At 41.4% G+C, this 141,437-nt stretch overlaps 1 protein-coding gene and 1 long non-coding RNA gene across 3 annotated transcripts; one reads left to right on the forward strand and one right to left on the reverse strand.

The window, feature by feature from the left end:
- Positions 1 to 55,687: 55,687 nt before the first annotated feature.
- TNFSF8 (TNF superfamily member 8) lies at positions 55,688 to 90,988 on the reverse strand. Of its 2 annotated transcripts, XM_060608882.3 has the most exons (5): positions 90,309 to 90,988; positions 80,431 to 80,473; positions 67,899 to 67,970; positions 66,088 to 66,189; positions 55,688 to 56,525 (listed from the first exon to the last, which is right to left on the reverse strand). In XM_060608882.3, exons 1-5 carry the CDS (start codon positions 90,501 to 90,503, stop codon positions 56,434 to 56,436), a joined length of 504 nt encoding a protein of 167 aa, XP_060464865.1. In that variant the 5' UTR covers positions 90,504 to 90,988; the 3' UTR covers positions 55,688 to 56,433. The 2 variants fall into 2 exon arrangements, with proteins under 2 accessions (XP_060464865.1, XP_060464864.1); XM_060608881.3 differs by lacking the exon at positions 55,688 to 56,525 and having other exon boundaries at positions 59,151 to 66,189.
- Positions 75,098 to 121,493, forward strand: LOC132663027 (uncharacterized). The gene is made up of 3 exons (XR_013551685.2): positions 75,098 to 75,423; positions 120,105 to 120,269; positions 120,697 to 121,493. It is a non-coding gene; the product is annotated as an uncharacterized LOC132663027 (long non-coding RNA).
- The last annotated feature ends 19,944 nt before the right edge of the window (positions 121,494 to 141,437 follow it).

Genomic DNA, 141,437 nt, shown 5'->3' on the forward strand with positions numbered 1-141,437 from the left:
TTTGAAAATAGGAAACCATTCTTTTTTTTTTCCTTTTAATGTTTATTCTTGACAGAGAGAGAGAGAGAGAGAGAGAGCATGAGTGGGGGAGGGTAGAGAGAGGGAGACAGAATCCGAAGCAGGCTCCAGGCTCTGAGCTGTCAGCACAGAGCCCAAACTGTGAGATCATGACCTGAGGCAAGGTTGGATGCTCAACTGACTGAGCCACCCAGGTGCCCCAAAATAGGAAACCATTCTTAGTGTGCAGGCCATATGAAAGCAGGGCTGGCTGGATTTATCCTGTGGGCAGTAGTTTTCTGACCCCTGGTCTAAACTGTCTCGAAACTGGACCTTTAACAAGGGGATTTTTTTTCCAAATTAATTTGTTTATGCTTTTCTTTCTTTTCTTTCTAGTTTTAAGCAAGACATTACTTTATATTTTGATTTTTGTGCATCTCACTGAATAGCAGCATTCCAGAAAGAAAATTGTTCAGGGCTGCATAGACCTTCTCTCAAATGGAAGTACTATAGTTCATTTGAACAACTCCCACTTCAAGTGCATTTGGATTGTTTCTTATTAATTTATAAATAAAACATAGTTCTTTTGTTGTTGTTGTTGTCGTTGTTGTTGTTGTTGTTGTTGTTGTATTTTGGGTCTTGCATGGAGTCCCGGGAGGAGCATCTCTAGGACAGAGTATAAGAACACAGTTGAGGCTTTGCCTCTGTAGAGGTGGGACCACCTATCACTCCATCTCTGCCAAGATTGGGTATTTCCCCAAAACAACAACATCATCCGCATTATTTAGTGGGGTGTGAAAGCAGATTTAACCTTGTCTGGAGAATTCCGGTTTCTACTGTGAACATCACTAAGTTTGAGTCTGGGTCCTCTGCAGCCATTGAATCACAAAGAGCAACATGGCTCCTACATCAGATGCCTTTCATGCACACCAGATTCCTTTCGCCAGGGAAGGTGGTGAATAAAGTCAGCATTGTGCAGTCGTCCAAATGAAGGAAAAATACAACACGCCTCAAAAAGGATGAGTCTGGGGCGCCTGGGTGGCTCAGTCGGTTAAGCATCCGACTTCGGCTCAGGTCACGATCTCGCGGTCCGGTGAGTTCGAGCCCCGCGTCAGGCTCGGGGCTGATGGCTCAGACCCTGGAGCCTGTTTCCGATTCTGTGTCTCCCTCTCTCTCTGCCCCTCCCCCGTTCATGCTCTGTCTCTCTCTGTCTCAAAAATAAATAAACGTTAAAAAAAAAATTAAAAAACAACAAAAAAAGGATGAGTCTTAGCAAAATGGTATAAAGTGGAAAAGAGTTATATACAGCAAAGGTTATACAAAGTTAAAAGTCATGCATGCATGTGCCTTTGCGTGCGCACACACACAAATACATACAGATACAACTAATTACAAAGGGGAGTAAAGCAATGATAAACACCGGACTCAGGATGATGGATACCCTGGGCAGTTTAGGAGTGGTTGTGAGGGGTTTCGAGGGGTGTTGTATGATACCCCTCGAGATCCTGGCTTTCATTTTATGTCATGGATCCATACTTATAATGTTATATGCTTATAATACTTATAATGTTATAACCAACCGAATAAATAAAAAGCAGTCCAAGCATGGGACACAATGACAGTGTGACAGAATGCAGGGATTATGACAGTTCCAGTTCTGACCTTCTGAGATATGAAACCAGACAAGAAATAAGAGTCAGCGGGTGCTTTGGGTGGTCCTGACAAAACGTTCTCGTGAATCATGTGGGTGAGTGTTAGTACATAGATTCCTTGGTATCTGTTTTGGCTTCACAGAAGGAAGTTTTTATTTATTTTTTTCTTAGTTCTTGATTCTGGTCCAGGCAGCTGTTGTTGCCACAAAAATAAGGTCTTGAACCAGGCCCCACTGTTAGAGCTCATAAAGCGTTCCCCTAAAAAGGCCCTGAAGTTATGTTTGTATACTTGTTGATCTTTTGGTTATGGTAAGAATATAGGGAGAGGCCTGTCTCTGGATAAATGGCACACTGCAGCTTGGAGAAGAGTGCTCAGATGGACAGAGGGTTAACCAAGGTCCAGGAGTGAAAAAAGGAAGTGCAAAAGCAGAAAGGTATACCAGGCAGTAACCAGCCAGTGCTTGCAGGTTCAGAGCGAGCAAAATGGAGCCCGAGAAGTTTGGCCAAACAACCAGGTTGTTTCTTTTCCCTCTGTCTCCCTTCTCTGGCTTTCACATTATTACTCAGTTTCAACCAAGAATGCTGCTAGGTTGGGAGGCCTGGGTGTGAGTGTGGGCATTCCCTCATTCCTCAGGTACCTACTCTGTGGCCCAGACTCAACCAGAAACTGGAGATACAGATGTGACCCAGATCAGAGATTGAAGACCTCTATTATTTTGTCCATGGTTGTAGTCAATACCTCTCAACATAAACACTATTGGCTCTTAGTGCTGAATTGAGTCAAGTGGTTCTTAAAATAAAGTAGAGGGCTAAGCTATGAAGTAGCAGCCCCAGGCAAATGTAGAGCTCTCTCCTCTCAGTATGTCCAGCCCACACCTCAATTACTGAAGTCTTATCACATTGCATTGCCATGATTTATTTGTATAGCTCTCCCGCCCACTATCCTGTGAACACCTCAAGTGTGGAGACTATGTTGTTTTCATTGCCAGATCTCTCAAATTCAGGGCATAGAGCAGATGCTAAATAAATGTTTGGGGCAGAACTATGCTTTACACCTTGTTGTCAGTGCCCAGTGAGTGAGACTCAAAGTGGAGACAGATTATCACTGTTGGCGGGGGTGGTGAGCCCAGAGACGAGGGGGTGCTTACATTTGGGGTCTGAGTGGGCTTCATGGATGGAGAAGGGAGGAGGAGAGTGGGAAGGATGGTGGTGGAGGGGTGGAGATATTCAAAGTAAATGGCAACCAATGGCATGTCTGTTGACCTATCAGAGTAGACTGGTGGCAAGTGATCAGTATTGCTGTCCCTGTGCCTATTAGCTGCAGGTCAGCCTGGAAGACGAGGAGGGGCCTGGGGTCTGGATGAAGAGAGAATGGAATAAATGTTACATGGTCACCATCTTTATTCCAGCTCTGCATCAGGAGCTTTCTATACATGCTCTTACTTGATTCTTATGTAACTGTGGCAGGTAGGCATTTATGACTCCAATTCTTAAGAGTAAGAAATAGACATCTGGTGGGGGGGGGGTGTGACACAAACTACCCAAAAAAGTGAGTAGTAGAGCTGGATCTGAAGTTGAACCCAGACTCCCACATTCCTGAGCCTGTACTCGTTTTCTCTGCCATCCTGTCATGCTGCCATGCATAGAGGGTGTGGCTAGTAGAGGTCAGGGCAAGAGCCAAGCCATGAGGCAGGAGGCCTCAAAAGCATCCAGAGGACTTGGTTTGGGAGGAGCAGAAATGAGGGAGAGGCAGAGGGCTGGGCAGCTCCTTAGGCCAGGGTGGGTGTCCTTGGCCAGGGACATTCTATTTGGAGTCTTTAAACTTCCACCCTTTGTACCCAATAAAGTTCATAGTGGACACACCCTTGTCATGAATGTTTATGGGGAATGTTTATGGAGCTGGACAGAGGGCTCAGACAGAGAAGGAGGGCAAGGCACTGTCCCGGAACCAGGGCCAGAGATGAAGATTTTGGAATTTAGAAGGAAGAAGTTGAGCACAGTTTCAGCTGGAGACCTTGAGGCTGGAGATGAGTAATGTCTGGTTAGGGGAGGAGCTCCACTGTAGAGATGAGAAGGAAGTGGTAATAAAGAATCAGAGACTAAAGATATGGCTGAGCAGGTAGATGCTTTTAGTACCAGCTATGGTTAGGACTGGTTTCAAGGGGGCTGTTTGTCATCAAAAAAACATCTGAGGGGTACCTTGATGGAGGCAATGCATGCAGAGGAGGGAAAGAGAGGAGGCTGGGAAAGGGGAAAAGAGATATATAGACACACAGAGACAGAAATGGAGGCAGAAATACACAAAGATAAAGGAAAAACACAAAGACACAGAAACACAGAGAGATAACATCCTGGAGATCCAGGGGCTCATGGAAACCAGGACAGTGAGAGAAAATCAGAGACACAGAGAGAGGAAGGAGGGCAATGACACAAACACCCAATGGATGGCTGTGTCTAATGGAGAAAATATATGTGAAACCCCTGAGAAGAACTACATATGGGCCCTGTGGGCCTCCTTAGGAAGATTTGTTCTTTGGCTTGGCTGAGGTGCTGGCAGGTCCTAAGTTTCTGTTTTTTCCTGACTAACAGATGGAAATCCTGGGTGAAAGTTCACCTACAGTATGGGCTTTCTCTGTAATCACAGCATCTCAGCCATCATCCCATCGTCTCCCCTCTCAGACCCCCACTTGCACCTCTGCAGTTATATCCAATGACCAACTGCTCAATACAGACCCTCAGAACATTCTTCCTTAGGCTGAGCTACGTCCCTGTGACTTCCGGTTTGGGAGTGACACATGAGCAAATCTAGTGCTGCTTTTCTACTCAGGGCTTCGGGTGGTTGATGACAATGACTGTGTTCCCACCATGTTCTCTCTTCTTCGCAATCATCTGTGGTTCCTTCACTGGCATTAATGGCAACACAGGCTAAGTTCTTTCCCAGTACAGATGATCCCAGGATCTCAGGGGCTCTCAGGAACCAAAGTTTAGTTCTTACATTAAGGGAAAAAAAAATAATATTCTAACTGTTTAAGGGAAAATTATTCAGGACACTTGCTAAAGAACAGGAAGGCAGACTTTATTCAGTCTGTGGATGTAGGGACCACTTTGGTGGGGCCTCACAGACATTACATTGGCTCTGAGGACAACATGGGCAAGTGGAAAAACCAATAACTAAGGAGTAGGGTGGCGATCAGGGGATGGAAAATTACCAAGAAGAAATATCAGGAATAAAGGGGATTCTGGCTAGACTGAACCAACAGGATTCTTACAGAAGACAGGCCAGGGTGAGCAGATGTGACCTGGGAGATGTTGGAGGATGAAGAGCCTGACTGGATGTCAAGAGTGATCAGATATGGAGAGTGCAGGATTCTGGTTACACTGACTTGGCAGGTTCCTTACTAAGACGGGATAGTGTAGAAAAGAACACTAAAATTTGCTGAGCCTAGTTGAGAAGAGAATTCACAGAAGCCTGAGTAGATTTTGGCCAAAGACAGACTCTTTGTCGCTCACTCACTCTGTATATTTACTGCAGTTTGGGACCACTACTCTGATTTCCATTCACCCCGGGACCCAGGCTGAGCAAGCAGCCTCTGTGTAAAACATGGCTGATCATGGTGGTTGAAGAAAGAGAGTGCGAGTCTCCATGCACTGGTCTTGGAAGCTTCTACCAGAAGTAACATGTGTCACCTTCAGTCATGTTGCACTGGCCAGAGCCTTATGTCCAAGAGGTGGGGAAGGGAACTCTATACCCAAGAAGGGGCGGCAAATATTTGTGAACAGTGACACAGTCTCCCAGAACTTGTTTCTCACACACTGCTGTCTCCAGTTCTCTCACTAAGCTAGTCCCTTGTTTGTGGAGGCTCCCAAGTTTATTGATACACCTTTGGATGTTTGAGAGTCAGTACTGGACAAGGAAGTTGAGGGAGGTGATGCTCCTGGCGGCACCAGGTAATTGTACCCACGAATGGTCCTTCTCCATCTCACAGCTACACCACATAAAACATGTGTTCACCAAGTTTGCAAATGCCACAAAAGAGAGAGAGAGGGAGAGGAAACACATTTTCAATTTGATCTTTCGACCAGGGTTTTACTGGGTCTTTATCCCCCAATGCCTTTTAAAAATCATGTCTTTTATTGCTTGAGATCTAGAAGCAATCAGCTCTTCTGTAGCTCCAAAAGGGAAAAGGGAAGGCTGTTTTCATTGGACTTGAATAAGCGAGAAATAAACCTTGATGGTGTTGATCTACTGAAATTTTAGGATTTGTCGGTTTTGCTAGCTGCTGTTAGTTATTTTGATGCAGATATCAGGACAAGAAGTACTCCAAACCAAAACATCAAATATATGATGTTAGCTGAGTGATCAGGGAACAAGTAATGGGAAACTAAATCTGGCACTGAAAAGATGGAGGCCGGGGCATGCAGTGGCAAGATATTTGCAAAGTCTCTGCCTGGGACGGCTTGAAAGGTATACTCTGTCCTCATGGAACTCACCATCCCACTGGCAAGAGGTGGGAAAATAGGAGAATGGTGTATTCAAATAGCATGACTGCATTTGGCAAGGCATTACAGGAGTGAGATGAGCTCAGGAAATTGTTAGGTGGATGGTAAGCAGACATGAAGAAGAATAGAGATAGTCCATAGATGTGAGGCTTTGAATTTGAAATAGCATACTGTTTTAAAGACCACACAATAAGGGATAGGATTCACAAAGGATTTAAGTGGCAAAAGCCTAGTAGACCCTATCAGTAGGAACAATGACTCAGGGTACAGATCAGATGATAAAAGCAGCCTCTTCACTGATTTTTCCATATAGTCTCTCGGTAGGTGCCATTAGCTTAAGAGATCGAAAAGTAAAGAGGTGAAAAATCAAGGAAAAATATTTAAGAACTAAATTTTTTTTAAATTTTTTAATCTTTTTTTTTAAATGTTTATTTTTGAGAGAGAGCAAGAGAGGAGGTGCAGAAAGAGGGAGACACAGAATCTGAAGCAGGATCCAGGCTCTGGGCTGACAGCACAGAGCCCGACATGGGGCTCAAACTCATGAACCATGAGAATCATGACCTGAGCCAAAGCTGGACGCTTAACTGACTGAGCCACCCAGGCATCCCTAAGAACTATATCTTAAAAAGAATTTTGGCCATAGTCACTACAAATAGATTAGAAACCTGTTATGTTATTGAGTGAAATACAATGTCAAAGACACCATGAGTCTGGTCTAGGAAATCTCTGAGGCTCAAAACAACTCTTGGCATACCAACGTTCCATGAATATAAAGTAGACTAAGGAAACTATTCCCAAGGGAAGTGCATAATATCAAACACCCACTTTATATATGTCCAAGGAAGGTCATGGCTCCAAAAGAGTGGATGCAGGGGTCATAACAATGGACGAGCATGAGCTGCCCTGAGAGGAGACTCACTGTCCCTCACCCAGAGCAGGAGCCTTCCTGAAGTCTGCCTTCACAGACTTCTGCCACACAGATCCTGTGTGTGCCCCCTATTTCTCCACTGTCTCTTGGATGTGTGTTGTGTGTATGTGTTGGGGGGTAGGGATTGCTGGGAGAGAGGAGGGTAGAGGCCAGAGAGGTTGCTACACATCCTACAATGCACAGGACAGCTCCCTGTAAGAATTGTGTCCGGTCTCAAATGTCAGTATGACCAAGGTCGAGAAACGTGTCTAAGGAATAAATGGTGTGACATCCCAAACTAATAGGAAGATTACAGGACATCACCTGGGAATCAGAGAGCCCGACACGGAGGTGGTGCTCATTCCTTCATTCAACACTTAACTGAATGCTTGAAAAGGGTCATGGGTGGCTGGGGGTGGTGGTGGAGGGATGGGGATTTGTCAGTAATTAATGCTGGTTGCTGCACCAGACAGCCTCCCCAAATTTCAGAATCTGAAACAATAAAACTTTATTTTTTCATCATGTTAGGAAAAATCTGTTTTTTTTTTCTCCTGAACAACTAATATCATTTTTCTCTTGGGCATTGTGAGTCTGGTAATGGATTGATTTTCATTTTTGGCTTGGCTACTAGGAAGCTCATTATAACTGTTCATTGCTGCTTACTGACGTTCCCTGGGTCATCTTCCTATTTGACTCTCATATGCTCATGACTTTGATCCCTTCCTCCCCCGACCCTCCCATATTGTTGTATTTTTGTTTGTTGCCTCAAAATGTCTTTGGGGATGAAGGAAACTATGGATAAATAAATGAATGAGCATCATTCTCACTGAGAGATGGCCTCTATGAAAGGGACATTGGGGAACCAGTAAGTGTCCCTTTCCTTCTTTAAAAAGGAAAGTGGATCTTTAGGTTCTGGTTTGAAGATTTGCAGAATTGAAACTGATGTTTGGGCTTGGAATCTGCAAGCTTTTTCTTTTTCATTCTGCAGTTTTACTTACCCCTTTTAAGTTGCTATTTTAACAATCCAAAGTCTCATTTGCTTCAGCTGGCAGAGGAAGGAGACAAGAAAATCTGTTTTCCAAGGTCTTTTGGGGAATCACTTCATGCAAATGTCTTTGTCTCAGAAGGAAACTGCCCAGAGGTTAGGCCTCTGCCCACTCCTGAGAAGGCAACATCCAGAGTTGGTGTTTTTCCTTTTGCTTTTCTGTTTCCAGATGTGAAATAGGCAGAAGTCAGGAGACCAGCCACAACCTTGCTGTGTGATCTTAGGCTCTTTTCACTCCCTCTCTGATCTCCAATAAAAAAACAAAGTAGTCTGAGAACCCATCCACATCCATGGATCTTGTCTAGGTATCAAAAGAGGAGGCTATTCCAGTGAGATGGGCTTTCTGGTGATTCTGGTTGAGTGAGTGATTTTAGTGACACTCAAATCATGTATTTGGAAGAAGCTAGCTCTGCTTCCCATAAATATAGAGGAGATGGTGGGTGTGGAGGCCTAGGCTGGGGTCTCACTGGTGACAGTTTGAGAGATGTGTCAGTGTGGACCTGGGAGCCTCCCTGCCCAGCTGTCAGTCCCCACAGCATCCCTCAGTTGTGTATCCTTGGCCAAACCAGGTTGCCTCCTTAAGCCTCCGTGTCCTCCTCAGCCATAACGAGATGATAACAATAGGACCATGTGTTGTGCAGAGTAAATGACCTAAGGTTCACAAAGTGCTGGGCACTTTTTGCTCCCTTTAATTGGGCCAGACACTGCTGAATTGGGGTGTGGCCACCAGGTTGACTGAGCCAGGATACTCTCAACCAAGGCCTCACTAGATCACCCTTTCTTCTTTTGAAGAGGTCAGAAAGCAATTGTCCCAGACACGCTCCCAAAATGGGATGGAAGGAAAGGTATGAAAGCATTCTCATAGTGAAGCTTCTAGATACTCAGCTCTCGATCTCCAGTGCCTTCTGCTTCTCTATCCAATCCCTCCTAGGGACTTTAGTTCCATTCCCCTTCCAGTTTCCATTTTTTCTTCTGTGAGGTGCATAAATTAGATTCCATCATTTAAAATCTAATGTATTTCATCCTACCCCAGTTTAGACAATTTGTATTACATTACAGCAGGATTTCTCAACCTTAGCATTATTGGCATTATAGGCAGGTAATTCTTCCTTATCCTGTGCCTTGTAGAATGTGTAGGAGTAGCCCTGACCTGTACCCACTAGATGCTAGCAGCACCTCTCCCCCAAGTTTGGACAACCTAAAATGCTTATAGACATTGCCAGATGTCCTGGGGGTGGGCAGCAAAATCGCCCTAGCTGAGAACCTTTGACTTAAGAGTGCTTAAACATAATAATGCTGCCTACACTTTCAACAATAGCCAAATTATGGAAAGAGCCTAAATGTCCATCAACTGATGAATGGATAAAGAAATTGTGGTTTATATACACAATGGAGTACTACATGGCAATGAGAAAGAACGAAATATGGCCCTTTGTAGCAACGTGGATGGAACTGGAGAGTGTGATGCTAAGTGAAATAAGCCATACAGAGAAAGACAGATACCATATGTTTTCACTCTTATGTGGATCCTGAGAAACTTAACAGAAACCCATGGGGGAGGGGAAGGAAAAAAAAAAAGAGGTTAGAGTGAGAGAGAGCCAAAGCATAAGAGACTCTTAAAAACTGAGAAAAAACTGAGGGTTGATGGGGGGTGGGAGGGAGAGGAGGGTGGGTGATGGGTATTGAGGAGGGCACCTTTTGGGATGAGCACTGGGTGTTGTATGGAAACCAATTTGACAATAAATTTCATATATTGAAAAAAAAATAATGCTGCTCACATTTATTGAGTACTTTTTTAATGCCAGCCACAGTGCTAAGAGAGTTCCATGTCCGAATCTTATTGAGTCCTCCTGATATCCTTGTTGAAATGGTTATTAATACCTTCTGCTTTGCAAATGAGGCTGTTGAGCTACTAAGAAATGATGGAGCTGGGATTCGAACCCATGTTTTCCCACCATCAGACCCTGTGATGTTTCACCACTTTAAAAGTTTATACATACAAGAGTGATCTATTGAAGAGTAAGCAATATGGTTTATTCAATAAGAATGCAGGACTTGGAAACAGGTGAGCCTGTATGGAATATTAACTCTACATTGATGAACTGGTCACCATCTCCTCTTGACCATCATTTCCGCATTATTAAATTGAGGGTAAAGATGAACGTTGTAAATTGTTAGAGGACAAAATGAGGCAGAGGGATACCTAGTATACCTGGTCCTTCTCCAGCCAAATAATGCACTGGACAACAGTCAAGAACACTGTTGACATTTCTTTCATTCCTTCCCCATAGCTTTAGTGCTCCTGGGGCATATGAAAACCTCATGCCATAGTGTATTGTATCACCTCATCCCTGTCCCACCCTGTCCTGGGTGTCTACGACTTTCTAATAAGGTTCAGACCAGCAGAGAGAGTGGTTTGTAGGAAAATCCATCGTCAATATAACCAGAATGAAATCAGTCATGTTGCCCCCAATCTGCTCCAAATTGTGTCCCTTTTCTCAGTGACCCCAGTCACCTAAGCCAGGTCTTTGGGAGTCATTCTTGACTTCTTCTACCTTCTCACTTCCTGTGGCTAAGCAGTAACCAGGCACCATACATTACACTTGCCATGCATTTGCTTATATTTCTTCTCCTTTCTATCTTTCCCTGGGCCAGGCCACCATACTTCTCCCCTGGATGCTGAAAGATGCTCTCTGCTTCCACTCTTGCCTTCACAATCCATCTAGACAGTGCAGCCAGAATGATCCTTGCCAGCTGTGCATCTGACCAGGTCTCTACCTCCTTGTTTCCCAGAGAAAGCCCAGTTCCTTAACTGGCAATGGAGCATTTCTTATCTGGGCTCCATCTTCTCTTCATTCTCACCTTGGGCCTCTCTTCCCTTATTTTTCTCACTTTCAGCCATACTGAACCACTTAGAACTTCTGGAAGGCATTCACCATGCTCTCCCTTCTCTTAGCCATCTGAATATGTTTTCACCTAGTCTAGAACACTGCCACTTTTGCTTTGGTCTAGATAACTCCAGAAAGCCTTGGATTAGGGCTCATTCTCCACTGGAAGTCTTCTCTCATTCCTAACCCTAGTCAAGCACCTTCTGGGGCTTCCCCACTAAGGCTGTGACCATCTGTGAACGGTCTGCCTCTCCCACCACAATGTGACTTTTTTTTTAGGGTAGCAGGTGCACCCTTTTCTGCAATCTCCAGTGTCTAGTGTGGACCTTGTTACAATATATATTTGTAGCATGAATGAGTGATCCACCATGTTGCATAAATTAGAGTAGGAGTGAGAAACAGTAAAGAAATTGAGGCAGTGAGTTAGAGAAACTGACATATGAACAGTCTATGACCAGTCCTGAAACTGGCCCCGGGGCTCCTCTTTCCATCTTGAATCTCTAGGAATTCAATAGAAATATTATCCAATTCAGTGGAAATGTGACTCAAGGTAACTTTATCTGTGACATTAAGACAGAGAAGAGACCATCTTTGTACCTGACAAAGAAGCCTATGTTGCTGTTTGTGATATAAATGTTGGGTGGAGAAAGCCAAAGACCTAGGAGCCATATGACCTGCACATCACTTTTAGCTTAGGCATTTAAGAGAATTTATTAAGGAGCCTCCCTGATTATGTAATTTGAAAAGCCAGATTAGTTTTTGTATGCTTTAGAGCAGGATTTCTCAATCGTGGCATTATTGACATTTTGGGCCAGATGAATCTTTGTTGTGGGGAATTACCCTGTGCATTGTGGGTGTTTGGAAGCCTCCCTGCTTCTTTCTATTCACTTGATGCCAATAGTGGTCCTCTCACCTCAACTGGGACAACCAAAAATGTCTCCAGACTTTGCCAGATGTCCCCTGTGGGGACAAAATTGGCCTAGGTGGAGAACTACTGCTTCAGAGGAATTAGAATTGGCATCCATCTGCTAAAGCCAGAAATCACTGGATGAAGGGAGGATTTGAAGTTCATTTCCAGGACTGCCACTGACAGAAGATGTTTTTTATAAGTTCTCTATGAAATCAAGTTGAGGATGTTTGACTTTGGAGAATCACTTTGACCTACATTCTCATCCAAAGTCATTGAATAATGCAAGTCCAAAATGTTTTGGATACTTCTAAGTTCAATTTTGGTCTTAGGAGTGGTCCAGAAAATGGGGTGAGCTCAGGCCTTGGGTTGGGGATTGATAACCCGGCATCTACAGTCAGGCAATGAGATTCAGGCCCCTGCTTGCTCAGGGAGACTTGTCTCTACAGGCCAACTCAGCTCTCTCCTTGGAGCTTCTCAAGATGCCCCAGGGAGGACATAACTCATTCAGCCACCTCTTGGCTGCTCTCTAGCAGCTTAGACTGCCAGAGCGGGAAAGTGCATAGAAATATTTGATCTGAGTCCTTTGTTACAGAGGAGGAAACTAAGGTCTGGAAGAGGGAACAGACTTAGCTAAGATCACCCAGTTGGTTAGAGTAAAAGACTTTATTGACCCAAGTTTCTTTCTTTCCTTTTAAAAACTGGTTTATTGAGATATGATTGACGTGTAAAAAAACTGTACATATTCATGTATCAGCTCAATGAGTGAGGGCTTGAGCATACACCTGTGAAACTACCACTACCATGAAGGCCATAAAAATGCCCATCACTTCCCAAAGTTTCCTTCGTCCCCTTTATTATTATAAGTATAATCATCATTGTAATAATAATGTTAAGAACACTTAACATAAGATCTACCCTCTTAGTATATTTTAGGTATACAGCACAGTGTCATTAGCTATAGGCACTACACTGTATAGTATATCTCCAGAGCTTATTTATTGGTTTCAGTTATAACCCAAGTCTCTTCATGAGGAGTCTGGTATTCTCTCTCCTGCTCTGTGCTGCCTCACTCTAGGATCCTACCTCCATGTCTATTCAACCCTTGGTGGAAGTCTTTATCATAGGCTTTTCCCGATGTTTCTATTTTGTTGAAATGTACATCTTTGGGTTTCTACTTCCTATATCCTGCTTTCAGCCTGGTGATAGCCATGTAATGCAAATGTAGGTCCATAACACGTTAGCAAGAACTAATGTGCTTACTTTATCTCTCAAGGGAAATATTTGGCTTTTAACTGAGCTTGACCTCAATGAAATGAAACTAACGGTAGGAATTTGAAGCACTGAGATAGGTTTAGAAAGCCTTTTGGAGCAGCTAGATTCTTTTGGGAAATTCCCCACCTTTGGAGGTCATGTAGTCTATTATTATGTACAGAGTTGCACACTGGGGTTGTTTCCCATCATGTGATTTAGAGGAAAGAACCTGGGCTTTGGACATAGGTTCAAATTCTAGCCCTACCACTTCATATCTATGCAAATTTAGCACCAGGATAACATCATTTCTGAATGGTCACTGGGGGATGGTCATGTTACATATGCTATCTCGTTCATTCTTAACACAACTGTGGGAAGAAAGGTTTACAGTTTATAGGAGAAAACTGAGTTTCAGTTACATTCAGTTACATTAAGTAACAAAGGGTAAGGTAGTAGAGCTAGGAGTTGAACCCAAGGCAATTGGGCTCCAGATTATGTATGATAAAACTGACACTGGAAAAAAAAAGATTAGGCATAACATAACCTCCCTAAACTTCAGTTTCTCAGGATGCTAAATTAGGATGTTAATACCTCCTTAGAAGAACCATAGTGAGGATTAAACAAAATAATGTCTGCGCAGCACCCAGTGCTCCCTGAGTAGCTAATAGTTGCTCAGTCTCCCCCTTTGTACAAGTTGCTCTAGTTAGCTGAATGTCAACTACGATTTACTAAGTGCTAACGGGGTGTTGGCAATCTGCTAGGTCAGTTTGCATACATAATTTCACTTAATTTTGTAAAAACCATGTGAAGGAGGTCAATATTATTTCCCCTCTATTTTCACCAAAGAAATCGAGGCACAGAGAGACGAAGGACTCTGTGGGGCTTGAGCAGTGAAGAAGGGCAGTGTCAAGATTTGCATTCTTGACTTGGCAGAGCTCTTGCTCCCTTGGTCCTGCTCACCCCTCTGTTACTCCAAGCCAAGGATGAGCTTCAGAAACTCTCAGGTGAGAGTCATCGCTGTGGCATGCTTTTCACCTTTTGAGACTAAAATAAACCAAATTTTCATCTTAATGAGATCTCTTCTTGTCCTGGAGGTTGGTGCCTTGAGGACCATCTGAATTAAAGTCAGCCTTGAGGATACTGGAGTCAATTTGTGATTTATCCCTGGTGGATTCCTAATTCAGACTTGTATTCATCCCTCTTCCTTGTTGCCCAATATGGCCTTAGGGACTTGAGATTAGTCTTCAGCCAAATTTCAGTGAGATCTAATTAAAACTGTGCATGGCCTGCTTCCAAAGCACCCAGCCAGCCTCTCTTCCTTTTGCACCCCTGAGAATTAGTTTCCTGGACCCTCTGAGTCCTTGTCCCTCCACTTGGCACAAACTTATCTTCATCTGATTTGAATTTTGTCTCTCCAAAACCATGCCTGCAAGTGTGAAAAAATTGGCTAGGTCAGAATCACATTTTTTTTCAGATTGAACTGATGAGACTAGAAGACAATTTCCTTTTCATTCCTTATTTGTAAGAGATCAATGTAATGCCCAAACTATAGGCCCTACTAAGCACCTGGTGGTAAAATGGAAAACTTCACAGGCAAAAAAGCAGGGTTAATGGAGGCAGACAGACCTGGGTGTGAATCCCAGCACTTAGTAGCTCTCTGGTCTTGGGCAGAGCCCAAGTTCTCAGAGCCTCAGTGTCCTTATCAGTAACCCGGGTACAGCAATGTAGTTGTTTGTAAAGACCCAAACAGGCCATGTTTATAAAAGCACTTAGCACTTCTGAGTTTGGGCTAAGTAGATGTTTGCTAAATCATGGTGGAACCATAAGTTGCTCCCCTCTGATATGGTCTCTCACGACATTTTCACTGTATCTTTGTGAGACACTTGTCACTTTTTACCCTGGTTCTGTTGAGCTGGGTGTGTGCATATATTCTCCTGTTACTCTGAGCATCTTGGAAAGAGTCCTCATAAAAGACTCTGTCAGAAGACAGTTTTGAATTCCCAGTACACTGGGATTTTGTACAGAAGGGACTAGTAAAGAGTTGATGCATTAAGGAACAGGAACAATGAACAAATGCATAAGAGAGAAATGTGTGTTTCGAAGAGAAATGTGTAAGAGTCAGCCTGTGTAGGTAAGGATTGGGTCTGCCTCAGTCACAGCGACAAGTGATAGCCAGTGTATAACAAATGCCTATTGAATAAGTGAATGTGGAGTCCAGGAATATTTAACTTATCAGAGTCCACAGAGCCCACTTGGACTGATATCCACCTAGTCTCAGCAAGAGAAACTGAGGCCCTGGGAAAGGGAAGGACTTCCCATTTTGACACACGGACTCAGCAGTATTTTACATCATCTAGTATAAGATTTTCTTTAACCTGGTACAACCATAGCTTTCGGTTTACAAAGACTGGCTTGGTGTGGTTCCTTACAACTGAATCTAGCCCTGTTCTCTTGCCCCTCAGTGGTTGGCATGAGCTGAACCAATCAGAGAATAAAAAGGACTAAAACATTCAAGGGGAATAAGCACCTGCACAGTAACCCATTCATATTTGGATTCTTTGGGGCTGAAATATAGTGCATTCTTAAATCAGGCTGTATGGCTTGGGAGGAAGAAGAGTCTTGGTTATTTTTACATTACATACCTTGACTTTTACTACGTGGAGTTGTACAGCCAGGTTCTGTCTCTTTTTATCCCAAAGTTGTGCCAAACCAGTTAGGTCATCCTCCTAACTGTCTCCCTCGGAGAAATTCTCCTTGGGAATCAGAGTCTTGACTTATAAAGCACCAAGGTATATTGTGTGACCTAAAACAATAGTTGGAGTCAAGTTCTCTTTTGGTTTCCTGATTATAAACTCATTGTGCTCTTGGCTTCTTTGAAAACGAAATCTTTCCTGTGATTCAGAATGGATTCATAAAAAGTAAGACTAAGAACTAGAATGGAAGCCTTATGAGGGCAGAGACTTTGTTTTGTCACTGCTGTCTCCTCAGTACCTGGGATAGTGCCCTGTTTATGGTAGGGACTCAACAAATGAATGAAAGAATAAATTAATGAATTCACTATTAGAGAATGGACAAGAACTTTGTGGACTGGTGCTGGACCCTGAAGCCATGTGCAGTCTTGCTTATGACCAACTGTGCAACTCTGGGCAACTTCCCCATCCTCTCTGAATTGCTGGCTCATCTGTAAAATGAAGTGGGATGAGTGGATGTGAAGAAAGTTGAGTTCAAGAATGAATATGAAAGTATTTTGGGAAAAAAAAAAAAAAAGCTTTCATCATCGTTTCATTCTTTGAAATCTCTCTATGGGAAAATCTCCAGATATGTTTGGTTTTGGATCATAGCTGACAACCAGATGGAGAGACAGGGAGAGCAGCATGGATGTTAGCTGTGCTGCTTTGGATGACCTAATCAGTAAAGCTTAAAGGCAAAAATTCAGGGTTTTCAGGTCAGCTCTTTTTAGGGTGTTCACAAAAGGGTGGAAAGGAAAATGAGGAAAGGTACAACAAAAAATCAGGTCTGAGGGACTGAGAGAAAGCAACCAAGTAAATTAGTTTATTGGGAGCTGGTTCACACTTGACCTCTTCTAGTTGTGTGACCTTGGACAAGTCGTTTCTAAAAGATCTATGCATTGTTTCATGTTCCTGGGGCATAGAGATGAATTTAACTCAGCCCCCACGGCTCTGGGAAAAGAAGACAGGTAAAATGAAGATGAGTGTGATGGTTGCTGAGTTGGAGGGTATACCAGATTCTAGGGGAGTGCAAAAGGGGAGGGGTTTGAATCTGCTCTAGTGGCTCTGGGAAGGTATTCAAGGGGAGGTGGTGTTTGAAATGGGCATTAAGAGAAGAGGTTTTTTACTGGGTAGAGTAGGAGTGATTTGGGTCAGGTGGCACTGTTCTCAAAGGAGAGAATAACTTGCACAAAGCATGGAGGCATGAGGTAGCATGTTGTCTTTGGCCAACGAATTGTGATTTGCACAGTTCTAGCATAGGCTGTATGGAGAAGAAAGCAGGGAGGAAGGGAAGGCACATATCACAAAGGCTCAGTAAACCAAGCTTACCAAGACTTTTATATCTGTGGACAGTGATAAGCCATGGAAAAATTATAGGCAGAGGAAAAACATGGTCACATTTGCATTCCAGAACAATCATTCCAGTGCTGTGCAGGGGATGAATTGGAGGTGAGAGAGGCTGGTAGTAGGGTCTCCAGTGGTAGCTTAGTGCATTTATCCATCTAAGAGATGATTAAGGCAGGGGCCAGCAAGATAGGATAGAGGGACAGATACAAATAACACTAAGAGGTGATCCTCAGGGCCTCAGATTCTCCCATCTATAAAGTTAAATATTTCTGAACCCAAGTTTCTATGATGGTCTCAAAGATTACTATGGAGTGTAACTATGGCTGGGATTTGGGGACACTCTGGGAAATTAGTGGCCTCGTGAGGAATACCATTTTATGGACTCCCTATAACTTTATTGTCTGGGTGTGTTGGGTGCGGGGGGGGGTAGTGTTAACAACAGCCTTGTCAAAGGGTGAAATTACTCTGCTATTAAGTCTGAAGGATGGGACCTGAGGAAGGGTGTATGTGAATGGTGGCAAGACAGTCTCAAGGTTGGAAGAACCTTGAGAAGCCAATGTTTTGGGGGCTTTTGACACCCCTGCAACATGCTCCCTAAAAGATTGTTCAGTCTCTTCTGGGTCCTTCTTGTAAAGAGAAGACATTCACTTCCTGAATAGCCTGTCCCGTTGCTACAAAATCTCAGCACTGAACATTATCCCATCTGTTCCATTTCTATCCCTTCTTAGCCAGAGAAAGTGGCCTTTGAAAGAGACCTTCATAAGAATCCTTGCACTAAATAAATAAATAAATAAATAAATAAATAAATAAATATTTAAAAAGCCTGATTAATGCAGGTATTACAGAGGCAAATCATTGTTTTGATTAAAATTGATTTTCATTTTTTTTTTTTCTCATTTAAGGCTCGGCAGTATTTCAGGCTCCATGCCAGACAGAGACAGAAAGATAGTTGAATTCAAAAAGCATTTTTTTTCAAAACAGAGCTCTGGGTGCCAGATAATTCTAATACCAACAGTGCAGTTGAGATGGTTCTGTTGTGACTAGGAGTCCCTACAGGCAAGAAGAGTATAGGGTGTAGGCTGAGAAAGTCAGAATCTATTCTTGGTGGTGGGGATGGTGTAAAGCCCTTGTCCTAGGATGAACACAGGAAGTGTTAAGAAATAAGGAAGAGCTGGCTGCAGTGTGACTAGAGGGCTGGACAAACATTGAGGCAATGCCTACAAATGCAATGGGTTGCTCACTGCCCTCTTCGCCCACTTCCCTTAACCTCCTCCTACTCCAAACCTCTTCTTCCTGGTTTCTTCCATTGTCCTCTTAGAAACTGAATACCTCCTTCCTCCTTTCTTCCCCACCCATCTCTTTCTGACTGTAGGTTTCTCTATCATCCCCCACATAGAAGCAATGCCTTACATTTTTATGATAATTTGCAGTTCACAAAGCCAGTGGGAAAATGTGATCTCATCAACCTCCCAACCACACATATAGGTAGGTACTGTCCCCATTCTGCAGATGATGAAAAAAAGGCTACGGGAGATGAAGTCACTTGCTCAAAGCCACACAGTCATGTGGTAGCAGAGACAGGTGATGGTTTGTGCTCTTTTCTCCAAACGTCATGCCATCATTCCAACTTCACAAGTTAGGCGTCTGGTATGCCTGTATGCTGACTTGTGTGGAATGTGGGGAACTGAATGATCTACTAGTTGAAGCATCCCAAAGGAGGGTTACTTTCTCCTGGAGGTGTTTTTAGAGAAGTTCAAAGGAGAATTTATCTTCCTGAAAGTTTTCTTGAATTCTAAGACATTTCTTGAATTCTAAGACATCTAAGTCTTTTAATGTCCAAGCATACTGCATTGCCCCACTCCATTCTGATGATACTGACACTGTGGGCAGAGGTAACTAGAATCAGCGGTGTGCTGGAACTTGCTCATATCAGCTCATTTGTTAAATTTTCAAGAATTTTGTGGCAGGTTGTGAAATATAGCCATTATTGGAAATTATATAAACTTCTAGTCAGGTGAATTATGATGAAAGCAAAGGCAAGGAATATTCAAGACATCAAATCTTTTTTTTTTTTTTAATATTTATTCTTTTTTTGAGAAAGAGAGACAGTGTGAGCAGGGAAAGGACAGAAAGAGAGAGGGAGACACAGAATCCGAAGTACGCTCCAGGCTCTGAGCGGTCAGCACAGAGCCTGATGTGGGGCTTGAACTCACCAACTGTGAGATCATAACCTGAGCCGATATCAGATACTTACCCAGCTGAGCCATCCAGGTGCCCCTCAAATCTTTTTTTTTTTTAATGTTTATTTATTTTTGAGAGAGAGAGAGAAAGAGACAGAGAGAGACAGAGAACACGTGGGGGGGGGGGCAGAGAGAGAGGGAGACACAGATTCGGAAGCAGGTTCCAGGCTCTGAGCTGTCAACACAGAGCCCAACATGGGGCTCAAACCCACGAGCTGTGAGATCATGACCTGAGCTGAAGTTGGATGCTAAACTGACTAAGCCACCCAGGTGCTCCAAGACATCATATCTTAATTATTTTATTACTTTTTGCTATTACTATAATTTCCTTACTATCTATATCTATTATATTGAGATTATTTACAGCTATTGTATCGGAATGGTGAAAATACCATATAATGATGTGTTATTGCTTGTCTCTTACTCTGTGTTCAGTGACATCACATTGGCAGCTTGAAATTGACCATAGGGAGAATATTTATGCAATGGAAATTGGCAAAAGCTGCAGATCAAGGCCTGTGGACAAGATAGGTAAAATCCCTGCTTTTGAGGAGCTTATGGACCAGCAAGGGGTCAACGTTAGGCCTGGTGAGACAGTGAGATGGCGCCTTTCCAGTGCATCCTCAGAGCATACTCTGAGGTTATTACACTCAGAAAACTGGGTGATAATCATGCATTCTCCTGCATCATCAGGCTTTGCCCAGGCCTGGCATTCTCTGCCTCTGAGGTTAGCAAGAATTTCCTCTTCCTTCTTGCAAAACAAGGTTGGTCACCAACTGTCAAACTCATTATTGCTGCGAAGAAGGAAAAGTAGTCCTGGACCCTGTCCACAGATTGTTAGATAGTTTCCCCTTCCGGGGCAAGAGGATTAGGAGAGAGGTATGTACATGGTTCCCTCAAATTGTGGTTTCCTATTTTGGTTTGTGGTTTAAATCCCTATTTTTGGCAGTCACCTCTGCTATAGACCAGCCAATCACAAGGGCTAGTAGTTGGGGATTTTTCTTTTTTCTTCCTCAAGGGAAAGGTCAGGCCATTCTGAATGCTTTACTATAGCCACACTCAGGTTGCCTAAGGGGGGATATTTCCTGAAGCCATACTTTGCCTTGGAAATAGACAGTAGAATCTTTTGGCAGGTAGAAGAGGTTCAGTCATTTTGATCTATGTAGTGTGATTTTCTTAGACTAGGTAGAGTCATTTATTCCCTCTATCATGATGGTGGTAGAAATGTCTTGAAAATCCTGTCTGACCATAGGCTTGTTCAAATGTGGTTGGCTTTCATTTATCTGAATTTTGGACTTTCCATGGCTGCCTTCTCTCTCTCTCTTGCCATTTGTAAAAAGAGATGAGTATTGATTCTACTGGAAAAGAACACCTGAAGATGGCATTCATTCCAGTTGGATGATGAAAGTGGCACGGGCACTGGGACACAGCAGGCTCATAGTGTGGAAATGAAACAGAGGAAAGCACCCTGCAAAGCTGGTGTGGTGTGAGCAATGAGAGTTCCAACCTGGCAGGGAGGGGCTGCACAAGCAGGTGCAGTCTGAGCCAAACTGGTCTTCCAACTCTGGCTGCCTTCTTCTCTCTTCCATCAGGGATGCGTCTAGATCCTCTTTGACAGAGCCCTCCAAAGAGGGTCCTGTTTTGGTAATCCAGGTAAATGGTGCTGTTTTCCCAATTTGGAATCACACACCTTTCTGTCCTCCAGAGTTCTTGACTTTTGCATTGCTTTTGACTGCATCCACCCCCTCTCCTTTGAAAGCTCTGCCCACAAGCATCTCCCATCTCTTCCCCAGCAGAGGTGGTCTTACCATTCTATAATTCTGCTGACCGACAAAACTCTGTTTTGAAAGATGTTTTCTACTAGTAATTTATGTTCCTAGTTTGTACAAACCAAAGATGTGGGAGGAGATGATTAGAGTTTCCAAGATGCATGAGATGAGATAATCGGATTGACCACAGCAAGTTCATTACTTAATAAGTACAAAATCTTGGGCATCTCATTCCATGTAAGCTGCGGTTATTCAGGCAAACATAATAACAACATAATGATATACAGCTCAAAGAGTTGTTGAGTGGATTTAAAAGACAATGAATATAAAATTCTTAGTATCAAACCTGAACTTGCTGTGGTCTCTCATTGTCTCATACATGATAGAAGGGGAAAGTGGGTGATGGACATTGAGGAGGGCACCTGTTGGGATGAGCACTGGGTGTTGTATGGAAACCAGTTTGACAATAAATTTCATATTAAAATAATAAAGAAGCCAATGAAGCACAAATAAAAAAATAAATAAATAGAAGAACATGTTCCAGGAGAGCCTAGTCTGTGCTTGACTCAGAGCTTGGCTTTGGAGATTCTGTGCTAAGCATTCCTGTTCACAGGTCTTCTGTTCTCTTGGAGCTTTGAGTTGATCAGGGAAGGGAATAAAATCAGAATAAAATCAAGTGTGTAAGAGCGCCTTTTCCATGGACTCCACGAGGTTCAGGTTTTCCCCGCTTTGTGGACAATAGAAGCCTTTCCAAAGTTTCTCTTACTGTGACTTATCTCTTGAGAGTTTCGTGTTTTCAACTGCCTAGTGAACATGCCCCAGCTGTACCAAGATCATTTTAAACTCAATGTGTCTAAAAGCAAGTTTATCCTTTTCTTCTCCCTGTTCTGACATTCCTTTGGAATAGTGTCAAAGTTCACTTGCTTAGCTCTTTAACTGGGCTATCTTGGGTCATCGTTAGTGCTTTTATCCTTTTTTCTCCTTCTGTCCCAACATTCCTTCTGGAAGACCCTAACATTCACTGTTTAGATGGTCATCTTTAATCTATCTTCTGTCTTGTCTTCTTAATCACCAAATTTTATAAGATTCCAAGCCATTATCCAAAACTTCCTATATATTGTAATCATCTTCCTGCCTCTCACCCACTCCTAACAAATGAATTTTACCCAAACATGACTTGACAGGTACCATTTATTGAGCACCTATTGTATGCCAGGTTCTATGCTAAGTATTTTATATTCATTGTCTTTTAAAATTCACTCAATAACTAGATGCTCAACATCGCTCCTCATCAGGGAAATACAAATCAAAACCACACTCAGATATCACCTCACACCAGTCAGAGTGGCCAAAATGAACAAATCAGGAGACTATAGATGCTGGAGAGGATGTGGAGAAACGGGAACCCTCTTGCACTGTTGGTGGGAATGTAAACTGGTGCAGCCACTCTGGAAAACAGTGTGGAGGTTCCTCAAAAAATTAAAAATAGACCTACCCTATGACCCAGCAGTAGCACTGCTAGGAATTTACCCAAGGGATACAGGAGTACTGATGCATAAGGGCATTTGTACCCCAATGTTTATAGCAGCACTCTCAACAATAGCCAAATTGTGGAAAAAGCCTAAAAGTCCATCAACTGATGAATGGATAAAGAAATTTTGGTTTATATACACAATGGAGTACTATGTGGCAATGAGAAAGAATGAAATATGGCCCTTTGTAGCAACGTGGATGGAACTGGAGAGTGTGATGCTAAGTGAAATAAGCCATACAGAGAAAGGCAGATACCATATGTTTTCACTCTTATGTGGATCCTGAGAAACTTAACAGAAACCCATGGGGGAGAGGAAAGAAAAAAAAAAGAGGTTAGAGAGGGAAAGAGCCAAAGCATAAGAGACTGTTAAAAACTGAGAACAAACTGAGGGTTGATGGGGGGTGGGAGGGAGGGGAGGATAGGTGATGGGCATTGAAGAGGGCATCTTTTGGGATGAGCACTGGGTATTGTATGGAAACCAATTTGACAATAAATTTAATATATTAAAAAAAATTCACTCAATGACTCTCTGAGGTGTATATTATTATGTTCACCCAAATAACAGAAGTTTGTGGGAAGTGAGATGTCTAAGATCCTGTAGTTATTAAGCAACCAGATATGAATGTAATGTCTTTTCTTATTCCAAAGACTGTGTGTGCTCAGTCTTAACCATTATGTTAAATGGCCTGTAATTTTTTTTTAACATCTGTGATTAGCTAAAAAATATTCAGCATCTTCCCATTGCCTAAAGTAATGTCCAAATATCCGGTCAGGTTCTCTTGTTGCACATTCTATCTCACCATCTTCTGGCATGAACTTGCTGTTAAGGCAGGCCAGCATCCTGAATTCCCCTTCAATGTCTGGTCCATTCCAGCCTTTCCATTTTTGGTCATGCTGAGAGCTACCCGAAAATTCAAGACTTTGATAAAGGAACCTGATTTAAACACTGTTTAGAAAGCAAGAGAAAAAGACTCAACTCTACAAGAAATAAATTAGAACAAGAAATAACCAAGTTTAATGAAGATGATACATATTATGGAATGCATTTGTTTCACATGCCATTTATTTGAGGCAACCTGAGGAAATCTGTCTTTTGATGTTTGTGAGCTAATAAGACATTAAGGATTGCAGAGGCTTTCAAAGTGTTGCTTGAGTGAATGAATGAATTTCAGTGTTGCTTGAGTACATGCTTGAGTGAATGAGAAAGCAAAAAGGCAAGATAAGAAGAATGGAGATCTTTGTATATGGGGAGAGGGACTGATGTGGGCAGGCTTTATTTACATGTTGGGGGACTTGCCATTTAAATAAATATTAAAAAACAAGACCTTATAATTCATGTTATTTTAAATGTAAAGATTTGACAACTTAGAATTTGTAACACCAAAAATACATTGCAATATTATTTGCACTATTCATAAGATGAGATAGACTTTATAAAAAGTATTACTGTGTATGCCCCAATATAAGACAAGGTCTTTACCCACCCATTACTTAATTACCCCTAAGGAAAGGGGTTTCTTCAACTTCAACTCCTGTCCTGTGGAGTGTCACAGAGTAAGTGATGCTTTCACAATGTATTTTATTCCATCACCAATATAATGGTGGAAGAAGATAATTAGTCTGAAATGATCTCAAGCAATGCAAGGTTCGGATGCCTACTGAGGTAATATGATGTAGTTATTTAGAATGAGGCAAAAGAATCTAACTCAGATTTGAAAATTTTTTTGGGCTCTGCTTTCCAAATGTAAGCGATAGGTAAAAGTTCAAATGAACTTTTAACACATGACTTCATAAAACAGTAGAACTAAGTGGTTATGCTTTGAATATCACAAATACACACCAGATGAAACAAAATGAAAACAAAATCTTTGAATGTCTGGAAAATGGGTACTGTTGCTTGAGGTTACATTTGCAGTGTGAGTACAATTTGTGGATTAACCCATAGCTCTTAACCAGAAGTATAGATGATATGCTCTGGAAAACTGGGTTAGGTGACTCAAAACATGGCTTTAGTGATGACAAAGACATTGATGTTGAAGATGCATGTGGGAGAAAGGAATCTTTTCACATTAATGAAAATTTATATATGAGATTATTTTATTATTTTTAAGTGTTTATGTTTAATATTTGAGAGAGAGATGGGGGTGGCAGACAGAGACAGAGAGAGGGAGAGAGAGAATCCCAAGCAGGTTCTTTGCTGTCAGTGCAGAGACTGACATGGGGCTCGATCCCACAAATGGTGAGATCATGACCTGAGCTGAAGTCAAGAGTTGGACGCTCAACTGACTGAGACACCCAGGCACCCCTTACATGTGACATTATTTTAGATTATTTTAAATATTGTGAACAGAATGATGTATCTTTCTTGTTTATCCCTAAAGTGTTATATATTCAGCTCAGCCAAAAATTACTTTTTGTATTAATATCTTGTTAGGAAAAAATGGGTCCTCTCCCTACATGTATGGTTACCTTAAATTTGGACTTACATGGCATTCACCAAACTCTCTAGAAAGTGCAGTTTAGTTACTGGCATAAATAAAAAGTTGTATAGTGAGTGCCTTCTTTCAATGCCTATAGCACTAGTCTGTGATGTACATCTGTAATTGGAATTAAGTAAAAAAAAAAAAGTCTACATGGTGGGTTCTTCTTGAAGCTGGGGACTTGATGTGATTTTCTCAGAGAAGAAAAGCCATAGGAGAGAGTTAGGTGAAGAGATCACAAGAGTCTTCTACTATTTAAAATTCTAGATCATTCTTTTCCTCCCAGGCCTCAAATATCAAGAAACTCTCCTTCTTATGTGAGGTACCTACGAATCAAGCTCCTTAGTCCTGCCTCTCTGTATTCCAGGCTTTCTTAACTGGGAGTCTCATGTGAGCCACAAAACACAGAAAATGATTTGAATAACTATTTTATGATTTCTTCCAGGGGTGGTTCACTACTAGCACCATTCTGGATGCAGAGGAGAGAAGTTAATAGATTATGTATAATAGCGCAAAGGGAGGACACAGGATGGGCTGTATCAGGGCCAAGAAAGTCTCCTTGGAGGAGACAATAGGAGTATTTTTATTTTCTTAATGTTTATTTATTTATTTTGAGAAAGAGAGAGAGCGAGAGAGTGCTTGATCAAGCATGTGTGAGTGGGGGAGGAGCAGAGAAAGAGGGACTGAGAATACCAAGCAAGCTCTGCACTATAACAGTGTGGAACCTGGTTCCATGAACTGTGAGATCATGACCTGAGTTGCAATCAAAAGCTGGACCTTCAACCAACTGAGCCACCCAGGTGCCCCTAATAACAAGAGTCTTAAAGAAGGATTAGAAATTATCCAGGTGAAGAAGAGTTCTTCCGACATTCTGGGTAGACAAGTTAGCCTGAGAATACCACCATCACCACCACCACCACCACTACCACCACCACCAAGTACTATTACAACAACTACTACTGGTATGACTACTACAAAAACTACTAGTTAACATTTACTGAGTATATACTGTATGTACCAGGCCCGGTTCAAAGTAATTTACACCTCATTTGAACCTTACAACCCTATGAGTATGTACTATCATTGTCACCATTTCATATATGAAAGAGCTAATCAGGTGACTTGCCCAGGGTCACGCAACCAAGTCAGTGATGGAGAGTTGAACCCACACAGTCTGACACCAGAGTCTGACAAGCTTAATCACTATACAAGAGTGACTCCCCATACTGGTAGGGAAATTTAGGGTGTTTAGTATCACTAAGAGTAAGGGTAAATGCTGGACATGGTCAGAGATGAAGCCAGAGTTGGTAATTAAATGACAGGTCATGATGTCTTATTGGCCCTTTCTTCTGGAGGAAGGACTTCCTGGAATTTTTCTTCTCATTCTTACCAAGAAATTGCTCTCCCATTGGGATGGACCAATATTTGTGTATTAGTTGGGCATTATTGGTTTTCTATTGCCACAAAATGCTTTGTAACAACCATCCATTAAATATTTCTTTAGTTCAGGAGTCAGTGGGATTCAGATGATCTGGGTTAGACTTGATCTTGCCTGGGCTTGTGCATGTATTTGTGGTCATCTGTGACTCAGGTAGTAGCTCTTCCAATCTTGGATAAGTTTGCTCACATGTCTGGGAGTAGGCAACTGTTGGTTAATCAAGGCTGGGTGCCTCTGCTCTGCTCTGCTCCACATGACTTTCATCCTGCAGCAAGCTAGCTCAGGCCAGATCACATGGCAATGGAAGATGTAAAAGAAGCAAGTTGAAATGCTCAAGCCTCTGATTGCATCCTGTTTGCTAACGTCTCCTTAGCCAAAGCATGTAACTAGGCCAACATAGATTCAAGGGGTGGGGAAATAAACTGAGAAGCACATGACAAAGGGCATGGTATATGAATGAATGAAGAACTGGATCATTAATCCAACCCATCTCCCATCATATTCTCCTGCTGTCATCCTACTGCTACAAGCTATTTATATGATCACTTGAAGGAGTTGCTTGAGGACTGTAAAGGAAAAAAAGAGTGGAAAACAGCACTGCATTCATTTTGGACGAGGGGGGAAAAAGTACATATTATGGAAAGAAGTTATGATTCGGCATTGAGGTTGGGTTCTATCCCAGGTGTCCCATTACCTTTAGTTGTCCTGTATTTTTTTTAAGTTCATTTCCTTATATTGAGAGAGAGAGAGAGCGAGCATGGAGGAGGGACATAGAGAGAAGGAGAGAGAGAATCCCAAGCAGGCTCCACACTGTCAGCAGAGTCTGATGTGGGGTTCCACCTCACCAAGCATGAGATTGTGACCTGAGCTGAAATCAAGAGTCAGATGGACACTCAAACTACAGAGCCACCCAAGCACCCCTAGTCATCCTGTCTTCTTAGGCTCTTCTTGGATATGACAGTTTTTCAGACTTTCTTGTTTTTGATGAGATTGGCAGTTTTGAGGTGGATTGATCAGATATTTTGTGGAATACCCCTCAATCAGAGCTTGTCTGACATTTTCCTCACGATTAGACCAGAGTTATAGGTTTTGGGGAGGAAGACCACAGATGGAAATTGTCATTTTCATCAGGTGATATCAAGTGTACATAAACTATATATGGAAGAAAAAACTTACAGACATTTTTTCCCTAATTCCAAGAGAATCTCTACCATTTTAACTACCACTGGGATCAGATATGACCAAGTGTGTGAGATTGTAAGTCAATGAGTTATCTATTATATACATGATAAATAAGTTTTGTTTCTCTTAACAAATATAAGGTGAATCAATACAATTTCCCAAAGCAAACAAAGTGTTTTAGTATCAAGGTGACTACTGAACCATCACAGTGGAGGGAGTAGTTCATATGAAGTTTTCCTGTAAATGAACAATTCCTTTTCATGATGACTTTGTATAGTATCGGGGATTTAATTTATGCTAAAGACCTCTTTCCTCCTCTTGACTAATGCTTCCCTCCACCCCAAGTTATTTCTAATTGTTGGAAATGTGATACTGTCTAGCCAGCATGTTTCATTCTCAAAAGTACTTGGCAAAAATTTCTTTTGATTTTTTAAAGGATTCTCCATTTCCTGCCATAGAAGCATGGGGCCTCTGGTTTCAATGATAATACCAACCAAAGCTGAAACCAGATGCTGGAACACCTAATTCTCTATTTCCATAGTCTAGGGGCACAGGCAGAGAAGGATGCAGGCAGGGTGAGCATTCACTGATTCAACAAGTACTTATCGAGCACCTGTTATGTGACTGACTCTGACCTAGGGGACAATGAGACAGTTGCCACCTTGAAAAAGTTCATTCATGATGTGGAAAAAATGACAAACCAGTGTGAAGAATGTGATAGGAATGAAGTCCTTGTGTGGGGCCACAAAGCAGAGATACCACCCTTGGGGGGCGGGGCTGTGGGCACCAAACAAGGAAGGTTTCTTAGAGCTCTTGACCTCTAGGATATCTGAAGGATGAGTAGGATTAGGGGAAAGAGGTGTTGGTATGCATGTGTGTAAGTGTACATGGATATACATGTTTGTGCATGCACATGTGTGTGTGCATGTGAGTAAAGAATGTTTTATGTGGAAGGAAGACCATATTCATAAAACATAGAAATAAGTATGGTTGTGGCACATTCAGAGAAGGGCAAGAATATCTCTGTTTTTAATTTAACCTGAAGAGCCTGAGGTTTAGGAGGTTTTCCTAGATGCAGTAACTGCCCAGCTGGTCTTAAATGATGGATAGGAATACAGTGAGCCAAATGAGGGGGAAAGGGAGGGGCAGGGCTCCCCCAGCAGGGGCCAAGGCTTCCACAAAGGCACAGAGGAAGTGAAATGCCTGGTACCTTCAACAAACTCCAAATAGCTCAGTCAGACGGGGGACAATAGATCAGGGATGGGGAAGAGGGGAGACTAGGGAGGTGACAAGAATCCCAGATCTGCCACTCACTAGCCTTTAGGTCTTGAATGACATCAATGAGCCTCAGTTTGTTCATCTTAAAGTGGAGATAGTATTAACCACAACAACTCTAATAGACCTGCAGCCCTGTATTGCTAAGAGGATGAGAAGAGATAAGCTTGCAGACCACAGACAACATAGCACAGTGCTTGGCTGGAGTTTAGAAAGGGGCAAATTTGATTGTCAGTCATTACCTTTGAATTGTTAATGCACTGATTAATGACCATTGTTTGCAGCCAGAGATTTCTGAAATTCTCCAAATTTCTCCAGGATGCTTCTTGGAGACAGCCTTGACTGGGCACCATGCCTGGCACATTTTTGGCAGTCAAGGGCTAGGCATAGAGGTAAGAGAGATTATTCTTTGGGTTTTGACCACAGAAATGAACTGCAGCCCTACCTAGGCTCAAGTTAAATTGACTGGAAGTCTCCACAGGGCTTTTGAATCTCACTGGGATCCTCACTCTTCACTGAGAGATTTTAGGCAAATATGACTCCGTGAATACCACTCTGGGTTCCTGGACAAATTTTAATCCCCTCTCCTGGACTTTTTCCTCCCTGAAATAAAAATGTGTGTGTTGAGGGTGATGGAGCTAGGAAGGAGTGTTACGCACTATTTTTTCATTTGGTGAAGTACTGCTTTACCAAAGATTTTACTTGTGGTTTTCACTTTTCAATTAGGTGGCTGACTCCGGGTGTGTAGAATGTTTAACAGAAAACTTTGACTTCAATCTTTGCAAGAGCGAAGGAACCTCTGGAGGGAACCTATCTGAAATGGAATGAGTGTCTGTGTCCCTCCAAAATTCATATGTTGAAATCTTAACCCTCAAAGTAATGATATGAGGAAGTGGGGCCCTTGGGAGGTGATTAGGTCATGAGAGTGGAGCCTTGTGAATGGGATTCCTTCTAGAATATATAGATTCCCGGAGAGCTTTTGCCCTCTTTCCTTCATGGGAGGATATAGTTAAGTCTATAATGCCGAGGAGGATGGATCTTCCAGCATTGGACCATGTTGGCATACTACATAAACTGTTCCATAACCTCCCTTTAATCCCTTGGTATATCATGAAAATCTTTCTTGCCATTAAACATTTTTGTTGTAAAAGCTGCACTATAGTCTGTTAAAGATGAATTAAGATTTATTTAATGCTTCCCCTGGATGCTCACCTTTTAGTGGCTTTTTTTTTTTTTTTTTTTTTTTTGCTATTATGACTAGTGCCATAATGAGCATTTTTACAGCTAACTATTTGTGCAAGTTAATGTTTTTCTTTCCTTCTTTAGGATACATTCTCAGAAATAAAATAGTGGGGTCAAAGAGTGTGCATATAATTTTTAAAAGACTTTTGACACATATTGTCTCTTTGTTATTGAGGAAGTTCATACCATTTATACTATCATTGAAGTGACCTCTTGCCAACACTGGACATTTCCATTATTTTTAATATTTTGCAATTAAATGAGTAGAAAATACTATCTTATTTTAAGATGCATTTCTTTGATGATCCTATTTATGTTGATTGATCATTTGCTTTTCTTCTTTCTTGGTTTACTTGTTAATGATCTTTGTTTTCCAACTGCTGGGTTCACCTTTTTTTTTTCTAGTATTGATGATAATACTAATATTTGGTCAAGGTCCACTATTTGCTAAATGTCTTGCATCAATTCTATCTGAATTCTAGGGGAGGTAAGAGGCTTTTTTTCTCCTGGCACCAGATATATAGTGTCTTTTCCAATATCACTTCTCTAACTTCTGACACCAACTAGCTGCCCTAAAATTCAATTCAATCCTACCACTCACCACTAGAGTTAGTATCAGACTTTGCAGACGTAAGGGCTCATTCCAAAAGACTATCTTCTCTTTAGACACTAGTCACAAATATCAGGTCACTGATAGACTGGATATAATTGGGGGTTCCCAATACCTCCTCCTCAGGTTTGATGGTTTGCTAGAAAGGTTCACAAAACTCAGGAAAACACTTCACTTACAGTTACAGGTTTATTATAGAGGATATAAGTGAACAGCCAGTTGAAGAGGTGAATTGGGTTCAGAAGGGTCCAGAGTACAGGAGCCCCTGTTCCTGTTGGGGTGTTTTATGTTCCTAACCCCTTGATGTGTTCACTAAATCTGAAGCTCTCAAATCTCTGTCACTTAGGAGTTTTCCTTACATAGGCATGATTTATTAACTTACTGGCCATTGACTATTAATTCTTTCTCTAGCCTCCTCCCCTCCCTGGAGATTGGAGGGTAGGGCTGCAAGTTCCAAGCTTGTAATCAAGCCTTGGTCTTTTTAGGACCAGCTTCCATGCTGAAGCTGTCTAGAGGCCCATCAAGAGTCACCTCATTCGAACAATAGATGCTTCTATCATCCTTATTACTTAGGAAATATCAAGGGTTTTAAGGAGTTCCATGCCAAGAGGTGGGGACAAAGACCAACTATTTTTCTTGTTATACCACAGAAGAGCATCATCCTCATTTTTCAGAGAAAGAAACTGAGACAAAGAGAGAATATGGTCCAAGTCATACATTTGGCAAGAGGTAGCCCTGGAACTGACTCACTTGGTCTGTCTGCAAAGTCCATTTCTGATCAAAAGGCTACATGGCATTATGAATATTTACTAGCTTTTCATATATTAAATACAATAACCTGTGTGATAGATATTGCAAATACATTTTCCTTTTGGCATATTATTTGCATTTGATTTTTTTAAGTATAGGAGTTTAAAATTTTGAATTTTTATTTTATGATTTCCAAAGAGAATCTACATACATAAAAAAGCACAATGACAAGTTATTCAATTCTCACTCTTGCCCCCCACCCCAGGTTTCAGTTTTCCACTCAAGAAGCTAAAAAAAAAAATTTTTTTTTACAGAAAATCCATTTATCTTTTCTTTTGTGGTTACTACTTTAAAAAGTACCATATTTAGAAAATATATCATAACTATAAGATGTTATGAATATTCATTTATATTTTTCTTACTGCTTTTATGGTGTTCTAAGATCTAAATTTTTAATCTTATGAAATTTATTTTTACTCATGGCATGAAATAAGGTCTTATTTTTTTTTTCTGAGTAGTTAACTAACATTTGAATTTTAAATTTGGAGGGAAGACAGAGTATATTTCATGACCAATTGCAGAATCCAAAAGAATTAATTAGGCAGCAACAAAAAAGAGCAGATGTCTCATCTGGAAGGAAGGCTGAGGCTGTCACAAGAAAGAATTGCTTCTGTGAGAGAAAGTGAATTCGCTCATGAACTCACCAGTAGAATTCCACAACTTTTAGCAGAACTAGTTTGAACAAACTTATGTGATGAAAGAGGAACCCACAGAGCCACTCCCAGCAAACTCTCCCACTTGGATTTCGGCCACCATGCTCTGCTGCAACACCCAGGGAAGAACAAAAGAAGGGATTCTCCTATGCATATTAGATTTGGGGACTTTTTCATTTTTCCTGGGTGGAGACCCATCCCCTCTCAGGATTGATGTCATTGGATCCTTTGGCAAAGAGCCAATCCTGAGATCCATGGTTTCTCCCAAACCGGGACTTTGGGAGAAATACTCTTGGGTGAAAGCAGTGAGTTAGTTGGAGGCTGGTCTGGAGAAGTCCCAAACCTGCTTTAGTTTCTATTTTCTCACTCATTTTCACTGATTCCTTGAGATTTCTCAAAAATCTACAGGATCTCCAAGACCTTCCCAACTTGAAGTTTATGATTCTTCTGGGCACTTCTCATTATCATTCTCATAGGCTTCAGGCATTCATTCATTCATTCATTCATTCATTCATTCAGCAAATACTTATTAAGCAGCTACTGTGTAGGTAAAAATTTGTTGTCACAGGTCAAATGGTATTGAGGGCTCTTCAAGAAACTAAGACCCCAAATAAAAGTGACTTAAATAATAAGACAAAAAAATAATCTTACATAACAAGATATCCTAAGATAAGAGGATCCCAAAATAGGTTAATTTTGATGCTGAATGACATCAAATACCAAACTTTTTCTTTTCTTTTCTTTTCTTTTCTTTTCTTTTCTTTTCTCTTTCTTCTTTCTTTCTTTCTTTCTTTCTTTCTTTCTTTCTTTCCTTTTCCTCCATGCCATTCTTAGCATGTTAGTTTGGTCTCCTCATTTTCTCAAGATAGATGCAACTGCAGGCATTTCATCCTCATGCATCCAGGGGCAAATAGAGTGGTTACTGAAATGCCTCCAGCTCTCTTTCTGAGACCTAAGAAACTATTTCTAAGGCTTTTTAATTTTTTTTCTCTTCAGATTTTTATTTAAATCCTAGTTAACATAGAGAGCAATATTGGTTTTAGTAGTAGAATTTAGTGATTCGTCACTTACATACAATACCCAGTGCTCAGCACAAGTGCCCTCCTTAATACCCATTACCCATCTAGCCCATCTCCTACTCCCTCCTTCCATCAACCTTCAGTTTGTTCTCTGTCTTTAAGAGTCTTTTATGGTCTCTCTCTCTCTTTTTCCCCTCCCGTATGTTCATCTGTTTTGTTTCTTAAATTCCACATATGAGTGAAATCATATGGTGCTTGTCTTTCTCTGACTTATTGCACTTAGCATAATACACTCTAGCTAGATCCATGTAAGACCTTTCTCATCCATCTCAATATGTTTTTGTCCCATACTATTAGCTAGATTTAAAATATATGCCCCTTCTCAAGCCAATCACCAATTCAGAATGGAATCACCAATTTTGGCTCAGATTAATCAAGGTTCTTCCCTAATGGGGTGGGGCTGGATTAGGATCTGGAAATATAGAGCTAACTGGAAAAATCTGACTAACTGAAAAAACCTAGAGTTCTGTTGGCAAGGAAGGATGCTGTTGGGTAGTCTGTCTTACCAATATTTATGTATTTTTTTTGCAAATCTTAGAGGCAAAAAGTGATCTCTCATATTTTTATTTGTTTGTGTCTCAATTCAGCTAGGCATTTTCCTCCATATTTCCTGATCATTTTTATTTCTTCTCTTATGAATTGCCTGTTCATATCCATGGCATATTTTTCTAATGATATATTCATTTTCTTTTTGTTTTTTTTTAAATTTAAAAAATTAAAAAAAATTTTTTTGATTTTATTTTTGAGACAGAGAGAGACAGAGCATGAGCAGGGGAGGGGCAGAGAGAGAGGGAGACACAGAATCGGAAGCAGGCTCCAGGCTTCGGGCTGTCAACACAGAGCCTGACATGGGGCTTGAACTCACAGACTGTGAGATCATGACCTGAGCCGAAGTCAGATGCCCAACTGACTGAGCCACCCAGGCGCCACTCATTTTCTTTTTAATCTGTAAGAGTTCTTTCTTATTATTTTTCTAGTGGGATTGTTTCCTTCCTTATTTCTTTACTCTGAATCAGGTAACCCTGAGTTATTTCTTTTCTTCAGTCCAATATACTTTTCAAATTTACCTTTTTGGAGATGTCTCAAAAATTCTTTCTTTTCTAACACACATGGCCCTGGTCTAGCATAGAATAGCTTCCCACCAACACCTAATTAGTCCCAAATCTTCTGGATTCTTCTTTTATTTATTTATTTATTTTTAATTTTTTTAATGTTTATTTATTTTTGAGACAGAGAGAGACAGAGCATGAACGGGGGAGGGTCAGAGAGAGAGGGAGACACAGAATCTGAAACAGGCTCCAGGCTCTGAGCAGTCAGCACAGAGCCCGATGTGGGGCTCGAACCCATGGACAGTGAGATCATGACCTGAGCCGAAGTCGGACGCTTAACTGACTGAGCCACCCAGGCGCCCCTGGATTCTTCTTTTAAAATAAATATAACATCCTCCTTTCCTTTCGCATCACAAATGCCCCAACCACTTCTCCCTTTGGATGGTTGCCATGGCCTCATAATTGGTTTCCTCTCCTCCAGTGCCTTCCTTTCCACCCATCCTGCAGTAATCAGTGACAAAACGGCAAGATGTAGATCACATGACTTTATACTTATTGTTGCTCAGGCTGCCCTTTGGCTTTTTAAGTGAAGTCTAGACTTCGTAGCCTTGCTTGGAAGACCTGCTCCATTCAGTTCCAAACAACGCTTTTCACTGACGCCTTATGCTCTTCTTATATCAGTCAACCATGCCAACTCTTGCTTTCTGCTAATGCGGTTTCCCTTTCTCTCACATGCTTTTGGTGAAGTCTCTCCCATCTTTCAACACTCACCTCAAAAGATACCACCTTGGCAAAGTCTTCCCAGATTCCTCAAGTCGAAATGATCTTCTTTTTCCTCTTTCATAGGCATTTTATTAACTGTGTCTATTTAGTCCTAGTATTTAGGACATTGTGTTTGTATCACTCTTCCATACATGTGGAGCTCTCTACCAGTTTCTGAGGGCAGGACTGTTGTCTGCTCCAAGCTGCTCTAGGTGTCCTCGTCACCTTGTGAGGTTTACGTAGAGTGATATTCAATGTGTACTTGTTACATCTGTTAGTTCTCAGTAAATGCTTGACATTAACAATTCCTCTTGGTGTACAGTTAACCCAAGGGTCAACTCAAATTTAATTGGCATTTGGTACTTGCTAGAGCAAAGCTAATTACTAATGTATGCACAAATGCTTTGGGGAGAGGTGGTATTTCCCACAGTTTGTTTGTAATGGTATGAATTTTCAAGCTCCCTTTTAAAAATTTTGTTAGCATATGACTTTATAGTGGTACCTCAATTAATTGATCTTTTTAGGGTAAAGCTATTTTAAGTGAATTCAGCCTTAAAATTACTACCACAAACAAATCTTTACAAGTGATGCTAAGTTATGGTTCGTGAGGTTAATCACAAAAATTTACTCTTGTCCCTTTTAAGAAACTTTAAAGATATATTATAACTAATCGTTCCTGACAATTTGCTATTTGTCATGCACTATTCTGAAGTACTTTACATGTATTAATTTGCTTAATCCTCTTAACACTTCTAAGAAATAGGTACAATGATCACTTTCATCATAGATAGGGGGAAACTGAGGCTAGAGAACTTAAGTAATTTGCTTAATTCACACAGCTAGTAAGTGGAGAAACCAGGAACTAAATCCAGGCAGTTAGAATTCTGAACTTGCATTCTGTGGCAAACTTTAAGCTATATTTTAACTGACCACCCATGAGATAAGTAATCCATGTGAGGCCATTCAATACAAATTTACTTTTTAACAACCTTAGGCTATAAGGGACGGGAGGACAGAACAGAGAAGAGCTAGATGGTGAAAATTCTGGGATCCATCTGCATTTATGGGAATTAAAAACCATACTCATCTACCATCTTATGCCACACTTGGTTTCCTTGCTAAAACACCTGATCATTTGGAAGGCTCAGGAAAAGACACAGAAAGATGGTAAGGTATAAGTTAGAAGAGCCATTGTAGAATCTATGGTTTCGTGCAGCTGCTGTGAATATTCTGTTTCATGAAGATAAGCTTTTTGTGAATTTTATCATCTATGGTATTTTAGTCATTTAATGAGAATGTGCATTTGAGTCTCTCTGCTATGACACCCTCATGTATAAGGATTTATCTTAGTGAGATAAACCTTTATATCTCTTTTGAAGCAGGGTAACAGATCTTTTGATCAATTTTCCCTCCTGTGTGTAGAATTTGTACACACTAGGAAATGTGTGGAGAAATGGTTCTCAAAGTGTGGTCTGGGGATTCCTGGGGGTCCATAAGACCCTTTAAGAGGCCCACAAGGCCAAGACTATTTCCATAATGACATTAAGGTATCATTGTCCTTTGTCACTCTCAGTGACACAGTGTACACAGTGGAGTTTTCCATAAGCAACAGGAATGCAAACAGACCTGAAAATCCAGTTGACTTCCATTGAGATTCCATTAAAGAGATTTGCAAGATGTAAAACAGTGGCACTCTTCTCATTAATTTATTTTTGTTTTGGAAAAAATTTTTTTCATCAAAGTATATTATTTGTGTTAATTCATTAACATGCAGTGGGTTTATTACTGTTATTTTAAGAGAAATACTTTAAATGATCAGTTTTAATTTTTAATAGAGTCCATACCAATAGGTTTAACCCCCATAAACAGAAACTTTTTAAGATCCTCAATAATTTTTAAGAATGAAAAGAGCTTCTGGTACCAAAAAGTGTGAGAACCTCTGGTAGAGACACTAGAACAAACCCAAATCATGAGTTGTATCTAGGTTAGTTTCTAGGATCTTAATTTTAACTTTGTGTTTGATAAATTATTTATAGCTTGAAATATATATATATTTATTTATTTGTTTATTCATGTATTCAAAGAATGTATATTGAAGAGTTGTTGTGTGCCAGCTGCTGGATAAAGCACTGGGGTACATTGGTGGGGAAGCAGCCTGCCCTCCCAGAACCTAATCTTGGCATTCATTCCTGCAGGTTTCCCTTTAGCAGCTATACTCAGTCTGTGCACAACATCGAAAGAGCTTATAATTCAGGCAGGCAAGTCGTCTGTGTGGAATCTTCAAGAAAATCAGAATGAATAGAAATTAAGATGTCACCATTAGCAGTTCTCAAGAAGCAAGAGCTCAGAGGAGGGATCAATCAATGTCAGATGGTGGGATAAGGGATTCTTGTACCGGACTTAAACGCTGAAGGACAGATAGACTTAAGACAGCTGAGTTGAGTGGAAGGGGCCAGAATGGGTGGGGGAAGAAGAGATGAGCAGGCTTGCAGAGTTAGGTCATCACTCACTGCGTAGGATGTAGGGAAGGGCAAGGGCCTGTCTCTATGGAGAAAGAGTCTTATGGTGTGAACTCTTGGTCCAAGACTGGGTTTTCTTCTGTACTGATGGAAAGCTCCTATGTCTTCTAAACTATTGGTCAATGGATATCTCTCTTGGGTGTGATTAAAAGTCCATGCCATCATTCTGTGTTTCCCAAACTTGCCAGATCTTAAACTTTCCCAAATAACAAGAATTATTTGGAAATACTAGCTAAGGAAACAGATTCCAGGGTTCCATCCAAAGTATACTTATCCAGGGAGGGGCTGAGGTTTTTCGTTTGTTTGTTTGTTTGTTTGTTTTTTACCATTATCAGTCATGTCAGGTAATTGTCTTTTTCTTTTTTATTATAGGTAAGTTTGGAAAATGTAACTCAACCCATTACCAATGGTTCTAATCCTGAAGCTGCAAACTGGGAAACTCAAACAAAACAAAACAAAAACACACAATAACAAAAACCTTAGTAAGGCTCAGGTCTTACTCTCAGTGACCTAATTTAATAATTAATAATAATAATAAAAGTAGAAATGAAGATAACTAACAATAACCAGATGAAGTTATGCGCAATTTTTGTCTATAATTGTTCCTTCAATTGCACTATATTCTCCATAGCCCCAGAATCAGCTAGGAAAATCACATCTGGCTCCATTAAACATGTTTTTTCTTGTTCTAAGATGCTAAGAATATGGCATTTCAAACTAGGGTGTGATTGCTGGTGGTGGTGTAGGTGGGGAGTGACATAGCTTACTTTGGAGAAAAAGAAAAGAACATTTATGGTTCCCCTGGGCTCTCAGTATCTGTTCAGGTCGCAGCAAATGTTAAGAGTAGCCCACTGAGACCATGTGGGAAATAATCTTCCTGGTTCCACTTAGCTGGAACCTATGGGATGAAGCAGAAGAACAAAAATTGCACTAGAATTCTCTTCCTGAATACTTTCTGAGTAAATGCAAAGCATGTGCTGTTTCATCCCACAGGAAAATCAATTCTGTTTTTACTGGGGAAAAGGTTTGTATTTTTCCATTTATGAAATCATGGACTCCAAGTTTTGGGAAGTTCCTGAGCCAGAAGGCATTTGAGAGGCCACTTGGCTCTACTGCTTACTCTCTCTCTCTCTCTCTCTCTCTCTCTCTCCTTCCTCATATAACCAGGACTGGGTACCAGGAGATGTGAACTTTGAGCTGCCTCTGGCACTGGCTTGCCGTGTGATTTGGGGCAAGCTCCTCATCTTTTCTAAGCCTCAGCTTCCCCATTTGTCCAAAGAAAGATGTACTTTAGTTTGTTGAGCTCTTCCAGCTGGGACTTTGCAAAAATATAAGACTCTATCGTGACATTGTTCTGGCACTTTCCTAGACAAAGGACACCTCGTTTATAGATGTTCCATGGCATCTAGAAAGAACTATATTTGTTATGTGGGCCAAATTGAACAGGATTTACTCAGAGACCTAAAACCACTCTTAGCATTCAGAAAACCTTTTCTGATACTCTGAAGAAAGAAAGGGTCTGAAACTTGGCCTTCTGGATTAAACACCTTATTGAGTTGTACGGTCTTGGGCTTGTGAATTATTCTCATGGAATCTATCTTCTTCATTCACAAAATGGGGATAATAATAATAATAATAATAATAATAATATCTGTCTCATGAAGTTGTTCTGACAAGTAGATAATATACTTCAGGTTTCAATAACAACTAGATATCCTTATTTTCCTCTTATAATTTTGGTCCTAATGGGTGTTTTCTCCTTTCCTTTGTGTGTCCTTTGGTACTGTTATAAATTCATTCTGTTAATGCATCTTTATTGCCTTTCTATTCTAATATTTAGGCTTAGTTCACCTAAGGGAAAGAAGAAAGGAAATATTTCTTAAGTAGTTAATTTTTTAAATGTTTACTTATTTTTGAGAGAGAGAGAGAGAGACAGAGCATGAACAGGGAAGGGGCAGAGAGAGAGGGAGACATAGAATCTGAAGCAGAATCTGGGCTCAGAGCTGTCAGAGCCTGACACAGGGCTGAAACTCACGAGCCATGAGATCATGGCCTGAATCAGAGTTGGACACTTAACTAACTGAGCCACCCAGGCGTCCCTTAAGGAGTCAATTAAAAAAAAATTTTTTTAATGTTTTTATTTATTTTTGAGACAGAGAGAGACAGGGCGTAAGTGGGGGAGGGGCAGAGAGAGAGGGAGACACAGAATCTGAAGCAGGCTCCAGGCTCTGAGCTGTCAGCACATAGCCCAACATGGGGCTCAAACTCACAGACTGTGAGATCATGACCTGAGCTGAAGTCGGACGCTCAACCGACTGAGCCACCCAGGTGCCCCAGGAGTCAATTTTTAAAGAAAAATAACATACCTGATGGTAAGAGTCAAAGCAGGTGACAAACTACCATTATTTTATTCTGTCAAACAAAGATGGAGGTAGAGTCCAAGGTTTGTGAAGGGAAGCAGGTTTCTGGATGAAGTGTTACCCAGCCCCCTCACTCCACCCCCAGCACTGTGGTTTATGATTATCATTTCCTGATTAGGAACTTCCTGTTTAAATCACTGGCATGAGTTAAAGGACATTCAGGTTCTCTGGAAGGCAGCTTCCCAGAGTAGGGCAACAATCAAGGCTTTCCATTTTTTTCCCTCCACCTTTCACCCGCCTAGCACAGTCTTTTGGAGTGGAGCAATGGTGCTGAGGAGTCCACAGCTGCAACACAGCTGTTATATGTCAGGCCTGGGGCTCCAGACTTGGGATCTAGTCCTAGTTCTTCAGCTTCTTATTGCCCATGGATCCTTGAAGGGATCTCTTGCCTCTCTCAGGATCTGCACCTTTAAATGGGCAGGTTTCAATGGATGCACAGACATACCTAAGGGCATTTTGTTACAAACACACAGGTCCAGACCTCACTCCCAGAGGTTTTGGTTCAGAAAAGCCAAAGGTGAGTTGTTCTTGTGAATCACTGCCTCTAACCCAAGGTACCTGCACATAAAATCCTAGGTGTCTTCCATTTATGGTATGTGGCATGACTCACCCACCTATTGGGATATGAAGAACTCAAACAAGTTTTCTTTTTCACAGGATTGTCACCCAGGCTTGTGGCTCTCCAAGTGTGGTCTATAGGTCTCCAGTGAGCCATGAGGATCTGTCTGAAGGCCTCAGAAAGAAACACATGTGAGTCCTTTCTTTACATTTTGGAAGTGAATGACACAAATTTCCATAAATTGATATTTTTGTATATTATTAAGAGGCTACTTGCCAAGAATCTAGTATTAGAAGTTTGCCCCACCCCCCTCTGAAAGCAAAGCCTTAGACAAAGACAGGTGAGTTTATTTGGTACTGCCATTCCTTTCTTTGGTTTCATGATGTGTGGATGGAGATCGAAGAGGATAGGACTTAGAGAAATGAATTTTAGTTCCAGACTAAGCTTTGTCATTCCCTCACTGTGGACTTGGAAAACCACTCTGCTTCTCAATTATCATCCTTATCAAGTGGATATAACCAAGTTCTGATTCACTGTGTTGTACTGAGACTTAAATGAAATGGTAGGAGCCAAAATGTTGTAGGAATTGCTAAGTGCACCAATAGTTTATTGTTTACTTGAAGGTCTAATGTTCTCAACTCCATCTGGGACTGTGGAGGTTTAACACGTACTGGATTGCAGCCCTATGATTGCTGAGTGTGCCTGGAGGGAGGACCAGGGAAATCTGTAATGAAAAAATTCTTTCTGGTCGAAACTGTGGAGCTTTAACGCGTACTGGATTTCAGCCTTATGATTGCTGAGTGTGCCTGGATGGGGGATCAAGAGAATCTGTAATGAAAAAATTCTTTCTGGTCAATTTTGGTAATCAGCCAAATTTGAGAACCACTAAAACTAGACTGTGGGTGTCATGGAGCAGGGATTATGACTTATTCAACTTTATATTCCCACTGTTTGACATAATTTCTAGTATATGGTATAGTCAATAAATATTTTTTGAATAAATAAAAGGCCAAACCCCTATACTTAAGAAAAAAGTGCAAAGGCACAACTCTCGAGGAGTTACCCCATTCCCCTGATCTGCATTCCCCTGATTAGTTTGTTTGTCCTGGAAATACCTGAGCTAATTTATACTCATTATTATAATGCTTGAGCAGCTTGTACTACCTTATGTTTAGAATCACCATGAGTGACATCTTCTTTTTCTACTCCAAAGGTGGTTGTGAAGATTATAAATATAATAAATAAAAAGTTATTTCTAGGCTGCAGTGTGCTATAAATATATAGGGAATTAATGTTATTAAGAATATGCTAAGGAGCTTCATGGTTCTTCAAAACTCAATAGATAATGTGGCTGTAGAAAAGAAGATTCTTTCATCAGAGTCTCTAGCCTCACAGATTCACTACTGAACTCACTTTAAAGTGATTCAGAGAACAGACTTAAAATAAAGGGACATGGGGAATTGAAATTATAAGGCTGAGCAGAGGCGTAAAAGCCAAGGCCATCCAAAATAATATAGAGAGATCTCAGTATTAATATTAGGAAAGTGTAATTCAAGGCCAAAGATGTTGAATAGGTCAAAAAGGAACCTTTTGAAATGATAGAGTATGCGGTCCATAGGGAATACACTGTCATGAATAGTTATGCATCAAAGAACATAACAGTAAAATACAGAAAAAAAAATCTTCAAAAAATCCATGGAAGAAGAAGAAGAAGAAGAAGAAGAAGAAGAAGAAGAAGGGGAGGAGGAGGAGGAGGAGGAGAAGGAGCAAGAATGAGGTGGAGGAGGGGAGGAAGAGGAAGAGGAGAAAGAAAGAAAGAAAAAAAGAAAGAAAGAAAGAAAGAGAAAGGAAGGAAGGAAGAACTCTGGCAGACTCAAATTTATAGGGGGAAAATTGTTACACCTCTTTGGATCTTTGGCAGATCCAGCAGATGCAAAGGTAAAGAGGACATGGACATAATTTAGGAGATATTTTTAGTATCAGTGTACAAAGAACCCTACAAACAAAGAAAAAAAAATCTTTTAAAAAGCATCTATGGAACAAATCCTCACCAAGATTTTAAACCTAAAAATATCCTAATAATTTCTTCAAAGAAAAATAGTATTGACCCGGGCTGTCCAATATAGTAGCCATGATTCATATCTGGCTATTGAGCACTTACACTGTAGAAAATAAGGAAATTAGAAAAATAAAAAACTATGTTGTCTTAGAGGTCTACAGTCAAGTTGGTGAAAGAAACCTACCCCTGTGCAATGGATATCTAATTGTTCTTAATATTGAGTGCGTATTGTGAGCCAGGTTGCAGGATCTCACATTACCTGTAATCCTTTCAAACCCACTACAAGGTTAGCATAATTATACCCACTTATTAGATAACTAAACAAACTCAGCCATGTTAAGTGGCTTTGTTTAAGACCTCAAAGCAAAGCAGTAAATGTGTGATTGGGATACTGGCTCTGATGTCCATGCTGTTTCCAGTTCATGAAACTGGTTCCAATGTTCAGCTACATGATTGGAAGTCCACAGGTTATAAGATAGGAATTTGGAGGTGAGAGAATTGAAAAACCTAAACCATCACATCACATTTGCTTTGATTTGGTTGGCATATCTTGGTTTAGTATTGGGAACTTCAGCTTTATAAGACAACAACAGTAGGTGATTGTTTAAGGCCCCTTTCAGAATGTAGCAATGAGAGGTACTTCGGACAGGTCAGCTTTTCTAGTATGTGGTGGGTATTATTGGTTTCTGCTAGAAAAGCCCTTGTATCATGGTACTGCATGCAGTCACATGTAGGGGGCACTCCTGACATGTGTCCTATTAAGAGTTCCCTGGAGTTTGGGTTGTCTGTCCAAGTAACATTCTAATAGTGACTTCACATTTGGACACATTGCAGTTAAAGCTTCATTAGCTACAAAGTAAACTGCCAGAATTCATTTCCATCTTTTATTTTAAGAGAAAGGGGGAAATCATATGAAAATCCAGAATTAACAAATTTCTTGGAACATTCTAGTCAGTTGAATCCATTTCAACATATACGTTCCAGGCTCCTAATGTGCATTGACACCAGGGACAGAGTTGTGAAAAAGACAGAACAGTAACTCCAGGAAGGACCATATAGATTTTATTGGTGTGTTATTTTTTTCAGTTATAACTGGAAATTTTCCCAGGTCAACTCAGGAGATGCTCAGTCTTAGAGTAATACTTGGATAGACAACTCAAACTCAGGAAACTCAGGAGATCCCTCAGCCTGATGCAACGATATGCATAGGAATAAGGAAGAAGAATCTCAGTAACACAGCTGACTCCCAAAAGACTGGCTCATCATGAAAGTACTGGAAAGTTCAGGACCTTCCCAGAATGGCACTTGACTACTGCCACTGTTTCAGCTGCCATGTACAAATTTCTCTTTAGTAATAATCATGTCTGTTAAAGGTCAGGCACTATGCCAAACACTTTCCAATTCTGATGATTTCTCTATTTCATATTGTCTGCTACTTCTGGACTGTTCTTCCTTTACATTTGCGCTTTGGTTTCTGATTCTGTTATAAATGTCTCAGCTCACTGTGCCTGGATTTCAGATGATTATAGACTTCCTTGATAGCTCCACTTCCCTGATTCATCTAATTTATGGTCCCTCTGTTAAGTGCCAGTATTGAGCTAGGTTCTGGAGTTTCCAAATTTAATGAGATAGCATGGTTCCTAAAGTGTGTGTGTGTGTGTGTGTGTGTGTGTGTGTGTGTGTGTGTGACAGAGAGAGAGAGCCCAATAAACCAACACAATCCAATTTTTATCTTAAAAAGATCATTTTTTGTGGGTGGAAGATGCATTGGGGTGGTGAAGAGGCAGCAAGGGAGAGGTGAGAGGAAGCAGGAGGCTATTCTAGTAATCCAGGTGAGAATGATGCTTGGATTACAGTGCTGATAGTAGAGATGAAGAAAGAGGGAAAATGAGAGCACTCATTAGGGAGTAGCACAAGACACTTATTGGTTGCTTGGATGTTGGATATGAGCGAAAGGGTAATTTTTCTATTTGAGCAATTGAGTTGATGGGATAACTCTGAGGAAGTCCAGAGAGTGGGAAGTGGTATGGAGAATAGAAGATGTGGAGTTTGAAACCTTTTATATTTGAAATATCAGGGAGAATATGTCAAATAGTTGAATTTGTAAGAGTGGATCTCAGAGGAGTTAGTTAACTGAAGTGGAGATATAAATTTAGTAGTCACAGCATACAGATAGCACTTGTAGCTATGGTCACAGAAGAGATAATGGAGGGAAAGACTATAGAAGGAAATAAGAAAGATCCTCCAAAGAATCCTAAGCTCAGGGTGTTGAGGAGGAGCAGCCAGGGACTGAATAAAATGTCCCAGTGAGGTGGGAGAAAAAACCCAGGTGATTGTGGTGTTATGGAAGCTGAGAGAGAAGTCATAGGATGGAATTCAGAGCCCAAGAGGCTTTTAGTAGGCTTGAGGACACTTCCTTCATCATAATAGCCTAAAAGAAGGAGAGAATGTGTACAAAAACTTTAGGCTTGAGCATGGGTGGTGAGAAGTTGAGGGAGTTTGCTTCTGGTAATTTGTATTTTTCTCAACTAAGTATGAGGCAAGGTCATAAGCTGAAACTGGTTGGAGGAAGAGGTGTGGGAGACATGAGGAGAGAGAAATTATTCACCTCAGTGAGTGGGAAAGTCAGCCTGTGAGAGAAAGATGGTCAGCCCTCTGGGCAGTTGTGAAACCCCATTGATACCTGGGACCATTACATTAATGTGAACCCTGTCAGTCCAGTTGTGTGATTGTTTTCTCCAGCAACATATAGCTGCTGGGTGAAACCTCAAAGGAAGGGGATATTTGGTATGTGAAGGCCAGAATGATGGATGGGCCATGGGCAAGGAAGTTGAGGAGATTTGCCAGGAAGTAATTAAAACAAATGCTCATGCAATCTAGGACGGGCAAGAAGAGAAAGTCAGGAGAGACTAAGGGGTGCTGAGAAAATGGTAGGGATTGGAGGATAAAGTCAAAGAATTGTGGTAGGGTGGGGGGGCTGTTCTAGAGCATATGATTTGGAACAATGGAATGGGGTGGTCAGGGTATGAGGTGTATACATTTATATTTTATTTAATTTTTATTTACTTTTTATTATTTTAAAAAATTTTTGATGTTTATTTTTATTTTTGAGAGGGAGAGAGAGAGAAAAACAGTGTGAGTGGGGGAGGGGCAGAGAGAGGGAGACACAGAATCCGAAGCAGGCTCCAGGCTCTGAACTGCCATTACAGAGCCTGATGTGGGACTTGAACTCACGAACCACCAGATCATGACCTGAGCCAAAGTCAGACGCTTAACTGACTGAGCCACCAGGTGCCCCTATTTGTTATTTTAAAAAATGTTTATTCATGGTGGGGCTTGATCTCACAAACCATAAGATCATGGCCTGAGCCGAAATGAAGAGTCAGACGCTCAACCAACTGAGCCACCCAGGTGCCCCACATTGATATTTTACATATAATATCATTTCTATTGGTGGAAAAATTGAGGATGTGACCATGGCAGTGGGTAGCCTAGATAGGGGGAAGGAAAAGGTGAAGGAGCAGGAGACTAAAGTGCTGGACAGGTTTATGTGTGGGTGTTGATACCAGTGAGAATGATACAGAAATTGGAATGAAGAGGAAACAGTCAGGGGCTCAGTTCTTTAAGGGTTAAGGGAGTGGTCAGGAGGTCAGGAGATAATATCAACAAGGATGTGTGTTCACCAGAGACTGTTTTATGAGTAAGGGGGAGGAGGGTTTGGAAGAAGAAATGGGGAACAAGGAGGACACCTTCCCCATCTTAAGACTCTGATGGTGTGGGGTATGAGAGAACAAAGCACCTTCCATTCAAGAGACTATAGGAGAAATAGTGTCTCAGAGAACAGCCAGATTTCAGCTAAGGCAAAAAGAACTTACCAAGAAAAGTTGATGATTTATGAATATTTGCTGACCCCAGAGTAGGATTTTTAGAGGGTTGTCATGGAAGGGTTTGTTGGGGGAGGGATTGAGCAAGATTAGGAGATGTACAAAGCAGTATAGAGATGTGTACCCATCTACTCCCTGTTGTCTCTGCAGAGCCAAATTTGCACTATAGGTAACCAGCCTTTGTAGAGGCTCAATAAGGAGTAACCTGTCTCTACTCAAATTCCCTAAAGCCAAATGGCAATGACTTGGGTACTGAATGTGGCTTCCTGTACTTAAGAAGGTACCTAGAACTATGTCCCTCAGCAAAGGGTAAGGACAGGGCAAGTACTCTGAGGGCAACGAATTCCCATAGAAAACCTTATCCAATCATAACCACTTTTCAAAACAGAAGCCTTCTCTACAGCACTGTAAGTAGCTTATGTTCAAATATGTTTAATTAATATGGCAATATTTCTAGAGTCTAGTTCATATTAGCATAGACATGTACCTAATTTATTTTTTAATGTTTTATTAATTTTTTTTTGAGAGAGAGAGAGAGAGAGAGAGAGAAACAGAACGTGAGTAGGGTAGGGGCAGAGAGAGACACACAGAATCTGAAGCAGGCTCCAGGCTCTGAGCTGTCAGAGCAGAACCTGATGTGGGGCTCAAACCCATGAACCATTAGATCATGATTTGAGCTGAAGTCAGACACTTAACCACCTGAGCCACCCAGCACTCCATAAGTTATTTTTAAATGCCAAATAAAATGTCAATAGAAGGTCATATAACCCCCCTTAGATTAGCAAAGATAATAAATATTGGTAGTACTCATGGCTGTTGAAGTGAGGGAGGTGGGTACCACGTTACACTATTGGATGGAGAGTGAATTTCTTTAAAATTTGTGAATGATAACTTACGATATCTTAAAATCTTAAATGCCCATATCCATTGACATTAAATTCCACTTTTAGGAACCTAATGCATAAAAAATTCTCACTGTATTTTAGGTACATAATGATGTATTTTTCAGGGATGTTGATGGCAGGTTTATTGAAATAGCAAGAGCTTCAACAATCTGTTCATCAATGGAGAAATGGTTTGAAAATCACCTTTGCACAAAGAAATACTAGACAGTAATTTAAAAGAATAAAGAACAATGACAGCAAAGACAGATCTGCAGGCACTGACATGAAAGGATATCTTTGCTATATGCATAAGCAAAAAAGCAAATCATAGACCAGTATGTATAGCAGGACTGCATTTTTGTCAAAGAAAATGTATATGTGCTATATATGTGTGTGTATATGTATTACCAATTCTAAGACTTACATTTTTCATATTTTCATGTCTCTGAAATTAGGATGTTTCTTACGATGTGTGGTGGGTTACAGTTTAATTGATAGTGGTCGTTCTTTCTTGGTGGTACAGAAATTGATGGCACATTTTACAATTGACAGAAATTTGGCAGAATATGGCAGGTAAATAGATGAGTAGAGAGAAAGGTAAGAATGTATAAGCATAGGAAAAAGGATACACATTGAATAATTGCTAGATGTCATCTTTAGGGATGGGATTGAAATGATAGTAGGTGGCGTTTTTTCCCTTCTTTTTAAAAATATTTCTTCCAATTGACATTGAATATATAGATTCCATGCTCCTGGATAGGAAGAACAAATATTGTTAAAATGTTGATACCACCCAAAGCAATCTACATATTCAATGCAATCCTTATCAAAATGACACCAGCATTCTTCACAGAGCTAGAACAAACAATCCTAAAATTTGTATGGAACCAGAAAAGAGCCTGAATAGCCAAAGTAATCCTGAAAAAGAAAGCCAAAGCTAGAGGCATCAAAATCCTGGACTTTAAGATGTATTACGAAACTGTAATCATCAAGACAGTATGGTACTGGCACAAAAACAGACACTTAGATCAATGGAATAGAATAGAGAACCCAGAAATGGACCCACAAACATATGGCCAACTAATCTTTGACAAAGCAGGAAAGAATATCCAATGGAATAAAGACAGTCTTTTCAGCAAATGGTGTTGGGAAATCTGGACAGCAACATGCAGAAGAATGAACCTGGACCACTGTCTTACACCATACACAAAAAGAAACTCCAAATGGATGAAAGACCTAAATGTAAGACAGGAAGCCATCAAAATCCTCGAGGAGAAAGCAGGCAAAAACCTCTTTTATCTTGGCTGCAGCAACTTCTTATTTAATACATCTCCAGAAGCAAGGGAAACAAAAGCAAAAATGAACTGTTGGGACCTCATCAAAATAAAAAGCTTCTGCACAGCAAAGGAAACAATCAGCAAAACTAACAGGCAACTGACAGAACGAGAGAAGATATTGGCAAAAAACATATCAGATAAAGGGTTAGTATCCAAAATCTATAAAGAACTTATCAAACTCAACACCCAAAAAACAAATAATCCAGTGAAGAAATGGACAAGACATGAATAGACACTTTTCCAAAGAAGACACCCAGATGGTTAACAGACACATGAAAAAATGCTCAACATCACTCATCATCAGGGAAATACAAATGAAAACCACAATGAGATATCACCTCACCCTGTCAGAATGACTAAAATTAACAACTCAGGCAATGACAGCTGTTGGCGAGGATGTAGAGAAACAAGAACTCTTTTGCACTGCTAGTGGGAATGCAAGCTGGTGTAGCCACTCTGGAAAACAGTGTGGGGGTTCCTCAAAAAACTAAAAATAGAACTACCCTATGACCTAGCAATTGTACTACTAGGTATTTATCCAAAGGATACCGTTGGGTTGTTTCAATATGCACCCCAATGTTTATAGCAGCAGTATCAACAATAGCCAAAGTATGGAAAGAGCCCAAATGTCCATCGACTGATGAATAGATAAAGAAGATGTCATATAGGTGTATACAATTGAGTATTACTCAGCAATCAAAAAGAACGAAATCTTGCCATTTGCAACAACGTGGATGGAACTAGAGTGTATTATGCTACGTGAAATTAGTCAGAGAAAGACAAATATCTTATGACTTCACTCATTTGTGGAATTTAAGATACAAAACAGATGAACATAAGGGAAGGGAAGCAAAAATAATATAAAAACAGGGAGGGGGGCAAAACACAAGAGACTCTTAAATATAGAGAACAAGCTGAGGGTTGCTGGAAGGGTTGTGGGTGGAGGGATGGGCTAAATGGGCAAGGGACATTAAGGAGGACACTTGTGATGAGCAGTGGGTATTATACGTAGGGGATGAATCAATGGATTCTACTCCTGAAATCATTATTATACTATATGCTAACTAACTTGGATGTAAATTTTAAAAAATTTCTGAATTTAATTGAAATTTTCATTTGTGGTAAAAATGACCAAATCTTAAGGAACACTTTGATGAGTTTTCATGGATGTATATGACCCGTGTAACCATCACTCAGAATAGATTTAGAATATTTTCATCTTCCCAGAAATCTCCTTCATACCCAATCAATCAATACCCACACCTCCTCCCCATAAACTCTATTGCCTTCTACCAACACAGATTAATTCACCAGTTCTGGACATTAAATAAATGTAATCATACATTTATGCATTCCATTCATCAAATGGAATAAAATGAGATGCTCTCTTTCCTGTCTGGCTCTTCTTTCACTTAACACGATGTCTTTGAATTTCATTCATATTATTTGTGTGGCAGTAGCTTTTCTTTCCTTGTTGCCTAGGATTACATTGTGTAATTATACCATTCTTTATTTATCCATTATTCTGTTGGGACATTTGAGGTATCTTTGCTTTGGGACTATTAAAAAATAAAGCTGTTGCATTCATGTACCTGTCTTTTTCTGGACATATGACCTTAATTCTCTTAGGACTGACTGCATGGCAGTAGAATGGTTAGATCATAGGGCAAGCATATGTTTAGCCTTAGTAGATATTGCCAAATAATTTTCCAAAGTGGTTTTACCATTTTCACTTCCCCCTGCAATTTATCAGATTTCCAGTTGCTTCACACCATCATCAACACTTGATATTGTCTGTCATCCTAATTTTAGCAATTCTGGAGCATGTGTAGTGTTATCTTATAGTGGTTTTAATTTCCATTTCTCTGACTACTAATGATATCAAACACCTTTCATATCCTTATTGGCCATACAGATATTCTCATTTTTGAAGTCCTGTTTTGCTCATTTGAAAATTAGATTGGTTTGTTTTTTTTAGTTGACTTATGGAAGTTTTTATATATTGTGGATGTGAATCCTTTGTCATATATATATATATATTATTATTATTACATGTTATATTATATATATATATATATATATGAAATCTTCTCAAATATTTGTGGCTTTTTTATCCATTATGGTATCTATTCATTGACAGAAGTTCTTAATTTAGATGAATGACAATTTATCATTCTTTTATGGTTGTGTCTTTGATATACTATAGAAAACATTTTAATAATAACATTTAAAGATATTTAAAATATATATATGTGTATACACATATATATGTATATATATACAGTAAAACCTTGGATTGTGAGCAACTTGTTCTGTGAGTGTTCCACAAGATAAGCAAACATTTCTAATAAATTTTAACTTCATAAGTGAGTGATGTCTTGCAATATGAGTTGTATGTGACACTGAATGTCACATGATCACAAATGAGCCAGTGGTTCTCAAAATTCACTTTGATATATGAGTGCTTTTGATTACAAGCATGTTTCCAGAATGAATTATGCTCTCAAACCAAGGTTTTACAGTGTGTGTGTGTGTGTGTGTGTGTGTGTGTGTGTGTGTGTGTATGTATATACTTATTTATACATTTTCTTCACTTATTGTTCTGGCTAGGACTCCAGTTCAGTATTGCATAGAAGTGGTAATAATGGGCCTCCTTGCCTTGTTACCAACCAGTGGACAAATTTTACTATTTCACCACTGAGTATGATTTTAATTGTAGGCATTTGTAAATAAAATTCTTTTGTGTTTTAGTATGAAATTTTTAAAAGAATTATGGGTATCAGTGAGGAACGCTTCATCTCTTTTCCAGATGTTTCTCATGAAGGAAGCTCAGTTAGTACAACTTCATGTCTCTCTTTGCTTATCCTGCCACGAGGATTGGTGGAGTAGCTTATCTGCTTGGTAGGTCTGGGAAGACTACTGTGGGTATATTCCTCTTGACTGCCCTCTTCATCTTTCTCTTGGGGGACCCCTGCTCTTGTCCAGGATTCATACTGGCTATGACAGGCCAGTATGTCTAGATCAGGGATTCAGCTAGCCTAGCTAGCAGTGTTGGCCCATTTGGCTCTCAAGCTAAGCTACATCTCCCAACCTGGCCCTTCAGAATAACGAAGTTGATATTTTAATTTCCTATCTACCTTAATCTTTGCTTTAATTTTCAATTTGTTTCAGAGCCTGGATGCAGAAGAGAAAAAGGCTTGCTACTTTTTATCTTTCTCTACCTTGAAACGTCAATAGTGGTAGCAAGCAATACTTTTACTTTTTTATTGCGTTGTTTTTATCGTTTTCATTTCTATTAATTTTTTAAATTTGAATATAGTTGACACACAATCTTATATTAGTTTCAGGTGCACAGCATAGTGATTCACCATCTCTATACATTATTCTATGCTCATCACAAGTGTAGCTACCATTTGTCACCATACCATTTGTTGCATTATTTTTAAATAAAACAAATTTGTCACAAAGAATGAAAGAAATTCTGTTAAAGCAAGATATTTTCAAGGTATAGTCTTCATGAGCCATTCTGCTTATCCTGGCCTTCTTTCTATTATCATTACCCTGGCCACAATCTTCCTGCTGTGCTTTAGCCAGGCTTCATCCTCCAACAGGAAGCTGTCCAACACAATTCCCTTCTTGAAGGCATTAGCTTTTCTCTCAGCACCACCATGTATGCACATCTAACTTGTCCTCTGGATCCCCTTTCTTCCCTGAAGGGCCAAGAGTGAGGTTCTGCAAAGCCAAACCTCACAGCTATCATAGGTGTTCCATCCATTAGTTGGACATTTCCAGAGAGACCCTAGAGTAAATGAACCTCTCAGGACTTTGTTTCCAAATCTTTAAATGAGAAATACAATGAAGGCCACCCGCATAGGATACCTATGAAGATTAAAAGAGTTATTTGAACGTAAAAGCACTAACACTAATGCCTGGCTCATAGTAAGACTTTATTATGTGTTAGTTATTATTATTAGCTGATTTCATTGCATTTGTTGGGCTTTGCAGTATATCATTTTATACTTTAATCAGGATGTTTTGGGGACATATAGCTTATTTTCCAAATTAGTTTTTAAGCTCTATAAAAGCAAATCTGGGTCTTGTACTTTCCTCACATTTCCTTTGTGCTAATCAAATTTACTGTCTGCAATAGCACAGTAAAATATTAATATTGGGATCTTTTCCTACTATATTTCTGAAATAGCACTGGCCTAATCTTTTTTGAAGCTGTGATATTATGGATGTGTCTCTAATATGCAGAAATTTTACTTTCTTTAAGTATTCAGAGAAAGATGAAAAAAACTTTCAGGAAATAGAATAAAAACTAATTTGTTCCTGAATATCTGGGTTGGAGTCCTGGTCTTTCCATTTATTTATTAGCTGGGTGATTTTCATCTCTGAGTCTCGATTTCTCTGTGTCAATAAAATGAGCCTAGTAATACTTCCTTTTTAATGCAATATTTACCTTCATTCCGTATTTCAATATTTGGATTGAAATACCAAAATAATCATATTTCTCCAACAAAAATATTTAAAAGTAGCTGAACCACTAGAATACTGTAAATCTGTACTGCACTCACTACTGTGTGTGTATTATATCAGCTATCTATCTATCTATCTATCATCATCATCATCATCATCATGTATCTATATCTGGCATTGTTGAGTTAGTTGCAGAAAAGTTATAGACCAATGTTTATCAAAGAAGTTTCTCTGGAGATGCTAATAGATGCTTCTGGGCCAGGGAGGGAGTTACAAATAAATGAAAAACTTGCAAAACTGGTCAGTTTCCACAGAATTATAATCAATTGCAATGCATGGGACACAATTTGCATCTTTATGGACAAAAATTATTTGCATTACTATCAATTTTCTACAATTTCAGCGTGGTAAAAAATCTCAGAGACAATGAAAGCTTAAAATAATCTGAATTCATGAGCTAGTCAGTACTCTGTTTAAAGTTCAGTCTTTCACAATTTTTCCCAATACCACATGTCTTCTCAAACAGAAAGCTCTGTTCGCTAGTCCTTTATTTGAAAGGAGCCTTAAGGAGCACCTGGGTGGCTCAGTGGGTTGAATGTCCAACTTTGGCTCAGGTCATGATCTTGCAGTTCATGAGTTTGAGTCCTGCATCAGGCTCTGTGTGGACAGCTCAGAGCCTGGAGCCTGCTTCATAAGTACCTACCATCTGATTCAAAGAACAAGAATGGTACCTTGTCTTTTGGGCACTTACAATGTTCTACCATCCATGGTGTTGGGTTTGGCCCCATGTTTGCATAGGATCCCATGCCTGACAGTATATTTCTGGAAGTCTAGATAATTTAGTCTAGAAAATAGCCATATATGGGGTTCCATAATTCAAAGATAGTTACTTAAGTTCCCTTTACTAATGTAAATGGAACACCCTTAAGTTACCATCTTGCCTCTGCTTCCAAACTCCCCTGGGTAGCTGATGGAAGAAAACTATACAAATCTAAGAACCAAAAGTTGTCCTGGAGCAGTACATTTTGAATCCCTATTTTAGAAGGGGACATTTCCATTAAAAATGTCTTCATGATTATAAGGAAGCTCAGCTCCTCACATCTCAAACCACTTTTATGTAAAATATGATCTTCACTTTTTTTGTGTGTAACTAAGAGGTCTATTAATGTGTTTTTAAAAAAAAAAAAAAAAGAAAAACTTTTTTTGTCCTCAAAATTTAATTTAAGCTTCTGAGATTAGAAAGCTCCTGGCAACTTTCATCAAGATTATATACTATCGCTACTGCTACTGTTACTACTATTATTACTACAACAAGAACCCTGTTTCATAGTCAGCTACTGTATTATCTACAACTAGACTGAATTGGGTCATTACAATGGTGTGTAGGAATTTCCTCAAGCTAAGGCGTCCAAGTTGTGATTTTAAAATTATTCTGTTTTTCATGGTTCTTCTGTCCTCTCTTATTGGAAGTGATCCCTTGTCACTGCTTTGGGTGGACTTGAATCTAAGACCTTCTTTTAGTTTGTCACTTCTTCATATTGTTAGGATTGATACTACCGTGGTCAAAGCCCATGCATTTGTCCATAGAACCTCTTAATCAGCACTTACAGACATGGTCTCTATATGATTCCAAAACACTTCACATTCCCCTCTCATAGACAACATTGAGAAGTTCAGGTAAAGGCAGTGGCCAAATGGTACTCTTTGTGGGCAAATTTTTGATGTATGGTGTACAAGTGTGCATATCTGAACACATATGGAGCCATCAGTAATACATAGTAGAGTCCACAAATATTTTCCTTTTCTTTACAAATTTTTAAATGTTTATTTTTTGAGAAACAAAGACAAAGAGAAAGAAAGGGAGAGAGAGTCTCCCTTGAGAAAGACAGAGAGACAGAGTGTGGACAGGGGAGGGGTAGAGAGAGAGATACAGAAGCCGCAGGCTCCAGGCTCTGTGCTGTCAGCACAGAGCACGATATTGGGGCTCAAACTCACAAACCATGAGATCATGACCTGAGCTGAAGTCAGACGCTTAACTGACTGAGCTACCCAGGTGCCCCAAAAATATTTTCTATAAAGGGCCAAATAGTAAGAATTTTAGGCTTTGCAAGTTATAGGGGCTGTCCTTCATTCTGGCACAATTACTTAACTTATAGTCATCATAACACAAAAGCAGCCCAGCCATAGACTGTAAATAAATGAAAGGAGACAGCTGTGTTCCAATAAAACTTTATTCACAAAAACACGCAGACACCCCAGAGGCTATAGTTTGCTGACCTCAAAATATAGTATAGTCTGGACAAGAAATTATAATGCCAGGGGATCCCAGCTCTGCCCCTTACCAGCTGAGTGCATGGCTTAATTCTCTCATGTTAGTTGAAAGAATAGTTTTATAAGCTCTAAAGTACTATGCAGACATCTAATATGGTATTCATTCAATCATTCATCTATTCAACAAATATGTATATCAAATGCCTACCATGTGTCAAGAACTGTCCCAGAACAACAAGGTGATAGTAGGTAAGGATGAGTCACATAAACTTTGGGGAGGGTACCAATGTCAGGCTGTTGGGTGATTGTCAGGTTGGGGTCATAAGGTAAGGTGACAGCCTAGTGGGAGGGGGGGGTTTCCCCTGAAGGGAATTGATGTTCATACAGTCACTCGTTTTGGGAAGTGGTTAATTCTGGGCAGGAAATGAGTTGGCACTTTGGGTTGGGGGTGGTCACACTTCTTTCTCTCTCCGGGACCAGGAAGAGTTGGGCCAAGATTCTAAGTCATGAAAAGGCCTAGGTAATTCTGGTTGTGGGGAGTGAGATGTTTCTTAGCTATGTGGAAGTAGGCATACAGTGATTGGTGTCATCAAGTTCATGATTTCCCACTTAGAGGGGCCAGAGACCAAGAGGAGAAGCAGCCAGCATTTCTGGAGCAGCCAGCATGAAGACTCAGGGTTGTAGGGTCACTGGCTTCAAAAAAGCAAGGTCCCTTCCAGAATCCAGAGTAGGATGTGAATGGTGCAGGATCAAACCAAAACAGTTTGGAAGCAAGAAGTACTTTATTTTGTAGATACTGGCAGAAAGAGAACTATATTTAAATGTTGTTCTTGCAACCAAATAATTGTAGTACAGGATGGTAAGTATTCAGATAGAAGTGGGGATGTCAAGGAAGAAATTGGATGCCTAACTTAGCCTGGGAATGGTTCTTGATAAATAAGGTCTGAGTTGAGATTTTATGAATGAGGTCAGGTTAACCAAGCAGAGAAAGGAGGGCAAGAACCATGTAGATAAAGGGATCAGCATATGCAAAATCAGGTGGCTTCAGGGGAGTAGTGCAATGTCATTAGGGATGTGATTCTGGAGTCAGACTGTGAGCATTTACACCCTGGCTTCTGAGCTACTTAGACATATGTATGCATTTCTCTGAGCCTCCGTTTCTTCATCTGTAACATGGGAATGGCAACCTTTATCTCATAAAACAGCATAAGAATGAAATAGACAACAGTATCAAGGGCTTCAATAATGATGCCTGGAACCTGGCAAGCAGACACTCAGTCAGTGTCAGTGATGATATACACTTATGTGATATAAAGCTATTTAAGTAAACACACTGTAATTAATGAAAAAGAAGCATGAAAATGTCAGATTCAGTTGAGGGCTGTATATTTGAGTGCATGAAAGTCACTTTGGCAGTAGGAATGAAGCTTCCTTAAGCATTTTCTTGACTTTTCCTCATCTTGATGTGTCAATCCCATGATGGGTGGTGGCCTTTCTTCCCTTGACTACTTCGGCCCCTGGTGCTGAGAGCACCAGGCCAGCTGTTAAAATGGAACTAGTTGTGATAGCAGAAGGCAAAGTCAGAAACAAACGGCAGTTATGTTTCCTTGGCCCCCAGCAGTGGGAACAAAATGATGAGATATGTCAGCTGGTTTTCACTTGGAGCTTTCTGTTCGCGAAGCTGGATCAGACTGCAATGCAGCATGTTTTTGATTAGTTGAGCTGATACCCTCAGCTGGTAATTCCCTATCTCACTGAAAATGAATCTACACATTTCTTGAGTGCTGACTTTGTGCTAGACACTGATCTAAATGCTGGGGCTTGGGGTGAATTCTTGCTCCTAGATGCTCAATCCTAAGTGGAAAAAAAAGACACACAAACACCAACACTCCAGTATGTGAATAGTGTTGCCATGAGGGAGACACAGGGAGGTGACCCCCAGTACTCCATCTCTCAAATATTCAATAGGCTTATCCGGGCTAGTTTTCCCGATAGTATGAAAGCATTCATTGGGGATTTGCCTCATGAACACCTTTGTTGGTCCAATGGCTGGTTTTTCCAGAGGCAGATGGAGATGACTTCAGTGAGTTTGAGGAAATATCATTGCCCTCATATTTGCCCTTGAGATTTTTCCTGCTCCTCTCCCACAGTGAAACTCCTTTGCAGATACTGAATGTAATAAAAGACCTCACATTTGTACACTTTCCAAGCTTTTGTATGTTCTTCCCACAGCTTTGGAAAGGATCATGCTTCTTATTTTACAGTTGAGGAAACTTAGAGAGTGTCTGTGACTCATAAAGATTCTCATGTTAATCACTGTCTGAGTTAGGATTCAAACTCAGGTTTCCAAACCGTTCATTCCCATGTGCCACCCCCAGACTTGGTTCTCTCTTTCCTCCACCATAGGGCAAGTACATCCCCTACATTGGACTACATCCCAAGCTTTCAACGTATTGGTTACAATCTTGTCCCAGCTCTTGCCCAAGCTGCCCAAGGTAAAGATCTGGACCAAAAGCAATTTTTTAAAACTCAGTGATAATTACAACTGAATACCATCATTGTGACTTAATGTTGCTTTTGGTAGTGTCTAGACCCTCATATTTGCATAAATGGCAGAAGGGGAGGGAGAATCCATTTCCCAAAGTCATCTGGGGGGAAACGGGGAAGCATAATGGATTCAGAGAACTCTTTTATGCTTACCAGGGAAAGTCATCTGAACCAGCAGTCCTCAAATTGTTCAGTGTTCCTGAATGACAATCTCATAGATTTTATCAAAATTTAGTAGTTCTGGGTGGATGTGAGATTCTGTATTTTTAGTTCTCTGGCATGGGTTCAGGGCACAGCACAGATAGTGAGGATTTAAACCACTAACTCTCAAACTTAACTTAAAGTTTGGGAGTTTAAATTAATCCTGATGCCTGGGTAGTAACCCCAGAGATTCTAATTTTATTGGTCTGGGCTGTGGGCTGGGGATCAGGCATTAAAAAGTCTTTTAGTCTTTAGTTGAAGCCTGGGTGGCTTGGTCAGTTAAGTCTCAGATTTGGGTTCAGGTCATGATCTCATGGTTTATGGGTTCGAGCCCTGCATTGGACTCTCTGCTGTCAGTTCAGAGCCTGCTTTGGATCCTCTGTCCCCCTACTCTTCCCCTACCCTGCTCATGCTCTCTCTTTCTCTCAAAAACAAATAAGCATTAAAAAAATTCTTTTAAGTCTTTCAGTTAATTCTAAGGTGCAGCAAAATTTGATTTAAATTCTAGGGTGGGTATACCCACCTATACAATGATTACAATAGCATATAGCTAATTCATAGGGACAGGAAGGGAAATGGATTATATAGCGAATATGGTACACCTAGCTCATAGAGAGGGTTCAGTAATCCAAGTGAAGGGTTTTTGTTTGTTTGTTTTGTTTTTTGTTGTTTTGTTTTGTTTTTGTTTTTGCCTTCCAAATTCTCAGATGGCACAGATGGGTTCTGGCGTCTGGACATTTCCCCTTTCTTTAATAGCTTTCTTACTCTCTTGAGTGCTGAGAAACATTCTAGGAGAAAAGGTGGCTTTCAATTCACATTTCTATACTTTTTAAAGAATTTTTAGTCCTTTTTTCTCTTTTGGATGGCTTGTTTGGTATCTTTTCCCTAGAATATGGTCTGTATTTTTAGAGATTTTCTTTGATTATTCATTTAAGAAATAGTTATTGAACGGCTATTATGTCCCAGGGGTTGGGCTGGGCTGTGAGGACCCAGTGCTGAATAAGATTGACAGGATTCCTGCCTTCTAGGAGTTTAGATGCCAGAGAGGAAGTACATAAAGAGAGCCAGGGTAAATAGCATCATGCCCATAAGGACAGGACAAATAGGGAAGAAGACAGCAGGGAATTAGGTGAGGCCAGAAGAGTCAAGAAGTCTTCTCTAAGGAGATCAGAACAATGATGAGAGTTAGCCAGAGAGAGAGTGAAGTGAATATTCCAGGCAGAAGGAAGAACACTTCCAAACACCTGGTGGCAAGACTGAACATGAAAGGTTTGAGGAACTGGGAGAAGTTCAATGTGATTTGAGTATCAAGCACAAGGTGGGAGGTGGCATGAAGTGAGAGAGGAAAGAAAGATCTTGATGTGGAGGGAGCAGGTTTAGAGAGCTTAGATTTTAGGAAGGCTGCTGGGTCCACAGTGGTTGGAGAGTTGAATGTTGGAGTGGGAGATGTTCACACATCAGGACTTGAATTCCAGCTCTATGACCCAGTGGCTGTGTGATGTTGGCCGTGCTACTCAATGTCTCAGAGTCTCAATGTCACTGTGCACAATGTGGGGATAACAATACCTGCCTCACAGGGCTGTTTTGAGGATTCAGTGAGTGTGTTGTGAAAAGTGCAGGACATGGAAGAGCTTGATAGGTGGTCATTACTACTCAGTCCCCAGAATGACGGTGCTATCTAGAAATGGGATTTGTAAGAGGTAAGACAGGAGCCACGATGTGAGTTAAGAGGTGACAAGGGTGACACAGGTGAGATGGTGCTGGTGAGGACAAGAGAACTTGATGAACTAGACAGATGTTGATTGGATAAATAATAGGAAAGAAGGGTTGTGAAAGACTCAGATCATCCTTGAGATTTAGGACATAGGAATAGTGACAAGTTTGGGGTGAGTACTTTGAAGTCAGTTTTACATGTTGAGATTGTATCCATCAGGGATCATTTACAGAGAACAGATGTCATGCCAGCTTGTTTAGCAGGAAGGCATTTATCACAGACTTGCCAAGAGGGCTGAAGACACAGAATCTAGGTTGGGCTTTCAGGAGCAACCTCTAATGCTGCCCCACAGAACAGGGCTGCTTGGTTGGCTGCTGTCTTTTCAACAATCTTGCAATCAGGAAGCTGCCCCTCTAGAGCCACAACACCACTGTTTCAAACAGGAAACCACCATAATCAGGAAGCAGCTACTGCTGCCAGATCTAGAACCACTGCTAATCTGCAACAGACATGTCAGCAGAGTGGATGTTCCTGTCCCTACGCTCAGACTCACTGCACCCACCAACCTCATATCTGAACACCGGAGCCTCTGCAAATGTCACCTGCAGAAAACCCAACACTTCCACAGAAGTGGGCTTGCTAGAAAAGCGGATAACGTTCTAAAATCTTGTCCATCTTGGACTAAACTCTTCTAGAACCCAAGCTGCAATAGAATTAGCAAAGTGTATTTTGAACCTTCCAACTTGTGGAGCAGGGAAAGTCACACTACAACAGCATTTGCAGACTGTGGGTTGTGACTCATGACAGCATCATCAAATCTATTCAGGTGGTCACAACAAGATTTTTTTTTCTTAGTCATGAGCAGTTAGGGTAAGTATTGCTTAATGTATCCTTGGTCTTAGAGATGTGTGTGTGTGTGTGTGTGTATACATTTTTGTTTGCAGAGTAGAGCATTTCTTCTCCTGAGTCATGGTAAACACACTTGAAAGCCACTACACTAGATGTGGAGTGCCAATCTTCCATTGTAAGGTCTCAGAAATAACTAATGGGTAGAGCCCAGTGGCTACTGAATATGTGGGGTTGAATTTTAGGAGCAAAGCAAAGCTTTGAGACCAATTATGCAGTCATTGGCAAGAAGATGCCATTGAAACCAGGGGGAGTTGATTAAGCCATGCAGGGAGATAGCATGGAGTGTGAAGAGAAAAGAGGTCTGGAATAGACCACAAGGAATACGGACATTTGGTCTTGGGGGAGAATTTTCCTCCTGGGGTTGTGCTCATCCTTCATGCTTTCTGGTGTTTTTTATTTACTCTCTAGAGAAAGAACTGGACCCAGGGAAGCTCCAGAGTGCCTTGTGACCCCCATGTTAATTGGAGCTGATTCTGTAGCAGCCTGGTGGAGCCATGGCTCATACCGTGCTGGGTCACGAACCAGCACCTGGCATGGGGTCCTAGGAGCACACCACACTGGCATTCAGGAGTTGTGTGTGGAATGGATGTTCAGAGCACAGAAGTTCTAGGAAAGATGGAAAGAGCTTTTTAGATTCCAAAGCTCCAGCTCGTGAGCTGTGACCACAGACGGGTCTAACCTCATCAGTCAAGGTTGACTCAGTAGTGTCAGGGTACTATTTATAATTTTCAAAGAGTATTTTTGCTATATAGAAAAATAGAAGGAGGGGCGCCTGGGTGGCTCAGTCGGTTAAGCGGCCGACTTCGGCTCAGGTCATGATTTCGCGGTCCGTGAGTTCGAGCCCCGCGTCGGGCTCTGTGCTGACAGCTCAGAGCCTGGAGCCTGTTTCAGATTCTGTGTCTCCCTCTCTCTGACCCTCCCCCGTTCATGCTCTGTCTCTCTCTGTCTCAAAAATAAATAAACGTTAAAAAAAATAAAAAAAAAAAAAGAAAAATAGAAGGAGCTGTTCAGGGAGATATGTTCATTGTAGCAATATCAAGAGGCAAACTAAATGTTCATCCATAGAAACATGGACCACCTGGCATAGTCAAACAATGAAATAGGATAAAGCAGTTAAATAGGTGAGCCAGATCTACGTGTGTCAATCTGTATAAATATCAAAAAGTTAACATTACATGAAAAATTTCAAGTCACATAATGTAATATGAAGTATGATATCATTTATTAAAAATTTTAAAGCCACACAAAATTGTACTATACATACTTATGGGAAAAAAAACTAAAAAATTATGTAAGTGAAGGGGGTGTGCAAACTTCTGGGCAGTGGCTCTCTTGGGGGAGGCTACAGGGAAATGGATGGAGGAATGAGACTTTGCTCTATCTGCAGTGTTTTCTTTTTAAAAAGAAGCAGAAGCAAATATGGCAAAATATTAATAGTTATTAAATAAGCAGTGAGGCATTGGAAGAAATTATTTTCTGTTCTTTTCATAATTAAAAATAAATACGAGTGTATATACATTTTGCAATGCCCAGAGCAAGAATCAAGCTTCCTCCCCTGACAACAGGTTAAGCCGGTGACCTGTAAAACAACTACTAGAGCAAAGTGGGCGTGCACACACACACACACACACACACACACACGTGTATATAAAACACACACATATATAACGCAAACATGTGTATATATAATACACATACATACACATACATGTACATGTATACATATGTTATACACACACATATACACACATGCATAACTTCAAATTAAAACAGTAAGCTTTTAATTTTTAAATTATTTCTTCAGTTTCTGAGAGATTATACTTTTCTATATGGGACCCTGACCTTTTTCTGTGATTTGACCATGAATCTACAGACTATCTGTGTCTCATTTTGAATGATGATCCTGGAGGATCCAAGTGGTGCAAAGAAGAACAAAGGAAGTCCCTGAATGCTGGGGACCACCATGGTGGAGGGCTGGAAAGATATGACCTGAGGAATTACAGAAAGACTACAGGACAAAGCCAATAAAGGCTGGTGGGAAATAATGGAGAGGGGAGTCAGGAGGCTGGGCTCAGCTGCTAGCTCAAATCCCAGCTCTGCTGCTAACCACATGTGAGGACTTGATGTCTCTGCCCTCTAGTGGGCTTGCATTCAAACTTTGGCTTAGCTCATCTCTCAGGATTTTTTCCAGAGACGACAGGGACTGACTTCTCAATCCTCTTAACTTAAGGGCTTTGTCCCCCCATGCCAGAATAATCAGTGGTATTCCAGGGATTCTAGAAGGCTCCCTTGTTTGGTAAATTCTACCCAATTTCCTTCAGTATTTCCTCCCTCTACAGATTGTTCCTATCAACCCTCCTGGGCGTGCTGTGCCCTCCTCTGAGCCAACCTTTGTGTGACTGGGGAATTTAAGAGGGAACTGGGGTAAGTTGAGGAGGCATCAGTGGGTGATAGACAGACTGGGTGAGGAAAAAGTTACCAAACTTTTTGGAGAAAGAAAGTCTTATAAATTTCTCAAGGGTAGGAACACATCTACACTGATAGTTTCTTATCAACTCACACATCATCCTTCTATACAAGTTCTGCATGTATACTGTGTGTGTGTGTGTGTGTGTGTGTGTGTGTGTGTGAGCTCCAGTTGGGTTTTGCCCAAGGGGACATATGTTTCGGGTAGCTTGGGTTCCCAGTTAGAGAAATTATTTATTTTATTTGCATAGATACTACCACATTCCCAAGGGCTGGTTAACCCTCAAAGAGTAAGAGAATCTAGTTTTAAACTTTCCAGGTTATCCACTCCCTATTATTTTCAGTTGAGTTGCTAATGATTACCTTTTTTTTTTTTTCTGTCTTGCTACAGAACTGCTTTAAATGTCCTGTGTCTTCAGCTGTTGGCTTTCAGAGTATTGCTTGACAGAGATTGAGAGTAGGAATCACTCAAGTGCAAAAGTCAGGTGTTTCTGCTCAGAGAAGGAATGGGATTCTTTCTGAAGTTTGAGTATGAGACAGTAGAAAATTTCCTTAGTTTATACAAGCTTAGATTGGAGATACCTTTTCAAGAATGCATGAGTTGGCTTAAACAAGGTTCATTTGTCCTTCTGAGTTAGAGTATAACTCAAATGCCACATACCCCCTTACTTGCTAGTTTTGGGTCCTCGAAACCTGTCTCTGTGTTTGCAACATACTTGGCTTGCTCAATTCAAAACTTCTAATGCCCGCTCCTCCCAAAGAATCTACTCATAGAAAGTGTTATCAGAAATGTAGACTTTACTGAATATTTCATAGAGGAGGCCGAAGAGGAGGTTAACATACTATGCTGCTCAGCAAATGACTTAAATTTTTTCCCTAGCTATTTTGTTTTTCCAGTTCCTTCTCATCCATACCAACATGACTGGGTCTTTTTTTTTTTCTTTCTTCTTTTACACTTTTTTTCTAGTCTTTCTCTGACAGATGCACCCGACTTCCTACATTTTTCTTTTCCCTCCTCTTTTTTTGAGAAAAATGCAAATTTTGCTCCAGTCTTTTGCATGGCAGTTAAGGGTCCCTTTTTTCTTCTGAAGCATAAATTCTGAGGATTTATACTTCAAGCTGAATGGTCCTTCTTTCAAACAGATAAGGTGCTCCTTTGGAAATGATGGATGGATGTAAAGGTAGGTTGACAGAGCTAGAGAAATCTCATGGTTACCCAACTCAGGAGAGGAGTTTACCATTGTTCAGAAGTCCTTCTCACCATTTACAGGGCCATAATCATTTATCAACAACACTTTGGGGCCTTAATAACCCTCCACAGAAATGGTTCCCTAAGAGAGATCATGTGAGAAATGGCGGCCGCTATTGCCTGACCAAATGGCTGCATCACCATGACCACTGCACACTGATGGAGCATTTGCCGAATGCACAGCCCTTCCCCACAAGAAACAAAAGGTGTCTGCTATTGACTTACTGTCAATTTTAACTTGAATGGAGTCAAGCCTGGTCAGGTGGTTTTCCAAATACCAGGAGGCCTCTTAGATTCAGGATGGTCAGTTGGGCAGTCCTTTCTTTTACACATTTTAGATCCCACTGTTCACATCATTTGGCAAGGTACCCTGAGTCTTGTCCCCAAATTCTGACTGTGCTGAGGTGACATGTAGCCAGATACTACTAGTATCATTGGATTTATACTGGTGTGAGGGCCTTTCCTTTGGTTACGGGGCTTCTAGAACACTGCTTGGGGTCTTAGTTCACAGGTCTGGGATGAGAGATCCTGATCTTCTGAGATGGTAGAGATTTTGGATAGAGTCAAATCCAGCCCCTTCACTTCTCAGACATGGATCCAGAGTTCCAGGGAGGGGAAAGGAATAGCTCCAGGTCATACAGTGAGTTAGTGATTGGGCCAGGGCATGAATCCATCCCTTCTAATACCTATGTGGGGCTTTTCCCACCACACTGCCTTGCTTCCCTGCCTTCTATTTGAAAGATACTTCATTCAAAACTGTTCTTTTTTTTTTTTTTTTTTTTAACCCTGGAGCTGTATCTTCCCAAGAGACAAGAAGGAGAAGCGTGTTATTTAATACCCTTTGTGGTTTTAGTCTTGGTCTTGAGTTTTCTTTTTGCCCAAGTGTTTGATGGATGAATACTGTATGGTAGAGAGTTGCTTTCTTCCTGAAGGCCAGGAAAAATGGTTCAGTCTAAACTACTATATAAGAAGATGGACAACACATTCTCAAGAGGAAAGGTGTTTGTATCCACATACTGGAATTTATCCACTTTGACTGATATGGTGGTATTGACCTGCAGATGCTCCAGCAAGAACTGAGAGAGATTTTGGTATATGTTTTTGTTTTGCACTCCAGATTCACACACTGTCACCAGCGCCTGCTTTTTGACATCTTTGTTGATGAGAAGCTCCAACTTTAGGTCAACAGAATGTTCTGGGCATTTCACGAGAAATTGCAGTTGGCAAATGATGAAGTACCAACCTGGGAACTGGATTACCAGATTCCCATCCTGATAGCTGACTCCATGGACAATGCCATCTTTGTTCCAAGACAACTTGGATTTGTTTATATGCTTTGACACTAGAAAGAGAAGGATAAGAAGACAGAATTATTGGGCATATTTCAGGGGCAGATTGGAAATGTGAAGTTTTTATTCAAGGTTTCCCATTTGAGACTCGTGTTTTCTATAGTATTGCCTGCTGTTCCAACCATCTGGAATATCTTCCATTTTACTCAACCTAGGCACTGCTTAACATTCAAGGGACAGGTGCAAGACACCCCTCTTCCTTTTTCTCTACTGCTTAAAGCTGAAGGGTCAGAACATACATGGTAATGGACTGCTACCTCTTATAGAATCATTTTCCACTTAATTATATATTATATTATATTATATTACATTATATTATTATTATTATTACTATCTTTCCCTCTTGAGACTGTGAGCTCTTGTACTGTATTCCCCCATAAGTTCTGGACCATCATGTTGATTTATTCAATCAATCAATGAATGCTTCATCAATAAGGGAGTACTATTTGGTAGACATTGCATAAAGTATCTGAGATATGATATTTAGTTTTTTTCAATTAGTAACCAATTCAGGCATCAAGTGTCCAGCAGAACTGCAGTCTGTTGATTTTCATATTAAGATGTATCCTTAACAACTCATTCTCTGAATTTTTTAATGTATTCCTCTCTTTAAAAGGGCAGCCAAACATAATTGTATAGATCACACAAGTGTACAATAAGGGGCTCTTCCCAGCTGGGATTTATAGAAAAGCAGACGATGTGGCAGACATTTTCGTGTGGAAAGCCAAGTCTCTCTGAGTCCTAACAAGTGAAAATCAGCACTGATTAGTCAGGGTGCCTTTCAGAGCTGGAAAGCTGGCATTCGTTTTAATTGCCTTCCCTTTAGACCTCATTGCGATTCAACTGAAGAGTGAGAACTAATCTAGCTGCAAAATTGAATTTTTAAAATGGGCAGAATGGCTATTCAGAGAATCTTGGCCATCCTCTCCATATCTCAGCTTTCGCAGTGTAAGTGCCTTGTATTGTTTCCTTTATAAGGGGCCTCTTACCTGATGCATGCTGCAATATGCAAATAGGCTATGTGCCAGCATGTTCATTAAGCTGTCAGTCGGGGGACAAGGCAATTTTGTGGTTCCCTTGTGAATAACTTGACAGAGGCAAAGACTAAAAGCCTGCTTCTCTTTCGTGAGGAAAAGTACTGTACACTTGGCCCAAAACTTGTATGTGGCTGAATAGAGAGGGAGCATGGGGGTGGGACACAAATGCCTTCAGAGGCCAGGTTGGTAATGCAAAATTGGGAAGGAGGCTGAGGAAGGAAGAGTCTTGTGAGTTCTCCCCTTTACCCCTAAGGCCTTTTTTAAATATATATTTTTAAATGTGCATTTATTTATTTGAGAGAGAGAGAGAGAGAGAGAGAGAGAGAGAGCAGGGGAGGGGCAGATAGGGAGGGAGAGAGAGAATCGCAGGTAGGCTCTGCACTGTCAGTGCATAGAGCCCGATACAGGGCTCGACCTCATGAATAGTGAGATCATGACCTGAGTGGAGGCCAAGAGTCAGATGCTCAACTGACTGAGCCACCCAGGTTCCCCTCCCCCTAAGGCTTTTAAAATCAAATTATAAAAAATAGCATGCAGGCTATAGACCATATCTGCAGGTCACATTTAGCCATGGGCTTCTACTTGTGACCTCTGGGTTAGAGGTTTCAGAAAGGCCACAGGAAGTGGCCCTGATATGGATGGAGTTCCTAGATTCAGTTACTGACCTTGGAGGTAGGCCCATGACTTCTTGAATGGAGCCTTTTCCAGTATACATGAGATGTCTTCTGAGCAATTTCCTAAAAATAAGGAGATCACACATTAAATGTCTTACTCTACTTTGGGAACTGGAGACACCAGATCTTTTTCCATGACCCTTTGATAGAGACAATTAGCATTCTGTTTCCATTTGGAGGTCTAAAAGGAAACCTGTTTATTTATCATTTTTGCCACCAAGTACCTTAAGGTTATTTTCAATTGGTTGCTTCCACTTGGACATTTACAAAAGACTGGAAATTGGGGGAAGAAAACTAATATGACCTGAATTCCCCTAAGTGCCAGGTGCCATTCCTGTCGGTTTACATACTTCAGTTCACTTAATCTTTGCAGCAACTCTATTAGAGTGGTATTATTAAGTCCCTTTTACAGATGGAAAAAAGCCTAGGGACCAGACAGATTAAGCACATTGTCCCACATCACTCAGCCAGGCAGGGATGGTCAGAATGATAAGACTGATAGTAATTACTGCTATCCTTCTTTTGAGAGTGCACCAGATACTGGTCTGTGTACTTTTATATATTTCTGCTTATGTAATTCTCAGAATAACTCTGCAAGATTGATCCTGATGCCTAGACATAGTCAATGATACAAGGTCAAGGAGGTTAGTGATAACGTTGAGATTTATCCCCATGTTTGATTCCAGAGACCAGGTTTCCTCCTCAAAATAATTTGCTGGACAGTGGCAATAAACACATTCTTGTGCTCAATTTTAAGAGGATATAGGATTAAAGAGATCTAAGCAGGAAGCCTGCTATCTGGAGTTTCCTTGGCAGGGGAAAATGACAGTGTTTATGGCATCTTGGTATTTAAGAAATAAAAATATTTTTAATATATTCACTGGTGATGCTGGCTTAGCAGCTTCTTATTATAGAAACTATTTTATATGCAAAGAACCAAGTTATACATTTCCTGCAATGACTCATGAATTCAACTTACTCTGTGTAAATTCCTTCTTGTCTTTGGATCTTGGTTTCCCATCTATAAATCTGGGAGATCTAAGACCTGACACTGACCTCTTTTTGATGGTGTCTCTGGAGTGACCATTCATTCTGTCCATCAGAGACTAGATAGCCATGGGCCAGTTCAGTTGAAGCAGTCATACCCTGATGTGTTTGCTCCCTGGATCTCTGATTGGTATCTGTTGGGCTCACAATCTGCCAGGTTTCCCTCTCTGCCCCAGGCTTGAGGAAATCCCTTCTGGCCTCCTCATTTCCCCATGGAGCCTTGGAAAAGTTGAAAGTTAAGTGAAGAGTTCCCTCTGCTGTCTGAACAAGCTCACTGCCAACAACAACTCCCCCCTACCCTCACCCCTGCCACATCACCACAACCCCCAGAAAAGCAGGGAACAGTTTTCATCCTTGTCTGCCCTCAACCCATAAAGATGCTCTGGGCCAAAGGTCTCCTTGGTGATGAGGACTGGTAGGCCAGCTGCCATTCTTTTGATCCCATCTCTTACCTGGTGTTCGGTCCTGCCTGTTTCCACCACAGCCCACACTCTTGAAGTGTTAGAATCAAAATTACAATGTGAGGCCTGCTTATTTTCTAATGAATTGTGAGTGGTGTTAAGGGTCCTCCTGGCCAGTTTGTGGAACATCAAGTCAGAAAAAGTTGCAGTGAGGCATACCTGCCTGTGTCTCTTCTCTGCTTGAATCCCTTTCTGACTTTGCTGTGCCTGCAGGATCAGGGCCAAGATCCTCCACAGGAGTTCATGGTTCCTAGCATTCTGTCCCTACTGCATTTTCCAGTCTCACACCTCACCTTCCCTCTTTCCCTCAGACTCTCAATCCCAATAGCAGTAGTAGACAAAATAACAGCTAGTACAAAATGAATGCTGGCTATTTTCCAGGTACTCTGCTAAGTGTGTTACCTTCTGTCTTTCACTTACTTCTCACCACCACCCCATGAGAAAGGTACTACAATGATTTCTGTCCCGTATACAAGGAAGCCAAGGCTTTAAAAGGTTAATGACTTGTTCACATTTGCACAGCTAGTCAGTGGTGGAGTGAGATTCAAACCTAGGCTGTCTGACTCTAACACCCAGGTAGATCGTTGATGACCATACTGGTTAATTTGCCTCATCACCTGGAATCTCCCTTCACTGGAGTTTTACTCCTTATTTAATGCATAGCCTGGAAGTCATCTCTGACCTTCCCTGTTTGCCTATTTGCCTCCTCCATTAGACTGTGAACCCTCAGGGCAGAGACAGCTACTTATATATCCCCACTGCTCACCCCAAAGATGCTCTGTAAATGTTTGTTGAATTGAGTCATCTAGTCTGTCCCTCTTACTTCCCTCCATGGATATCAGGTGACTTCTGGCATGAGTGAGGTGAATGGGGATGCTTGGCTTGCTTTCCCCTTGGGGCTGGAATACCAACCTCATTCTCCCATAGTTCTCCAGGTGAGCTTAGATTAAATGGGAGGATAGAGACTCATTAAAAGACTCATGCCCTGGGCTTGGGCTGAGGCCAACACACATCATGAGAATCAGAATTACAAAAACAGGCTCTGCTCATTGGTCAGAGGCCCCCTCACATCATGTCACTTGCGGTGGCATCTATCAGGGAAACTTCTGTAAACAAGTGGCTGGAGAAGTACAAGTCTGGGCTGGCCTCTCACACATGCACGTTCTGTTTTTCCTTTCCCCTTCAGTCTTTGTGTGTTTGGTTGGTTGACCTCAGCTGTAATTCTGAGAAACCCAAGGATGGAAAAAAAAAACACACACACCTCATTCTGAAGCATTTGCATTTCCTGAAGTCAAAAGGCAAGGTGTATTTTAGTTTTTCTTTACGAATCTTTTACATGGCTTCCAACAAAAGGAAAAACATAGGCAACCCTCTTCAAGATTGGCATTGCTGGAGCCACCTGAATAAGGGGACTGGGAACAGGACACTGGGGAAGCTGTTGGTGGAAGGGGATTTTGAATGTGGAGAGGAGCCCAGAGGAAGGCAGCTGTTGGCCTTTTACATCTGATAGGCTGTCAGCAGGAAGGCAGTGCAGCCTGCTCTGTGGGGGCCCAAACACTAAGCCTCCACGTGGAAGTTTGAAGAGATGATGCACTTGGCTAACAACAAACACTGTCCTTGTCCCTATTTCTCAGATAAGGCTATGGGAAGACCTTCTCTAAAGACACACACATCACATTGTAAATCACAGGGCTGGCAGCTCAAATATGTGACCAGTTAATGCTATTCAAAGACATGTTGGGCTGATTTGAGGGTCATGAGTGTCTTGTCAAGAGCCAGATGGACATTTCATGGGTCACCAGCCATGTGTCACCTTATGAGTCCATGATATGACTTTCTGTTTTGATTATGAAGACAAGAAGGAGTGACTTAAAAACAGGTGGTGTTACCTGTAGTGGGAACCCTGTGATATCCCTGGAATTTTGAATGCTGAGAGAACATACCACTGTTTCATTTATTTCCTAGATGAATGTGATGTCTGGAGGGGTTTCGTGAGAAGAACTGACTACTCGGGTCGGAGAAATGAGAATTGTCTGTAAGTCATGGCTGAGTTGATGACCTGGGAGTTAGAATCTTGGAATTTCCTCTCTTTGGGCTCTACTGTCCTTAGCTAAGTGAAGAGCAGTATGGGTTTGATGATCTAGAAGGGCCCTTCTAGTTTATCCTTGCAAACTGTGTAGACTGCTATGCATGGCCAGGCTTGCTGCAGCAGGGAGAAATTCAGTCCCAGTTTTGGCTGTCTGTCTTTGTGGGCATGTTGCTCTACCCCATATAGGCAGCTATGTTCACACATTTAGATTTCCAAACACCTGCAGTGGTAGAACAGAACATTTCAGGTCTGGGTACAATCTTAAGTTATATACAGCCAGGATCTGTAAGGATTTTCATGGTTTGTAAAAATACAAGTTCCTTGAGAGGTCACTTGGTCCAGGCTTGGTAATCATATAATACATGTGTTCCCCAATGTCACTCCCATGGCACACTTGTCCTAGGTCACTCCATGAGTTAATTACAGAGGCAGAACCAGAGCCTGAGCATCTTACTCTTTCTGTGGAGCATTCCCTCTTTCAAACAACTTAAGCACTCTGTAAATTTTTCTGAAGACCAAGGCCTTTAGATGGGCAAGATTTATAAGCCCAAGCTTGGCCTCCTCCAGGATCATGGAACTTTTCTGGACATTGTTTGGAAGCCTGGAGAGAAGTAAGTGCCAATGAAACCCTCTAGGCTAGTTTCACAGAAGACAGAGCTAGGGAGACAGAGATGTTGCTTAAGGTGGTTGAAAGGATCATGTTCTAGAAATCAGAATAATGGCAGCCTAAAGACTGGCCCACCCACCCCTCCCCTTGAGATCTCAAAATGTCAGACTTGAAAGGGCCATTTGATGCCAACTTGACCAAGACCCTAGTTCTATGACTGGGGTCATTGAACCCAGAGGAACTGAGGGTCTGGCCCAAGATGTCACCATAGATTAGTGGCAGAGCTGAGTCCAGAGCACAAGTCTCCTTACTCCTAGTCTAGGGCTATGTCCTCGTTTATATGTCTTTCCATGGAAGAGTGAGGGTTAAATGTAGGAAGAAGTGGGTTTGCAGCCACCATACACACTGGACTAAAACTGAGGAAAAAGCTGGAGGTACTGGGAAAAGAGGACTGATGAGCTCCCTCTTGCAGAGGAATGCCAACAGGTGCCTTCAGGCCCATGTGCTGAACCCTGCCAAGCCATAAGTCAAAAGTCTTGAGGAGGCTTCCATCAAGATGTAACAAAGCCCAAGGTGGCAAAAGAAACCATGCCAACCATTCCAGCCAGATGGTATGTGGTCAGAGTGCCAGGCACCTTCCAGTTTGATATTAGGATGAGACAAACACAGTGCATCTCAAAAAGAGCATCTGGACTCTGGTCAAGGCTTTTAACTGTCACCTTCCTTACTGACCCTCAGTTACTGCATCTGTAAAATCGGATGATAATAATCAACCCCAATGGCTGTTGCAAAGATGCAATGAGGGTCAAGTGGCCAGTGCAGCATGTGGCTTAGAGGGACATTCAGGAAATGGTAGTCCCTTCCTCCCCTACTCCCCTTTTCCTGGTTGTAGTAGACAGCTTAGCAATGCCACTTAGCAGAGTGAGCTGGCTGATGAAATGCTCATTAAAGCAAAGCTCATGGCATTAGATGGTGGATTGAAGTTTCTCAACTATGTGCATAAATGTTTGAGACCATCTGACACTTCCAGAAAAGCGTGTAGAATGCTCCTTCCATCTGTTGAAAATATTTTAAGTCTTCCAAGAAGGAGAGGCATTATCTTAATGACTGCATCTACCATGTCCTGGTAGTCCCGCCATCTGGCAGAATATCCAGGGGAGTCCCAACAGTGACATCTAGGGGAGTGTCTCTCCATTATCAGTACAATTTGGAATTGAAGTGGATCCTTAACCTATGGGTCATTTCAACTGGCTTTAACTTGACCATTTCCCTAATGCCACAAAGCCAACTAGTAGTGGAAAAGGTCCAAGATGGCTTATTTCTTAAACAGAGGACAACTAGATAACTCTGGATTTACAACATCATTTGGAGAATACTCATCCTGGCATGGCATGCTCTGTGTTAAGCCCATAAAGAGTGACCAGTAGACACAAATTGAGATCATGCTGAAATCCATTTGAATTTCTTGACAGTTTTTTGGAATTTTGGTGTCTTTTTAATCCTGTGGCAGTATTTTTTTTTAATTTTTTTTTAACGTTTATTTATTTTTGAGACAGAGAGAGACAGAGCATGAACGGGGAGGGTCAGAGAGAGGGAGACACAGAATCTGAAACAGGCTCCAGGCTCTGAGCTGTCCGCACAGAGCTGGACACGGGGCTCGAACTCACGGACCGCGAGATCATGACCTGAGCCGAAGTTGGCCACTTAACCGACTGAGCCACCCAGGTGCCCCAATCCTGTGGCAGTATTTAAGCTAAACCTATCTGACTATCTGGGTGGGCTTCTTGGAATTCACTTAATTTAAATGCAGGTGGAATTGATGTTATTGAGGTGTATTTAAGAAGCATCTTTAACGTCTAGATTTTAAAAGGCAAGGTGAGAGGTGCCTGGGTGGCTCAATCAGTTGAGCCTCCGACTTTGGCTCAGGTCATGATCCCGCGGTCCATGGGTTTGAGCCCTGTGTAAAGCTACATGCTGACAGCTCAGAGTGTGGATCCTGCTTCAGATTCTGTAGCTCCTTTGCTCTCTGTCCCTCCTCTGCTCATGCCTGTCTGTCTCTCTTAAAAATAAACATTATAAAAAATATTTTTAAAGGCAAGGTGAATCTGAAGTCACATGGTGAACTCTGCTAACATTTCAAATAACTTTAAAAACACCTGCTAGCTATTCTAGATGCAGAAGTATGACAGCATACTTAGGAAGTTAGGAAGTTAGGAAGTTAGCACACTTAGGAACCCAAACAGGCTTGGGTTCAAATTCTACCTCGACTACTTTACTAAGTTGTGTGGCTTTGCAAAGTCGTTCAGCTTCCTTGAATTCTCCTCAAAGTGAGAATAATTACAATCTCCCTTTAAGAATTGCTGGAAAGTCAGACGAGATAATGCATAGCCATGAGCTTGTCATTCACCGCCCAAGGGATGCTAGGTGATGGTTGGCTCCCGTTCCCTGGTCGAGGGCTTGCGCTGCTGGACTTGTAGAAATTCAAGCCAGCACAGGTGGCATCCAGAGAGCTTGGATGGGCTATATCATCCAAGTCCTGCTTTCCCTCTCTCCTTCCTTACTTCCCTCTATCCCTCTTTCCTTCCTTTACTTCTTTTTCTTTCCTTTTCTCCTTCTCTGAAGTATTGGAAAGATGAGGATTTCCTCTAGATTTAGAGCCTTGTAATTTGTATGCACTAAATTCAAGTATAAATTTTAATATGTTTCTTAGTGATGTGAATATTTTCCCCTCTTCTCTCCTCTTGTATCTACCCCTCTCCTCACCTCCCCTGGATCTCCTCTCTCCCCCCACTCCCTTTTCTTGGTGGGAAGAGGTAGAGATTACATATAAGTTGCTTTAGCACTCTGGATTGCCTCTGCAGGATCCTATTCCACTTTATTCTGAGTGGCCCATTTTCTAGTTTATTTCTTGTAGACAGATTCCCGATCCCTGTTGTCTCTGCCTTGAGAAAAAGACAGTGTAAGAGTGGGTTTTGAGTGTGTTTAAAGTAAATGGAGGAGCAAATAGGATCTTTGAGGACTATGGCTATCTGAAAAGCAATTTGCTCCCTGAGCAGAAGTGCCCCATCTTGCTGTGAAAAGTTAAAACAAAACCAAACAAAAAGGTACACCACAACTGCTGAACTGGGCAATTGAGAACCAGTTCAATCTATCTGATGGAAGTAAGGTCTCTGCTGTTTTCAGTCGTTCTGGGTGATGGGGGACGGTGCTGCTTCTCTACCTGCCTCTTTTGCTGCCAGTGTGGTGTCCTGGTGTGGCTGTGACCACCTGGATCACAGAGAGCCTTATGACATCAGGGACAGCTGGGGATCGGTGAGTAGCCAGCCTCCGTGATTTGGTTTCATTGCCCCCAAATGGGAGGTTTTTATTGTTTCTGTGGATGGGTTCACTAGGTACAATTAAAGAGCCAAACTTCATTTTTTTTTTTAATGCCCACACTTTCTTTTTAGCAGAGGGAATGGGGAGGAGGGTAGTCTGCCAAGCCATGTAAAATTGTAAGTTGTTAGAATGGTAAATAGTCAATTTGTCTAATTCCAGGAATGTCACCCTCAAAGTAAAATCCATGCCAGGGTCAGGTCATCTGGCTCTCTTCCCTCACTCCTGATATCTTTGACAACAGGAAACTCCAGCTCCCAAGAGGGAAAGTGTGTTGCTTCAAGTCCCCGGACTGGAATGTGGGTATTCCAAAGCCCAACCCTGTTCTCTGTCTTTGCCCATCTCCAGCTGGGGACAGGATTAAGGAGAAGGTATTCAGATGAGGGTGGGGAAGGCACTAAAGGGGCTGTCAAGACCCACATGTGGTATATCCACTGTTTCCCCTTCCTCAGGGCCCCTAGGAACCTCTGGATATGAGGGGCCCATGACACTCACAGGAGAGGCCAACTTCTAACTGGAGGGTGTGGGGAGGGAAGGAATCCTCTGGGTCTCACATCATTTCAGCCACAAAGCTAGGGGTTCAATATGGCTTGTAGATTCCCTGTCATGGGCTCTGTATGTCCCCCACCACTCCAGAGCTCCATAACAAGAAAACAAACAGCTGTGGGAACAGGTGCCAAGGAAGCACCTTTTCCTTGTTGGAAGTGTTGGAAGGGAGCCCAACCTTAGAGAACCGGTAGGGGCACCGGAAGGAAGCACAGTGATGTTCTACTAAGCATCTGGCAATGTAATCCTGGGTAAGGAAAGTGCAAGGTGAGGCAGCCTGGAGTTTGAGGTCTTGCCCCACTCCTCACTAGCTGTGCAATCTTAGGCAAGTGAGTAAACCGCTCTGTGCTCCAGATTCCATCCCTATAAAACAGGCATAGTAACATCCTTGGGGCATGTTGTGAGGACCACCTGGTGAGTGGTGAAACACTCAGCCCTGTGCTTGGCACAAGGTGGGTGCCCCATCAGTGTCCACTGTTTTCACTCTGCCAGAGCCTCCTATGTATGTAGTGTGGGAATAAAAGAAAAACTGGTTGAAAAGTTGTCTACAGAATTTCTCTGGTGTGGAAAGAACTGTCACTTATATGTTGGGATATCGGGAAAGCCTGTGGCTGATACCAAGGTATCCAAAAACATTCTATAAAATAAAGGCAGAGTTTGTGAGGAGAAAAGGGGAGGGTGGAAGTGAAAACAGGAGGAAAAAACAGAAGGAAAGAAGGTTAGTACACAGGTGGTGGAGGGCTGAACCCCAGGGTGGGAAGCTGTCCCTTGAGAAATTCCCAGTGGCTGGAGTGGCAGAGGTCTTACAAGAACAGAGGGACCTAGTACTCAATGTGCATCATCTCTGTGATGGAAAACACTGCCCCACCAACTTCTCTCTGTACCCTAAATGGTGTGGCAAACATAGTTATCCACAGAGGTGGGGTGCTGTTGGAACTCACGGCAAAGGTGCCTGTGTTGTGATTTGGGCAAATATGCCACATTACATGAGCATGTGTGAGATTCAAAACGTGGCAGGAGCAGAAAATTGGAACAAGAAATGAGGAGAAAAAGCCCAGAAGCCCAGGGCTCTCCCCAGAGCCCTACCTTGGTTCCTCACCCTAGTGAGATGGGACAGAGTAATTTTATTTGGGGATGAAAGAACAGAGTGGACTCTGTGTCCAAAGGACATAGGCCCAGCCAGGGGACAGACAAGGGTCATGTTTGCTGTCCCATGTCACCCTCTTGGTGGCTCTGTGTGTGGCTTCTTATTAACTATTTTCTAGGTGAGAGGAGAAGGATGTGGGGCAAGGTTCTCCTCCCTGTGCTCTTCCTGGCCCACGGAAGTGGGGCTTCCTGCTGAACCCCCAGAATGGTCCACTGTGTCCTAAGCACAGTGGAATCATTGTGAGCTGGAACTCTGCTAGTGACCAATCTCCTGACTGGAATGGGAAGCTTGTGTTGGGACTCAGAAATCCCTTCATTACAGAGGCTTGATTTCCTGTGGTTAATCTGCAGCTAAGTGTCACTGTGTGTTAAGGTACCTTACCCCTGCTTCCTAGGCTCTGGGCTGCTGCTGGTTTCCTCCTCATGATGTATGATTTGCATTAGCCGGCAGAGGGCATTCTGGAAAGTGTCTAGCTTCTGCCGTTGTCCACCCCAGTGACAAACCACATGCTACCTCTGGAGCTTCCTTCTAGGGGTTTCTGGGAGATGGCTCCCCCCTGCTGGATGTCTTGCAATGGCTTTTCAAAAGGAGAAAAGTGCTGCTTGTATCTGTTTAAGAGGGGCTTATTGGGGAAAGGAGGTTGTGGCTACAGATTTCCTCAAGATTATCGTTAGACTTTTTTTTTCTTCTATATTTATATACTGAATCAAAGCATCATGAAGTGTCAAAGCTGGAACGACCCGTTCATTTCATTTTAGCACATAGATACACAGAGATACACACATTTTAGCACACAGATGCCCAGAGATACACAGACTGCTGGGATGAAAATCAGTTCTGGAGCCCAAGTAATATGCTTTCCACCTCACCCTACTACTGTGTCTACAGTTTGCCAAGTGAAGAGAAATGTAGATGTGCATTATAAATAGGAGACAGCCAGGGACTACACATAGCTGGTCACTAACATTTCATGGCCAAAGCACATCATACAGGGAACACAGAAGAGTCCTGGATTCTGATCCCTGCTCTGCCATCAGCTCCTTGGATGACCTTAAGTGAGTCACCTTGATGGCTTGGACCTCAGATTCTCACCTGCAATATAGAAATACTAACCCCCGTGTGGTTTGCTCACAGGAGTGAAGCTAAATCAATCCAGAAGAGGCATGGGAAGATCTTTAACAAAAGTTTCATAGCCCTGGTGGGGATTATTATTATCATTTCTAAAATCTGGTTGCAGAAATATGGAATTGTCAGCTGAGGGTGGTTTTGGATTAGTGTATATTCTGACACAGTGATGGCCAAGATAAGAAGGGATTTGATAAGTGACCTATTTCATGGCTCCCACAATTTTGTGTTTCATGGACCAAAGAATATTACCCCCAAATGAAAATTCAGTGACCAATGTAGAGTAGACAGTTTTTGATTTTGTCTATTGTGCCCACTAAAACAAAACAAAATAACTCAAATTGCATCCATATCAGCTTCATATTGTATAAGAAAGGACATTTTAATGCTTTGGGGAAGGATGTACTCTTAGAGAAAATAGTGCCCCTTACATTAAAAATAGTTGGCTATGAGAAAAAGGGGCTACCTTGTCCTTCTTCCTATTTCACTCTGGACTGGTGAAAAACATCATAGGGACAAAACCAGCAGTTAGAGCCCCCTGTGCTTGGCAAACCCATGATGGGCAGTGCTCTACAGGTGCAGAAACCAAGATCCAGAATGGTTGAGGTCCCATTGCCTAATCAATACTATCCTCATCATTGAAGTATGTTCCTGTTACAGATGACTTCTCTCTCTCAAGAAATGAGAAGTTCTGGTCTTCCTTAGAGGATCCGGGTAGATGTGGTGGTGGGATGGTGGGAGCAGAGAAGGAAAAATGACACTGAGTCAGTGTGCCTGTTTTTTTTTTTTTTTTTTTTTTTTTTGGCAAGGCTCCATGAGAGCATGCATTACATGTTCTGATGCCAAAGCCTGTGCTGTTTCCGTAACAGGGTCCCAAACTCTGGTCTGTGGGTCAAATCCAGCCTAGCACCTCATTCTGTAAATAAAGTTTTATGGCCCCACAGCTCTCTGCTCATTTGTACAGTCTATGGCTGCTTCTGCACTACAGAGGCAATAGGTGAGTTGTGGTCACTTGCGAAGTAATTCCAGCCAAGGTTAATTTATTGTTGACAAAGCTATAATTATTAGTCTTCCTTGAAAGGTCCAGAATGCTTGTCTGTTTGGGGCACTTGCTTCTATTGTCTAAATTTCTCTGTGACAGATAGAAGGAAGGGCATGACTGAGGCATCCTAAACCAAACTCCTAGTGGGATGGTGTTGGGATTTGGGGCTGTGTTCACACACTTGTGTTCTCTCATCCCACGGATGCTCTGGTGTCTCTAGCTGGCTGCCTATGTTGTCCCACCCTTTCTCTTTTACCTTTTTTTCTGATCTGTCTGGTTATCCAGCTGTAGTTACTATCTAGGCTCTAGAGTTTACAGAACTGAGATGGGTTCATGTTCTGGGGTGGATAAAACATTGGATGAAAGATGAGGACATCGGGGTTCTGGGTTTGGCTCCAAATGACCTTGGATATGACACTTCACTGGGTCTTACTTTTCCTCTTCTGTGCAAGCAAAATGTTTGCCTGATGATCTCAAAGCTTTTCATCCTCAATGTTAAGCTAACTCTGGGACTCATAGAGACAATGCATTGATTAGTGACTTCAATGATAGGAAACATATGGGGTGAGGAGAAAGTCTATTTTTACAATCCTACCTTCATTATGCATTTTGGCTACTACCAGTTATTTAATGATTACTATATGCCAGTAGCCACCACAAGCAATTTATGGATTAGATCTGATTGGCTTCTCTAATACTTTCATGAGGTAGATATTATTATTCCCATTTTATAGATGAAAAGCTAAGGTTCCCAGTGAGATGTAGAGCCAAGATCCATACCCACACTTGTCTGACTCCAGATATCAAGCTCTTAACACAACACTGCTTTGCATTCCTATCCATGTCCACGTGATAGTCTAGGTCACTGGTAGAACTTTCATTAGTGGGAGAGCTGTAGGCACCAGACTGCCAAACAGAGGCTGCTAGGATGAATCCAGATGCACCAGCTCAGATCTGAGCAGCCTCCACCTTTGCCTCCACCCACTTTTCTGTTGGGCAATATTATGATGCTCCTGGTTGTTACTCCACTATGATGTCACATGGATGATTCACTACATATTTACTCCCAATTCCAAGGTCTTACCTCCTTTAAGGGGGAATTTTCCAGGTGGGTTGGGAATGGAATCCTGGAAGAGAAGAAAGAAAAAGAGAGGCAGTGTGAGATTGTCATTCAATGGAAAGAACTTATCTTTTTCTTTTCCGTTCTGGTCCTCAAAGTGCTGTGCAATTTAGAATTTGTGTTCCACTTGACTCTTGAGTTAAAAAAAATTAATTCACAGGCCTAATTTACATTGAAAACTCACCCATTTGCTTGATAGCTTGCCTACTAGAAACGCAAGGTGAGGCCAGGGTTTACTGTCCACATTTCACAGGTGAGCAAGTCGGGGCTGAGCAGGGTAAAATGAAAAGTTTATGGCAGGTCGGGATCTAGAATCTGTAACTCATCACCCTGTCCAGGGCTTTTGTTTTCACCTCTGCATTTGATATTTTCCCCCCTTTGGTCAACAAAAGAACAAGCAAGTCTAATGTATAAATACATGTGGGTTTTTTTCCGTATTTGATTCATCAAATAGTGAAAGTATGCTGTAAACATACCTTGGAAGGTACATCTCTATATTTCCTGTGGTTGGAAATTCTGAATTAATTGAATGTTTATATGCCAAGCATTGTGATGATACCATAAATAATTAAATTGGTTCCCTGCTCTCATGACTTTATTATAAATTTATACATGATTATAATATCCAAATATTTATAATGATAGAACAAAGCAAACACATAGGAATATTATATATTTATAAATTCACATTATATTTTGGATTATTTATTGTATAATAAACATAAATATATACATAAATATTTATACAGGTAAGTAAAAGGTTGATAGAAGCAGGTTGTGTTCTGAAGGAGGGGTCCTCCAACCTGAGGGAATGGAGGGAATGATAGGGAGTTCTTGTTGGGGTGCTCTGAGCAAGCAGAGAACAGAACCAGAGGGGCAAAATTTTTCACCCCTAATAAATTCCTTAGAGACTGACATTCCCACCCTAGGCTCTCTCCCTGCCCCTCTCACCCATGGAGCCACACCTCAGGTGTCTTGCCAAGAAGGTATAAGGTATCTTATTTCTCTTTTGAACTGTCAGGGTGGGGGTCTCCTGTAGTGCACTGGACTGAAATATTAATACAGAAGCGTGACATTGACATGGGTGGAAATAACTCCCCAACCTTGTCCAGAGCAAGAAGTTAGCAGCTGTGCACATCTTACTTCCTTAGTGTTCTATCTGAACAACTAGGACTATCTGGAGTTTCCCTTTTATTCCATCATTTCCCTGGAGGTGCTGTCCTTTGCCTTCCACTGATGGCTCATTTTCTGATAAATGGATCTCTTCTCCATTCCAAGTGGGTTGTAGTGAGTGGAGGAAGACTCCTGAAGGCAAAGCCCTGGCATAGCCCTTATTTGGAGACGGCAGAAGTCAGTGTAAACTTTTGGGCTTCAGCTTTTCAGGGCAAAGGAAGTGAACTTGGCTTGGAATAGCCTTCCTTCTCGGCTCTAATAGTCTATTATTTTAGTGTTTTAGTTGAAAGCTCTTAACCTAAGTAACAATAGTACATTTGTGGTCTCTCATAAATTATGCGTGCAGTTCATAGGAAAACCTGACATCACAAAATTCCCCTCTGTTGCCTCTTCAAGGTTGCAAATAACATTTTGAAATCTAATGAACAGCCAATTTACTACCAAGCATGTTCATCAATTAGTGTGATGTGCAAATGCACAAAGAAGAACATCTACATTGAAATGCAATGCTAAGATAGTTGAATTTCTTGGCCATCCAGGAAAGTATCCAGGGACAGTGAGAGAAGGCTGGCATAGTAGAACCATTGGGGCCATTTCCAGACTCTACGAGTAGTCCGGGAAATACCAGAGAGTCATACATTCAGCACATGTTGAATGAACACCTGATCTGGTGTGTGCCAGGAACTACGTTAGTCACTTGAAGACATCCTGTGGATTTTATGGCTTAGTCATTAAAGCAGTCACTTAAAATATCCAAATAAATATATAATTGAACTGCAAGTTGAGGCAAGGGCTGTGAAGGAAGAGTGTTTCAAGATAACCCTTCTCAAACTGTAATGAGTATGTGAATCACCTGGAGAGCTGGTTAAAATGCAGATTCTGATACAGTGGGTTTGGCTGTAGTCTGTAGTTCTGACAAACTCCCAGGTGATGCTGAGGCTCCTGATCCACAGAACACACTTCACATACATAACAAGGTTGTAAGAGATAATATCTGGGGGGAGGACCTCATTCATATGAGGGTCAGAGGAGGCCTCTGTCTGTCATTTGAAGGCTTTCTGGTTTCCTAACTTTATGCAGGAGAATGTCAAAAATAGCACATCTTTGTATAAGAAAGAATCTTGTTGCTTAAACCTTCACCCGGGGCCGAGGGCATCCAAGACAGAAGTATGATTATTCCTATTTTGGAGAGCTCCTGGGATGAGGTCTCTATAGCTCTCCTGGCTGCCCATGGTAGAAAATATCAGAGAAGCAGAGCCAGAAGCGAACCCAGACATCTTTCAGTCCATCAAGTTAATTTAATAGAACAAGAAATTGAAATACTCATGAATCAGAGGCAGATCTTGGGTTGAAATTTTCTGGTGTTCTTTCCACTGCCCCGAGAGAGATGCTAGCTTCAGAAGCTAAGGATGGAGATGCTCATTCTCCCCTACACTCCCCTCCCTTTAGCAATCCTTGCCGTAGAACGGCAAGGTGTAAAGAGATGGTGACTTTTATAATTTGCTGAGAGTTGTTTATGCCCTTGGCATGATCTAGTGCTGTCCATCAACTCCTCTTTGGCAAAGATGACTCTCAGTCCTAGAATTCTCTCCCAAATCTTGTCTGGTGTTCTGGGTCCTGGCTGGAGAAATGTGGCCCATCTTGCCCAGCGACTTGCCTTTCAGGTCAATAGCACATAGGCTGGACATAGACATAAGCTAATGGACCCTCCCAGGCTGTCATTCTCAGCTCCATTGAGTAGCTCAGGAAACTTTATTTCCATGGTTACCAACCAGTTACACTTCTTTCACTGTACTTCTTTCTTTGTTTCTTTTAATGTTTATTTATTTTTGAAGGAGAGAGAGACAGAGAGTGAGCAGGGGGGGTGGGGAGCAGAGAGAGAGGGAGACACAGAATCCGAAGCAGGCTCCAGGCTCTGAGCTGTCATCACAGAGCCCAATGCAGGGCTCAAACCCACAGGCTGTGAGATCATGAGCTGAGCCAAAATCGGACGCTCAACTGACTGAGCCACCCAGGCACCCCTCTTTCATTGTACTTCTTTAGTTTCAGACTCTAGGTATCTGATTAGTATTTCCAACAATGTTTCTGTGGATGGAGGGAAGAACGGTCATGTTTAATCTGCTTGTCCCCAGGTGAAATGACCCAATCTCAATCATGTTCCTTGCCTATGACTCTTTTTCCTTGTTTCCTTTTATTATTGTGATTAGAGGGCTAATCACCCTTTCCTTTACTGGGTTGTTGCAGACACAATAAGACACTGTATAAAAAAAATGTTGGCAAGTACTCGAAAATGATAGCTATTTTGGATCTTTTGATCCTGATGATGTGCTTAATTTGCCCCAATACCTTGAAAGGCTCATTTCTTTCATGAATAATGCTGCACAGAGGTAGGCAGATACCAAATGTGCTTTTGATTAAAGATGTCCTCTCTGATTAAAAATGGCCCAAGGAACTAATGTTTGGAATATGCTGGGGAGATTCCATATCCCCTTCTTTACTGGCCTCACATTGTCTTGTAAGATGGGCCCTGGAGATTTTTTTTCAGGAATGTCTCCTTTACTTTCAAGCTAGCATGAGTAAGCACTTCATGAAGGTGTTTGGTCCTCCAGGGCTAATGCTTTCCATGTGTTTTTTCATTTGGTCTTTACCCAAGAGTTAGTGATTGATGAAGTCTTAGAGAAGTGACTTAATGATTTCGGAAGGTTCTACAAATGGTGAATAGCAAGGAAAAGAGTCAAATCAAGTGTGTTGACTCGGAAGGCAATGCTCTTTAATACCATACTATGCTGCCTTTCTAGAATAGGACAGGATGAAGCCAGGGCAGAAAATTCTCCTGAGAGTCAATGAGAAAGTAGATGGAGGTCACGGAAAGTCCTCAGGAGAAAGACAATTTTGGGAGGCAGTGTTTGTTTTGGTATGGGTAGTATAAGTGGGAACTGGACCAGAGTGGCTTAAAGCAGTGTTTTTTGCCTGAGGGATCTTGTTAAAATGCTGACTCTGGTTCTGGGATGGACCCTTAGGTTTTTCATTTTTAATAAGCTTTTAGATGATGCCAGTGCTCCTGGGCTGTGGACCACACTTTGAGTAGCAAGGGCTTAAAGACATTACTCAACAGGCAATCAGAACACCTGAGGTCTTCCTTCCCCAAGGAATGGAGAATGGCCATGGGAAGCTGGGCTCATACATGGGTTTAGGAAATCTTCCTTGTCTGCTGATGGACGTAGCATTCTACTCTCTTATCTACTTCTATCCATGCTTCTTGCCAGCTACCTCTTTTTCCTGCTGTTCTCCTGTGCAGTGTGGGCTGACTTCTGTTCTGGCCCTGCCACTCCTCTCCTGAAACCTGGGCTTGCCTTCCTCTGGGCTGTGCCTCTGCTCATTCTTTTGCCTCACCTGGAAAGCCCTGCCCCAGCTCCACCTGCCACCATCCTTCCAGTGGAGAGCTCTTGTTTACTGAAGAATGCCAGTTAATAAATACGGAAAGAATGATAAAATTAGGCAACCATCATTCTTCAACCCTCAGTGCATTCCCTGATTTAGACAAGGATCATCAAGGAATGCCCAAACTGCTGAGTGAAAGATATTTATAGGTCTTTAAAGTATTACCTCATAGATTACTTATTAATAAGAAGGAAAAAGGTGTTCACCAGTGGTCACCACCTTAAGGAATTAAACATCATCACCAATAATGGGACAACTTAACGTGCCTCTAGGCATGCCACAATAAGAAGTATGTAACACTGCCTACAAACTATTGTTTATTGTACTAAAGTTTAATCTGAATGTAATTATGGCAAACACTAAGAAAAATCTGAAACTTGGCCAATTCTACAAGCTTACTGGCCTGGACCCTTTGAAAAAGTCAATGTCCTGAGAAACAAAAAACAAAGCGCAGGGGGGATTGCTACATGATTGCTTCTCAAACTCTAGTGTGCATATGAGCTTGTTAAAAAGCAGGTTTTGATTTAGTTGGTTTAGAATGGGGCCTGAGATTCTGCATTTCCAACAAGCAGGATCACCTGCTTGTTTAAGGGATCACCCTTTAAACAGCAATGTTCTAGAGTGAAAAAAACATAACCAAATGTGGTGTGTGACCTGAGTATGGATTTAGGATCCCCAAACAAAACAAGGCACAACTGCTGTAAAAGATATTTTTGCACAAGGGTGGGGCATTGATATATGGACTGTGCATTATTATTAGATGGTATCTCTAAGTTGACATTGACTCTCTTGGCTGTGATAATGGCATTGCAGTAAGGAGGAGATGGGTGCCGAGACATGTGCAGGTAAAAGGCTACACTGTCTGCACCTTACTGTCATACATCTAAAAAGAGCACAAATAGGGCAAAATGTTAACATGGCCAATTTAGGTGAAAGGTTATATGGGTGTTAAAGAGGTTCAGCTTCCGTTCTAGCTCTTCTGCAAGCCACGCCCTCATCCCAAGCAGAAACGCTTCCTCTCCTTCTATCTATGGTCTTCTGTGCCACTCTGCCCTGAACTCAAGCTCTTGGGTGTTTGGGCCTCACTTAGAGAACTCCAAGGAAACCAGGGTCCTGCCCTGTCCACTTGGGTCCTCCCCTACCCAACCCTAGCACAGGGCTTGCCCCTTAGAAGATTTCCAGTGGACTTTTTTTAATTGACAAATTGAATGCATTGGAGAGAGTATCAGGGGTAGAGAGAAGCATCATGGATCATTTCAACTCATCCCTATATTGTATCTGAACTTAAAGGAAACCAAAAAACCATACCACTGCCACCAGCAATCACTACTCCTAACCAGACGCTCAGTCCACTCTTGGTGGGCAGGTAGAGTGGTTTTGGGAGGATACATTAAAAAAAAAAAGAAAATAAAATAAATGGGGCACCTGGGTGGCTCAGTCTGTTAAGCACCCATCTTCAGCTCAGGTCATGATCTCGCAGTTTATGAGTTTGAGACCCACGTTGGGCTCTGTGCTGACAGCTCAGAGCTTGGAGCCTGCTTCTGATTCTGTGTCTCCTTCTCTCTCTGCCCCTCCTCCCACTTGTGCATATGCTCTCTCTCTCTCTCTCTCTCTCTCTTTCTCTCTCAAAAATAAATAAAAACATTTTTAAAAATTTTAAAAAAGTATCTTTACTTATAAAGGGAAAGGAGGCAGCTACTTTCTCTCCTTTCTAGAAAGGGTCTCCTTAAAAACCTGAAGATCCTGACCCCTTGTTCTAACCTTTAGAATGTAAATAAATCACTTCAGGGACTGGATAAGTCCAGTCTCCAGGTTTATAGAGATAGCCCTTAGATTGAAGACTTCAGAACCTTTTGAAATGACACCTCTGTCAACCTTGCAGCCTATCTTATATAACCTTTTGTCTCTGGAGGAGATAAGATCAATTGTATTGTTTTTTTTTTCATTTGCTTTGCTATATAAATTGTGTAACAGTTCATCCTGAGGTATGCATGTACTCTGTTGTGTTTACTTAATAATGAATCAGTTTTCAGGGCACCTAGGTGGCTCAGTCAATTAAGCATCCAACTTCAGCTCAGCTCATGATCTCATGGTCTGTGAGTTCGAGCTCCATGTCGGGGTCTGTGCTGACAGCTCAGAGCCTGGAACCTGGTTCAGATTCTGTCTCTCTCTCTCTTTCTCTCTCTCTCTCTGTCTCTGCATCTCCCCCACTCACACTCTGTCTCTCAAAAATGAATAAATGTTAAAAAAAATTTTTTTAAAGCAGTTTTCTGTCTTCCCATATGGATGTCAATAGGTGTCTCCTTGTTGGTAGGACTTTTACTTCCTCAAGAGTATATTGGTACAATATCTTTTGAGGCTGACTGACAATATCTATTGAAGTGGAAAATACACATTCTATTCTCATCACTAGGAATTTATCCCACAGATATCCTTGCAGACGTGCACAGTGGGTAACACTTCTGGAGAAAAACATTAAGTGTCCTTCACTAGACACAGATAAAATAGATTATGAAGCAGTCATACAATAGAATACTATGTGACTCTCCCAAAGAATGAGACAGACTTTCATGTATTGGCATGGAATGATCTCCAGATAGACTGTCAAGTCAGTAAAACAAAGTGCAAAATCATGAGTCTACTATAATGACATGTGCATTTACAGATGCATGTATTTTTGAAAAGACATGGAAGAGTCTGTTAATGGTGATGATCTCATGAAAGAGGGATTGGTGGTTGGGTGGGAAGGGTGTGAGTGAGTTTTAATTTCTTTTCCATTATGTACTGTTTACTTTTCTTAAGCCATAGGAATATAATATTTTAAAATAAATATACTGGCCTAAAGATAGATTAAGAAAAGCCACCACAGGGACTTTAAAGACATTAGTAGATGGTAAATTGCATAAGCAACACAAGGGAAACCATTTTCATGGTACTCCATCACTGCCCCCATCTATCCTCACACAGAGTGCTACATAGCCATCAACCCATTCCATTTTTTGATAATTGGGATATGAGTTTAAGTTTCTTGGGTCTCTCCCATTGATTTCTTTACCAGAGGTCTCTGTTAGAATCTCTCTGTTTATCTAAGTTCTACCTTTCGTAAAGTCAGCCTGCATTCCCTCTTCCTACAAGAAGCCTTACTTGATAACTCAAGGGGATAACTTTTTCTAGCTCTTGCAATAGTTAATGCCTGAATAATTTATTGAAAATGATATGTGCAAAACATTTAACACTTAATGTCACAATTAGTCTTGCAAGCCTTAGCTTTTAAGCAAGTAACTGACATCCCCCAGGCTACAAAACTACAGCACACCAAACCATACAAATAAGATTGTGAAGTGAATCTTTTCACATCCTAATGTGAGGAGTTAAGTCAAGGAAATGGATGCACAAGAAAATAAAGCTCCCAAGGGAAAAGCAGGAGCAAAGTTTCTTAGTGCTTTTGTGGCTGGCTGTATTGGCAAAGAGAATGCTGTTCTCATTAAACAATCAAGCGCAGTCTTGATGTTATCACTTTCTCAGGATGGCTTAGTTAAGACCTGTCTCCTTTCTGTTCCTGATTTTCCACATACACAAAAATGGGGCAGAAAGATCCACTCTAGTTCCTTCCTAGAAAGAATGGATTTGAATAAGGACCCTTCTAGAACTCTCTCCATCTTTATATATCACCATCACCTCCAATACCTACCTTCCTTCCTTCCTCCCTTCCCTTCCCTTCTCTTCCCTTCCCTTCCCTTCCTTCCTTTCTCCCTCCTTACTTCCATTCATCCTTCCCTCCCTACTTTTTAACAGTTCTAGCTGCAACATTTAACTAAAAACTTCTTAAAGGCCACCTCAATTTCTTTTCTTTTCTTTTTTTTTGGCCACTGCTATAAAATGATATACTTCTGGTTTACTTCAAGTTAGAATTACAGAAATTATATACCCTCTACCAAAAAAAAAATGCCCTAGAATATTTTCAAGAGTGTTATTCTTTAGCAGATGTAGATGAGCCCATTCAAGGATGAGTTTCATAAATTGTATTATTTAAATCAAATGTTGGCAATTCTGTTTTCTGTCACCTTTATGGAGAGATGAGCTTCAAAGCTTCATTTAAACGTAAAAGCTGATGACATTTGAGACACAGATACCAAAATCTTTTAAAGCTTAGTTCTTTTCATCAATCTATAAGTTATGGAACATTCAGTCTAAGACAATTGAAGGAAAACCGGAACAAATTTCGCAGGACTGTAATGAAAAATGGGAGCTATGAAGGAAGGACCAGAAACAGTCCCACTTTGGCAGGGTGTGTAGAGAGATCAGGTTCTCAAATTATCAAAATTGACCTAAACTCTACTTCATTAAAAAAATTCATGAGCAACATATACCATCAATATGGTATTTTCTACAAAATGTGCAATGGCAGACTGTCTGTAAACACTGATTTCCTAAAATAAGAAGTGTCCTCCTTCATTTCTTCTGTTTTTACAACAAATCTTACCATTTCCTCCAAAGAAAGTCAATTTCTTGAGACAGTTTGCCTCTACAGTGGGTACCTATAATTGCTTGTAGTTTTAGTATTCTGAGCAGTTTCAGAGGGAACAGGTGTTAAGAACATTTCTACATTGTGTTCCTCTGCTCCGTGTTTTTTGTGACATCCTAAGTTCTTCCAAGCAGTGCTCAGGAGCGAGCTTTGTCTTGTGGGCTTTAATTAGCTCTGAGGAGCTAAGCCTGGTCTTCTGTCTTGCTCCTTCCCATATGCACCTTGGCTTCTGAAACTTAGCTCCTTGTTGAGAAAGCTCTTGGCAATGGAGGAGGCCCCAGAGATCTCTGGAACATTTGCACTGAGAATATAGAACCTTACAATCTGGTCAGAAGACCTTGAAGACATGGTAACACATTGTGCAGATCTGTTATCAGATTTCCTTATCACTTCCTTCTTTGATACGTCTCTGGCCCAGCAAAATTTAAATCTTAATTTCTTAATGCTAATAGCTCCTCTCTCTTTTTTTGGCCCACACGAGTCCGGAAAGTTTTGAGATGATGGCTGAACACATTTTCTCTTAAAAGCCAAATTATTTCTGAGAGTTTTAAGTTCCTGTTTCTTTTCACCCTCTTTCTACACGATAGATGTACTTTTCTTTTTTTCTTCTCAACTAATTTATTACTTTATCCTCAAGGCTCTCTCTCTGGGGAAAACTGAACATAAGTCAGAAAGGAAAGGGGATGAAGAGAAATCCACTTACCTTCTTCTGAACTACCAACACCATGATGGTTGCCACAGCAAAGACGAGACACAAAGCCAGCACGGTCGTGGTGAAATAGAAGTAACCACGACTCGTGGTTCCCAAGTGGCTGGCGACGGAGCCTTCTGGCACATGCATGGCTGTGTCTTGAGAAGGGGCCACTCGGTTGAGTGCTTGCTGCAGCCGTGGGTCCATTCTTATATAGTCTTCCCACAGCACACCCTATCTCTCCTCATCTCATTCGGTTCTGGGCCCATCTCTGTTCCAAGAAGGATTCTCCCCCTGCATCCTGGATCATGTGACTTGGAAAAAAACCTTCACCGGCTGCCACACGAAGAAACTCTTCTCTGGGGGCGTGAGGCGAAAGGCGGCAGCAAGGGTAGGGGAGAGGCTCATTTTTCATTGCCAGGGATGAATTTGAGTGCAGAGAGACTGTAGCTACAGAGAAGGTGGTTGATGTCAGAGGGCGAGTAGGAAAATGACGGTTTCCCTACTCCGGGGTGTGTGTGTGTGTGTGTGCACAAAGCAACTTCTGTTTCATTTAGACTCAGCCACAAAACGTCTTCCTGCTTGAGAAGCTGCACATTCTCTTCAGTGAGGCCTGCAGCTCAGAAGACCTCCGCAGAAAATGTGTCTCTGCTGGGCCTCAGAGAAGCTGGAGTCCTTGGACTGGAGTATAATGACTCTAAAGGGTTCAGTTTGATCCTATCAGCTTCTCCTGAAATCTGGAAATGCTGCTAGATATCTGGGAAGAAAGGACCCATAATAGTGGAGATTTATCCAAAGGGGACAAGTCCGTGGCAGCATGAAATGTGGAGACAAGTTCAAAGAGAGCAGGAATATGGAAACACTGATCTTTTAACCCAAAATTGCTGCTGACTGGATTGGGATGTGTCAAGCTTGCATATAAACCTGGGATTGAAAAAAAAAATCACAGAAAGGGGAAGGACTGGTGGTGAGGGTGGGGGTGGGGAAGTGCCCGGGTGCAGATGGTGGGGGGCGTGTTCTGGGTGCTGTGTGTGTGCGTGGCGCTGGGCGCGTGGTCTGTGCATGCCGCGCATGTGTGATGTGCACATATGGTGTGTCGTGCACGTTGTGTGTGTGTGGTGTGTGTGGTGTGTGGCGTGTGTGTGCATGTGACTGCTACAGCTGAGCCTCTACTATCTCAGGCACAGTGCTTTTGCTAGAAGTGCTCTACACATTGCGTCACTCAGCCCTCACCTCTGCCCTCTGACGCAGCTACGACTTCCTTTTTACGGATGGGAAAACTGAGGATCAGAGAGCATGCAAACTGTCTCCACCGAAGTGGCAAATGTTGATCAGTGAGATCACCTGGGTGCAGGGCCATACTTGTATGGCCCACGCCAAAGCATTCAATCATCACTGTGCTTGAAGACAGAAAACTTGAGCCCTGGTCTCAGCCCTGCCCGCTATTGACCTTGGGTCCTTGTGCAGGTCCTATGCCCCTCCCCTCCCCCCCCCCCCCCATGCCTTGACATACACATCACATGAGATAGTCTAGTAAGGGAAATCCATGAATGGGGATAGACTTGGCAAAGGTGTTGGCCCATCCTGGTTAAACATTCCCAGTGGTCCCCTGGGGCTGAGTCTAGACTCCGGACCGCTATAATAGATTCTCTGGGGGACAGAGCTGTCACATCTGCAGTTACTAATGATCTCCATTTCAACACCCCATTTAAAATATGAATCACTGCATAGCTGGTGCCTCCAGATGTAGCTCTTTGAATACTTCATTCGGAAGTACCCAGTTCTCTGTAGCGCCCGCCCTCCCCTGCCTTTCTGCTCATTTTTGGCTGCAGTATATCTCTGAGAGCCAGCAGAAATCCCAGATCCTCATAAGGAAACGTCTTGTATCCAAAGCGCAGCTTGGATTATTACCACTGCCACAATTGAAGACTTGTGAGCAGAAAAACCCAGACGTCTGAGCATCACCTGAATTGGGTCAGGCTCTAGGGATTGGCCTGAATATTCCTCCCCCATGAATCTATAAAATCACAGATCCTGGAGACAGAAGAGTCATCAAGAGGTAAATTATTTTCTTGGGCCAACTCGAATGGTATAAAGTATACCTATTTTGCAATTGAGGAAGCTGATGACCCCTGGGCCCCAAGTCGGGCCTGGTTTTGGGAGAAGTGGGTGCACCTGTTCATCTGGTTTGGTCACTGAGGTAGGAATGAAGCAAGCCAGTGTCCTCAGGGTGCATGCCCAGATGATCTGGTGAGACAGCTGTGTCCAGTGGTGGGCACGGGCAGCAAGCGGGTAGCGGGGGGCTCCATAACCTGCCAGGCACTGCTGAGAACAGAGCCCTCCCTTGGCTTGTCTTCAGTCTCTTTGATGAAAGTGGAAAACTTCTGATTATGGAATGAAAGCTGTAGGTGTTGAAAAATAAAAAAGCTGTGCTTGAAGTGCAGGTCTTCCTGAAGGCCCGTGGGGCTGAGAAGGGCAGCGGAAAAAAATGTTTGTCTTACAGTTACACGTTTTGCATATAGTACAATGTCCTGAGAGGGAAGGCTGACAAGGGGGAAAAAAATCATCCTTTGTTTTGACTCAGAACCTTCTGAGCAGTTGAGATTTTCAGATCCGTTTGCCTCTCCAGCAGCTTGTGAGCCCGATCTCACTGCTGTCCCCATGCCTCTCCACCACACGCAAGCTTGCAACCTTCCCTGGTTCCCACCCCGCTGGTCTCACCCCCTCTGGCTGCCCAGCTGCTCTAGACTCTAGTTGGGCCAACCTGATGGTCTCATCCGTTGTGCTGCCTGGCTTCTCTCTCCTTTCCATTTGGCCACCCAATGTACAAATGGAAAGAGCTTTCATAGGGTTTCTTGCTGAGTGACTTTCAAATCCATTCTGGAAGCTAAACTGTACAGGGAGCATAGAAATGTAAGAAAGCAGAGCTATTCTGGCTGATGCAGGGGCAACAAGACTCGGGGGGAGGGCTGGGCCCAGCATGCTCATTTACCTTTTAACAGCCTGGGGTACCTCCAGGATGGAACAAAATTTGTGAACTTGTGATTTAGCTCAAAACCCTTATTCCTCAAATCAGGAAACTGAGGCAGAGAGGTGGAGATGAGCTGAGGGGGTTCATACGGAGAGAGATAAAGTCATGTGCTTGTTCTCATCCCCTCCTTGCTAATATTCCAACCAGCTTGCCAGGCTCCTCCCCCTGCCGCTGCTTCAGATCGTTCCTGCCTCTGCCACCTGCCTCCACCTCCCAGGGAAGCCTGCCCAGGTCTCCCACTCCTGCCAACAACCTCTCTTCAGAATACTCCATGGTCCTGCCACACAACATTATATCCAATTATCTACTTGTTTTGACCTCTGCCAAGTGTGGGAACATGTGTGACTTTTGCATTTGGCATAATAAGACTCAGGGTTCTTGAGGGCAGTCTTCTCCAGATTCCTTGCCTCCCACCCTGCACTATTTGGTGTTGGACCTTTGTATGATCAACCCTCAGTCAATGCTTGTGTTGATATTGTGTTTATGGAAAGAGAAGGTTCTAGAAGTTTGGCTTATACAAAGGAATTGTGTGATGGCATATTTGTCTGTCACTTCTCAATGGTTCTGCATTTCCCTGTCCTTCTCCGGGGTTACTTGGCTGCCCATTAGCCTTTATGTTCCAGCATGGCTCCACGAGAGTCACCACCAGCCTCCTTTCAGCCTGTAGTTAGTTGCTGAGGTATGGCTGTAGCATCTGAGACTTAGTGGACAAACAGAACTAATCTCTCATCCCTTCAAGAAAGAACCGCATTTTGGAGAGATGAAGAGGAACCAGCTATAGGACTGCCCACCGCCACCCCGCCCCATCATTGTTTCCCTGTATAAAGAACTGTGAGATCTCTATCATACAGACCCAAAGTGTGGTACCTTGGCCAACACTAGTGGAATTTGGTGGTGCAGATTCTTAGGCTCCATCCTAGACCTACTCAATCAGAAACTCAGTCTGGGGTCCAGAAATCTGTTTTAACAAGTATCCCAGGGAATTGAAATTCCTGAAACCATTTGGAAATCATTGGTTTAGGAAAATAGTCTGTCTAAATTCTGGGAAGAGTCTATAAGGGATCATCGGGTCTAAGCTCTGGCCTCTGAGCAGATGGAGTCCTATCCCCATTATGCAGATGAGAAAACCAAGGCATAGAAAAGTTAGCGATCAGGGTCATGTCATTGGAGAATGTTGACATGAAGATTCATTTTTCTGTCTTTTGATTGAGTCCACTTTCTAAACTCAAATATGGCTGTAGGCTGTAAAAATACTATTGCAGACAGAAATATATTTGTAATATTTATCTAAAGTTATCTTGTGGTGATCACTGTATGTGGTAGAAAGAAATATTTTTAAAAACTATTAGTATATGTGAGAGAAGGGCAAACTCTTCCAGGGTATTTTCAAGCAATAAAACACACAAGAAGGATCTTGTCCCATTAACTGGACAGCCCTCTGTTTTGCAGGGGTTAACATGAGTAGATTGGACGTAGGTGTTGGCCAGAGTGACACTGCACTGAGAGAATCTAGTGACTGAAGACACGGTGGATGTGGAAGGTTTAGGGTCACAGAAAACTACGGTCATGGGTCAAATCAGCCTGCTGCCTATTTTTATAAATAAAGTTTTACTGGAAAACGGTCATGCCCATTTGTTCATGCGTCCCTATAGCTGTGTTTGCATTACAATGGCAGAGTTGAATAGTTGCAACAGAGGCCTTATAGCCCACAAAATCTAAAATATTACTACTTAGCCCTTTCCTGAAAAAGTTTGCTGACCCCTGATTTAGAGTATTAAAATAAACTCAACTAAAGGCAGTATTACAAAAGAAGGGATTTGAAGAAAAGAACAGAAATGTGTTTCCTCAGACTCCTCCATAAAATCTGCACTTATGTTAATATTACTAACTCATGTTTTCATGTGAAAAGTTTCTTTCTTGGGATTCACTAATTGTAAAGCAACTAGATACCTTCATTTGCGTGTGACCAAGTAGACTATTGGAGAGGGCACAGGAGCTGAAAGAGAGGCATGGCAGAAGAGATTTGGAAAATATGTAGACAGGTATACTTTCAGCATTGGGAATATGTGTGTGTGTTCATGCATGATATGTAATATCCATATATATGAATATATATATCACATGCACACACACATGTTATTCCTGCCCACTTCAAAAAGGTTTTGAGGCAAGTCAAATGCACAGATATATAAGAACTGAAGCCATTAAAACAAGGCTAAAGGTAGGAGCCAAGATGTAAAGTAGAGTAAAGCAAAAGGAGTAAGAGATTAAGAAACCCAGGCGGATGACAGTTTTCAGCGGTTGAGCACAACATGTATACTTCAGAGCTTCTTGGTAACCAGGGCAAAGAAGAAAACATACTGGGTTGCATAACTCTCTTTGATCATAAAAAGCAGATGAGTTCAAAAGGAAAAATGGACCTTTTGCTGCTTGTATAGGTGCTTTGAAATATATAGCATATTCTGAAATGCCTGATGGTAATCTATGAATTTAATGCATGGCATCACAATGAATCAGGATAAGAGCCAACCTTAACAAGTGAAAATACTAGAATATTTTAAAAGAAACATAGTCTTATGATTTTCAGTGATGCAGAACTAGCAATAAACAAACACTAGGGCAGTGGAGAATTCAAGGCAAAAACAAAACAAAACAACAACAAAAAAGAACATCACTTTCCTGGCATCTAGGGGCTTCCAGGAGAGCTGAAGGACTAGAAGACTCCTAGGTTAGATGGTCCTTAAGAAATCTGTTGTCATCTAGAGAAGAGAGGAGAATCTGCATTTTTTTGCAAAGCTGGGAAAAGATATTTCCATATCAATAAAACATAGGTGAAGAGAGACAGGATGACTTATTCTACGGTGCGTCACCCATTGGGCGTTTGAGGGCACTACTATGAGCTAGGCAGTGTCCTACAGCATTGAACACCACATGTCATCCCTGACTTTGCGAGGCTTACAATCAGGAGAGTGAGATGGGCAATTAAATATATAATTACAATACAATGTAATTGATATTAACACCAGATAATTCAGGGCATTCTATGTGCATGGTGGGAAAACCCAAGCTCATCTATCATTCTCCAGGGAGGCTTCCTTGAGGTGACATATTTGATGTGTACATTAGTTTAATAAATAAATACCCACTCAAACTGTACTAGGTCATTTCACTCCCTTCCTCTTCCAGTTTAAAATCTTGCAGCATCCATCCTTGTCTGTGGAGTCCTGGTCACGTTTTCTTGCATGGCCTCCCTGGCCCTCTCCTAAGACTCATTTTCAGGCTCTGATCCCACCAAAAGCCTAGCTCCACTCCACATACAATGTTTATTCTGAACCCCTAGCTTACTAATCTCTTCCCTGACTCGGCTTTCACGCAGGCAGCATCCTCACCACTACATCAAATGCCCTTTCTTACATCTCTTGCTCTGGCAATTCAAAACATATTTTTTGAAGTTGCTGTTCAAATATTGTCCCTTCTCTGAGCGCCCACCCCTGACTTTCAGAAAGAAATCTATCTCTCTTTGCTCCTTAGGATTTCAGAGCACACTTCTACCTCTTGTCAATAATGATGACAGTAATAGTTTTATGATTACACCCACCACCTACATTTTGTGAGCTCATATTGTGTGCCAAGCATGTTACATTCATAGTTTCACTTAATTTGCACAATTATCTCATGAGTGCTCTTATTCCCCTTTGGCAGATAAGACAACTAAGGCTTGGAGCTGCCAAATGGTTGTTCCAAGGTCATATTGATATTGAGTGATGGAGCTGGCATTCTGAGCCAGGGCTGCCTGACTACAGAACAAATTGCTATAAGCACCATGAGGCCCTATTGCCTGTATTCTAGGTAGCTACCTATAGCTCTGTCTCCCCACCTGCGCTGTAATCACTTTGAGAACACAGCATGTCCCTGGAGTAAATAAACAGCTTGCATGTGTCCACACCTAGCATGCTCCTGATAAAGGTTTAAATTGTATATTTACCTAATAAATCCAATTCAAATACCTAACACTGCGAGAAACACCATTTGTTTTAAGACTCCGTGCCATTTTCCTAAATGAAGTCTAAATATGAGCTTGTTTCAGAGAAGAGATCCCAGGCCTGATCCTTTCCCTGACGCCTCCCCTCTTGCTGCCTTCCATTCTACAAACTCCTATCTCTTTCCCTACTCTGGTCCTTGCCCCTAAGTGTAAGGGCACACATATGTCTCAAAATAAAAGCAGATGGAACTGACACATAGATGTCTAAGGAAATTAGTATCTTCTTGGAACAGTGACTGGAATATAATTGGTGGGCAAAGAAATCAACAAACAAAAGTTATTTGGAAAAAAAGGAGAAATAGAAAGAGGGGGGTAGGGGGGAGAAAGAGAAATTTGGAAACTTTTCAGAAGTTTAGGATCTGTTTCATTTGAAGAGAAGAATGGCTCACTTCTGAGTTACTCAGACTTCTTTTATGTAGAATACAACCTCTATCCTCTGGTTGTGCTAGATTTATGGACTTGGTTGGGGGTTGAGGTTAACACTGAAAGATGTCCTAAAGTGTTGTTTCCTGATGTTAGCAAAATCAGGAAATGACCTTTTCTTTTCTCTTTAAAGTGGGCTAGCTTTTCTTTTCTTTTCTTTTTTTTTTATTTCTAAGAAATTTGAAGCTCAATGGGTCCTGCTTTTGAAGTAAAAATTGATTTATTCCCCGAGTAAACCATCTCAAGTTGAACAGATGTGTTAGCTGTGCAGTGGCACATATTTGCAGTTGTGAAGCAAAAAGCAGAGGAGAAAACATGTTGACCACAACAGAATGCACCAATTCACTTTTTGTGGCTGTTATCTTTACTGGGAAGGAGAACAAAAAAGTCCCAACATAACCTTGGCTTCTTAACATCAAACTTTCAGCTGTACAAAGAAAGGGGCTTATTGTTAGACTGAAAGAACAAAATGTGAGTGTCCTAAAAGGGATGATCAATGAGAGGGCACACAAAAGGTGTTAACGAATGGAAAAATGTGTGGAGCACCTCAATGGGAGATGTACCCTCAGTGAAGACGTAGTGGAGTATGCATGGGGGGAGAAGGGTTCAGAGCATTGTCTTGGAAATACAGGCCTGACTTCACATCTCTCCTACCTCCTTCTACTCAAGCAAACATTTGCTGAGCACTCACTGTGAAGTAAATGCTTGAAACTTTTTGGAGGGGGTCTACTTGGCCCCCCATCTCATTTGTCGTTGGCAATGGGACAGCAATCGTTTTCCCTTTCAGCGTGGTTAAAGAGTTGATATTGTTTAAACACCTTAGAATACCTCCTGGTGCATGGTGAGCACTCAGTTTACATTTGTCGAAGGGATCGGGACTCTTCCTTTTGTTGGCTTGAAGTGTTAGACACCAATCTGGATACATAAACCACTGAGTTTATCTAGGCAACCAAACTCCTCCTCCATCATCCCGGGTCAAATCATCAAAGACCTCACTCCCCCTTTGCATTCTCCCTCTGTCTCCCCTCCCAAGCTCTTTCCCTCCATCTTTGCTCATTTGTTCTTATTTTTGCCTTCCTTCTTCTATTCCCTCCTGCAACTTCCCAGCTGCAATTTTGCTAAGCATATTTACTCTTTTATTTTCATGTTATATATGTTTATGTTTGTCCCAAATTATTTACAATGAATATGTGTTGCTTTTGGTACAGAAGGGTACTAGAAACAACCTAGAATCTGTATGCAGAGGGGAGACCACAAGCAATATTGTGGGGCAGTACTGCACATATAATGTTGTTTTCTGTTTTAATATATGCAGTTTCCTATAGGTCATAGGAAAATCTATTATTTCCTTGTCTGAATATCATGTACTACCTTCCACTACCTCTTTCTAGGGAATGTGGAATATATAAGAATTAAAATTAAATTTCTACCTCTGAAACCAGCCCACAGAGTGGTTGACACAGCCCTGTGTGCCCTTTTCTCCTTCCTCTGTGAAGTTGCTTTCTGGGATATCCCATTCTGTCCCTCACATCAGAAAATGTGAGTATAGCTGACAAATAGCTGGACAAGCTGGAAACCCTCAATGGGAACTGAAAGAGCATAAGGTATCAGCCCAAGGAGCTCATCCTTCTGTTTGGTCAAACCTTAGAAGATGAGACCCCTGTCCTTAAGGGACTGGCACTCAGACATGGCATGTCAAAGTACTCTTGGCACTGAACTCCTGTTGTGAGATCCTGTCTTTGGTTTCCCTGTGAATGTCCCTTAAAGGAGCGGGCTGAACAAAACTGGCTTCTACCCCTGAGGTCATATGGCTTTGCCTTTCTTTCCTCTTTCTCTTGCTTTAATGTGATAGCATTTTGGGGGGAGAGGAATTTGGAGGGGGTCTACTTGGCTCCCTGTCGCATTTGTCATTGGCAATGGGACAGCAATTGTTTTCCCTTTCAGTGTGGTTAAAGGGTTGATATTGTTTAAAACACCCTAGAACACCTGTTGTGAGTGTTTAAAAATTAATACATTTAGAACATTGTGGAAGCTATTGTCTCGGCTGCATTGGGATTGAAGGCTAATTGATTAATTGTAAATTAAATAGAAGGATCTAACCTCTCTTACTTGTAATCAATTTGTACAATTCTTACTTGTAATTTTGTGATTACAAGCAAAAACTAGAAACAAAAAGAGGAAAATATGCATGGATATTGATTTGACCTGGCGATGAGTAAGAGTGGCAGAAATTAGCTTGTGTCCACTGTTATGCCCCTTCTGAGTGACCACCAGTTCTGATCCTGGGTTCATCTATTATACCACTCCCTCTTAACCTTCATGCCGAGGAATTGCCTGTGGATCTTGTGAAAATGTTGATTCTACTTCAGTAGGTCTGGGGTAGGGCTGATTGCATTTTTAACAAGTTCCAGGTCCTGCTGATGTTGTCTCTCTAAGGGCCATTATTTGCATAGAGTAGATAACCAAACCCACATGTTCCCTAAGAAGGACACAGCAGAGGAAACACAGCAGGCCAAGACCATAGCACCAAGAGAGTCTCCTAAGTGGGCATCTTCATGGCAGTCTACGGTCTATTTTCCTTCTCCCCCCAAAAACACAGGTGTCCTCATAATGAGACTATACCATTGGGTATAGGGGCCACTCTGTTTTAAAAGCCCCCAAGCTCTGTTGGAACCAATATCTGTTTTCACAGCTTCCAAAGTCCCAAATCTATGGCTTTCCACCAGGTATTTAGGCACAGTTTGCCCCATATAGAGGCTGTTTATTAATCAGAGGTCATTTCCCCCATTAGCCATGTCATCCCACCTTTATCAGGGGATACTGCTTTGAGGTTAAACTGTAGTCATTTTCCCAAAGAGAAGGCAAAGGCATTTTGGTAAACCTTCACTCATACTTACCTATTTGTTTTTGTTTCTGGGCACATAAGATCACCATGAAGTCTACAATGACTGTAGATAAGGTGGGCCATATGACTAGTTTAAAGCAATGAAATATGATGAGGAGTTATGAGTTGGTATATTTCTCTGAGCTCTTTCTCAGCTAATGAGCTGTGTTCAGGAGATCCAGGAAAGCACTTCAGGAAACGGTGTGGGGGATGGTAGAGTCTCAGCTTGGAGATGTCAGGTAAGAGTTGCTATATATTGTGTGTAATATATAACCAGCTTAACTTATAATTTATTGTCTAAACCAGGATGCCTTAGAGGCCAAAGGGACTCTTATATTAATAATTACACTGAATTACACTGGGAAAATGGGTCTAACTGGGCACTGTCCTAGCCCAAACCATATACATATGGTCATTCTAGGTATAATCCATTTTGTCGCCCCAAAAATTCTTTAGTAAAACAGTGTGGTTTACCACCAGTTCCAGAGGTTGTTTATGTGTGGGAGAGAAGCATATATGAAGTACTGAGTCCAGTCAGTAGGTAATTTGCAAAATCAAGGACCATACATGATGATATATTCATGTCTCTGTATAATGGATGAAAAATTCAGATCCAGAGAGATGACTTTTCGATGTCATATTATAAGCTGATGTCAAACTCTTGGTTTCTTTATTTCCTTTTTTTTTTTTTTTTTCCACTCTGCCTCTTTGTATTAGTCAGGATACTACTAGGATAGGCAGCAGGAACAAATTAGCCCTGAAATATCAGGAACTTAAGAAAACAAAAATGTATTTCTCATTTACATGAAGTCTGTCAGGGAATGGGTAACCTTTGTGGTCTCCAAATTGGCTATGGAGAGGGAAGAGAGTGTGGGAGACTGCACATGGAATATTCTATAGTTCATGCCTGGGAGTGGCTTATACCACAACTGCCTGAATTATATTGGCTAGAACTAGCCATATGACCCCAATCTAAGAACAGGGGAGGCTGGAAAATGCAGTGTTTCTGTGTGTCCAGGAAGAAGAAATAGTGTGGTAAACATAAGCATTTTCTTCACTCTCTCAGAACTAATCTTTAACAGTTGGCTCTAACAATTGTATGAGAAACTATATAAAGAAGATTGAGGGCCTCTTGATTGCAGCAGAGTACCACACCTTCCTGTCCTCCACAGGAGACTGTATTAGTCTGCTCAGACTGCTATAACAAAATACCATAGACAAGGCGGTTTAAACAGCCAAAGTTTATTTCTTACAGCTCTGGAGGTTAGGAAGTCCAAGATAGGGTGCAACCACAGTTGGGTTCTGGTGAGAGTTCCCTTCCTGTATTGAAGATGGCTGCCTTCTTACTGTATCTCATGTAGCCAAGAGAAGGAAAGCAAGCTCTCTGGTCTCTTCTTATAAATGCACTAATCCCATCATGAGGATGCCACCCTCATGACCTCGTCTAAACCTCATTACCTCTCAAGGCCTCATTTCCAAAGACATTCACATTAGGGGTTGGGCATCAACATATGAATTTGGGGAAGAGATAAAAATTCAGTCCATAACAGACACCTTGTGCCATTTTCTGCTTGTACTCAGGATGTTATATGATTGGAAGTATGGATACTTGGGTTCTGGTCCACCTGTGACTCTGGGAACTTGAATCTCTGGTCATTTGGCTTCTTGATACATCCATTCCCTCAAATACTTACTTTTAAAACTCTTGAAATAATGAATATGAAGGAAATGTGTGGAAAATTATGGTGATTATAGTGCCACAGTCAGAGAAGGAGATGATGTCCGTTCATCTCATTTAACTTGTATTTTGACCACTAAGTGTGAAACATTTTCCTAGAAACTAGAGATAGAGTGGAGACCAATAAATTTGCTTGCTACATAAATTCTGTTTCTTTTTCTTCCTTCCTTTCTCTTTCTTTCTTTCTTTCTTTCTTTCTTTCTTTCTTCTTTTCTTTCTTTCTGCCTAGTCATGGACATATATATTCTTTTTATGATTATTTGAATCTCATCTAATTATGGGTTGTAATTATGTAGCCAGTCACAGGAATGAGCATGATTGGGATACTCAACTTAATCTGGGGGACATAAAGTCTTCCTGAGCTAGTAACGTTTGATAACAGATCTGAAGATTAATTTGGGAGTAATTTCTAATGATAATGATGATTACATTTTTATCAAGATCATGGGGCGCCTGGCTGGTTTAGTTGGAGGAGCATGCGGCTCTTGATCTTGGGGTGGTGAATTTGAGCCCCACATTGAATGTAGAGATTACTAAAACAAGCAAACAAACAAACAAGATCATACTATGTGCCAGGAGCTGTTTAACGTGTCTTATGTATACTATCTTAATTACATTATTATCCCGATGAGTCCTCATAACCACTCTATGATCTAGGTATAAATATTAGTCTATTTTTGCAGAATTAGTTGTAGAAAAGAGGGATGCATCTCCCAGTGAAAGGGAGCAGCAAACATGAAAGTCCTGTGGTTGGAGAGAACATGGCACATGACACATTTGAGGAACTGAAAGAAAGGTGAAGTATTTGAAATCATACTGTGTAAAATGCCCTAAGGAAGAAGACTTTCTCCCTCCTCGACAAAGCGCGAATGTGTTGGGGGACAGAAGAGAGAAGCAAATGTAGACATTTGTGGTTGGGTGTGAAATTCAGCTGTCTATAAAATACACTTCCCATGTAATACAAACTTAAGTTGAATTTGATTTAAAAGTTTTGTATCTGTATTCCTCATAATATTACCATAAGAGCTCATAGAAATCTAGGCTTTTGGGAGATGCATGAAAACCTAAGACCAGGAGGAGAGAATGGAGGGTTTGCTAGCACTTTCCTTCTCTTGAAGCTATAAATTGGGTTTGGGAGCTGCCAAGGTTTTGCTGGAAATAGAGTTCAACAAGGAATGCTTGCACTTGACCTTATTTAAACATGCAGTGTGGACTAGGGTAGAGAACAATTCAGTATAACACAACGATAGCTTATCTAGTCTGGCTCAGAGTGTTTTCACAGCAGATTAATAGGAAAGACTTTTTTTCTTCTCTTCTTAGAAAATGATCAACTTTTTTTTGAAGTTAGAGTTTGATTTTCTATGCTAGGCAGCATTTTGTTTTCATTGAATTGACTTTGATGTGAAATTTCCTGGCATTTCTTAATTCTGTAGAGGAGGTTTCTCCCTTTGAAACTGAGATGTGTACGTGTCTAATTACATGTATTACTATGTCTGACTGATCTGCATGTTCACACATTTACTAGCGAGTATTTATCCAGCACCTATGATAGGCTAGCTTCTGGGAATGCTGCAGTGAGCACATCAAATAAGACTCATGCCTTTCACCGCCACGGAACTTAAAATTTGAAAGTGCTTGTAGACATTCAGCAAAAAGATACGAGGGTGAACGTTTTATTGAACACTAAGGAGAAGAATAGGTTGCTATGAGGCAGAATAACAGGAGGGTCTACCTGGGAATGGCTGGTGTGCTGGGTAGCTTCTGTCATCCTTCTTCCCACACTTCTCCACCATACCTGGGAGGCTGCCCTGGCTGGGCTGCCTTCAAAGGGCTTCTCTACTCTCAGTTGAGAATTGGCCGCTGGGACAGTGGGAGAAGCAGGAGGCTGGGGTATTTATGTCCTTCGTTCCTTTTCTATCAGATCTTGCTACTTAGTTGTGACCCTCAAGTGAAGACCACCAATTCTGTAAGGTAGCCTTCTTCTTACACCTGCTGTCTCCAGGCTCTGGCACATGTTCCCTCCCTTTCTGCTTCAGGCCAAGGTGAGGTAATGGCTTGCTGCTGTTACTAGCCATGACTAACTGTGCTATCTCTTGGTGTCCCTTAACCCTGGCCATACCTTGGTATATAGGCTCTTTATTAACATTTCACCCACTTGGTATGTGACATTTGTTTCCTGCCAGGGACCTGACTAAAATATACTCAGGAGGGTCTTTTTGAGGATGTGACTTTTATGTTGAAACCTGAAATGTCAGAAATTATGGACTGGAAAATTAATGGGAGGAAGTGGGTTTTAGAAAGAGGGAAGAGCATGTATGAAGGCCCCAAGGCCAGAGAGAATTTTATGTGTTCAGGGGACATATGGGGGAGAGACATGTATGTAGGCACCAAGCAGAAGTGGTGCTGCATGAGCCTGGAAAAGTGAACAGGGACAAACATACCTGGCTTTATAGCTGCTGTTAGGGAGTTAGGGTTTCATCTGTGTGCAGTGGAAGCCATTGATGCAGAAGGAGGTTAGACAGGAGAGTGTCATGATCAAATTTGACGTATTTATCAATTAATTTGCTTAAGGCCATTAATTGACACTGTATGCCAGGACCTGTATGGGTTAAGGGGGAGAGGGAGGCAGAAATAGAGGCATATAAGGCATAGTCTTTCCATCAAGTAGCCTATTGGAAGAGTTAGGATATGAGTATATAGAATTTTAATATAAGACATGATAGTAAGTAGTATAAGAAGCAGTATGAATGACAGACTGTTTTCAGTGGGGATGAATAGGGAAGACTTCCTGGAGGTTGCAGCACGTGAGTGGCTTTAAAGGATAGATGATCTTACCTTTGATGGTGGAAGGCATTCCAGGGGAAGAGAACTGCATGAGGCAGTACTATTCAAAGTAGCTGGTCTGTGTACCAATGAGAGAAGCTTTGGCTTGAATGTAAGTCAGTGCATTGCTCCCTTCACCAAGACAGTCTTACACTGGGCTACCTGGCATTTGCACATGGGAGGTGGAGTTGCAAAGAAAGAGAAATTGGATGAAGTGGGATGCAGCCAGAAGGATGCAAATGTCAGGGTAAGGAGCTGAAATTTTAGGCTGTGGGCAGTGGTGGCACATTAGACATTTTCAAGAAGAGTGGCAAGTTTAGAGCTGTGTTTAAATATGTAATTTAGGGGTGCCTGGGGGACTCAGTCAGTTAAGCATCTGACTTTTGATTTTGGCTCATGATCTCACAGTTTGTGAGTTTGAGCCCCATGTTGGGCTTTGTGCTGACAGTGTGGAGCCTGCTTGGGATTCTCTCTCTCCCTCTCTCTCTGCCCCTTCTCTGCTCTCTCTCTCTCTCTCTCAACATAAATAAATAAACTTAAAGAAAAGTTGTTAAAAAAATAATGTAGCAGGACAGAGGTGGATAACCTAAATGGGAAAGTCTGAGGCAATGATCAGAAAATCACTGTGGAAGCCACTGTGGAGATTCAGTTTTCCCTCTTGTGGTTTTATCAGTTTAACAGGAGCTGTCTTATTTTTGAAATGATGGCTGTGGTCTAAATGTCTGCTATTCACCTGTTCCCTTTTCAGGCTAGTTCTCGATATGCTGAAACAAAGCCAGGGGTCTTCAATGAACTAAAACAGTAGTCTTGAGAACAAGAGTGAATGGCAGTCTGCTGACTTTTAGCTCACCAATGGGTCAGGGAGAGGAAGAGGGCTGTGTGATGTGCTTTGTGACCTGTGGAAATCTGGACAAATTAGGGAGTCGCACCACAGTTCATCACCCTCAGAGTAATGTCCAAGAATTATACAGAGATACTTGGATTATTAGCAGTCTCTTTATTTGTAGGCAAAAGAGATCAGTCATTTTAATTAGCAAAGTTCCCAAACAAGATTTTGGAAGAAAAAGGGCAGGGAGAGAGGGAAGCCCAAGCCCAAATCCCTAGGGGGTTGTCTGGGAAGAGGGGCTCTCATGTGCATATTTTTTGGGCAAACAGATTAGCTGACATCAAGCAAATAGCTCAGGGTGATTGTATCCTTGAGGAGACTGGGTAGGAGTGTCAAAGAAAACCTTTCTAGTTGTTTATGGATTTTGTGGAAAACCTGATGAGCTTTCCTGTGGAACGTACATGGTGGACTGGGTGACTGTGAGTATAGAGGGGCTCAGGTGCTTCCAGGCAGGGGGAATAGTGTTTAGGAAAAAGCCCTGAGGTGGGAGGAGCCTGACATAATTGAGGATCTGTAAGATGGCTTTCACGGCTAGAACATAGTAGGGAAGGGAGGCTTCTTTCTGCATCGGAGCCCCTCTGTGGGTCCTTGAGTCAACTGGCTGTGCCAACCACAGGGCTGTTGCTGCATTGTCATTACCACGATCTGCATCATCACAGCTGCCATTTATGAAGCTCTCCTGTGGGTCAAGTGCAGTGGTAGGCACGTTCCATGCATCACCCCATAGGAACTTCCCAGCCACCCTGGGAGACTGGCATTGTCATTCCAGTTTTACCAAGGGAGATATTGAGACTCCCAGAATCCTGCAGCTTGCACAAGTCACAGAAAGAGATTGGAAACAAGTTCCATCTCACTGCACAACCTCAGTCCTTATACCGTACATATCACTTCTTGCCATGGTCCTCTTCACCCTCAACTCCAGCACTCAGAAAAGTGCAAATTGATATTTGCGCAGCTGACTACTGATATGGTAATTGTTTTGCTCTGCAGATGCCAACTTTAGGGCATTGTCTCCCCACCAAAAGTGACACAAACAAGAAAAGAGAAGTCTGCAAAATAAAATACCTTGCTTCCTGAAACAGGAATCTAGACTTCACACAGATGGATTGGAATTGGGGTAAGCTATTGAATGAGTGGCAGATCCAAATGAATTGCTCCCAATGAGCATTCAAGAACTACTTACTAAAGTAAGTCCATCACCTTTGAATGACATCACTTTGGCCATTGGGTGTCCGCCCAAAAATTCCCACAGACCCTGAGTCATGGCTTATGCATCCAAAATGTTTAAAAACAAATTCACCAATGTCCTTACTAACAAACACGTTCTTATATGTGGTGGGATATACACATATCTCTTCTCTGGTTGGTTGGGAAGGGTAAGTGTAAAAGCACAAATGTTTGAGTAAATAAATACATTTTGCTTTTTTATTTTAATTAAACCAGCAGTTCTGGTTTTCAGTAATTAAAATGTGGTCCCCTGAGGATCCCTGGAAACTTTTTAGGGTTCCCATGAAGTCAAAGCTATTTTCACAAATACAGAGATGTTTTTGGCCTCTTTCAAGCTCATTCACTCATGAGTGTTAAGTGGAGTTTTTGCAGAGGCTGTATGATGTGGGATATCTGCAAAAGACTGAATGAAGAAGCAGATGTGATTTTCCAATGGTTTCTTACTAAGCCAGGCATGAAAAAGATTTGCAAAAGTGTAAAACCAACGCCACTCTTCTATTTTTTTGCAAATATAGTGTTTTGTTAAAAACAGAAATATCATGTATGTCAACATGTAATTTATTATTGGTATTTTTAAATGAATGAATAAGTCAAGTTTCTCTGTTTTCATTTCAAATAGTATCTATTGATAAACCCATACCAACACAAGTTTTTTGAGGTTCTTGATTTCCAAAAGGCTAAGGAGACTTGAGACCAAAATGACTGAGCATCACTGACTAAATTAATGTTTAGGACACATTATTAATTCAGTGCTGCCTCATCCCAGTCCAATAAAAATAATTTGTAATTAAGTCCTAGGAATTCCTACAAGAAAACATCAGCAGCAATAATGTGGAGACTTCCTGCTACTTCTAAAGAAAGTAGCAGTTAATCTGCAGAATCTTAACTGATATTTCACAAAAATAATTACATCTGGGTATACCTTAACCCAAGCACATAAATTGTAAAATATAATCAGAACACATTTCCCCAAATATTAATTGCTATTTATTTAATTGAGGAAAAATCCTCTGGATTTTCCTCTGGGGGGAAAAAAAGGAAATTCATTTCTGAGAATTTCACAATCTCAGGCTCTTGCCAACTTGTGTCTAGTAGCTTTTTTCCCTGAAGTCCTAAGGGAGGCCCTCACAAACCAAAAGTGGTGCAATCTGCATTGTGATCCCGATTCTGCCCTCGGTTTGCTGCCTCATGTTGGGGAAAAATCATTTCTTTTCTTGGGGTCCATTTTCCTCATAAAGGTAGGGAGGGAGCATCTCTCAGGTCCTTCCTTGAAAGATCCAAGTCTGTTTGAGACATCTAGAACAGAATGATAAGGGAATGGAGAACAGGGCACTTAGGAAATCACTCAAGTGATGGCAAAGATGAAGATTTTGGATTTGGTGGAAGAGTGGCAAATGGGAGCTCAAAAAGAGATTGGAGGGAATTCTGCACCCAAAATTCCAGGGAAGATTAAGGGGGTGGAGTAGGTAGGTGTGGGAGCAAGAGTTTACTTGAGAAAGGCAGGTCACTTTCAAAGCTGAGAGGGACATTGGGAGGTCCCCTTATTGCTTATAGAAGAATTTGACATAGCATCTTGAAGGAAACAAATACCATCTGGCTCTACTTTCTGATTGTACAGTAACTTCGTTCTTTGGGTCATGGATTTGAGTCTGTTTTTAGTGCAAAAATCATGAAAGGAAGAAATTTGCTGCAAATATTGGTCATTTTTTTTTGTGAATCCACTGATGATGTTATCAGCCAGTGATTGAACAATGCCTTTGGGGTGCTTCATGGTGGTGTCATGGTCTCCTTATTGCTGTCTTTGCTAGTTTGGTTCTGAATCCTTCTGTATCCACTGTATCCTCAACTCCAGCCAGTTCCATCCACTTCCAGTTGTTTAAATCACTCTCAATGTTACTCCCAGCCCTTTGCACATGCTAGTCCTTCTATCTGGGAGGCCCTTTCACCTAAACTGGCTAGCTGGCTAGCTTACAACCTAGTATCTTCTGTAATTTTTGAGATTGTGTATTTTTGAAAGTTGTTACTTCATCAAATAATATGTATACACAGTTAAAAAAAAAAGTATTGAAATATTTATAATGGAAACAGCAGTGCCCTGCTTACCAATCCTTACTACTTTCGGTCCTGCTCACCAGACAAACCACTTTTTAGCTTTTTCATGATTTCTTATGGCATATGCCTCTGTATTTCCAGAAAATATGCTTATATTGTTAATCTCTTGATTTATCAATGTCAGACTTCTATTGACTTCCTGCTATAGTAGGATGACAATTTTGACCTTTCGTACATCTCATTTGTCCTCTCCTTTTCCCTGAATATTTATATCATAATTTTTGGATGAATCAGAATCAGTATGTATGTTTTTACAATCAAGCAAATGTTATTCACCACAGAGTCCAAGTACTATCTTAGCATCCTTTCTTTTCTTGTACAACTTTGTATGTCCTGAGTTTACAATGGCCTCTTTACCCCTAATCTGTGTGGGGGTAAACCTATTCTTAGGTTTAAGAATAGGTAAACCTATTCTTATCCTTTTTATTTTTTGTTACCCATTCTATCAGATCAGTAATTTTTCCCTTTTATTTTTTTTAATTTTAAAAGTTTATTTATGTATTTTTTGAGAGAGAGCGTGCACAAATGAGGGAGGGGCAGAGAGAGAGAGGGAGACAGAGAATCCCAGGCAGGCTCTGTACTGTTAGTGGGGCTGGATCCCACGAGCCAAACCAAGAGATCATGACCTTTGCCAAAATCAAGAGTTTTGGTCACTTAACCAACTGAGCTACCCAGGCGCCCCCTATTTTCCCCTTTTAAACAGGGGTTGACAAAATCTTTATGTAAAATATCACATAGTAAGAATTTTATACTTTTCAGTGCAGACAGTCTCTGTTGCAATTACTCAGCTCAGCTGTTACAGAGGGAACTCAGTCAAGGACAACATGTAATCTAGCTACTGACAGTATGTAAATGAATGGGCATGGCCATGTTCCAATTAATCTTTATTTACAGAAAACAATTGGCAAGTAGGATTTGTCCGTGGGTGCCTCTTTGCAAGCCCTTGTTTTAAATGATAAAACACACCAGATATTAATGTGTGCTGTTTTTATTTTCCTGCATCTCTTGTCCTAGAGCCTTCCACCCTGAGGCTGTCTGTACTGCTTGTTCTCTTTATGTCCTGCCCTGCTAGCATCCTGGGATTTCCCTTCATTGCTTTCTTGTTTTGGACCCCTTATTTCTTGGGTCTCTGCATCTTCCTCTTTTTGGTTTTATTCCTTTGCTTAGCTGGAGCACATTCTCAAGTAACTTCCTAAAAAAGAGAGTGTGTGGAAGGTAAATTTTCTGAGTCTTCCTAAGTCTGAAAATTTCCATATGCCCCATCCTTCGGTTTGTTGATCGTGGAATTAAGTCATGGGTTCTAGATTAAAAATTTCCCCAGAACTTTGGAGGCTTTCCAGCTTCTAGAATTTCTGGTAGATGACTGATTGCAATTCTGTTTATTTGTATATGTTTGTATGTGATATTCTTCTCTCTCCCAACCCTCCATCTAGGAATTTTTAGAATCATCTTTTTATCAGTGCATCTCATGGTGACGTGCGTGGCATGATTATTTTTAGTCCCATGTATCACCTCTGTTCTGCTCTGTGCCTAATGTGCATGAGTCTGAAGCTTCTTACAACAATTTCTCCAGATACTATCTCTCCTGTCTTCTGCCTGCAGGGCAGCCATCAGGTTCTGTAGGACCAAGGGGGAATCTAAGGTTCTTACTCTTCCTTTCTGTGCCCAGCCTCGTGGGTAGCCTCATGTCTTGTCCCTTGTTTCTGTAGAGCATCAGGTCTCTGAGGGTCCCACTTTGCAGGTATTCAGCAAGGCACAGGACTGATTTTTGTAAGCATACATGTCTCCAGGCTTTTATACTGAAGTTTTTTTTTCCATTCTGCTAAGTCGATCATTGCTCATCTGTCTACATACTGTCTTCCAAAATTTCATTATAATTTGTTGTCCACTTACACCTTAAACATTTTTTTTTCATTTAACAAGAGGAAGGAAAACATGCAAATTCTGTGGTCAGTCTATCATGTTTAACCAGGAGTTCACAATTTGCTATTTGTCTGTCTACTCCACCACAAAGAGTCTGTGTCTGCTTATTCACTCACTATATTCCTAATGCCTGGCTCAAAGTGGGTATTCCACAAATACTTAGTGAATGGAATGAATGCATGCATATGGAGTGAATGATTTGACAGGAGCAGAGGCCTTAGGTGGGGGAGCCCTGGGAGACGATGCTGGAAGAAGCTGAGCCCAGATTATGAAGAGCCTTGAGGACCAGGCCAAAAAGTGTGTACTCTTTTCTTGGTCAGAAGGTCATTGACGGCTTTTCAATGGTGGTGGAGGTGGTGGAAGGGTATTTTGGTCAAGGTGATTTTTCTGGCTGTGGTGTAAGGGCTAGTGTGACGTGTGCCCAGGCAAGGGAATGAAATGCCATGAAGTGAGGAAGGAAGAGGTGTGTTGTAGAGCTATGGGAGAAGAACCAGCAGGATTTATGTTCTGATTCAACATGACTGGGGGTCCATGGGCAGAAAGAAAGAACAGGACAACGGATATTGGGAGGGGGGAGTAGATAACAGGGTTTCTTTTGTTCATATTTGAAGCATCAAAGGAAACCCCAGGTGAATGTGTTTAGCAGGTGGTTGACTATACCAGTAGAAAATGAAGACCTACATTAGGGAGTCATTCTCACAGAGAAGTCAAAGGATGGAGCCCCATGAAGGAATATTGTTGCTTGCTCTAAGGCACATAGATGGCAATAGATAGACCCAGAATTTGAAGTCAGATCTATATCTAAATCCATAGCTCATCTTCAACCTCAGATTGTACTAACTCTAAAACTTTGTCAAGAGGCAGAAGAGTACAGGCTTAGTTTTGGCCTTGGACAAGCTCACATTTAATGGGATACATGACTTCTCAAGAAGGAAGGTTCAAAATAACAATCGGCAGCTGACGGGGTGTGAGAGATGAACACAGACACTGGGAGACGACCCATGGTCTGGGCAAGAGGGAGGCCTGGCAGCTTCAGCCAACTTGGCCATGGTCAGAGCTGAGGTCTCCTGCAGACCCCACCTGCTTTCATTCTGATGGCTTCCCCAAGAGCACTTTCTTTTCTTACACTTTCTACCCTTCCTGCTGTTTTGGTTCAAATGAGAGAAAACCATGGCCAAATAGCAATTCTCAGAACCCAAGTGGAGCTAACATTCTGCCTGGTTTCATCCTTTCTTGCTCAGCCCAGAGCAGCCTGGGAAAATCACAAGAAAGTGGCCTCTGGAGACTTTCAGGGATGGCCAATGCTGGGAAGGACTCCTGGGTTCCTCTCCACATAGCCTCCGCTGGTAGCATGCCTTCGGGTTCGTGGCATGGGCTGAGGGAGGAAGAGGAAGCAGACGCCGTGAGAGTGGGGGTGTGGGCATGTAGGTTGTGAAACAGTATGAGAAACCTCCAGAGCCAGCAAAGAAAGTTTTGTTTCTGGAATTAGGAATTCAAGTGTTTTTCACACTCAACGTTTCTGTGACTAGAAGGGGTGATAAAAATCTATGTCATTCCATTGGCTTTCACCTTTGTTTTAAATTATCAGATTTTAAACAGAAATTATTATCAGTCTGATATTGTTTCCTTTTCTAAAATGTGGTTTAATTTCGCAAAGAGCCGAGTAAGACGGCAGAGCTGAATCATAGGAAGTGTCAGCATGCAAGATCTACACCCTTTATTACAAAACCGTGGCAGAGTGGTATTCTCCTTGAAAAAATGTTCCTTAATCCTAGGTTTTTGTTTTTGTCTGGGGATATTTCCTCTTCCTTTCTTTCACCAATACAGTCTCTTTGATTTCATGTACAAAAATCTTTAATCCAGTGAGAAAGCATGAGTCTTGAGTTTGAATCCCACCTCCTCTCCCTTACTGGGTAATATTTTGACAGTCACTGAGGCCCCTCTGAGCCTCAGTTGTCTCCGTATAAGTGGAAGTAAGAAGATGGAGAATACATATTATATAAGAATATAACTGAGCCTGGGTGGCTCATTCTGTTGAGTGTTTGACTCTTGATTTTGGCTCAGGTCATGATCCCAGCGTCAGAGGATCAAACCCTGATGTTGGGTTCCATGCTCCATACTTGAGAATCTCTCTTCCTCTCCCTCTTCCCCTCTCCCCCCAGCCCATGCACTCTTCTCTCTCTAAAATAATTTTAAAAAGAATACACCTATATAGATTATATAATGCATTATACATACAAACATATAATTTATTTATATATTGTATCTATGATTAATTATCGTATATGTATAGGATTAACACATTGCTGGTAATTACTAGGTACTAAAATTGTATCAATTCCTACCATTGAACCGAGTTGGATAATTTTTTTCCTATTGATAGTCACTGACTCACCAAAAAAAAAAAAAAAAAAAAAAAAGAAAAGAAAAGAAAGAAAGAAAGAAAGAAAGAAAAAAGAAAGAAAATCAACTTAGTGTATGTTTTTAATTCAAGGGAGAGATATGTGGGTGTTTGTGTTTTGGATCTTATTTTTAGGTATTACAAAAGTGTTCCATCCACTGGATTTTGAAATTAAGAACGGGAAATATTATTTATATCTGAATCATATATTGCAACAAATGAAAATATTACATGTATGTTTTCCATTCTGTATTATAGGCATTTAAAGGGAAGAGGGAGAGAGAAATGGGGAGAGAAGAAAGAAGAGGGAGATAGAAGACATGTAAAATTGGTAGAGACAAGACAAAGCAAGGGCCGGATTCAGTGGGCTTAGGCACCAGTGCTTGCAGATAAATAGCTTTGGTTTTGTCCTAATTAACAGGATACTGAAGTCCTATATTTGCCACTATCACTTTCCTTTGAAACCCACCCACCACACAGCCATCTCTCCATTCATTCTTTTTTTTTGTTTTTTAAGTTTTTTAAAATTTATTTTTAAAGAGGGGGTGGAGGAGGGGCAGAGGGAGAGGAGAGAGAGAGAATCCCAAGCAGGCTCCTTGCTGTCAGCATGGAGTCTGATGTGGGGTGTGAACTCATGAACCGTGAGATCATGACCTGAGCTGAAATCAAGAGTCAGACGCTTAACTGAGGGAGCCACCCAGGTGTCCCTCATTCTTTATTTTTTGAATCAACAAACAACCACTAACTATACACTATGTGTTTAGCCCTGTCCTAGGTGCTAACAAAACAATCCATCAACTCAGTCCATCAAGCTCAGTCTAAGAGCTCACAGATTCATGAGATGGCAGATAGGTGAATAAGTAACAGTAGAATGAAATAAGTGACTGGTTCCGATTTGGGGTGTGGTGGGAAAGACTTCACAGAGGAGGTGACCCTATATGGGGTCTCAAAGGACATGCACTTATGTGTCGGGCAGACAAGATTGTTGGGTGGCAGATTAGGAGTGTATTTTGGGCCCCCAAAAATTCAGGATAGCTTTTAGAGTGACCCAGTACTGTCTGAACCGGGAGCTGGTTTATTTGAAACATAGCTCTCTGTGGTCATGGAGACAGTGTGACAGGTGGTTAAGATCATAGATATTGCAGCATAGAAATAGGTTTATACTGATTTACTAGCCGTGGGGCATTGGTCAACTCTTCATCTGTCCTGAGCCCTAGCCTCTTTCCATTTACAAGGAGGCTAAAACTCAGGAAGGTTGTAAATTTTAAGTGAATTGGCATAATATATGTAAAGGCTTTGTACACTGCTGGGCACAGTAGTGAAACCATTGTTTTCATTTCAGTATTTGGATCTTTGGTATAGTAGACTGTTAGTGGCAATCTGAACAAGTTGAGTTAAGGGTGAGGAGTAATGACCCTGTGAAAAAAAACAGATTGTATTTTATGTATGACTTTTCAAACAGCCTCTTGAAATGTCTCAGAAACTTGTCTGAATCACGGTAACTCAGATATCAATGTCAAGCTTCTCCTTTGAATCCATCCCCCTCCATTTTTATGGCTGGAATGAAACCAAACCAAAGGTGGGAGATTCACTGTCTTTGTTGTAGATTAGCTCTTGGTGAAAAACCTAAGCTTCAGCTCCTGAGAGCAAAGCTCTTTGGAGGCTATCAGCCACACCTTCAGCACAAAGCTGTTTTCCAGTCTGTAATTATGAGTAGCACCCAATGGACAGGATGGCAAATATCTGGGTCAGCTCTCTTAGAATAGATGCTCATACACAGGATATGGCGAGAGCAAGTAAAACCATGAGACAAAAATGTGAATGGAGGGCAGTCATTTTTAATATAGACTGACTTGAGGTTAGCTATCTCTTCCATAGGAGTACTATTAATTCTTGGGAGTTTGGAGTATAACTGGTATCAATTGAGAGGGCCTCCAGTTTATAATCATTCTTTCTCAGATACTATAAATGACTGCATCCCAGTGGCCAGATTTGTTCTTTATCTCCCTATGTCCTTGGCCATAGCTGATTCTAGGACAGTTGTTCCCAAACTTGAGTGTGCATCAAAATCTCCTTATTAAAACAGGAATTGCTGGAACCCATCCCCAGAATTTTTGATCCAGTAGGTCTGGGGTGGAGCTTGAGAATTTGCATTTCAGAAAGTGCCAAGGCATACTGACGATGCAGGCCTGGAAGGCCTTGAAAACCACCCATCTAGGTATACACAACTGGGTTATCTCTGTATTATTTCTTCCAATGCACCCATATGCCCTTAACTTCTTTTTGTGTATTTTTGCTGGATATAGTTTCCATTGCTCACATATAAAATACTTTAATGAATACTAGAGTGGGGGGGGGGGGTCTTGTCTTTACCTAGGAGAAAAGAGGAATCAAAAGGGGAAAATCAAGGTTTTCTCTAACATCTTAAGATCTGTTGTGTGGAGACAAGAATGGAAGGTGAATCTTACTAAGTTTCCCATTTTGTCTCAGGTGAAGTAGGCTTTTTTTTTTTTAAATGATTTAAACTATGTGAAAATGGGCAGTTTTATTAATGATGATAGATTGAACATACTCATTTATCCCTGTTCTGTCCTGAAACACCAATAAAATGACAGTGACTGAGATTTTAGCATAATGTATGGCATAAACTCTCAAAGACAAAAAGAAGGGAAGAAGGAATGGTAAGAACATTGGAGGCTGGAAAGCAGATGGACAACTAGTCCTGCTGATTTTAGCAGACCCAAGAAGTCTGATTTGTGAGCTGGGAAAGCAGAAGAGAAAGAGCAAAGAGATTTACACTGTAGAGCCCCAGAAAGATTCTGGATTCTGGAACTTCCAAACAGGGTAAACATGAGCCTTAAAATAGGCAAACTGGTTGAAATTCTGTGAAAACAAAGGGACCTTAGATCATCCCCACCAAACACATCAGCTGACATATGCTCCTGGCCCACAGCAGGAGATTTACTCATGAAGGAAGCAAGTCAGGGGGACTCTTTGGTCTAGCGTGTACCAGTTGGAAGAAGGGGTACCTTATAGAAAACGGGTGGGGCATGAAATGACAGTCAACATATGGAACTTTTATATCTCCGGTCCTCTTTCCATACTGAACTCCCAGGTTCTTGACCTTCAAGTGTGTGCTTTCCAGATAGCAGTATTGTGGTGTTGGGATTTAGAAGGGACTCAGTACTCTGTAGCTATTACACAAAAAGATGGGGAAAGGATGGAGGGGGTTTGTGATGCAGGGGAGGCCTGATGAGGGTGTCCAAAATGAGTTCAAGTTAGCACTATTTATTGAGCAGTTACACCTGTGCCACGTAGCAAGCTATAAGTTCTAATGATTCAATGGTGAGTACGATTCAGTGTGCCCATCCCCCATACTAGAGGGGAAGGTTGGGGATTGGAGCAGCATGTACAAAGGCAGACAGTAGTGAAATAGCATGCTGACTTGGCGGAACTACAAGCAGTTCAGTATTGTTGGCATGGAAAGTACAGACATGAAGGGAGTGTGGGAGGAGGTAGAACAAAGAGATGCTATTAAGTTTATGACCCTCTCTTTTTTTGTATGAGTTCTCTCAAAATATATGCACATAGTTTGAATCTCCATAAACATATCCATTCTGGTTTTCCTTTTTTTTTTTCCCCACCAAGGGCAATGTTTTTATTTTATTTTATTTTATTTTATTTTATTTTATTTTATTTTATTTTTAAAATTTTAATTCCAGTTAGTTAAGGGCAATGTTTTTAAGATCTAGCTATGTTGCTATGACACTAATCTAAGCCATTCTTTTGAACTCCTGCCTGATACTTTGTGATGTTTTATGGTATATATCCCTACTTTTATCTACCCATTGTCCCAGGGAAGGACATCAAAATTATTTTCCATCCCTTCCTCTTACTTGCTCCAAAAAAGAAAAACAGTAATAAACATCTCCAGGCATGTCCTCTGATGAAACTCTGTGAGAATTTCTTGTGCTTTATACCCTGTAGAGAGATTGCTGGATATGTGTATTTGTAATGGGACTAAGTATTGATACTTTGCCCTCCATGATGTCTCATCACTGGGACATGATGACAGCAGTATTTTCACATCCCTGCTAATCCAGTTTTTCTTCCTTCCTTCTTCCTTCCTTCCTTCCTTCCTTCCTTCATGTTTTTTTTTCTTTTTTTTCTTTTGTTCTTTCTCCAAAAGTTTTCTTGTGCCTCTTTAGGCTATTATTATTATTATTATTAGTTATTATTATTTTATAAGAACATTTACAATGAAATGAGATATATCCTCTTAACAGATTTTCCAAACTCACAATACAGTATTAACCATAGACACTGTGTTTTATAGATCTCTAGGACTTACTCATCTTGCATAACTGAAATTTTATCCCCATTTCCTTTTCTCCCAACTCTGGCAACCATCATTCTATTCTCTGCTTCTATGAGTTTGACTATTTTAGATACTTCATGTATGTGGAATTATGGAGTATTTATCTTTCTGTGACTGGTTTATTTCACTTAGCATAATGTCCTCCAAGTTAATCTGTGTTGTTGCATATAGCAGGATTTCTTTCTCTTTAGGGCTGAATAATATTCCATTGTGTGTGTATACACCCCCCACTCCACATACACACACACACACACACACACCATATTTTTATTTATTTTTTATTTTTTTAAATTTAACATCCAAATTAGTTAGCATATAGTGCAACAATGATTTCAGGAGTAGATTCCTTAGTGCCCCTTACCCATTTATCCCACCCCCGCCCCCGCACAAGCCCTCTCGTAACCCTCAGTTTGTTCTCCATATTTATGAGTCTCTTCTGTTTTGTCCCCCTCCCTGTTTTTACACCATAATTTTTTAATCCATTCATCCATAAGTGGACATTTAGGTTGTTTATGTCTCTTAGATATTGTGAGTAATGCTGCATTGAACGTAGGAATGCAGATACATATCTCTTCAAGACCCGATTTCAATTCTTTTGGATATATAACCAGAAGTGGGATTACTGGATTACACGTATTTCTCTTTTCAATATTTTGAGGAACTTCCCTACTGTTTTCCATAGTGATCACACCATCTTATATTACCACCAACAGTGAACAGTGATAGGATTCCAGTTTCTCCACATCTTTGCTGACAAAGTTTTTAAAACACAATTTTATAGTTTTTGCTAGTGTAAAACATTTATAATTGTTCCTGGGCCCAAAATGTCTTTTGCATTTCTTTAAATGCTGATGATTTTGTTTTTGTTGATTTTGTTTTTATAAGTTTTTAAAAACATTTATGTATTTTTGAAAGAGAGAGAGAAACCGGGCACAAGTGGGGGAGGGGCAGAGAGAGAGGGAGACAGAGAATGTGAAGCAGGCTCCAGGCTCTGAGCCATCAGCACAGAGCCCAATGCAGGGCTCGAATTCATGGACCACAGGATCATGAGCTGAGCTGAGGTTGGCGTTCAACCTACTGAGCCACCCAGGCATCCCTAAATGCTTATGCTTTTGAATACCTCTTCATCAATTTGTTAGCTTTTGAGGCTTCCCCTTCTGAAATTGTTCACATCCTGTTGCCATATTTCTATTGGGGCAGCTGTCTGTTTCTTGTCGATTTGCATGATTTTCTAATTTATTTTAGATATTAATCTCTTGTTAGCTGCTTATCTCAGAACTGGGGAATGCCCTTCAACTGCAAGTCTTGCCTCAAGAGACAGCCATAGAGTCTCAGGAATGAAAAAAATGATCTTGAGGCTTGAGACAAAATATACTCCTGGTGATCCTCTGTGTGACATATACTTGTTTATGATCCCAAGGGCCACTGGGGTCATCTCGTTGTTAAGTCTCCTACTGTTTGACTTCACTCACAAACTTTCCCTTTATCACTTCCTTCACCTGCCTAATTTTTAGCAAGGCACAACATATGACTATCATTACCATTTTACCTTTAGTACACAGGTGAAAAATGTTTTTCTGTTGAAAAATTGGAAAATATTCAAACTGATAACAAATTATTAAAAACCACCCACAACTCTACCACCCAGAGATGATTCCCTTTAATCTTTTAGGATATATTTCACTCCCTGGAGAGAATAGCTGAAAAGACATAAGCATCAGTATGATAAATGGGCCTCCTTCTGCTGTGCTCTATATAAATCTCTCTTGTAGTACTTCCTATACTTTACTATAACTATTTCTTCAATAACTCTTTGTAAATAACAATGTATTATAGTTATTTGTTCAGACATTATTCAGACAGGAGTCAGTGGACTTATGTCTACTTTAGTTAGTTCCATCTTTGATTTTCCAAAGCTTCTCTTTTTTTTTTTTTTAAAGGAGAGGAGCTTGAAAATCATGCCTAGTGGTTTTCACTTTCTTCTGCAAGTGACTGGGAGCCACTGAAGGATTTGAAGTGGTTAAATTAGCCAAAATAATTTTGGTAGAGGAAGTTCTCCCTGGAAGCAATGATACATACATGTAAATGAATGAAAATAACATTTGGTAAGTACTGGGTGTTGTGCTTGATATACAGGTATCATCTAATGTATTTCACTGGATCCTTTTAGTACTCCAGCTTAGAGATCGTCATCCACAACTTAGAGATAACAACTTGTACCTCAGTAAAGTCAAGCAATGTTCTCAAGGACACACAGCTAGTAAGTGTTGGTGCAGGGAGTTAGATCCCATATGATCTCCTTCTGTCAAGCATGATTTCTTTCCAGGCACAGAGGCTGGTTCAAAAGGTACTTCAGCAGTGTAGGTGGGATTGGTTCGCATTTAAGAGTAAGAACTTCAAGTGTATAGCAAGCTACACTTTTATAGCAGCAGCATTAGTTAGTTGGTGGCTGTCCACAGGGTTTTTTCCCTATGACTAATACATGGCAGGGGAATCCTGAGGGAAGCTCAGCTTTTACTTCTTGAATTTCAGAGTCCTGACAGATGCTCAGATAGCCATCTGAGTCCTTGCCAACAAAGAGATTGGAGGAGGGACCTTGGGTAAGTCCCTTTCTCTCTGGACCTCAGTTTTCTTAACCACAAAACATTAACAGTCTCTGAAGTTTTCTTTAATTAGAAAGGATCCCTTGTACTGCCCAATGTGATGCTTAGTTCTTGTGGAGCTTAATGGTGATATTAGTGATTTGTAGGAATTAAACCGACAGAATAGCATTACACACAGAAGTGGTTGGAAAAAGGCTGTAGGAAGGGCATAGAAGATAGATACATGCTCTTAACTTGTATACATTTACTTGACTGTATGATTCATGTAGGAGGGACGGGCCTAGGATGGTATGCTTGTTCATCCTACATCTTAGGGTCTGTCACTAGTGCTTTATATATAGGTGGCCAAACTATTTTGTCGAAGGCCAGAATGAAAGGCACAAAGGCTACTTGTCTCTTAATCTCCCTTAGTAATGTGGTATGTAAAAGTTACTGGAAGCAGTAGTCCAGGACAAAACTCATTCCCCAGACTTCCTTGTAAGTTGGACATGGCCATGTTATTAAATTCTTACCAATGGAACACACATGGAATTAGTGTTGGCATTTTTTTCAGGAAATATTCCTAAAGAGAGGGACATGATTTTCTCCTTCGTATGTCCTTCTGGCTGACCAAGATAAAATAGATATATGGAAAACAAAGTATTTGGCTCTTGGATCCCAAGGTGGGTGCTACATGTTGAGAATTGCAGAGCAGTAAAAAGGATGGAGTCCGGGTATCTGATGATATTCAAGCTTTGAACTGCTATGTTTTATTTTATTTTATTTTATTTTATTTTATTTTATTTTATTTTATCTTATCTTTCTTATCTTTCTTATCTTATTTTATCTTTATTTTATCTTATTTTATTTTATTTTATTATTATTTTATTAATGTTTATTTATTTTTGAGAGAGAACAGGACAGAGCATGAGTAGGGGAGAGGCACAGAGAGAGGGAGACACAGAATCTGAAGCAGGCTCCAGGCTCTGAGCTGTCAGCACAAAGCCCAACATGAACCATGAAATCATGACCTAAGCCGAAGTTGGACGCTTAACCTACTGAGCCACCCAGGTGCCCCTTTGAACTGCTATGTTAACATAAGCATGGAACAGAAATATATTTCTATTTTGTCTTAAAAATTACTGGTTTTGGTTTACTATTTGTTGACTAGCTGAACCAAATAAAAGGGAATGTTAGAATAGCATATGATCTTCATAATTTTTCTTTCACAGAGCAGCTGATAAAGTATTTTGAGCATGGTTGCCATAAACTCCACAATTATAAACAGCATATCTGATTTGGGGGATGGCCAGGGAATGCCTACCCAGTTGGCCAATAGTTAATTTTTAGCAGGGCCAGTAATTTTTGTATAAATACATACAAGTTTTGCTATGGCATTAACTTGAACATTTCACACTAGGTTTCTAAACTGATCCTTTTACTTTCACTGAAAAATTTTATGTTTCTATTTTTTACATTAGGTTGTTAATATAAAAGCAACTCATTTGCTGTGAGTGGAGTAAGGTTGAGGAAAAAAAAAAGATAACCAGTTGTTCCAAGCCATTTATTTCCTAGGATATAATTTTTGTCATTGGTTTAAAAAACATAATAGTCATATATTAAATTTCTACCTATTGATAAGTGTTAGAAAAATAATGGCTAGGAATTTTATAAATTAGATAAAAAATATAAATCCAAGATGGTCAACACATCTTAAGCTGGAGAAACACAAAATCACACAAAGAAGTATATTAATTAAATTTCTGGGGCACCTGGGTGGCTTAGTCAGTTGAGTGTCTGACTTTGGCTCATGTCATGATCCCGCAGTTCATGGATTCGAGCCCCACATCAGTCTCTGTGCTGACAGCTCAGAGCCTGGAGCCTGCTTGGGATTCTGACTCTCTCTCTGCCCCAGCTCATGCTCTGTTTCTCTCTCTCTCAAAAATAAGCATTTAACATTTTCTTTCTAAAAATAAGTGATGAAGAGAAAAATCTTAAAAACAGCCCAAAAAATCTATATAGGAAAACAAATATATAAATCCACTTTCTTATCAGCAACTGTGCATGCCAGAAGAATGGAAAGTGCTGGAAGAAAAAAGAAAGTAAACCTATACTTCTGTATGTGACAAGAATGTCCTTCAGAACTGAAGGCAAAATAAAGGGTTTTTGTTTTTGTTTTTGTTTTGTTTTGTTTTGTTTGTTTTGTTTTGAGAAAACAACTGAGAGAGGCTGTGGCTAGTAAGCTTGGATTATATGTGAAAAAAAAATAAACTCTTCAGAATTAAGGAAAATGGTAACTAATGGAAATCTGGACTTGCAGAAAGGAATGAAAAGCTCTATAAATGGTAAATATAAAATATATTTTTATTTGCAAAGTTCATGAAATTTCTGTAAAATTCCTCAGTGAGTGAAAGCAAAATCATACCAAATGCATACCCTACATCTGTTATCTTTGTATGTTACCATGTCTTCAGAGATAGAATATATGGATTGGTGACCTGAGGAATAGCCATGGGGGTAATCCTCACTTGGAGAATTTATGCAAACACGGCAAATCTGAATTCTGAGTGTTTAGAGGTGTTGGTTTTCAAAGGAGAATACTTTCAAGGGAACACAAGGAGAGATCCATTGAAATTTCTTTCAACTGTTTCTGAGGTGCTTTGGGCATCTTGTCCCAAGAGATCATCAGGCAAGAAGAGGAGTCACCATCCTGATAGGGGTGATTATTTCTCATCATAGGAGGAAGAATTACTCAGTGGGAGTAAGAAAGAAGGTTTGGTCTTCCGGTGACTCACTTTGGCATTCCCTTGGTATTCCTTTGTCCCATCCTGATAGTAAGTGGACAAATGCAGCAGTCACAGTATCGAGGGCATGGTGGCCATGGCCTCAGACCCTTCCAGAATGAGTATATCATGCCATTGTGTAGGCCACCAAGAGTAGCAGAGGTTGTAGCTGAGGGCAAGGGAAAGCTAGCACGCATAGCAGAGCAGGGAATGATGGATATCACTTAAAGCCCTGAGACAATCTGTAGTGTGGTAGGGGCTATGGTTTTCCCATAAGCTTTTTAGAATCCTGAAGGAATGTTCTCAGAATTTACATGAAGAAGTGGATCCAAATAGCACAAGAAGTAGAATCTATGAATGCCATGCTATGCCTGCCACCCAGATCTCCTTTCAGGACTGAAGGACTATTTCCTCAGAAATGAAGAATCCTTCTAGGAATCAGCCATCTCCTGCCATTGGAAAGAAGGGAAAAGCTGCCTCATCTAAGATCAGGCTTCTCTTCATGGGGGCAGACCACATCCAAAGGGCTTAAATATAAGCCCTCAAGGGACAGGAGCTCAAGGAAAAGAAAGACCATGGCTAAACTATCCAGACTTGGGATATAAGAGGATTTTAGAGAGATGTCTCTATCTCTTTATCAGTGAGGAAGAGGAGAGGTCAGGTATGTAAAGGAGTGGGGAGAAGGGACTAGAGAGATGGTCTGTGGCTGAGGACTACCGGGGTAAAGCCAGAGCAACTGGGTGCAAGTTGTGTAGGGTGCCATTGTTGAAGCTGGCTGGCTGAGGGGGCAGCCCGGGGCTGCCATGAACCAGTGCTCTGTTCTCCAACTCATGCCCCCTTGATCTATGACACATGGATGATCTGGCTGGTTGTTGATCTTGGGAAAAGCATCCCACAGGATGTTTGGGGGCAGGGTGGACATAAGAAAGTTTCACAAGGGACATGTCAAATACTCGATTTGAAGTTGTTGATATGTAACCCTTTTCCTATCTCCTAGGTAAATCTTCAAGTAAGTGTATTGTACTTATCAGCTCTATGCAAGATGCTGTGTGTGCGTGTGTGTGTGCGTGTAGAAGTTGAAGTTGGATTTCTTGTCTGGGTTGTAGCAATGTGTAATAAACAGCACTTGCAGAATCAGGAACCCACATTTGGAGACATCAGAATACACCCCCCTCACCCAGCCCCCTTCCCCAGGAAATCTACAGAAATTTTACAGTCCTTGCTTTTCTGTGGAGCATGGAATTAATTGTTTCAGCTGACTTCATCTGGATTTTAGAGAGCAGGGAGGAAGCAAGTAACATCAAGATTGCATTTCATTATTTTGGTGCCTCCAGCAAGATGCCATTGATAAGTATATTTTATGTCTGTCTGTCCATCTTATGCTCAAGTAAGCTGCTATTGCATTGCTGGTACTTTACACAGATCATTGAGCTTTTAAGGAAGTAGTTTAAAATAGCTATTATATGAGCAAATGGAGATTCTTATCTCTTGGATCCAATGCAAACAGTTCACTTATGTCCTGTATCTTCTGGAATGTATTTTTACAGACTGTAATTGGATGATCTAGCTGAGTACAGTGCGTGGCATGGAAGGGTAAACAGAAGCCCTGGGTTCAAGAACCAGCTCTCATGCTAAGTTGCTGTGTGAATGTGGATCCTCTAGCCCTCTCTAATATATAATTGTCCTGTGATATAGAAGTGGTAAAGAAAAATGGTCTTAAGCATCTGTATTAATTAGGACTAAATTAGTTGTATGAAACAGTGATTTAAATAGGATGAAAATGCCCTTTTTCCTCATGGAGAAGTCTCAAGACCCTTGGTTGCCAATCCATATATTCTTCCTTTGAAGACATAGTCACTGATTTAGAGTATGCATTCCATGTATGCTGCAAAATGTCTTTACTCTAAGAAATCCTCAAAGACCCAGGAGACTTTTTCCAGAAAGCAGGAAATTATAAAAAGCCAAGAACATACCACCCCTAAAGATTAAATATGCAACCTGGAAGCTGTACACACCATTTCAACTCACATCCCATTGGCTAGAATTTTGTCATATGGTCTCATCTAGCTGCAAAGTTGACTGGGGATCATAGTTTTTGTTCTTAGCTGCTACAAAGCCAGCTAAAAACTGGGGTTTCCTCACTTTGAGAGAAGAGGAGAATGGATATTGCAGAACAATTAGAATTCTCTGCCAAGGATTCCTTCCAGAAGTAACAATCTAGGATTCTAGGTGTTATCTCTAGTTTGGATGATCAAAAATCAAAACATCGTCCATTAGATCCTTCTTCACTGATAATCAAGATGCCTTGATCACAGAATTAGCAAGTAGTATATACCAGGGCTGTCCCAGAGAAATATAACATGAGCCATATAGACATTTTAAAATTTCTAGTAGATAAAGAAAGCAACAGTTAAAATTAATTTTAATAATATATTTTATGTAAACCAATCATGCAATCAATGTAGAAAATTATTCATGGGACACCTGGGTGGTTCAGTGAAGCAGCCGACTCTTGATTTTAGCTCAGGTCATGATCTCACAGTTTGTGAGTTGGAGCCCTGCCTTGGGCTCTGTGCTGATAGCAAGGATCCTGCTTGAGATTCTTCCTCTTTCGCTGCCCCTCCCTTGCTTATGTTCTCTCTGTCTCTCAAAATAAATCAATAAAAAAACAAACACTTTAAAAAATTATTCATGAGATATTTTACATTTACATTCCTATTTTCATACCAGATCCTCAAAATTCAGTTTGTTGTTTAGTTACATCAAGCACATCTCAATTTGAACCAGCCGCATTTCCAGTGCTCAGTAACCACATGTGGCAAGCGGCCACCCTGGAATACAATACAGTTGTAGATTGTGTCTACTAGAACAATAGCACCATTGTATGCACAGATAAATTACTTTGTTACAAAAGACACTGCTAATTAATTCATGCAGATTTAACTAAGTCTATATAAATACGAAAGAGAACATTATCTAGCCCCCATCGCCCCCTCATACCCCTGAGGATTTCTATGGAAAGCCACCATAGCTGTTGACTTTCTGGATCATCAGAGATCTCACTAGATTCCCATACCAACTAGCCAAGTCAGGTCAAACTAGCTGGCATCCCACTCTGCCACTTACCAGTAACATCACCGAGAGTAAGATGCTCAATTCCTTTGAGCCCAAGTTCCTAATCTGTAAAAATGTCACATGTTGAGGTGTATTTTTTTTTTTAATGATATTTTGAGAGCTGGACTCAGAAATAGTATAGGACCAAGAATAAAGGGTTTGGGTTGCAACTTCAACTGTCCTCTGACTCTGAGATTAATAATTTGGTTCTTCCTCTAGATCTTACCTTTCCCATTTTAGAAGCTAGAGGTGGGGGTGGTATTTTAGATGCCTACCAATATGTCTTTTTTCTTTACAGATGAGTCACTTAATTAAAGTAAAACTATAATAGTCACATTTCTAGAATACAGTTAGGGAGATGATTGCTTTCTCAACTTGCAATGACTTCCAATAATTTCGTAAAAGAGAGAACTGAGATTTGGAAGGTTGAGACATCCGTAGTAGTTCAGTGTTTGTAAACAGACACATTCTTTGGAGAGTGAGAGGGATCAGGTAGAAATAGCTCAATGGTAGTGACTGAGCCTTTACCATAAGGGTTGAAAATAAACTCCAGGAGCCATCATTGTTGGTGGAAGTGTATACTGGGGAATCTTTCTGGAAGCCAATTTGGCAACATGTATCAAAAAGACATAAGACATATACATCCTTTCACATAATAATTTTATGTTTCAGAATTTAAGGAAACAATCTGATGTTCACAAAGATATGTTTATTCAAGTACTCTTTTCTCTATTACTGATATCACCATAAAATGGAAATACTCTGACTATAAAAAATAGTCAAAAAGTTATGGTATAGGTATATGTGAGGATATTTTTAAACCACTAAAAGCCATGTTTTCAAAGAATATTTAGTGATGTAGGGAATTGCTTCACTACAATGTTGAGCCATAAAAGATCACCAGCAATTCATACAATATCATTCTAAGCCCCCTTGTAAGTTTAACTTTGTAAGTCAACTTCTTCCCAGAGAGTCCCCCAGGTCCCTGTCCTTGTTTTCCTGTCTTCTGACCCCTGCTTCTCTCCCTCCACTCTTTCTTCCTATGTCCTCAGAGTGATTCTCCTCCTCCTCCTCCTCCTCCTCCTTCTTTTATAGTTCAAGGTTTCTTAACCTTGCACTCTTTTTTTTCTTTTTTCTTTAGACACTCTTGACATTGTGGGCTGGATGATCTTTTGTCACAGGTAGGTGGCGCAAGGCTGTCCTGTGCCCTGCAGGATGCTGAGCAGCACCCCTGGTGTCTTTTTACTAGATGCCAATGGCACTTTTCTTCCAGATGAGATGACCAAAAATGTCTCTAGATATTGCCAAATGTCCCCTTGGGGATGAAACCACACATTTCCTCCTCCAGTTTGGTGATTAGCCAAGTTTGGTGATTATTATTCTTGCCAGTGAGAGGTGGAAATTGAATATTCTTCCTCATTACCACCCCCCTTCCCCAGCTGTCTGTGTGTCACTCTCTCTCTCCCTCTCTCTCTCTCTCTCTCTCTCACACACACACACATACACACCCCACTCCAGTACATCCTCATGCTCTCCTATTAACACAAATATTAGTTCACTGAGACAGCTCAGTCTTTGTGCACAGTTGGCACTTTCCTCCATGGAGTGTTCCCAGCATGATCTCTTTCCACCATGGGAGCAGGGCTCTCAAAAACCATCTTTTCCTCTCTTAGTTTGTCCTCTGGTTTCCATATAGCAGGATTCTCACACAGAGAGATGGGACACGGAGGCTTTCTTTGTCCAGGAAGCAACTTTATTTGTCATGCCGGCACGGGCTCAGTGGGTTTGTATCTGAAAAAACTGAGCTCCGAGCACAGCGGGGTATAACCTTTTATGCAATTTCTACCTCTTCGTCTCCCATATATGGTGACATATAGTCTGATTGGACACAGTCCAAGTTACAAAGCCATGTCAGAGCTATGCATACCTGTATAGGAGTTGGTTGGGACACGTTGCCTTCCTTTGTTCTGAGGAGGCTTCCAGTACATTCCTTAGGGAGGGGCTCCACCTCTACAACATCCAGAGTAAATGGAGATACCTGCAACTCCCAGAACTTAGTGATAGAGAGGTGAGGCTGAGGCCCAAGGAGACTTTTCCATTTGTTCCAGTAAATTGTTGTCCAAGCAGATAAGCTGCAAACCAATAAATGACTTCATTATTAACCTCAGGCACCTCATTAAAACCATTCATCCTGGTCTGGACAATTGGAAGCTCATCCCTGTGAACACCACCCTTCTCAGGACAATAGATTGCTCAACTGGGCAAAACCTCTTGCTTATTAAACAACTGTTTACTCAGTAACACTCCCCTCAGGACACTAGACTTTCCTGTCCTCTAATCTTAAACTATTAGGACAAAGATCTGCCTGAAATACTTAAATTTGGATCCCCAAACACTATAAATGTTACCCTTGACTGCCCCTTTTGAGACACACAAATAGTTCCTCAAGATGGTATTCTCCCTAATGTGACCAGTAAAAACTCAGCTTTGCCCAATAAATGGAAGTCTCTTTGGGGAAAAAGCTGCCACAGGGCCGGTCTTCTTTTATGTATTTACTATTATTATTAGTATTATTTTTTAATGCTTATTTATTTTTGAGAGAGAGACAGAGCATGAGTAGGGGAGGGGCAGAGAGAGAGAGGGGGAGACACAGAATCTGAAGCAGGCTCCAGGCTCTGAGCTGTCAGCACAGAGCCTGATGTGGGGCTTGAACCCATGATCCGTGAGATCATGACCTAAGCTGAAGCAGGACATCCAATAGGCTGAGCCACCCAGGAGCCCCAGGGCCTGTCTACTTTTAAAGAAGAAAGTGCCATCATTAAGCATGGACCCAATGATGCTTACAGAAAGACTAGGGGGAAATTTTGACACAGTAGTTTCTCTGCAGCTCTGGTTGGATAAGATTCCTAGTTATGGTGTTGCACTGCACTCTGTAAGTAGAAAGAAGCCAACAGGAAGTTTATGGTCTTTCTGCCCACAGCATGTGAGTGCAAGTGGAACAAAGTGAGGTCCACAGGTTTCAGAAGCAGTGAAAAGAGAAAGCATAGAAGCACATATGTACCCATGAAATTATGAGTTATTTCACGGTTATGCTTTTTCATATTTAAATTTTTTGTCTTAATGAAGATGTCTTCCTGTTCATCAAAGTAATTACCGTTATGATTTTAGATAAAATAATAGGTTAATATAATTCTCTCTTGGAAGATAATGGGAGATGCAGGATATTGGCTTTAAGGAAGTGCCAGAGAAGCCAGAGACTTAGTCCTTGAGATTTTGCTTTCTCTGCATGGTTCAGAAGAACACTAGCAAAAACTATGACAGTTTTGTTTTGTACCAAGAATTACTTTGAAGTGTGAATGGAAAAGATTGCAATTACTCTCCCCACCCCCTTATTTCTTTAATAATCTCATGGCTACTAGTAAATGCACTCAGCAGTGGGATGGGATAGGTAAGCCATGGGGCATATGACAGGATACGATGACTAGGCACCAAAGTAAGTCACACAGCTGATACCCAGGGACATGGATGGATGTAGAAACTGAGTAAGCCCTTGATCCAATAAGTATCTGTAAAGAAGAACCCTCTGGGTTTGGTTTCAGTTCTACCACTTATTTTATTTTGTGACCATGAGCAAAATGCTTCACCATTAGACAATAGTTTCTTCACCTGCAAAGGCGAAATATCTGTAACTTGTTCAGTGAACCTCATGAATTTGTTATAAAGATCAAAAGGGATAATGGAGGGGTGCCTGGGTGGCTCAGTTGGTTAAGTGTCTGACTCCTGACCTCAGTTCAGGTCATGATCTCCTGGTTCATTGGGTTTGAGCCCTGTGTCAGGCTCTGCACTGGCAGTGCAAAGCTTACATGGGATTCTGTCTCTGCCTCTCTCTGCGCCTCCCCTCTTGTTCTCTCTGTCTCTCAAAATAAATTAGTAAACTTTAAAAAGGGGGGGGGATAATGGATATATACATGTTTAGGAAACAGTTCAAACGCAAGGCATTATGAGAATATCTCTCAATTTTTCAAATACCTCATTGACTGATATTAACATAGATAAAGATAACCATCCCATGTACAATTTAAATGCCAGAGCTACTTAGCTCTGTGGGACTGCTTGGGGCAGAGATGTAGGCATTTGGGGATCTCCACCTTATCTTGAAGCACCCTGGCCTGGCACAGCACCAGGGATCTGGCTAGAGGCCCCCAGCTTGGAGCTTGGTTCCCACAGGGCTCTGTGGAAAGCATACCTAGAGGAAGGCTTAAGTTCTTAGGAATGCGTGCCACAGCTACTCCATCCATCATTGACATTTCATGCCTCGTATGTAATCTACAAATTAGATTTTCCAAGGTGGAGTCAAAAAGAAGAGGAATGAGGAGAAGCAGAGAGGGAGAAACATGTCCTGCATCTGCTATTTATTGTGTACCCACCATGTTTGAGTACATGTTATCTCATGTAACCAGAGCCAACACTATTATAAAGTCTATGTGATTGTACCCATTATAAGCTTCAAGGGTTTAAGCATTTTGCCCCAGGTCACAGAGCTCACCCATAACAGAGAGTGAATTCACACCCAGCTGCATGGATTCCATTCTGCCTCTACTCCAGCTGATTCATGAAAGACATTTGGGATTTGTAGATTAGCTACAGCAGGATAGGACAACATCAGTACTAGATTTCTTACTGTACGTTCTTAATATCACCTGCACATGGCCAGAGGGCAGAGGGCAAAAGAAGGTAAGAATAAGTGAGACCATTAATGTTTAGTGGTCTTAATTCTTCCACACAAGCAGAGTTTATACCTAACTATGCACAATGCTTAACTATTCAAATCATCACAGAATTGTTACATTTTTATTGGGCAGTTCCTGGGGCTAAATGCTTTCCTTTTTTTCTTTTTCTTTTTCTCTGTCACCTTTTGATTTAAAGAATTAAATAATAGGGGCGCCTGGGTGGCTCAGTTGGTTAAGCGTCCAACTTCAGCTCAGGTCATGATTTCACAGTTTGTGAGTTCGAACCCCGTGTCAGACTCTGTGCTGACAGCTCAAAGCCTGGAGCCTGCTTCGGATTCTGTGTCTCCCTGTCTCTCTGCTTTCTCCCGTTCATGCTCTGTCTCACTCTCTCCTTCAAAAATAAATAAACATTAAACAATTTTTTAAAAAAAGAATAAAATAATCAAGGAGTGCGTAATCCAATGTTCACTGAATGACACACGCATGGCATTTCATAAAAATAAATATCCTTCTTTTTTTAAACTTAATTTTGAGTGGTGGGTGGGATGACTCTAGGCAGTGACTTCCCACTTTTTTCTGACTTTTGAAATTTAAGTGGGGAAAGTCTGTCAAAACAGTATGATAGGTTGGGGAAAAGATTTTTCTAAAATCCCTATGACATGCTGAGGATATGAATAAGGTCACAGTCATTGCCTGTGAACCCACATGCTCACCAGAAGGAAATGTAGTGTTTCCTTTTTTTCTTTGTTTCTTCAGACTCCCCCAGTTCTCCAGTTTTTCCAAGAACCTTAGATGCCTATTCAATTCAACAGGATTGGTTCTCTTCTAAATTCCAAAGTTGGAGGGGAAGTTGGATTCTGAGACCGTGCTTCATCCTGCCTCACGGTGGCGCTGTGATAGCTCAACCCTGCAGCGCCCTGCGGTGGCTTTTCCGTTCTACAGTAATGTGCTTGCTGGTCCGACTACTTGTCCAGGCTGCAAATTTATGTGGTCTCCAGAGGAATCGTTTCTCTTCAATTACATCCCCAAGCCTAGGCATTTTTGCCCACATGGCTATGCTCTGCCTGAGTACTGTACCTGAACCAGCTTTCCTTATGTTAACTTTGAACATGTTTCACTTTCCCAAGCATGGCTTTATTTCCCATGCCTGTTGCCTTTCTCTGAACCTCTGATTAGGTACCAGCCTTCCTGTCCTTACCTTCTCCCTTTTAGAGTTCTTCCTCACTTTGAAATCTCAGTGAGCAGCGATGGGGCTCTCTTATCCCTCCTCTCCCAGAAGACCTACCCTGTATTCCTTAGACGAATTGACTGCTCTTGCTCTTAGTGAGCTACTCTTTACACAACTGGTCTCCATAACAGCTCTAATGCAATAATACTTCTGTTCCTTATTCACTTTGCTCCACAGTGTCACCTACATTTATGTAACTCAGGAAGCCCAGAACACAATTTTTTTTTGGTCCATATCTAAATAGAAGAATGACTAGCATAAATTTAATTTAATTTCATTAATTAATTTATTTTTAAAATTTTAAATCCATCCCTTCGGGGCACCTGGGTGGCTCAGTTGGTTAAGCATCTGACTTTGGCTCAGGTCATGATCTCACAGTTGATGAGTTTGAGCCCCACATCGGGCTTTGTGCTGACAGCTCAGAGCCTGGATCCTGCTTTGGATTCTGTGTCTCCCTCTCTTTCTGCCCCTGCCCCACTCTCACTCTTTCTCTGTCTCTTTCTCAAAAATAAATAAGCATTAAATAAATAAATTGCCAAATTGATTTGTCTAAATCACTGCTCTATATGACAGGCTTAAAAAAATATATATCCACTTGTGTATATTTCAAGTTTTCTGTATTGATCATGCATTCCTTTTGTGCTTTAGAAAAACAGGGAACACATAAATTAAACATGATGGCATACATATGACAGTTGAAATGGAAGGAACCAGATGTAAATACAATATCAAGGATAAATCTCCAAAATTTTTTGATGAGTGAAAAAAGTGTGGTGTAGATATGTTCCAAGTGGTTCTACTTATGTTCAATTTTAGACACACAGAGAGTAAAAGAAGTTGAGATTTGAAGACAGTACTTCTGTCTTCCAGGAGGGAAGTACAGAGACAGTACTTCCCTTCCCTACCAGAGGTCAAAACCATCACACTGCAGGGGCCACGGGTCAACCTCTCTGTAAAGCCTCTTGAAGGGCTTTTCTTTGGTGTTGAGGTGGGAGAAATTACATCTGTCCCTTCCCTATGGTGGGATGGGGTGAAGAAAAGGAGAGCACCCTGCAAATTCTTTCTCAAAAAAGTCTCTCATTCTTTGATTTCTTCTTCCCCCAGAAGAGTTGATTGTAAACTCTTTCATAAAGCCTGAGAGTGAGTGATGGGGGTATGTTGGCCACCTGACTTCAAGTATTAACAGAATTTCTATGCTTCAGAAGATGGGCTATTTCAGAGGTTTTGCTTCCTAGGTGGTCTTTGGTAGGGAGTGGGGGTGGTATCTGCACGAATTCCCAGGTAGTAGGAGACAATGTGGTTAACATCTTACACTGTGTTAAGGCCCAAAGTTTCCCCAGTCGAGACCCAGTGGCGCTCATTCAGTACCTGGCTCTTCTGGGTCCAGCCCTGTGCTGGCTACAGGAACATGAGCTCGGTCAGGCTCCCAGCTTTGGGGGTTTCAGAGCTGGTTGGAATTACCTTCCTGGTCCGTTCTCTGCAACTGTCCCCTACAAATAAGTTCAGCCTCACAGGTGAGGACACCTGGAGGACACCACATCCTTCCCCACCTCCAGGCCTTTGCTATGTGTTTCTCTCTGCCTATGGTAACCTTCCTTCCTCTGGTGGACATAGGCTCACCCCAAAGTACAGGAAACTTTTGCTGATGCCTGGTTCACTGCATTTCTCCCATCATGACCTTCAGATCTCTCTGCTGTACAAGGCAAGTGCTTCTTCCAGTTGGCTGGGGTTGTCCATGTCTCCCCCACCTGACTAGGAGCTCAGCGAGAACACAGCCTTGGTTTTTTATTTCTGTGTTTTCTAAGATGCCAGATGCAAGTGACTGGCACCAATAGGTTGGATGACATCTAAGTGTGTCTTTTGTGCTATGGGCTGTTTGGTCTTAGTACATAGAATTGCCTCACCTCCTTCCTGAGGCTGTCCCTTATGCAGAAGGTCCTGGATTCTAAAGGGGTCTCAGGAACAGTGGCAGTCCAGATGTGTGGAAAGAGCACTGGGCAAAGCATGAGGAGGCTTGGATTTTCATCCCTTCCCTGTGAGCTTCCTTTTCCAGGGACAATTGCTTTCCATGTCTGGGCCTCCCTCTCTGCCTCTGAGGTGGGGGCCTGTGGCTCATAGCTCTGAACATGTCTCTTTCTGTTTGCCGTGCTGCTTTCATATCAAACCTCCCCTATGTCTCCGTCTCTATCTCTCTTTCTTTCCCCTCTGTCCTTCCTCTTAGGTGCGTAATAAACCAAGAGTTTACAGTAAAAGCACAGGAAGAGCTGAATGATGTGTTCTCTTCAGGAAAGTACCTGGTCCCCCAGGGAACAAGAGGCTGCCTCAGGAGCCCTATGCCTCCCGAGCTGTGGCTCCTGAGGGCTTTCAGTGTAGACCCGCCAACCCAACTCTAGCCTTTGATGTGGCTTTGACTGTGCATGATACACAAGCAGCCCTGATTCAGAGCTGTGGAAAGGCGTGCTACTCTCTGCCACCGACCCCAGGGCTACTGCAGTGGCGGTGGGGTACCATCAGAAGGTCCATTGGGAAAATAGTAGAGAGTGTGAAACTCAATAATCACACCCCGCATGATGCCCACCCTTCAGGCAGGACCAATGTTTTCTCCACCAAAGCTCTCCTGAAGAGGGAAAGAGACATGCTCCTAGAATCTGTGTGCATTTTAAGAGGTCAGGCAATATTCAGAGGAAATCCCTGGAGAGACAACACATTGAATAATCAGCCCCTGAATCTTCAGAGGTGTGTCTGTGCTCTTATAAAGAACCAAGGCATCCCTAATTTGTTTATTCATGTCTTGTTCTTCGTAGAAGTAAAGGCAGTGTAGGAGCCTGAGGATATGGTTTCAGCTCATGGCTGAATTTCATTCAACTCATTCATTCATTCATTCATTCACTCATGCATTTACTTCGCAAAGATTTGAAGACCTATGTTATACATGGCACTGTGCTGGGTACCAGGGGTACAAGGGTTTTAGATAGATGGATAGATAGATAGATAGATGATAGATGAAATGGATGTGGATATAGCTATAATATAAGTATATAGATATAGATTTAATTGGGCCTTTGCAAAGCTCAGAGTCCAGTAAAGGACATGGCATTATACAAACAGGCACGAATAATTGTGGTAACTTCATATAAAGTGGGGGAATTCTGATTTATTTTGGTGGTCAGGCAAGGCCTCCTATGTCATCATTTGAGAGCTGAGCTCCAATGAAAGGAGACGGCCAACTCTCCACCCCCTACCACAAACACCTGTCACACTAGCTGCAATGTGGATTCTGAAGTCAGACTGCCTGAGTTTCTCCTTTTGTCTCTGCTCTAAAGTAAGTAGTTTTGCAGAGTCCTGCAGGACCCAGCCTCCTTTGTCCTTTGTTCCCATATGGGAAGCCTCCCTTCCCATCTGCAGCCCTAAAGCACCGCTTAGGGGTTCAGGTAACGGGAATGTTGCTGCTCATCTCGGCTTCACAACCATCTTTTCAGGTGCAAAGAATAGAAGGACCAGACCCCAAAGGGGGCATTTCCTTTCCAAGAGGTTCCCTAGGGGCTCCACCCATTGGATTCTGCCGATATCTCATGTTCCCAGTTCATTATTCCTAGTTGAAAGGATGTCCACGGGAAGGCAGGATTTCACACTGGGCACTTTGTCTCTTTGGACTGAATCAGAGGAGACTGGGTGGTTAACTGGCTTTGTCTGCCTGAGCTGTAGGCAGTGTTGATTTCTTTCTGGTAATCTGTATCTTTTCCTCTCTTTTGGCAACACTCCATATTTTCTTTCTGTAAAGGAATCTGCTCCCATGATGGAAGTTCCTGGTGTTTGGCCTCCTTGAAACCAAGAAGGGAACTTCAGGACTTGGAATCCTGAGCAAAAGAGACAAAGATGGAAAAAAAGTTGTACATTTATTCTAAGGAGGCATGGTCAAAACAATGGGTTATTTTCTGCTGCCCAGAACGCTGGGACTGCCCATTTTCTGTTCTTTTCACACTGGTTTTCCTAGTCTTCTCTCAGATTCAGCAAACCAAAGCTTCTGCTCTGTCTTCCCAGATACCTCCAGTCAGAAGTGCTGTCTCCCCCCACCATCCTCCACCCCTCCCTCCTCTGCACCTCCCCCCACCCCTGACCCCTGGCACCCAGCTCTTCACTTGAAGCTCATCCTAGCAGTCAAGTTTGGATGGCTTTTCTGCTTTAGGGCATTGCCTATATATCTGTGCCCTTGCCTGCCTCCACGTTTTTGATTGTAAATTCCTTGAGGGCAGGGATGGATAGAATTCAGTAAATTTTGACAGCAGTAAATTTTGACTCATGGAGCCACCCTCCCCTCTATATTACAACAAATAGATTACAACAAATTCTCCTTCCCCTTCTCCTTCTCCCCTTCCTCTTCCTCCTCCTTTGTTTGTTGCCATCTTTACCTTCATCTTCATCATTATCATAATCATTGTTAACTTAATATTAAGCACTTACTATGTGCCAGACCTGTTCTAAATGTGATGTAAGAGGATGAGCCTCTTGCCCAAGATTATAGCTAATTCATGGCAGGGTTAGGACTCAAACTCAAGTCAATTTTATCCAAAACCTATGTTCTTGATCCGTCCCTTCCTCAACCACAAAGGCTCTGGGGATGGTAACTTTTCTAGCCATGTTCCACCTTAAATTTTTCCATGAGCTCTGCAGTGCCTGCTGTGGTGCACACAGACCCCTGAGCCTGATAGCCCATGCTTCCATCCAACTGCATGGAGCCATCCAGCACACTGCCCTGCCTCTGTTCTGCATCATTCACCTGAGGTTCTGACCCAACCACCTGCCTGGTGCACCAGGCATGCGCTGTGCTTTCCCAGCCTGATACTTTTGCTGTATGTTCTCTCTACCTAAAACTCCCTCCCCAATCCACTTATGGAAATCATACCCTTCATTGAAGACCTATGTCAAGTGCTAGAGGCACATGAAATCCTCCTGGATTCATGCTCCCTTTCACAATTGAGCTTCTTTCTTTTCTAAGCCCCCACAGAACCTCTTATTTTCTTCTCAGGTCTAAGGAACCAGCAGAGGGGACAGACCAGGGTTTTGGAAAAAGGCACATTGTTTGGAACCCCTTGCTAGTTTGGTGAATTTGGGCAAGTTACTTGGCCTGAGTCTCTTAGTATCTGTAAAAAGGAGGTAATAGTATATACTTTGGGAATATGAGACAATTCTCATAAAATGGCTCATGCCTCTGCCCACCTCACCACTTTTGTTATCTTTGCCACCCACCCTCTCTCTGAGGCCAAAATGCAAAACAGCCTATAGGCCTTTCTATTGTTTGTCTTCCTGAGAATGGATCACCTTAGTGATAATGGTATTAAGAAATGATACCACTGGCTGTTCATCACTTCTGTCTCCTCTGGGAAGGCACTCATTGACCTTGGAGTAATTTCTTGGCCTCCCGATGTCTTGGTGCCTCAGGGGCTGGTGAGAAGTACTCTAGACATGAATACCTGCCCCACTGAGGATGGAAATCCTGTCTCAATAACCTTGCCACTGGCTTATTGGTAGGTCAGATCAAGGGCATTACAGACCAAATGTGGAGAGGGGCAGGATGTGTGTACACATGAAAGGAAAAAAACCTGGTCTTAGTTATGAAACTGCCTCTAATTCACTGTGTGATTCCATCAAGTTTCTGCCCTTCTCTATAAAAGGGGATGGAGAAACTCAATTCCTAAGGAGTGTCTACCTGGGTCAACTCATTATAGTCTGTGAGTCTGTTTCAGGGGAATCAGCCTGGCTTTAGAAACCCCATGGTTTGTGGGGAGGGCTCATTGTTGGTGGTGGGTCATCCTGAAATAGAGGTGTCCAATATGTGGGGGGAGGGCATTGGGGTGGAGGAACCATACACAATTCTGGGGTCTGCTAAGGGACATGTACCTAGGGGCAGTCACTGGGAATTCAGTGCCACTTTGAATTCTTGAAGACACTCTAGACAGCCTTTGTAGAGTATCCAAAGCCAAACCATCGATATTCATTGAGAATCTACTGTATACCTATGTGATACTGATAGGAATTTTACATTTATGTTTATGTATTTTATATGGATATTTGAGTTAACGCAAACACTTTGTCTCAGGGCACAGTATGATCTTTGGTCCAAACAGACTTTCCTGTTTTATTTTATCAATATTATTTTTCTTCACTGTACCCTTGTTCCCCTCTCCCATGCTCCCCATACCCATCCTAAAAATATGTGTATATTTTTGAGCATGTGTAGTGTTTATGGTGAATGGGTAAACTTTTAATTTTTATATATGATGCCACGATGTGTTTCTCATTCAGTTTCTCCTTCCTTCACTCAACATTTTCAGACTCTATCCAAGTCAATGGGTGTGCTTCTAATTGACATTTCCCACTGCTACACGATATCTCAGGGTGGAACACTACATTGTACTTTTCATTCCCCTAGGGACTCCAAGTATATCATCCCTAATTCCCAGAAGCAGTGATGCAGGTCTCAGCTGCTAGGGCACTCAGCTTTTCCCCAGTGCTTTTTCAAGAAAGACACTTGCTACTATTGGAGATGGTTTTAGGTGCTACATAGTGTGACTATGCGTAACATGGAATTAGGTGCTTTATTGCATCATGAAGATCCTATCAGTTTGGTGCTAGTGAGTTATATTGCTAACCCTCTTTGCTTGCTAAATTTCCCTTTTTTAATAGATCAGGAGTAGACCTCAGGCTAACAATATTTGCAGGCAGCAAGCTCTGGCTGAAATTTAATTAAAATGTGATTTAATAAAATGTAGTTGTTTAAATGGCTCCTTCTATTTTTAATAAGCAGCCCCATTTTTCTACTTAAAGAAATGACATTCCATATTTAATAGAACTTAAAATGTTGCTGATTATAAAAACAACCTTATTCTATATTCCATTAAGAAAGGAAAATAATTCTGCTAATTAAACCATCCTCTATCACGCAGGATAAGAAACACATTGCTTTCAGAGATGTCAAAATGTGAACAAATGAGCATCCGCTTTTGTTTCCTTTAACAAATAAGGTTGTTTATGCAAAGAAAAGAATCGATTTAGTGAAAAAAGTAGTAAATAAATGACAATCGCTGTGGTAAGTGAATTTGGTAGAAGTGAGGATGTAGATGCAGAAGTGACTGGAGTTTGGGAAACACTGAATTATGTTATGTAGGTAGTCCTCATACCAGCTTGGTAAGGGGCATGTGGTGATGCCTGTTTAGTAGGAAAGAAGGAGAAGTGACCTTCCCAAGACCATAGGGAAAGGTTAAACAGAAAGTTACCGTATGATTCAGCAATTCTGTTCTTAGGTACACACTTAAGACAATTGAAAACACCTGTCTGTACAAAAACTAGTATCCAAATATTTGTAGTAACATTATGCTAATAGCCAAAGAGTGGAAACAACACAAATTCCCATCACCTGATGAAAGATAAATAAAATGTGGTCTATCCATGCAGTAGAATCTTATTTACCAAAAAAAAAAAAAAAAAAAAAAAAAAAAAAAAAAAGCAAATGCAATATTGATACACCCTACCATAATTGCTAAGTGAAAGAAGCCAATCACTAAGGACCACCTACAGTATGATTTCAATTATAAGAAATATCCCAAACAGGCAAATCTATAGAGAAAGAAAGTAGATTCATAGTTGCCTAGGGCTTGGGGGATGGATGTATTAAGAGACGACAGATAAAGGGAGCAGAGTTTCTTTCTTGTGATAATTAAAGTGTTTTAAAATGATGGTGATGAACGGCCCATTTTGGGAATGTACTAAAAGCCACTGAACTGGACACTTGACATGAGGAAATTGTATGGGAGGTGAATCATATCTCAATTAACCTGTTTTTGTTCTTAAAAGATATAATACAGAGGTTCTGTGTACTCTTTACCCAATTTCCCTCAGTGGTAATATTTTCCAAAGCTACAGTAAGATAGAATACTGAGACCAAGATGTTGAGATAGAAACAATCCACTGATGTTATTTAGATTTCTTCAATTTTACTTGTACTTACCTCTATGTGTGTGTGTTTGTGTGTGTGTGTGTGTGTTTAGTTCTACACATTTTGCACATGTATAGGTCTGTGTATCTACCAGCACCATCAAGACATTGAGTGGAATATTGCCTCTTTTAAAGCAAGGCTCACTTTAGACTCTGTCTGAAGCAGTGCTCCAAAGACCTTTAGTCTGCCCTTGCTGTTAATAACCCAAAGCAAGGAAACCTGCCTCCAAGCATCTCCTCCTTGCTTCAAAGGGCCAGAGTCACAGAAGGACATGAATTCCCACCCCCTCAATGGGAGAACGGAAGGTTGGGATTGGGCACCATTCATCTAGATTCTAGAATCACCCACACTTCGGAAAGAATAGGAAACCATCTTACCAAAAGGAAGAACGCGAATTCTGGAAGGGGGGCACGCCCCCGTGTCTCCGCTCCTCGCTTTCTCCTCCCACCAATTTCAAAAACCATCTAACTCCCAGGCATGGTGGGTAACTTGTCAGCGCTTTCGGAGATCCGGTATTTATTGGGTTGCCATGAGCAAGCGCTATCAGGGAGAGGACTGGCAATGATTCATCGGTACTAATCCCTGTGTTTTCACCAGCCTTGCTGCTGTTTGAGGGGACAGCCCCGCTTGCTCTTCCACATCATCATCACTTTGGTTTCTCTCAAAATGTTTGCTCAGAAAAAGCCCAGAGTTTGGCCTCCGTTCTTTCTGGGCTTCCAGGGGAATTTCCCGTCCTTCTCAGACTCCAAGGGTGAGGTTGCTAGAAGGTTTGCTTCTTACCTGGCAGGGCAGAAGGTAAAGCTGGCTCCAGCATGGATTTTTTTTTTTTAATCAAAGACAAAC

This window comes from Panthera onca, chromosome D4, assembly GCF_046562875.1.
Source record: "Panthera onca isolate mPanOnc1 chromosome D4, mPanOnc1 haplotype 2, whole genome shotgun sequence".
Lineage (NCBI taxonomy): Eukaryota > Metazoa > Chordata > Mammalia > Carnivora > Felidae > Panthera > Panthera onca.

Bases quoted from the DNA above. Each gene is read 5' to 3' on its own strand.
- TNFSF8 (XM_060608881.3), bottom strand. From the start codon at position 90,503: ATGGACCCACGGCTGCAGCAAGCACTCAACCGAGTGGCCCCTTCTCAA. The intron at 67,971-80,430 runs GTAAGACCTTGG...CCTTATTTTTAG, and splicing joins AAAATTCCCCCTTAAAGGAG to GAAATTGCTCAGAAGACATC. The intron at 66,190-67,898 runs GTCAGTAACTGA...TTCTCTTTCTAG, and splicing joins GTCATGGGCCTACCTCCAAG to TGTCAAAGCATATAAACAAA.